At 46.2% G+C, this 144,179-nt stretch overlaps 1 protein-coding gene across 1 annotated transcript; it reads right to left on the reverse strand.

Moving 5' to 3' along the window:
• Positions 1-4,399: 4,399 nt before the first annotated feature.
• Positions 4,400-70,793, reverse strand: LOC143925641 (uncharacterized). The gene is made up of 4 exons (XM_077450107.1): positions 70,692-70,793; positions 65,407-65,535; positions 22,869-23,149; positions 4,400-5,795 (listed from the first exon to the last, which is right to left on the reverse strand). The coding sequence occupies exons 1-4, from the start codon at positions 70,791-70,793 to the stop codon at positions 5,744-5,746; spliced, it is 564 nt and encodes a 187-aa protein (XP_077306233.1). The 3' UTR covers positions 4,400-5,743.
• Between the last annotated feature and the right edge of the window lie 73,386 nt (positions 70,794-144,179).

The raw sequence follows: 144,179 nt of genomic DNA on the forward strand, positions 1-144,179 counted from the left end.
CTCCCCTCCACCCCTCCCCCCCCGTATTCTGTTGACCACCTTTGAATCCACTTTATGTTGCTTCTGCTATTGACTGTGTGTAGCTTTCAGTAATTTTGAACATTCTCCACTTTTCCCACATTTCTCAATATCTATTCATTCGGTCTTTCTCCATATTGCTTAAATATTCCATATTATTGATATACTCAACTCTCTGTATCCATTCTCTAATGGTAGGTTTTTTAATCTCTAACCATCTTTTAGGGATGAGGGCTTTTGCCGCATTGATCAAAAATGGTACTAAGGTTTTTTTCATATTGATCCTTCTTTTTCTCCGAGCCATTAAATAAACAAGCCCTGGGGCAATATGGAATCCTATCCCCGGTTATTATCTCTACTGTATATAGTCTAGTATACTTTGCCAATATTGTTTTACCTCTGGGCATTCCCACCATTTCTTATAGTGCCTATGTTGGCCCATTCCACCAATCTCGCTAAAGTGATTGCTATATAATACCTATGTGTGTCCTGCCTTTTTTTTTTTTCCTAGTTAATAAATTATAATTTACCCTTGATTTTTTATTTTGCCATATAAATTTTTTAAAAATTGTTTTTATTACCTTAAAAAAACTTTTTGGTATACTAATCGGGAGCATTTAAAATTTGTAAGTAATTTTTGGTAAAATCACCATCTTCATATTAATTCTACCAGTCCATGTAATTGATCCCTTTTTTATATTCCTTAGCTCTACTTTAAAGAGGAGGGCCGGTTTAAAAAAAAAAAAAATAAGTCAGCAGCTGCAAACACTGTAGCTGCTGACTTTTAATAAGCACACTTACCTGTCCAGGGCGCCTGCGATGTTGGCTGCCCGAGGCCGACACGTCCCTCGGCTCACGGGTCCCGGCGCCGCCATTCTATGTAAGGGAAACAGGCAGTGTTTCCTACTGCACATGCACGAGTCGCGCAGCGCTTTGTGAATGAGACACACAGTTCCCAGAACACAGCGCGACCCATTACCCAGAAGACAATGCGACGAGGAGAGAAGAAAGAAGATCTCCGCGGAGGAGGAAGAGGCAGATTAGGATGATGTGCCAAGCAACAGGCATTTCTGGTAAGTAAAAAAAAAAATTTTTTTTTTTCAGATTTTTTTCTAATTTTTAATGTCTTTTTTTTTTTTTCAGGGTGGCCCTCCACTTTAATTTCATTTAATAGTGGAGTGTAATTAGCTTGATATAGATCTTGGGCCAAAGTTGCAATTTTTATACCTTAGTATGTTATTTCTTTTTTCTCCCAAGTAAAAGGAAATTCTTGTTGTAATAGTTTCTTTTCCTTTTTGTCCAAGCCTATATTCAATATAACTGTTTTTATGGGGTTTATTTTAAAGTTTGTGAGAGCTCCATAGTCCCTTATTTATTTTATTAAGCAAGGTAGGGACAGTCGAGGGTTAGTCATACTTTATGTTCCTCATCGCCCAACTGTACCCCCCCCCTCCCCCCTATATTAACGTTATTTCAAATTTTTGCAAGTAATGGTTCCAGGGTGATCACATACAGGAGGGGTGATAGCGGGCACCCCTGCCTTGTCCCATTTAACATTTCGAATGCGGATGACATACTCCCATTTACCCCCACTCTAGCTGTTGGCTGTGTATATAAATTATTTATCCATTTCAACATCTTTGGGCCTAAACCTATGTTCTGGAGGGTTTCCATCATAAAGCACCAATCTACTCGATCAAATGCCTTTTTGGCATCGATTGATATTAATATCATTGGAGGGTTATTTTCCTTATCTTTACCCATCAGTAACAGAGTTCTTAAACTGTTGTCTCTCCCCTCTCTGCCTGGTGCAAACCCTACTTGATCCCCGTATATTAGTTCAGGCATAAGATTTTTCAGTCTTGTTGCTAACACCTTCGCATATAGCTTTGTGTCAGCGTTCAACAGCGCTATGGGCCTGTAGTTAGAACAAATTGATTTGTCTTTTCCAGGCTTTGGTATAACCGTTATGTTTGCCAACAGCGATTCTTTCCTCAGGTCTTCTTTCTCCCCTATTTTATTCAGATATTTACACAATTCTGGGGCTAGTTGCTCTTTGAATTTCTTATAATACTTAATTGAAAATCCGTCCGTGCCCGGACTTTTCCCATTAGGGGTTTCCTTTAATGCTTTATAAATTTAATCTACCGTAATAGGCTCATCTAATCTCTTGGCACTTGCTATTGTTGTTTTAGGTAAATTTGTTTCAATCAGGTATTTTTTGTATTTTAGCTTTCCTAATTGCTTCTGATCTCCTGTCTCTGTACTTCTAATTGAGTATAGTGCTCTATAGTATGTTTTAAAAGCATTTGCTATCTCCGATGTTCTAGATTTCATTTCCCCACACTCGTTTTTGATCCTTTCAATATAGTTTAACGTTTTTTTTTCGCTTGATAACCTTGCCAGATGTTTCCCCATCTTGTTTCCCCACATGTATCTTTCTTTAGCTACATTCTTAAATGCTTTTCTTGTCTCTTGTTCCATCATATCATTTAATTGTAAACGTTTTTTAATGATCTCCTTATGTATATTTCTGAATGTCTCTTATGTTTTAGCTCTAAGGCCCCTTTCACACATGCAGACATTATGTCCGTATTTCATCCATCCGTTTGCGGATGAAATAAGGACATACATGCATCCCTATGGGATAGCGGGTGTCTGCGGATGAACATCCGCAGACACCCGCTATTGTCCGCCTCCGCTAATGTCCGATTCTGCAGACGGAGGAAAATCCTATTTTTCTATCTGTCTTCAGAGCAGATCGGATGAACACGGACAGATGGTCTGTGCTCATCCGATCCCCATAGAGGAGAGCGGAGAGCTGACAGGGCGGTCCCTGCACAGTGTGCGGAGACCGCCCTGTCCGCCGCCGGCTCAGCGGGGACAACGGAGCGATTCCCGCTGAGCGAGCGGATCATCACGGAGCGGATCATTACTGATCCGCCCCGTGTGAAAGGGGCCTTACTCATATAGTTCTTTCTTTATGTTATTCAATCTCTGTTCACTTTCTTTTTTTTCCCATCACCTATGGAAATTAATTTCCCCTGTATCAGGTCCTTATGAGCCTCCCAGAGTGTTGCTTTAGACACATCTATTGTGTCGTTAATTTTAAAATATTGTTCTCTCTCTCTATTTTTATAGCTCTCTCTCTCTACTTCCTAATTTTCTATTATAGCCTCATTGAGTCTCCATGTGCCTTTTCTACCCTCCATTTCCCCCTCACAAATTTTAGCTATCACAGGTGCATGGTCAGACGGGGAGATAGTTCCTATCTCCACATCTACCACGTTTTCCAGTGTTTCATGATCTACAAATATATAGTCCAGTCTCGCATACATATCATGTACCGAGGAATAAGTATAATCCTTTTTTCCCAGATTACCTATTCTCCATATATCCACAAGCTGTTGTGTATGTATTTATTTATTTTTTTAACCACTTCAATACAGGGCACTTAAACACCTTCCTGCCCAGACCAATTTTGAGCTTTCAGCACTGTCGCACTTTGAATGACAATTGCGCGGTCATGCTAATGAAATGAAATTTTTATCATTTTTTTCCCCACAAATAGAGCTTTCTTTTGGTGGAATTTGATCACCTCTACGGTTTTTATTTTTTGCTAAACAAAAAAAAATACAGAAAATTTTGAAAAAAAATTTTTTTTTTGTTTGTTTCAGTTTCAAAACTTTGTAAATAAGTACGTTTTCTCATTCACTGATGGGCACTGATGGGGCTACACTGATGGGCACTGATAAGGCGGCACTGATGGGCACCAATGAGGTGGCATCAATGAAGTGGCACTGATGAGGTGGCATTGATGGACACTGATATGTGGCACTGATGGGCACTGATAGGCGGCACTGATGGGTGGCACTGATGGGCGACACGGATGGGCACTGATAGGTGGCACAAATTGGCACTGATAGCTGGCACAAATTGGCATGGATAGGCGGCACAGATGGGCATGGATAGGTGGCACAAATGGGCATGGATGGGCACTGATAGGCGGCACAGGTGGGCACTGATAGGTGGCATTGTATTATGTTATACTGTACTAATGGACGCCAATCAGTGCCAAACAATAATGCATGCCAATCAGTGATGCCCTGGGCACTGATTGGCATCCATTATGGGCATTGATTGGCATCCATTGTGGGCACTGACTAGCATCCCTGGTGGTCTAGGGAGGGTTACCTTGTGCTGGGCATCCCTGGTGGTCTGGTGGTGTCCCTGGTGGTCCAGTGTGGGAATCCTCGGGGGGGCTGCACTGATAATCGATCAGCACAGACCCCCCCTTTCAGAGGAGCAGCCGGTCGGCTCTCCTCTACTCGCGCCTGACAGACGCGAGTGAGGAAAAGCCGATCACGGGCTTTTCCTATTTACACTGTGATCAGCCGTGATTAGACACGGCTGATCAGGTGGTAAAGAGTCTCCGTCAGAGACTCTTTACCGAGATCGTAGTTGCAGTGTGTCAGACTGACACCCCGCAACAACGATCACCGCGATGCGCGCCCCGGGGGTGCGCAGCGGCTCAAAATCATGATCACATCATATGACGTCCGGTCAGGATTTTGAAACCACTATGCCGCCGTGCATCTGCTATAGGGCGGGCGCCAAGTGGTTAAATAATCTATGTTGTTTAATTTCCTGAGGGGGGACACACGACGTACTATCTAGATCAGGATCAATAACAAAATTTAGATCTCCTACTAAGATCACTTGGCCCTGCTTAAAATCCGCTAGAGCATTCAAAATCCCATTTCAGTATTTTTTTGGACCCATATTAGGACAATAGACTTTAGCTAGTGTGTATCTGTTCCTTTGATGGAACAGATTTCTGATAAAGAAATACATTCTGTAGAAATACTTCATGTTTTTTTTTTCAGTTTTTTTTTTTTTTTTTTTTTTTTATAGCATTAGCAGATTATACAGAATCTAAGAGTATAAATGATGACAATCCCTGTTTTCAGATGGAGATCACAGACTTATAACCAGAAAAAAATAAAAATGAAAAATGACTGCGCTGTCAAAAAATGAATTAAGTGAAAAATCTGTGATTAAAGTGAAATTGAAATGCGTATGGAAAAGCAGCTGTGTACCTGTGAATGATAAACTTCTGGGAAGACGCTGTGACCTTTGCTGCATATTTAAAGAGCCGGGCTGGATATTAAGCCAGGAGTGAATGTGATCTCCTGTAATAGGAGATCAACAGGCATCGGTAAGCGGCAGTGTGTGGAGGTGGAAGGCACATCTTTTCTCATCACTATTCTTGGGTGTATTGCTTTCTGTTTTCACATTGGAGATCTACCAACAATTGAATGGACTGTGTATAGTGTGCTGATGATTGTTCAATTTTTTTTTCATGGAATTCACTTGATAATGGTTGAATAAGATTAATTCATATTGCACAGATTCACTCTTTATGGAAAATGTTATGCAACTTGATATTGGAAGTCACAGACTTGTATGTCCATGTTCCCAACACATGCTAAAACCAAGATAGGAAGTAAATTGATTCATTAATTTGGGTTTTGTGGGAAGGAACCGGAACCTGGACAAATTATAGGAAGAACATACAAACTCAAGCAAAAGTCTCACTACATAAATTTAAACCCAGAGCTACAAAGCAAATTTTCTATCCATGTAAATCAGATTCCACCCATGTTTCCCGAAGTTCTTATGGCATGGCAAGGGAATGATGATGGTCTGTGATGGTTTGGAGCTTTCACGGGATGTTGGCATCAATGTTCTCCAATGTCTTGGCATCCAGATAAGCTCTGTTAAAAAAAAGGGTATAAAATAACAATTCTAGAAACCAACCATGATTTAATTGATTTTGGTGATAAATCTGAATCGAATCTCCTACAGTATATTCAAATTCATGGGTTAATTTTTTGGTGCATATCAAGTGGGAGGACATTGCCCCCCCCCCCCCATAATGCCTTGCCCACTCCTTCACTGTGACCTATAGACCCACAACAGACAATAATGGGAGGCACTGCATAAAACAGCTTCTTAAAGGCAGGCTAAGAGAAGAGAAAAGAGTTCTGTGTATAAACCTTTGTTGGACTAATTTCACAAGCATTATTCTAGCCCTTAAAATTCTGGCCCCATTTTGCCTAATATGTTGATTTCCCATGATCTTCACCTACATCAGTGGTTCTCAACCTGGGGGTCGGGACCCCCTTGGGGGTCAAATGACGATTTGCAAGGGGTCACAGAATCTTAAGCTGTTCCTGAAAGCCAGCACCGCTATCCCAGCCTTTTCGCAGCCACCCAGAAGGGCTGTCCCTGGAGCCCGCGGCCGCCCATTCAGCCTTTTTGCCGCTGCCCATTCAGTTCCTGGCATGGGTGGGGGGCAGAGACTAGAGGTTAGCTGACTCGTGAGGAATGTGAAGTGGGACAGGCTGGAGGAGACCCTATCTCTCGATTTTGGCATAGGTGTCACTGCTGCGAGACACCATGAAGTCGAAGACACAGTGAGTAACACTACCTGTGATTAGAGTTACTATTAAAATTCCCCACTACAGTTCTCAGATAAGCAGATGACCTTGATCAAGAGCACCTAAGATGGCTGATCCCAACTCCCCACCAGCACTGCCACTCATCCCAACTCCCTGCTACCCCCCCCCCCCACAAAGGAGTAAGAGAAGGAATAAAAATAGAGAATACATGGAGGGGAGAGGAAAAGAGGGGGAGGAACAAAGAAAAAGGGAGAGAAAGAATAAGAGAAAGAACAAGAAATATGGCTAGAGAGAGGGATGAGATAAAAAACAAGAAAATAGGATAGAGAGAGATAAAAGGGAAAGAAAGGAAAACAAAGAGAGTGGCACATCCTAAAATGTATTATAAGGGGTTTTAATACTGTACGAGTTAAAAGGGACTCAGGGAGTGCTAAATGTCCGTGGGTTAGGGGCGCAAATGACGTGTCTGGTGCTGACAACCCATGCTACGGTCCTCAATTATTGTGTTTCCTCTGGCCAGGTAGGAACGCACAGGGACTGTGGGCACTACATTCTCTCAGGTGCTACCTGAGAGAGGTTACCTTTTAACTTTTTTAGCAGCAAGGGTCCTCCAGGCAGTGTCCCAGGTGAGGGAGCCTGTTCCTGGCTCCTCTCTCCCCCTTCAGTGTTCGAGGAGAGCCAGTACCGACTGACAAGCTGCAGCCCCTCATGTCTTGTGCATGGCGGCGGCCATCTTTTTGGTGTCAAGCAGCATCGGGGCATGCCATTGATATAATTTCCGGGCAGGGCGGAGTTTTCACCTGGGCGTGCAGCATCAGTTCCATCCGCTGGATGCAGGGGGAGAGGGGAGGACCTAGTCAGTGCCTATGTCTGGTCCTGGGCTGGTGCAGTTGCTTTCCCGGATCCCAGGAACAGGAGACATAGCCACGCTGCAGGCTTTGCAATGGATGAGAGAAGAAACGGCTGCAGCACCCAGTGATTTTTGGCTTCTATGAAGGCTGAGTGTAGTGCAACTTTACAGTCTTTTAGAGATTTGTTGAGGTCTTCCTCCCAGTGTGCTTTGGATCCCACAGCCACACCACAGTCATCAGTTTCCTTTGATGCAGGGGCAGGGATTCCCTCAACACAGGTTGATGCCTTTCCGTCACAATCTGAAGGGGATTCAGAAGATGATGGGGAAGAGATTATAGATGCCTCAGCATCAAAATATAAATTGTCACTAGAAGAAGTAGACAGTCTTCTCAAAGCAATTCAAGTCACCTTAGATATTTGGGGGAGGAAAGGGATCTCTCACTTCATGATAAAATGTACCTGGGGCTTAGCGGGCCATAAGGTAAAATGTTTTCCTGTCCATTCAGCTATCTCTGACATGGAAAAGGAATACTAGGATCCAAAAAGAAAAATTTTTTTTCAAAATCTCTCAAAAGACGTTCCCATTTGAGGAAGATTCCAGTTCAGTTTGGAACAAAATGCCTAAGTTGGATGCTCTCTTCTCCCAATTCTCAAAAACCACAGACTTTGCGTTTGAGGACATGGAAAGTCTAAAAAGGAAGCAATGAATAAGAGGATGGATTTGTTGCTGAAGAGAATTTGAAGCCGGCTAAGGCTGTCACATGCATGCTAAGAAATCTAGGACACTGGTTAAGCCAGCTTAAAGCACATATTAGTGCAGGGACCCTGAAAGAAGAAACTTTATATTCTTTCCCTACAATCGCAAGAGCAGTTGGATATATAGCGAATGCATCCGCAGAATCCATACACATGACAGCACGCTCAGCGGCCTTGTCTAATTCAGCAAGAAGGGCCTCATGGCATAAGACCTGGTAGGGAGACTCAGCCTCCAAGGTTAGACTATGTGGAATCCCATTTTCAGGAGACCTCCTCTTTGGGCCAGATTTAGAATCCATCCTAAACCACACAGCATAAAAGAAAAAGTATTTTCCTGTTAAAAAGAGGAAACAAATGCCAAAGCGTTTTATTTGTCCCCAGAGAAATTTGCATCAAGAAGACAAGTCTCAGGGGCAAAGGAAAATCTGGGGGTCGCAGAAAGCGAGAGAAACGGGAGGAGTCCTTTTTCATACTCCTACACAGCCCGAGAAGTCTCAATTACTTGTCGCTTCCAGTGGGGGGAAGACTACAGGCTTTCCTTCCACAGTGGGAGAAAATAACACGCTGGTCCATCCGGAATCCACCAAGAAGGTATTTTGTGATGGATATTCCAAAAAATCCGGTAAAAGGTCTTCATGGCATCCAGGAATTTCCACCATCCAGGAAATTCTGCTTAATCCTCAACCTGAAGCCCTTAAACAATCCGATACTATACAAAAAGTTCCAGATGGACTTGATCTTTTCGGTCAGAAATCTGCTGTTTGCAGACTGTTGCATGTCATTGACGCTTATCTCCTCATCCCAATCAGAGAGCACTCTCAAAAAGTTTTTGAGACTGGCCTTGAGATCAGGGCAACAGTTCCAGCACCTGCAGTTCAGGGCTTTGCCTTTTGGCCTGTCATCCTCCTCCCCCGCCTATTCAGGTGATGAAGGAGGCCGTAGCTCCCTTAAGGCTCAGAGGCGTCATGGTAATTCCATATCTAGATCTTTTGTTTCTGGCAAGCTCCGAGAACCAGTTGAGAAAGGACCTACAGGTGGCCCGCAACCATCTGCAGAGCTTGGGCTGGGTCATAAATGTGCAAAAATACAATCTGACCCTGTCCAAAAAAGGCCTATTTCTGGGGTTTTGCATTTGTTTGGCGCAACAGAAGATTTTCTTGCCAGAACAGAAAAGGCATAAGATTTGGACAGCCCTGACTCTACTGCAGAGCAATCAGCAGGTGTCAGCAAGATTCCTAATGTCAGCTCTTGACTTGCAAACGGCCTCCATGCCAGTGGTCCAGTGGGCAAGAATACACTTTGGGCCCCTGCAACAATTCATCCTGAGAGTGTGAAGTATGGACTTGGCCTCACTGGACATCACGGTGACAGTGCCCACCAGGGTAAAAAGATCCCTTTGGTGGTGGAGGAAGCAAGAGATACACTCAAGCGGCCTGGCTTAGTCTTTTCCAGTAGGAAGGACCCTCACCACAGATGCTAGCTCCTGGGGCTGGGGAGCACATCTGGGGAGCCATCTGACGCAGGGACAGTGGTCAAGGCTACAATCTGAAAATTATTTAGACTGGAGAGAACTAAAAGCTATCACTCTAACAGTTTTAGCCTTCTCTCGAAGCTCCTGGGTCATCATGTTTAATTCTGCACAGACAATGTCAAAGCTGTAGCCTATATAAACAGGCAAGGCGGCACATAAAGCGTGAGTCTTCAAAATCTGGCGCAGGAAATTCTGAGTTGGGCAGAAGTCAATTCGGCATCCTTGTCAGCAGTTCATCTCAAGTGTTTGCTGATCTGGTAGCTGATTTCCTAAGAAGGCACCAAGTGAGATAGGGCGAATGGTTCTTAAATCAAGATGTCTTTCGTGACTTAGTCCAAGTTTGGGGTCAGCCGCAAGTAGACCTGTTTGTGAACCAGCAGAATGCCAAAACCTGACCTTTTTTTTTTTTTCCCTGAACAGAGAAGACGGAGCGGTTGGGACAGATGCTCTCACTCAAAAATGGGACTTCCATCTGCGTTATGCCTTTTCCACCTTTCCAGCTAATTTTGCAGGTCCTGAAGAAGATTTCAAACAGAGTGGCAGTCATATTCATGTCTCCTTTCTGGCCGAAAAGGCAGTGGTTTTCATGTATCCTCCGTTTGGTGGTCAAGACGTATTGGACACTACCAATCAGGAAGGACCTGCTGTTACAAGGTTCCCTGTGTTATCCACATGTGGAAAACGTATCCCTCACTGTGTGGTTTCTGAAAGGCAACTGCTAGAAGAAAAGTTTCTCCCAACGCTTAGTAGACACTCTACTGTCAAGTCATAAGGAGGTTACGAGGGCTATATAAAGGAAAAGTTTGAAAAAGTACAACTCTTGGTGCCTGTCCAATTCAAGGCCTTAGGAAGATCCTATCTCAGTTCTGGAATCTTTTCAACAAGGAGCAAACAAGAAACTAGGGATCAGCACACATACAGTCCAGGTAGCAGCTTTGGGAGTCTTTCTGGAATGCTCTGTTGCTTCGGAACCCTTAATCATATACACTATACATTATACAGTTGCCCAAAAAAATATGTGAACCCTTTTGGAATGATATGGATTTCTGTACAAATTGGTCATAAAATGTGATCTGTTCTTCATCTAAGTCACAACTAAGGATGAGCCAAACACCCCCCGGTTTGGTTCGCACCAGAACCTGCGAACAGACCTAAACTTTGTGTGAACTTTAGAACCCTATTAAAGTCTATGGGACTCAAACATTCAAAATCTAAAGTGCTAATTTGAAAGTCTAATATGCAAGTTACTGTCCTAAAAAGTGTTTGGAGACATGGGTCCTGCCCCAGGGGACATGGATCAATGCAAAAAAAGTTTTAAAAACTGACGTTTTTTCAGGAGCAGTTATTTTAACTTTCAGACCGGACCATTTTGCTGGTCAAAGACTAGACCACTTTTTGCGATTCGGCACTGCGTCGCTTTAACTGACAATTGCGCAGTCGTGCGACGTGGCTCCCAAACAAAATTGATGTCCTTTTTTTCCCACAAATAGAGCTTTCTTTTGGTGGTATTTGATCACCCCTGCGGTTTTTATTTTTTGCGCTATAAACAAAAATAGAGCGTCAATTTTGAAAAAACGCATTCTTTTTTACTTTTTGTTATAATAAATATCCCCCAAAAATATATAAAAAAACACTTTTTCCCTCAGTTTAGGCCGATAATTATTCTTCTACATATTTTTGGTAAAAAAATCGCAATAAGCGATTATTGATTGGTTTGCGCAAAAGTTATAGCATTTACAAAATAGGGATAGTTTTATAGCATTTTTATTAATTTTTTATTATTTTTTTTTTTTACTAGTAATGGCAGCGATCAGCGATTTTTATTGTGACTGCGACATTGTGGGGGACCCATCGGACATTTTTGACACATTTTTGGGACCATTGTCATTTATACAGTAATCACTGCTATATAAATGCAGTGATTCCTGTGTAAATGACACTGGCAGTGAAAGGGTTAACCAGTGGGTGGCAGTGTAGGGGTTAAGTGTTCCTAGGGGTGTGTTACTAACTGTGGGGGGGTTGGGCTTTCATTTAGTGAACACTGATCTCTGCTCCAATCACATGGAGCAGAGATCAGCGTCACTAGTTGCTAGGCAGAATGGAGAAATGCTGTTTACACAGCATTTCCTCCATTCAGCCGTCCCGTGAGATGATCGCAAGGATGCCCGCGGCGATCGAGTCCGCGGGTCTCGTGACCGGACTCACGGGGGTCCCGACCAGCGCGGGAGCGCACCGCCGGCGGCGCGCTCCCGATGGCAGGGCGGCATTGAAGATTGGAGGTACATGTACGCCAATATGCCTGCCCGTGCCATTCTGTCGACGTACATCGTCGTGCGCTGGTTGGGAAGTGGTTAATAATGATTAAAGTGAAACAGTAAAAGTGTAATATTCCTTTAAATTTCATACCTGGGGGGTGTCTATAGTATGCCTGTGAAGGGGCCCATGTTTCCCGTGCTTAGAACTGTCCCTGCACAAAGTGTAATTTCTGCAGGAAAAAAAGTAATTTAAAATCACTCGTGGCTCTAATGAATTGTCGGCTCCCGTAATACAGAGAACACTTATTGAAAGTCATTTATAAAAAATAAAAAAAAAGCGTGGGGTTCGCCCAAATTAAATTACCAGACCCTTCAGGTCTGGTATGGATATTAAGGGGAACCCCGCGTCAAATAAAAAAAAATGACATGGGGCTCCCCCTAAAAATCCATGCCAGACTCTTTTTCCGAGCACGCAACCTGGCAGGCCGCAGGAAAAGAGAGGGGGACGAGAGAGCGCCCCCCCCCCCCGAACCGTACCAGGCCACATGCCCTCAACATTGGGATGATGCTTTGGGGTCCCTCCCAAAGCACCATGTCCCCATGTTGATGAGGACAAGGGTCTCATCCCCACAACCCTGGCCGGTGGTTGTGGGGGTCTGCGGGTGGGGGGCTTATCAGATTCTGGAAGCCCCCTTTAACAAGGGGACCCCCAGATCCCGGCCCCCCCATTTGAAATGGTAAGGGAGTACAAAAGTACCCCTACCATTTCACAAAGAAAGTGTAAAAAATTGTTAAATAAGACAAACACACTTTTGAAAAAGTCCTTTATTAAAAATAAAAAATATAGCAGTGGTAATCTACTCTTGCTATCCAGCGGCGGATGATCATCTCTCCAGGGTCCAGCGATGGCTGATCTGATCCAGCAACGGGTGATCTCTCCCTCCAGTCCAGCGCAGAGCAGTCCATCCATCCTTCCTCTGACTCCACTGGCAGAGACACTGCGGGATCCCGGCAGCCTGACATTTCTTATATGAGGAGGGTGGGGCCCCCGTCACCTGACCCCGCCCCCTCTGATGCTAGTGGGGAAGCCTGGCTTCCCCAATGACGTGTGGGTGACCCCACCCCCCCCTGATGCAACAGAAACCTGCGTCACATCAGAGGGGGTGGGGTCACCCATATGTCATTGGGGAAGCCAGGCTTCCCCACTAGCGTCAGAGGGGGCGGGGTCAGGTGACGGTGGCCCCATCCTCCTCATATAAGAAATGTCAGGCTGCCAGGATCCCGCAGTGTTTCCGCTAGTGGAGTCAGAGGAAGGATGGATGGACTACGATGTGCTGGAGTGGAGGGAGAGATCGCCTGTCGCTGGATCAGATCAGCCATCGCTGGACCCCGGAGAGATGATCATCCATCGCTGGATAGCAAGAGTGGATTACCACCGCTGGGATCTTTTTAAATTTTTTTTATTCTTAATAAAGGACTTTTTCAAAAGTGTGTTTGTCTTATTTAACTATTTTTTACACTTTCTTTGTGAAATGGTAGGGGTACTTTTGTACCCCCTTACCATTTCAAATGGGGGGAGACAGGATCTGGGGGTCCCCTTGTTAAAGGGGACTTCCAGATTCTGATAAGCCCCCGCCCGCAGACCCCCACAACCACCGGCCAGGGTTGTGGGGATGAGGCCCTTGCTCTCATCAACATGGGGACATGGTGCTTTGGAGGGGACCCCAAAGCATCCTCCCAATGTTGAGGGCATGTGGCCTGGTATGGTTTGGGGGGGCGCTCTCTCATCCCCCCTCTTTTCCTGTGGCCTGCCAGGTTGCATGCTCAAACAAAGCGTCTGGTATGGATTTTTAGGGGGAACCCCACGTCATTTTATTTTTATTTGATGAGGGGTTAATATCCATACCAGACCTGAAGGGCCTGGTAATTGAATTTGGGGGAACCCCACGTTTTTATTTTTTTATCAATGACTTTCAATAAGTGTTCTTTGTATTACGGGAACCGACAATTCATTATTGCCGCGAGTGATTTTAAATGACTTCTTTCCTGCAGAAATTACACTTTGTGCAGGGACAGTTCTAAGCACAGGAAACATGCGCCCCATTCACAGGCATACTATAGACACCCCCCCAGGTATGAAATTTAAAGAATTATTACACTTTTATTGTTTCACTTTAATCATTATTAAAATCACTGCTCCTGAAAAAACAGCAGTTTTTAAATCTTTTTTTTGCATTGATCCATGTCCCCTGGGGCAGGACCCAGGTCCCCAAACACTTTTTAGGACAGTAACTTGCATGTTAGCCTTTAAAATTAGCACTTTAGATTTCTCCCATAGACTTGTATAGGGTGTTCTGCGGCTTTTCGAATTTGCCGCAAACAACCCAAATTGTTCCGTGTTCGCTGAACAGGCAATGTTCGAGTCGAACAGGAGTTTGACTCGAACTCGAAGCTCATCCCTAGTCACAACAATAGACAATCACAGTCTGTTTAAACTAATAACACACAAATAATTAAAAGTTACCATGTTTTTATTGAACACGCCATGTAAACATTCACAGTGCAGGTGGAAAAAGGATGTGAACCCTTGGATTTAATAACTGGTTGAACCTCCTTTGGCAGTAATAACTTCAACCAAACGTTTCCTGTAGTTGCAGATCAGACGTGCACAACGGTCAGGAGTAATTCTTGACCGTTCCTCTTTACAGACCTGTTTCAGTTTTGCAAAATTCTTGGGATGTCTGGTGTGAATCACATTCTTGAGGTCATTCCACAGCATCTCAATCGGGTTGAGGTCAGGACTCTGACTGGGCTCCAGAAGGCGTATTTTCTTCTGTTTAAGCCCTTCTGTTGTTGATTTACTTCTATGCTTTGGGTCGTTGTCCTGTTGCAACACATATCTTCTGTTGAGCTTCAGCTGGTGGACAGATGGCCTTAATTTCTTTTGCAAAAAGTCTTGATAAACTTGAATTTATTTTTCCTTCAATGAGAGCAATCCATCCAGGCCCTGACGCAGCAAAGCAGCCCCAAACCATGATGCCTCCACCACCATACTTCGCATTTGGGATGAGCTTTTGATGTTGGTCTGCTGTGCCTCTTTTTCTCCACACATAGTGTTGTGTGTTTCTTCCAAACAACTCAACTTTGGTTTCTTCTGTCCACAGAATATTTTGCCAGTACTGCTTTGGAACATCCAGGTGCTCTTGTGCAAACTGTAAATGTGCAGCAATGTTTTTTTTAGACAGCAGTGGCTTCCTCTGTGGTATCCTCCCATGAATTCCATTCTTGTTTAGTATTGTACGTATCGTTTATTAGCTAACAGGGATGTTAGCATATGCCAGAGACTTCGACTTCGACTTCGTTAGCTGACACTCTAGGATTCTTCTTCACCTCATTGAGCAGTCTGCCCTAGGCTTGTGCAATTAGTTTCGTAACGAATCAAAATTCGGCCGAATTTTGCATCTTTCGGACATACGGATGCATCCGAATAAAAAAATAACGAATTACAACGAATACAAAAGAAATTATAGCGGATATAACAAATGAATTCGACATGATTTCGGTAATTCTTTAAAGAGCTAATGAAACAAAAGGTCAGCTCAAAGTAAATCTTATAGTCCAATCAGCTGATTAATTTTGTGCCGGAGGATGGATTACTGGCAAAGTGCACTCCTGAGAACTGAGTGAGAAGGGTGTTGTATTGTATTTGAGCCGAGGAGAAGAGACATTGTGTGTGTTAAAAGATTCAATAAACAAACGACTTTCCAAACTACGAATCATTATCACGAATGTCTATACATACATAAATATCGAATTTCAGTGAATATGAACGAAATTATAGCGCATATAACAAATGAATACGACATGATTCGAGATTCAGTATAACGAATATCGTCACTCTACGAATAATAACGCATTATCCGTAAAATGTATTAACGTAACATAACGAATAAAACAGAACGAAATGATTTATTTTACGTATGACAACAAACCGAAACTAAACTAAATTTTCCGTTGTGCACAAGTCTAGTCTGCACTGTGCTCTTGCAGTCATCTTTACAGGATGCCCACTCCTAGTGAGAGTAGCACCAGTGCTGAACTTTCTTCATTTATAGACAATTTGTCTTACTGTGGACTGATGAACAGCAAGGCTTTTCGAGATACTTTTATAACCCTTTCCAGCTTAATGCAAGTCAACAATTCTTAATCGTAGGTCTTCGGAGAGCTCTTTTGTGCGAGGCATCATTCACATCAGGCAATGCTTCTTGTGAAAAGCAAACCCAGAACTGGTGTGTGTTTTTTTTATAGGGCAGGGCAGCTGTAACCAACACCTCCAATCTCATGTCATTGATTGGACTCCAGTTGGCTGACACCTCACTCCAATTAGCTCTTGGAGATCTCATTAGTCTAGGGGTTCACATACTTTTTCCACCTGCACTGTGAATGTTTACATGGTGTGTTCAATAAAAACATGGTAACATCTAATTTTTTGTGTGTTATTAGTTTAAGCAGACTGTGATTGTCTATTGTTGTGACTTAGATGAAGATCAGATCATATTTTATGAATTTGTACAGAAATCCATATCATTCCAAAAGGGTTCACATACTTTTTTTTGCAAATGTATATTTTTTTAAGGCTTTGTCCCATTCTAGACCAGTTAAAGGTAGAACTTTTCCCCAATGGGATCTCTCAGTAGTCCTACAAGCTCTAACCAAGTCTCCTTTTTGAACCTCTGGACACTGCAACCTTAAAGTACAGTATGTTACTTTAAAGACAGTTCTACTAATTGCAGTCTCTTTCGTACGCAGGGTTAATGATCTATATCGTTTTTCAGTGAGAGAGCCATTCTTAATGATTTATCCAGACAGGATTTTGCTGAAAAGTGACCTGGCCTTCCTCCCAAAGGTAGAGTCAGTGCATCATCATTCTCAAGATATTGTTTTGCCAACGTTTTGTCTGGACCCATTAGGGGAAAAGGAAAGCCGTTTTCATTCTTTGAATCGTTTTATGCTATTTAGAATTAACTAAACTACTCAGGATTTCTGAATATTTTTTCCTTTTGTTTGCTGGAACCAAAAAAGGGCAGGAAACCACTAAAGGATCCATTGTCAGATGGCTAAGAATTGCAATTGAATCAGCTTATTTACTTTTGGATCTCAATCCACCATTGGGTGTTCATGCTCAATCTAAAAGAGCTCTAGCAGCCACATGGGCAGAGAAAGCCTATGCTACCCGGAACAAATTTGTAAAGCAGTGACGTGGTCAAGCAGGTCCACTTTTGTGTGCCATTACAGACTGGATTCATTCTTAGCTGGGAAGCAGGCCTTCGACAGGAAGGCTTTGCAAGCAGTGGTCTTGCCCTGAGGGGGTAAATTCTCATTGATCCTCTCATGTAATAATTGCCCACCCTGATATTGTTTATGCTGTTGTGCTTATGTTTTTCAGATGGGCCGGAGGTACTTTTCGACAACTGAGGACTGTGAGGAGAGGTCTCCAATTTAAAGTCTATGCTCGGTGTGTGTGTTCCTGCATGAGGAGGAGGAGCTAGGTTCTCTCATATGCTGGCCTGAAAGATTAATCAAAAATAAGTTACCGGTAAGCCTAACATGAATTTTCTGTACTGACCCCTCAAACAGCGCCGTCACTACACTTCCATCCCCTCCTGTATATCTACTATTCCTGTACTGACCCCTCAAACAGCGCCATCACTACACCTCCATCCCGTCCCGTATATCTACTATTCCTGTACTGACCCCTCACACAGCGCCGTCACTAGACATGTGCATTTTGTTTAGTTCCGAATCGAAACTCGGACGAATTTTTATTATTCGGACATTCGGATGCATCCAAATTACCGAATTACAATGCTAACGAATTCAAACGAAATTCGAATCAAATTCTAAAAATGACATTTTGCGACCCAACTTTAGTGCCATGTATCTCGGGCCACTTATAGCTAGGAACCCCAAATGGTATGCAAACACAGTCGAACTAGCACTACAACATATCCAAATTTGGGGTTTCTAGCTCCAAGAGACCCCGAGTTACGGGGCCCAAAAGTCGAGTCGCAAAATGTCATTCTCTGCTTCAAAAAAGTGCTTGACATTTTGCGACCCGAATTTTGGGCCCCATAACTCGGGGTCACTTGGAGCTAGAAACCCCAAATTTGGATATGTTGTAGTGCTAGTTTTGTATTTGCATACCAAATGTGGGGTTCCTAGCTATAAGTGGCCCCAAATTCGGGTCGCAAAATGTAATTCTCTTCTGCAGAAAAGTAATAGAAATGAAATAAGATGTGTTTTTTTGCACTGGTACACTGCAAGTATGAGAAGTTGATGTGACAGATGTATATAAGTAACTAACCATCTTCCAAAATTTCTAATTCAAATAGAAAAGATTAGAAAAAAATATAATTTAATAGAATAAAATAGAAAGAATATACAACCATCTTATGAATATGAATATATTGAATATGAATTATAAATAGAATAAATTTGAATTTAGTAATCTGCAAAAAAAGAAAAATTAAATTGATTCTAACAGTCTGCAGGAGATCTGCAAAAAAAGAAGTGAAATGGCTGTTAAGAGTCTACATGAGATCTGCTAAAAATGAAATAGATGCTAATAGTCTGCAGGAGATCTGGTGAAAAAACGAAATAGATACTAATAGTCTGCAGGAGATCTGCAAAAAAATTAAATAGATGCTAATAGTTTGCAGGAGATCTTATGGAAACAATTAGTAATCTGCAAAAGAAATTTAAAATTAAATAGATAGTATCTATATTCTATTCTGTTCTATTGTTCTAGTCGAATCTTTTCCATTCAAATTCGAATTCATTCTATACGAAATTCAAATGTCGGCAATATATATATATAATTATATATATATAACCATCTTCCGAAATTCGAATTTAGTATATAATTATTTCGATTTTAATAGAAAAGATTTTAATAGAATATAAAAGAATAGACTTGAAAGAAGAATAGAACAGAATAAAATATAATATATTCTATTCTGTTCTGTTCTATCGTTTTTCTAGTCTATTTTCTATTTTCTATTTCTATCTTTTTTATCCAAATTTAAAATTAATTCATTTAAAAATTTGAATTCATACTATGCGAAATTCTAAGTTATTCTATTCAAATTTGAATTTCAGAAGATGGTTGTATATTCTTTCTATTTTATTCTATTAAATTATTTTTTTTCTAATCTTTTCGATTTGAATTAGAAATTTTGGAAGATGGTTAGTTAGTTACTTATATATATATAAATATATATCTGTCACATCAACTTTTCATACTTGCAGTGTACCAGTGCAAAAAAAACACACACATCTTATTTCATTTATATTTATCACATCAATGAAGTTGTCAGCATGCCTGAAGTCACAGATGTCGATCGCAAGGCAAGTACATATGCGGTTTGTCATTGTCCACTTGCCACAAGTTGTGTATTGTCCACTTGCCATGACACCTGCCACGAGTGCCACGTGACCTGACACGAGTTCCACATGGCCGGCCACGAGTTCCACGTGGCCGGCCACGAGTGCCACATAACCTGACACGAGTGCCACGTGACCAGCCACGAGTGCCACGTGACTTGACACGAGTGCCACGTGACCGGCCACAAGTGCCATGTGACCAAGTTGTGGATTGTCCACTTGCCACGTCACCTGCCACCAAGCGACCCCAGATATGGGCAATATGAAAGTACTTTTCTGCAGCAGAGAATTACATTTTGCGACCCGAATTTGGGCCCACATATCTCGGGGTTTCTAGCACCAAGTGCCCCCGAGATACAAGTCAGGTCGCAAAATATTTTCGAATCCGGTTGAAATAATTTTGAATAATGTTGAAATCATTTCGAATTTGGTAGAAATATTTTCGAATTTGGTTGAAATATTTTCGAATGTGACCGATTTTTCGAATTCGGCAGAAAACTAAACGAAATACGAAATGAATTTAACGATTTTAACAAATATAACTAAAACGAAATTAATTAACGAATTAAAACGAAACAAAACTAAACAAATTTTTTCCTTTTGCACATGTCTAGCCGTCACTACACCTTCCTCCTGTCCTGTATATCTACTATTCCTGTACTGACCCTTCACACAGCACCGTCACTACACCTCCATCCCGTCCTGTATATCTACTATTCCTGTACTGACCCTTCACACAGCGCCGTCACTTCACCTTCATCCTGTCCTGTATATCTACTATTCCTGTACTGACCCTTCACACAGCACCGTCACTACACCTCCATCCCGTCCTGTATATCTACTATTCCTGTACTGACCCTTCACACAGCACCGTCACTACACCTCCATCCCGTCCTGTATATCTACTATTCCTGTACTGACCCTTCACACAGCGCCGTCACTTCACCTTCATCCTGTCCTGTATATCTACTATTCCTGTACTGACCCTTCACACAGCACCGTCACTACACCTCCATCCCGTCCTGTATATCTACTATTCCTGTACTGACCCTTCACACAGCACCGTCACTACACCTCCATCCCGTCCTGTATATCTACTATTCCTGTACTGACCCTTCACACAGCGCCGTCACTTCACCTTCATCCTGTCCTGTATATCTACTATTCCTGTACTGATCCCTCACACAGCGCCGTCACTACACCTCCATCCCGCCCTGTATATCTACTATTCCTGTACTGATCCCTCACACAGCACCGTCACTACACCTCCATCCCATCCTGTATATCTACTATTCCTGTACTGATCCCTCACACAGCACCGTCACTACACCTCCATCCTGCCCTGTATATCTACTATTCCTGTACTGATCCCTCACACAGCGCCGTCACTACACCTTCCTCCCGCCCTGTATATCTACTATTCCTGTACTGACCCTTCACACAGCGCCGTCACTACATCTCCATCCCGCCCTGTATATCTACTATTCCTGTACTGATCCCTCACACAGCGCCGTCACTTCACCTTCATCCTGTTCTGTATATCTACTATTCCTGTACTGATCCCTCACACAGCGCCGTCACTGCATCTCCATCCTGTCTTGTATATCTACTATTCCTGTACTGATCCCTCACACAGCGCCGTCACTACACCTCCATCCCGTCCTGTATATCTACTATTCCTGTACTGATCCCTCACACAGCGCCGTCACTTCACCTTCATCCTGTCCTGTATATCTACTATTCCTGTACTGATCCCTCACACAGCGCCGTCACTTCACCTCCATCCCGTCCTGTATATCTACTATTCCTGTACTGATCCCTCACACAGCGCCGTCACTACACCTCCATCCCGTCCTGTATATCTACTATTCCTGTACTGATCCCTCACACAGCGCCGTCACTGCATCTCCATCCTGTCTTGTATATCTACTATTCCTGTACTGATCCCTCACACAGCGCCGTCACTACACCTCCATCCCGTCCTGTATATCTACTATTCCTGTACTGATCCCTCACACAGCGTCGTCACTTCACCTTCATCCTGTCCTGTATATCTACTATTCCTGTACTGATCCCTCACACAGCGCCGTCACTTCACCTCCATCCCGTCCTGTATATCTACTATTCCTGTACTGATCCCTCACACAGTGCCGTCACTTCACCTTCATCCTGTCCTGTATATCTACTATTCCTGTACTGATCCCTCACACAGCGCCGTCACTGCATCTCCATCCTGTCTTGTATATCTACTATTCCTGTACTGATCCCTCACACAGCGCCATCACTTCACCTTCATCCTGTCCTGTATATCTACTATTCCTGTACTGATCCCTCACACAGCACCGTCACTACACCTCCATCCCGTCCTGTATATCTACTATTCCTGTACTGATCCCTCACACAGCGCCGTCACTTCACCTTCATCCTGTCCTGTATATCTACTATTCCTGTACTGATCCCTCACACAGCGCCGTCACTACATCTCCATCCCGCCCTATATATCTACTATTCCTGTACTGACCCTTCACACAGCGCCGTCACTACATCTCCATCCCGTCCTGTATATCTACTATTCCTGTACTGATCCCTCACACAGCGCCGTCACTACACCTCCATCCCGCCCTGTATATCTACTATTCCTGTACTGATCCCTCACACAGCGCCGTCACTACACCTCCATCCCGTCCTGTATATCTACTATTCCTGTACTGATCCCTCACACAGCGCCGTCACTACATCTCCATCCTGTCCTGTATATCTACTATTCCTGTACTGACCCTTCACACAGCGCCGTCACTACATCTCCATCCTGTCCTGTATATCTACTATTCCTGTACTGATCCCTCACACAGCGCCGTCACTTCACCTTCATCCTGTCCTGTATATCTACTATTCCTGTACTGATCCCTCACACAGCGCCGTCACTACATCTCCATCCCGCCCTATATATCTACTATTCCTGTACTGACCCTTCACACAGCGCCGTCACTACATCTCCATCCCGTCCTGTATATCTACTATTCCTGTACTGATCCCTCACACAGCGCCGTCACTACACCTCCATCCCGCCCTGTATATCTACTATTCCTGTACTGATCCCTCACACAGCGCCGTCACTACACCTCCATCCCGTCCTGTATATCTACTATTCCTGTACTGATCCCTCACACAGCGCCGTCACTACATCTCCATCCTGTCCTGTATATCTACTATTCCTGTACTGACCCTTCACACAGCGCCGTCACTACATCTCCATCCTGTCCTGTATATCTACTATTCCTGTACTGATCCCTCACACAGCCCCGTCACTTCACCTCCATCCTGTCCTGTATATCTACTATCCCTGTACTGATCCCTCACACAGCGCCGTCACTTCACCTTCATCCTGTCCTGTATATCTACTATTCCTGTACTGATCCCTCACACAGCCCTGCCTAATTGTATTATACCGTACTTTAATCCTTTCTAACAATTTTTCATTTGATGGAATTTCTGTACATCTTAGATCATACTTTACAATTCATTATAGTTCCGTCTTTTATTACTAACCTGAGGTTCTTTGCAAGTTGTTTCTCACCAATTCCTTCCAGCACAAGAATAGTTAGAGGCAATGCTCGTTTTTTTGTGTAGCGTCTTATCAGAAGTTCTGACACCTCCATTCTGTTCTTGTTCTCCAGTTCAGACGTTCTCATTGAGTCGTAGTCGTTTCTGCTAAGAAATTCTTCATCCCTCAGACACATTTTGAAGTTTTCAAATTGTTCTTGCTTTAGCTCTTCAAGCGTCTTTAGAAGTTTTTCCTTTAGAGTGAGTTGGGGGGAAACCACTTTTGCCTGTAAGCAGTGTGTACAGAAAGTTGAGAGCTCATTCACAGCACTGTGGTTCTATAATATGTATTTTACTTTGTGTTTTACTGCAATGCATGACAACTCTTGTTATGCGTTTGTTTGATTTGGTGCTATTTATTCTAATTGGCACAATGATGCACCATCCCACTACATCTGTATTATAGTGCCCACTGTGCAATGTGGTGTGGAAAATGTTATAAAACACAAATCCCCAAGTCATTCCCTTTCCTCCCATATACCTTGCACTGCTCATAGCACCATCCTGCCACCCACTTCCTGCCAGGAACAGTATAACATTCCACTCAGACAAAGCACCTTACCTCCTATCTTTACAAGGTCTACCTGTGGTCCACCTCCCTCTCCTTCCCGTGCCTAATATTATTCTCTACCAGTTTACCCCCAGGTCAGATTCCCCCAAACCAGCTCCCTACTGCTCCCCCCTCTTTCCAGCAGCTCTCTCCCAACCCCCCCACCCAAAAACCACCTGGGGTGTAAACTTAGTTGTTATACTGACTTTGCACCGCTTTTGTCTACAGCATTTAGATGTGGGTAATGTCACTAAAGATGGGTCGAACCCCCCACCCCCTGGTTCAGTTCATACCCAAACTCTCGTACATCGCAAAAGTTCAGACCCAAACAACTAACACATTGTCTATGAGACCTGAACAGGAAATATCAAAAGTGCCCGTTTTAAAGGCTTTTTTGCAAGTTATTGGCCATAAAAAGGATATGGGGACCCGGGTACTGCCCTGGGGACTATGTATCAATGCAAAAAATAATTTTAAAAGATACAGTTTTTGAAGGATCAGTGATTTTAATGATGATTAACCACTTCAATACTGGGCACTTATACACCTTCCTGCCCAGACCAGATTTCAGCTTTCAGCACTCTCACAATTTGAATGACAATCATTGCCATTCGGCACATTACCCAAACAACATTTTTATAAAAAAAAAATTCCCCACAAATAGAGCTTTGTTTTGATGGTATTTGATCACCTCTGGGGTTTTTATTTTTTGTGCTACAAATAAAAAAAGAACAAAATTTTTGAAAAAAAAATGTTTTTCTTTGTTTATATCACAAAACTTTGTAATTCAGTAAGTTTTCTCCTTCAATGATGGGCACTGATGAGGCTGCACTGATTGGCACTGATGAGGCAGTACTGATTGGCACTGATGAGGCTGCACTAATGGGCACTGATGAGGCAGTACTGATTGGCACTGATAGGCGGCACTAATATACAGCACCGATGGGCACTCATGTGTCACTGATTGGCGATAATAGGTGGCACTGGAGGGCACTGGTGTGCACTGATGGGTGGCACTGATAGGCATCACTGATGGGCACAGTGCCATCCCTAATGGGTAGTGATTGCCATCCCTGGTGGGCTCTAGTGGGCTTACCTGGTGGTCATGGGTGGGCATCCCTGGTGACCATGGGTGTTGTGCTTATGTTTTTCAGATGAACCAGAGGTACTCTTTGACAACTGAGGACTGTGAGGAGAGGTCTCCAATTTAAAGTCTATGCTGGGTGTGTTTCCTGCATGAGGAGGAGGAGCTAGGTTCTCATATGCTGGCCTGAAAGACTAATAAAAAATAAGTTACCGGTAAGCCTAACATGAATTTTCTGTACTGACCCCTCACACAGCGCCGCCCCTACCCTTCCATCCCGTCCTGCATACCTACTATTCCTGTACTGAAAACTGAATGTATTATACACCTGTGTGTGTACACATATGTATAGAGTGTCACGCTATTAATCGCAAACTACTTGCGATCCCCTAATAGTGATGATCTTTAAAATATATAATATATATGTGCAGAATCCATAAACAAACAAACATATACAGTGCCTTGTGAAAGTATTCGGCCCCCTTGAACTTTTCAACCTTTTGCCACATTTCAGGCTTCAAACATAAAGATATAAAATTTTTATTTTTTGTGAAGAATCACCAACAAGTGGGACACAATTGTGAAGTGGAACAAAATCTATTGGATTTTTGAAACTTTTTTAACTAATAAAAAAATGAAAAGTGGGGCGTGCAAAATTATTCGGCCCCCTTGCGTTAATACTTTGTAGAGCCACCTTTTGCTGCGATTACAGCTGCAAGTCGCTTGGGGTATGTCTCTATCAGTTTTGCACATCGAAAGACTGAAGTTCTTGCCCATTCTTCCTTGCAAAACAGCTCAAGCTCAGTGAGGTTGGATGAAGAGTGTTTGTGAACAGCAGTTTTCAGCTCTTTCCACAGATTCTCAATTGGATTCAGGTCTGGACTTTGACTTGGCCATTCTAAGACCTGGATACGTTTATTTGTGAACCATTCCTTTGTAGATTTTGCTGTATGTTTGGGATCATTGTCTTGTTGGAAGATAAATCTCCGTCCCAGTTTCAGGTCTTTTGCAGACTCCAACAGGTTTTCATCCAGAATGGTCCTGTATTTGGCTGCATCCATCTTCCCCTCAATTTTAACCATCTTCCCTGTCCCTGCTGAAGAAAAGCAGGCCCAAACCATGATGCTACCACCACCATGTTTGACAGTGGGGATGGTGTGTTGAGGGTGATGAGCTGTGTTGCTTTTACGCCAAACATATCGTTTTGCATTGTGGGCAAAAAGTTGGATTTTGGTTTCATCTGACCAGAGCACCTTCTTCCACATGTTTGGTGTGTCTCCCAGATGGCTTGTGGCAAACTTTAGACGAGACTTTTTATGGATATCTTTGAGAAATGGCTTTCTTCTTGCCACTCTTCCATAAAGGCCAGATTTGTGCAGTGTACGACTGATTGTTGTCCTATGGACAGACTCTCCCACCTCAGCTGTAGTTCTCTGCAGTTCATCCAGAGTGATCATGGGCCTCTTGGCTGCATCTCTGATCAGTCTTCTCCTTGTCTGAGCTGAAAGTTTAGAGGGACGGCCAGGTCTTGGTAGATTTGCAGTGGTCTGATACTCCTTCCATTTCAAAATGATCGCTTGCACAGTGCTCCTTGGGATGTTTAAAGCTTGGGAAATCTTTTTGTATCCAAATCCGGCTTTAAACTTCTCCACAACAGTATTACGGACCTGCCTGGTGTGTTCCTTGGTCTTCATGATGCTCTCTGCGCTTTCAACAGAACCCTGAGACTATCACAGAGCAGGTGCATTTATACAGAGACTTGATTACACACAGGTGGATTCTATTTATCACCATCAGTCATTTAGGACAACATTGGATCATTCAGAGATCCTCGCTGAACTTCTGGAGTGAGTTTGCTGCACTGAAAGTAAAGGGGCCGAATAATTTTGCACGCACCACTTTTCAGTTTTTTATTTGCTAAAAAAGTTTAAATTATCCAATAGATTTCATTCCACTTCACAATTGTGTCCCACTTGTTGGTGATTCTTCACAAAAAATTAAAATGTTATATCTTTATGTTTGAAGCCTGAAATGTGGCAAAAGGTTGAAAAGTTCAAGGGGGCTGAATACTTTTGCAAGGCACTGTATATATATATATATATATATATATATATATATATATATATATATATATATATATATATATATATGCACATTTTTATCACTTTGTTTGAAATTCACGGATGCACGAGCACTTTTTAGGAGTTGTATATGTTTTGTATGTGTAGCGCCAGTACTCCTGAAGGGTACCCGCTATGTCTGTAAATTTTGTTTTTCCCAAAGACTATAGTTGAGTCTTGGGGCTAATTGCTCTAAACTGCAGTTTTGGCATCAGTTTGGCTGGGCTGTACTAATGTTCTGCCTGGTCAGGGGTGCAGTTTAGACCTTCGACAGGCATTAGAACGTAGTCTGGTTGGACGCATTGGGTACCAATCTCTCTCTCAGAGCCAATCTGTGTATTCCGGGAGAGAGTACTTAAGGTGCTGAAGTCACGTGGTTCGGGGTTCCGGTGCAGAAGTTATGTTCTGACTCTATGGTCCTGGTCCTCCTGACCAGTCCCCAGAGGCCCTCATGGCCTGGGGTGTGGATCCATCCATTTCCAAGTCTCAGAACTGGCTAGTCCAAGGCACAGTAACTGGAAGGAGGATTCTAAAGTGGTCCGGTGCTGTCTCGGGTTTTGGAGAGACCCAGCAATTCGTCATGCAACCAGGGGAGGACTCTTCAGAAGAGGGCCAGGCTCAAGGCTGGCTGTTCGGTAAGAGCCTGGATGTTGAGCTGTATAGACACTAATGGAATCCACATTTCTTAAGGTATCGTCAGACCGGCTGCAAGATACTGGTACTGCAAGAAAGTTCCTATTCCTATCCTGTTACAACTAAGTTCCTGTGAGAGACTTTTTGTGTTCATCTAAAAGTTTGCAACCAAGACTGTGGCAGAGACTTTGCTAAGTTTGATTCATGTGTCGGCTGCTAAGTCCCTAAAACCAGGACTCATCCGACGGTGGAAATATCCAGCTGCGAGTGGCTACTCCCTGGATTACCTAGAGAGACATTTATTAAGTGTCAGCAGTTTCAAAGTGCCTGAGCTTCCATACATACTTATATCCTCTATTCCCAACTGAGAGACTGTATTACTGTTCAACGTTTTAAGCAAATATAAATTCCAAAAAGGAATTCAAGTGTCGATCTCTGCAGTTATTGGGCCATCAACCTCGGGAATAGGGATGAGCTTCGAGTTCGAGTCGAACTCATGTTCTACTCGAACATTGCCTGTTCGCCTGTTCAGCCAACAGTGAACAATTTGGGCTGTTCGCAGCAAATTCGAAAAGCCGGAACACCCTATACAAGTCTATGGGAGAAATCTAAAGTGCTAATTTTAAAGGGAACACCTAGACAAGAATGACGAGCTACAACGTGGAGGAAGTAAACGTTAAGCCCAAGAAAAACGGCCGCTCCTTCGGGGGTCAGTGCTACATATTTATATGTATTTTGCACATATATATTATATACTGTAATTTCTTTTTAAGTGCATCACTATTAGATCGAAAGCAGTTTGCAATTAATAGCGCAACATTCTATATACATGTGTACACACATAGGTGTGTGCATGAGCACTGTTTAGGAGGTGTATTTGTTTGTTTATGGATTCTGCACATATATATTATATAATTTAAAGATCATAACTATTAGGAGATCGCAAGTAGTTTGCGATTAATAGCGTGACAATCTATACATATGTGTACACACACAGGTGTATAATACATTCAGTTTTTGGTCATTCACACTGTGGGGAGGTGTGGGAAGTGTCAGCAGCTGAGATACATTTAGCTTAGAGTTTCAATACTAGCAGCGCACAAGGTCCCACCTATTTTGCTATTCCTGTACTGATCCCTCACTAGGGATGAGGTCGATGTTTGGATCGCACATAAGTTTAGCGCGATCGTCGGGTGTTCACCTGTTCGCCGAAGAACAAACATTATGGGGCATTCGTGTAAAATTCGAGCGATCTCACAGTGCATTATGGGGCATTCTGTGAGCGCTCAAATTTTCCACGAAAGCCTCATAATGCACTGCGAGATGGCTCGAATTTTACACAAACGCCCCATAATGTTCGTTCTTCGGTGAATGGGTGAACACCTGATGTTCGAGTCGAACTTATGATCGACCTGAACATCAAGCTCATCTCTAGTGAGGGATCAGTACAGGAATAGTGGATATACAGGACAAGATCGCAGTGCATTGCTGTATGATGATTGGCCAAAGCATGCACCTGACCTGCATGTTTTGGCCAATCCCAGCGCCCTCTGCTTAGAGAACCATAATTGGACAAAGGCAGGGAGCCTTTGGGCAATCACGGCTCAGGGGGACTATGTCCACACCCCACACATATAAGGCTGCCAACACAGCGACTCTGTGTAGTGTTGTTGATGTGGACGGAAAGATAGTGTGATTTAGATTAATCAGGCAGGTTATTCAGTTAGTGGCAGTGTATTTGAGATATATATACTCTGCAGCATCCAGTGTAGCCTATAGCTACAGTGCATTCCGTGGTGTACTGTGTCTACTACTTTTCTGGTGGTGTACAAAGTACACAATACAGTGCAGCCGTAGTGCAGTTGCTACTACTTTTCTGATGGTGTACACAATACAGTGCAGAGTGATGTTGCAAAACAAAATATACATCATGTCCGGAAGGCCACCAAGGAGAGGCAGATGCTCACAAGCCACTAAAAGAGGGCAAGCAGGCTCTGTGAATACAGTCAGCAGTGCTGGTCGTGGACATGGTGCATCCTCTGCAGGTGGCCGTGGGACACGCTTGTCCTTTTTTTTTCTGCTGCTGGCCATGGTATTGAGCCAGAACATGCAGAAGAGTTGGTGGAGTGGATAACAAAGCCGTCCTCATCCTCCTCATCCTCTGTCACCCAGGCTCAGAGTAGTTTGCATTCCAATGCAGCTGCCAAAGCAACCTATTCCACTGGCTCCTTGTCCACAGTCACTCCTTCCATAGCCTCACCATCATGCAAGGAGGAGTCCCTCAAACTATTTGACCACAGTGTCAGGTACATGCTGCTGGAGGATGCACAGCGATTAGAAGGCTCTGATGTTTGTTCCCAGGTTGAGGAAGGGAGTAACATGAGCCTAAAGAGAGGGGGTGCCCAAGAAGAACAAGAAACTGGCAGTCATGTTCCCCCAGTCACAGCATACTGCCAAGTTTGCTCCAGGGACGACGAGTGAGGGGATGATGAGGTCACTGACTCTACCTGGGTGCCTGATAGAGGAGAAGAGGAGACACAACTCCAACAAGGCAGGATGTCCTCTAGGGGGCAGCTTAAGGGCAGCCACCCTACTGCATCACACCGCAGAGCTCCGCAGGTGCAGGGCGCTGCTGACTCCCCACTGATTTTGAAAAGTTCCTTGGTGTGGGCCTTTTTTGACACATGTGCAGCAGATTGCACCATTGCTGTTTGCAACCTATATCTGAAGCGTATCAATCGTGGCCAGAGCAGCAGCTGCTTGGGCACCACATGCTTGACCAGACATATGACGACCCCCCATGCAGTCCATTGGCAACAGCACTTGACCCACATCAAAGAAAAAGGCAGACTTCTCCTTGCTCCTCATCTGAGATCTCCAACCACACTATACCTCCAGTCCTCTCAAAAATCTGCAGTGAGAGGAATGAAGGTATAGCAATAGGTGTCCCAAGTACTTGCAGCCAATCTGCTATCAGTACACCTCCATCTGATTTTAGCAGGCAAATTTCCCTGCCCCAGTTGCTAAACCGTAAAAAGAAAATTGGTCCCAGCCATCCTCATGCTCAGCGTCTGAATGCTAGCTTGGCCAAATTGCTAGCACTGCAACTGCTGCCTTTTCAGCTGGTAGACTCTGCACCCTTTCGTGAATTTGTGGAATGTGCTGTATCTCAGTGGCATTTCTATTCACGGAAGGCCATTCCGACTCTCTACTGGCATGTGGAAGGCAATGTTTTGGCCTCGTTGGACAAGACGGTCAGCAGTAAGGTACATATTACCACTGACTCATGGTCTAGCAGGCATTGGCAGGGATGTTTCCTTTACGGCACACTGGGTAACTCTGCTATCAGCTAGGAAGGATGCAGGACAAGGTTCAGTATTGTTGGAGCTTGTTCCGCCACCACGCCTCCAAAATGCTAGTGGTGATTCTGCCACAGCTCTCTCCTCCACCCCCTCCTCTTCTTCCTCTATGGCTCTTCCGCAGATTTGTCCTCTGAACCAGTGGTGCTCCGTAACTGTTCAAGGGCCTACGCAAGCACTCAGGCAAAAAGATGCCATGTGGTGCTTGAGTTGGTCTGCTATGGGAACAGGAGTCACACTGGGGCAGAAATTCTGTCAGCTCTGCAGGGGCAGGCTCAGAGGTGGTTGATGCCACGCCAGCTTCAGCCAGGAATGGTTGTATGCGACAATGGTACCAACCTTCTCTCCTCCCTCCGACAGGGACACTTGACCCATGTCCCATGTTTGGCACATCTCCTGAATTTGATGGTGCAGTGGTTCTTTAGCAGGTACCCATGCTTATAGGATCTCCTAAGGCAGGCCAGAAAAGTCTGTGGTCATTTCTGCCAGCCATACAATGCCAGTGCTTGGCTTGCTGACATTCAAAGGGAATACAACCTCCCCACCAACCGCCTGATTTGTGACATGTCCACCAGGTGGAACTCAACCTTGCCAATGCTTCAGTGGCTGCACATGCAGCAGAATGCCATCAATGAGTACCTGTGTGAGTATGGCACCAGGACAGGGTCAGGGGAGCTTGGCTTTTTTTCACCACGCCAGTGGCTACTGATCAAGGATGCATGCACTGTCCTGTCACCATTTGAGGTGGCCACAAGGATGGTGAGCAGCGACAATGCATGAATCAGTGATACTGTCCCTCTCGTCTTCCTGTTGGAGCACATGCTTCGTGGAATAATGGACAGGGCACTTGAGGCAGAACAGCAGGAGGAAGAGGAGGACTTCCTTACCTCTCAAGGCCCCCTTTATCCAGATAGTATTCCTGCGGGCCCACCAAACACACAGGAAGAAGAGGAGGATTGTTTCAGCATGGACGTAGAGGATAACACTCAGCAGCAGTCTTTCATGGGATGGATTTCAGTCCCCAGAAACCCAAGGAGTTGTAGGTGGCTGGGAGGAGGTTGTTACGGATCATGTGATCCTTAGTGACCCAGAGGATTCAGAATCAAATGCCTCTGCAAACTTATGCAGTATGGCCTCCCTGATTCTGCAAAGCCTGCAAAAGGACCCTAGGATTCGTGGTATCAAGGAGAGGGATCATTACTGGGTGGCAACCCTTCTTGATCCACCTTACAAGGGTAAGGTTGCAGAATTCATCCTGCCTTCGCAGAGGGAGCAGAGGATAAAACATCTTCAGGAGGCCTTGAAGAAAGGTTTGTGCAATGCATTTCTAGACCCTGGGAGGTTACAATTTCCTGGTGCTGGACAACATGTTGCTGAGGCTTCGTTCACTCAGAGGAAGAGCGGTAGAGAAGGTTGCCGGCTGATCGATGCCTTTAGACAATTTTTCAGTCCTCAGTGCCAAGGTCGGTTCGTTTCCAGCAACATCGCCAGCGTCTGCATTACATGATGCAGGAATATCTAGGGGCAAGAGCAGACTTGGAGACCTTTCCATCAGACCATCCACTGGGTTACTGGGTCTTGAGGATGGACCACTGGCCAGAACTTTCTCAATATGTAATTGAGCTACTGGCCTGTCCTGCATCCAGCGTCCCAATTTTTCTATCCCTGTCCCTTTTTTGATCTAATATTTCACAGCACGGCCTGTTCCTGCGCTCAACAAGAGTATCTGTGAGTTGTTACAGTGTTGTGGCACCACCACCACCAAAGGCCCAGTTTTTCTGCCCCTGTTTAACAGGGGCATGTAATTACAATTCTTGATCTAATATTTCACAGCAGGGCCCATTCCTGTGCCCACCAAGAGTAACTGTGAGGGCTTACAGTGTTGTGGCACCACCACCACCCAATTTTTCTGCCCCTGTTTAACAATTAACAATTTTTGATATAGTATTTCACGACAGTTCCTACGCTCACCAAGAGTAACTGAGGGCTTACAGTGTTCTGGTACCACCAACACCTAAGGCCCAATTTTCTGCCGAGTATATAGGGCAGGCTGTATAGTGTGTGTGTGTGTGTGTGTGTGTGTGTGTGTGTGTGTGTGTGTGTGTGTGTGTGTGTATGTATGTATATGTATATATATATATATATATATATATATATATATATATATATATATATATATATATATATATATATACATATATATACACTTCTCTTCAGTATATAGTGCCTGGGGGTCCACCATGCCATTTTTTTTATTTGGGCGCGGGGTTCCCCTTAATATCCATAACAGACCCAAAGGGCCTGGTAAAGGGCTGGGGGGCCAATGCCATTTTTCTCAATGATTTTTGTGTATATTGCCGGGACCCGACAATACATTACAGCCGCAAGCAGTTTTAAATGACTTTTTTTCCTTTTAGAAATGTAATTTTGCTGTGGTATTGTTCTAAAGACAGGAAAACTCCGCCACTTTACAGGCATACTATAGATACCCCCCAGGCATGATATTTAAAGGAATATTACATTTTTTTGTTTCACTATAAGCATTTTTTAAATCACTGCTCCGGAAAAAACGTCAGTTTTTAAAACAATTTTTTTGCATTGATACCTGTCCCCTGGAGCAGGACCCAGGTCCCCAAACACTTTTTATGGCATTAACTTGCACATAAGCCTTTAAAATTAGCACTTTTGTTTTTTCACGTTCATGTTCCATAGACTTTAACGGTGTTGGCGTGTTCGAACAAACTTTTTGCATATTCTGCTGCAAACCGAACCGGGGGGGCTCATCCCTATCCCTCACCACAGCGCCGTCACTACACCTCCATCCCGTCCTGTATATCTACTATTCCTGTACTTACCCCTCACACAGCGCTGTCACTACACCTCCATCCCGTCCTGTATAGCTACTATTTCTGTACTGACCCTCACAAAGTGCTGTCACTACACCTCCATCCCGTCCTGTATATCTACTATTCCTGTACTGACCCCTCACACAGCGCTGTCTCTACACCTCCATCCCACCCTGTATAGCTACTATTTCTGTACTGACCCTCACACAGCGTCATCACTACACCTCCATCCCGTCCTGTATATCTACTATTCCTGTACAGGGAGACCCGCAGTGGATGGACTAAAATGGAAGTAAGGGAGGGCCGGGCATGACAGGGATGTATAAGGCCTAAGGGGTTAAGGTGCAGAGAGAGAGGCTGGGGGGGAGGAGCTAGTGGAAAATGTAATGGAAGGGGAGGAGCCCTATAAAGGAGGAAGGGGCGGAGCAACGGGCAGTGCGACGGAAGGGACAGAGAGAGGAGGCAGTTTTGCACCACTGCTCCTCTGTGATGGCGGACATTGAGACACTCCGGGCGGGACTGAGGCGGCAGGCAGAAGAACGAGGACCGGACTGGCTGAGGGAACATCTCAGAGGGCTGGCGGTGGCGGCGGGACCGGACGGCAGGAGCAGTGAGAGTTTTCAGCACACGCGGAGGTCGCGGCCTCCGGTGCGCTTTTCTTCTGGGCCTGATACTCGGCCACCTCGTTTAGTGCGGAGCCCTGGGGAGGACCGATCGCTCCCCACAATGAAGAGGACTCAGGGGGCCTTGGGTGGTCATCACACCGCCGGCCTGCGTCGGGGGGCAGGGCGGGCATGCCACGAGGCAGGGGTGCTTCTCTGGAGACTGTGGGTGGGGGGAGGGGGGACTCTGCAGCAGGCCCTAGTTCTGCAGGAGGGATGGCTGCTCGGGCTGGCTCTTCCAGGGATCAGGCGGCCAGGAGCAGGGGGACAGCAATTCAGCCTGGTCAGGTGCGGGGACTGCCTGCAGGCTGCTCCACACAGAAGGCCAGAAGGGGCGCCCGGGAGTCTGCTGCCCCAGGGGCTGGCAGGGCTGGTCCGCTATGCCAGTCTGCCAGGGAGGTCTTGGCCGGAGGGGTGGCGGCACCAATGCGGGTTGTGACATCGGCCTCCGGGGTCTATTCCCCCGGGAGGCTTATACCCCCGCCTACATGGGACCAGGAGGATCGGTCCGAAGGAGAGGTGTCAGACGAGGAAGAGGTGCCGGATCCAGCAGGAGATGTCACCAGTCCGGCTGTGGGGAGAGTTCCTGGACAGCCAGGTGAGTCACAAGATGCTTTATTATTGTCCACGGCATTACAGGGTCTGTTGGGGGTGGTACAGGCGGGCACGGGGAGGCCAGTGACGCCTGTTGGTCAGGACACGGGGTGGCGGGGGTTCCGGCGGCGGCGGGACAAGGCAGCGGGGAGGCTGAACCTGCCGCACAGATGCAGGACTTGCTGGATGGGCTGTGGGCCTTGGTGGGGCGGTTTGACCGGGGGCAGGCGCCGCCGGTGGGCCCGTGGGTGGCTCCCCCGGCCAGGGGGGTGCCTGGGGCCGCAGGGGGAACGACGCCATTGGCACCTTCCGTGCCGACTCCAGTGGAGGAGGGGGTGGAGCATTGCTCGGCGCTTTTCTGTTATATGGATGCGATCGGGGAGGCCCATAGGGTGTGTGGGGGGGGTGGCGTGGCTCCGGTATAACGAGCAATTCCGGCAACGCAAAGCGGTGCAGCCGGAGTTGCGCTGGGACCACAAGGACATCAGCCTCTGGATGAGGCTTATGTCATCGGCACGGGCCCCACCTCAGTTTCTTCAGGGGGGGGCGGTTGTGCACCTACCTCAGGACTGCCAGCCGGAAAGAAATGGGGGGGGTCGGCTGGCAGTTCAACGAGGAGCCTGCAAGTTCGGGGGAGCGTGCAAGTTTAAGCATGAGTGTTCCGGCTGCGGTGGAGCACACATGTTGTCTCGGTGCTTCCGGAAAGGGAAACGAGTCGGGGATGCTGCTCAGAAAAGGGAGGAGGCCGGTGATACTGGCAAGGATGCTTCCTTTTCTAAGAAGGTATCCGGAGAGGGCGACGGCACGGGTGCTGGCAGGGGGGTTTCGGGATGGCTTTAGGAATCCCTGTTCACTGCCAGTGGTGCCGCTGGTGGCGAGAAACTTGAAGTCAGTGTTGCAGCATCCGGGGGTGGTGGATGACAAGCTACAAAAGGAGGTGGTCCTCGGATGCATGGGGGGGCCGTTTGGGAAAAAGCCTTGGCCCGACTTGGTGGTTTCCCCATTGCGGGTGGTCCCCAAGAAGGAGGCGGGGAAATTTCAACTCATCCATCACCTGTCGTTTCCAAAAGGGGCCTCAGTGAACAATTTTATTGACCCTGAGGTGTGCACGGTGTCCTATACGTCGTTTGACGCAGCAGTCCGGTTGGTGCGGTGGTATGGTCAAGGGGCGCTGATGGCCAAGGCCGATGTGGAATCGGCATCTGGCTGCTCCCGGTTCATCCTGATAGCTTTCAGTTGTTGGGGTGCCACTGGCGTGAAAATTGTTTTGTGGATATGTGCCTGCCGATGGGTTGCTCGATCTCGTGTGTGTACTTGGAGACATTTGGCTCCTTTTTGGAATGGGTGGTGAGGGACGTTTTGGGCCTGGAGTCGGTTATCCATTATTTGGACAGCTTCCTCTGTGTGGGCCCACCTGCCTCCGCTGTGTGTGTGATTCTGCCGTCTATGTTGCAGCACATCGCAGGCAGGTTTGGGGTCCCCTTGGCGGCGGTTAAGACGGAGGGTCCAACGTCGGAGCTGAGTTTCCTGGAGATCGATTCCCGGGCGATGGAGTGCCGGCTGCCTGAGAACAAATTGAAGGAGTTGCAGCGGGAGATCAGGGATATTCAGGGCCAGCGTAAGGTTCAGTTGCGGACGTTGCAGTCACTCCTGGGTAAGCTGAACTTCGCTTGCAGGATCATTCCCATGGGAAGGATTTTCTGCCGGCGGTTGTCGGCGGCTACGGCAGGGGTCAGTGTCCCGACGCACTTTGTGTGCCTGGGAGGGGACCAGAGGGAGGACTTGCGGGTTTGGCATGAGTTCTTGGCTTCCTACAATGGTAGGGCTATGTGGATGGGGGCCCGGTTAGCAACTTTGATATGGACTTAGCCACGGATGCGGCGGGTTCTACCGGGTACGGGGCGTTTTTCCGGGGTAAGTGGAGCGCGGGGCCTTGGCCGGAGACATGGAAAACAGGGGGTTTCCTGGGCAATCTGGTTCTGTTGGAACTATTTCCGGTGGTGTTGGCATTGGAGCTGTGGGGGAAGGAGTGTAGGAATTTGAAGTTGCACATTAATTGCAACAACATGGGTGTTGTGCAAGTGGTGAACCGCATGCCAGCCACTTCCCCTCCGGTTATACGGCTGATGCAGCAGTTAGTTTTTCGTTGTTTACAGTTGAATGTTTTTATTTACGTTGTACACATCCCGGGCGTGGAAAATTAGTTGGCTGACTCCCTATCTCATTTCAGTGGGACAGGTTCAGGGAGCTGGCTCCGGGCGCGGAAGCAGAAGGGCCCCCTTGCCCGGAGTGGATTTGGAGGCTGCCATTGGAATCGCCGCGGGATGGATCAGGCAGTCGGTGAGCGCGCCCCCGTGGGCGGTCTACTCCAAGGTTTGGACCGAATGGTCGGGTCTGGTTCGGGAGGTAGGGATAAGTGATCGGGGATCCAATCGGCGGCTGTTGGTGCTTTACTTTGTGACCAGAAATATGGAGCGAGGGGTGTCGGTTTCCGTGATTGGCCGGAAACTGGCGGGTTTGACGTTCTTGTTTAAATTTTTACGGGTGGAAGATTGGACTAAAGATTTCTGGGTGCGACAGGCGTTAAAAGGTTATCGCAAGCAGAACAGGACGAGGGATGCACGGAGGCCGGTCACGTTCGCCACCCTGCAGGCAATTTGTGCTCGGCTGGGGTTGGTTTGCTCTTCAGATTATGAGGCGCGGCTATTCACAGCGGCATTTTCTTTGGCTTTTTATGGGGCGTTTCGGATTGGGGAATTGGTGAGCCCGACCAAGAGGGTTGCTGGAGGTCTGTTTGATGGAGAGGTACGTTTGAACGGGGATCGGGTGGGGCTCTGGCTGCGCAGGTCCAAAACAGACCAGCAAAGGAAGGGGGTGCTGGTGTCCCTGTTTACCAAGATCCAGGGTGTGCCCAGTGGCAGCAGTTCGGGACTTTCGAGAAGTGAGGCGGGGGGGGTGAGGGGCCTTTCCTGCGGCATGAGGACGGGTCCTTTTTGTCTAGGTACCAATTTGTTTCGGTGTTCCGGAAGTGTTTGCGGGAGGTGGGTTTGGATAGCAGAGACTTTGCGTCGCACTCCTTCCGCATTGGGGTGGCCACTGAGGCGGCCCGGTGTGGGTTGGACGAGATGGCAGTTCGCCGGATTGGGAGATGGGAATCTCGGCGGTTTCGTACATATGTTAGGCCGCAGTTGGCGGTGGTTTGAGTGGGTTTCAATAATACACAAAAAAAAAGAAATGGGAACACCTGCACGACACAAGTGGAATTTATTTACGTATGTGCGGGGTGGTGTGGCTGGTTTCCTGTTGAGGTGGGTGCAATGGTGGTAGTTGACGGCTGGTTTTATTCTGTTGGTTTTTCTTTTCAGATGGAGATACGGCTCGCCTCGTCTGGATCGTGGGGCACTCATACGTTTGTTGGGGGGCCAGGAGAGGAGACCAACGACTTGAGGGCAGGCAACTCGGTATTTCTCTGAGTGAGGCTTGCTTGAGATGGTTGGGGATCCCGGGGATGAAGTGGGATCGTTTGGTGGGGGAGGTTGACAGGGATGTGTTACAGGAGGGTCCCCCGGAGGTGCTAGTGATCCATGCGGGGGGGGGGAACGACCTTGCAGTTCGGAAGGTCAGGGATTTGATTGCTAACATCAAGTCCGATTTCATGCGCCTGCGATTCGTTTTCCGGGTACAGTGGTGGTCTGGTCGGACATTGTAGCTAGGACAGTGTGACGTTGGGCTCCTTCGGTCGAGAGCATTAATAGGACCCGTATTAGGGTCAACAAGGTGGTGGGGAGGTTCGTGGTCCAGTATGGCGGGATCGTGGTTCGACACCGGGAGTTTGAATGTAATGTGGGTATGTACCTTAGACGGGATGGGGTACACTTATCCGATGTAGGGATTGATTTGTGGTCCTTGGGATTGCAAGACAGTATCCTGAAGGCCTTGTGGGTGTGGGGTGGCCCTCAAGGGTAAGGGAGTCACCCTTTTGGGCTGTGGCGGGTTTTTGTCTGGTGGTCTTTGAAGGTTGGCGGTAAATCAGAGGTCATCTGATAAGGGGTGGGGGGCCCATTGCTAGTATGGGTCCCTCCGGTGTATTCCTGAACGTTGGATGGAATACCGTTAAGGTTATGTTATGTTAAGGTGAGTACCACAGTGAGTTGGTTGTTTGTTTGGTAAAGTTATGGGTCACTGTCAGAGATCACCAAACCGGGTATGTTATCTATATGCTATTTCGTTATACTTGATGTTTGTTATGGTTATATATATATATATATATTTTGATTGGAGTGTTTGAGTAATTTTAATAAAGGCTGTTATGGCCATTTTACTCCAAAGCAAGGTGTGGTCTCATCCTTCATGGTGGTGGTAAAAGGGGTGGGGGTTGGAGTGGAATGGGTAACAAGTAAAAGAAGAGGGACCTTTAGACTACCCTGGTCAAGGGAGGCCCGCAGTGGATGGATTAAAAGGGAAGTAAGGGAGGGCCGGGCATGACAGGGATGTATAAGGTCTATGGGGTTAAGGTGCAGAGAGAGAGGCTGGGGGGGGGGAGCTAGTGGAAAATGCAATGGAAGGGGGGAGCCCTATAAAAGGAGGAAGGGGCGGAGCAACGAGCAGTGCGACGGAAGGGACAGAGAGAGGAGGCAGTTTTCCCACCCTCCCTCCCTATTGTTAGGTTGCTGGGGTATTTCGGAGTTGTTTCTGTTCTTCTTTTTCAGGTGGCGAAGATCAGATGTCATGACAGCTGTGCGGATGAACTGGATGTTGGCGGTGTTTGTCTGGTGGTCTTTGACGGTTGGCGGTAAATCAGAGGTCATCTGATAAGGGGTGCGGGGCCCATTGCTAGTATGGGTCCCTCCGGTGTATTCCTGAACGTTGGATGGAATCTGTTATGGTTATCACTGTCGGAAGTTGTCTCCGAGCGAGGCCTGGTAAAGTGGAAGTGGGTACCGCAGTGAGTTGGTTGTTTGGGAAAGTTATGGGTCACCGTCAGAGATCACCAGACCAGGCATGTTATCTATATGCTATTCGTTATACCTGATGTTTCTTATGGTTATATATATATATTTGGGTTATTTATATATAGATATATATATATTTTGATTGGAGTGTTTGAGTAATTTTAATAAAGGTTGTTATGGCCATTTTACTCCAAAGCAAGGTGTGGTCTCATCCTTCATGGTGGTGGTAAAAGGGGTGGGGGTTGGAGTGGAATGGGTAACAGGTAAAAGAAGAGGGACCTTTAGACTACCCTGGTCATGACCCCTCAACACAGCGCCGTCACTACACCTCCATCCCGTCCTGTATATCTACTATTCCTGTACTGACTCTCACACAGCGCTGTCACTACACCTCCATCCCCTCCTGTATATCTACTGTGATGGAGCGTCCCCCACACTCCGCTTGAGTGTTTCCGTCAGTATACCGCTTCCTAAGTCCTGGAACACAAGTCCAATGGATCTGGCTATAGGAACCCCCAAGAACTAGACAACACCAGTCTTGAAGTACACCAGGAATAATCTTTTATTTGAGACGCCCCACAAATATATACAGTAGGATGACTAAAACCTAACCTCATTAGCATGAGCTAATTATCTAATCATCGACCCAGACTAGTTGTCTGAGAGATAGGACTTTTCAGAGTAAGACTTTGTCTCCTAGCTCACTGGTGCACTGAGATGCTTAAAATGTTTTGAAACACAAACCCCCAAGTCATTCCCTTTGCTCCCATATACCTCATCCCTCCCTAACCTCTCCACCCCCTTTCCCTCTCATATACTTTATCCCTTCCCGACCCCCCCTTTCCCTCCCATATATTTCATCCTTCCACCCACCTCTCCCATGCACAGCATCATCCTTGTTTTACACAGGGCGATTATATCCGTGTCCTGTGCATTGTCATGTTCTACAGGCACAGGGATGTACAGGTGTTCCATGCATCCCCATGGTGGCAGTCCACTTGTTGTGTATTGGGACACAGTGGCTACACACACAGCTGCTGTGTCCCAATATGACTTCTAATATGAATACCTGCTGGTTGGGCACAAGACGGCCAGACCACATTCTTCATCTCTCTACAGATGCTGACAGTTGGCTATAATCTGCTCTATATACGCTGTTTTAACTGAGTGTTCTTGGATAGGCTGCCTTCCCACCAGGGGATGCTGTAGCTGCACAGAGAGGTGCAGGATCTGTAGGAGGCATTCGGTCTTCCACTCTGCTGCTAACTGCTGAGATTGGGGAGGAGAGTAGAGACAAGCCTCTCTGGGCCTGTCTATCTCTCTGTTGGTGACTGCTGAGACAAGGTGGGGGCAAAGACGAGTGGGGTGCCACAGCTGCAGGGAAGGTGCGAGGGCCACATGAAATGACCTGGTGGGCTGCATTCAGCCTGCAGGCCTTGTGTTTGACACGTGCCCTAAAGATGGAGTCCACTGGAAAAAAAATATTAAAAGCCAGCAGCTATAAATACTACAGCTGCTGACTTTTAATAAATGGACACTCACCTGTCCCAGGGTCCAGCGATGTCGGCAGCCGAGGCCGATCGATCACTCAGCTCTCGGCTGCTGCCGCCACCATTCTCAGTGAGGGAATCAGGAAGTGAAGCATTGCGGCTTCACTTCCCGGTTCCCTACTGCGCATGCGTGAGTCGTGCAGCGCAATGGGAATGGCCTGCTCTGTCTCTGGGACTCGTGTGTGTCCCAGCAGACAGCACCCAGGGACACGAAGAGGCATAGAGTCTATGCCCGGAAATGGGTGCAAATACCTGTCTTAGCCCTTGTACACACGGTCGGAGATTCCGACGGAATGTTTCCTATTGGACCGTTTTGTTGGATATTCCGACTGTGTGTGGTCTCCATCGGACTGTTTCCGTCGGAATATCCGACGGACCAACTTTTCCAACTTGCCGGTAAAATTTTCCGACAAAATGCTCCGATCGGACATACTCCGATCATGTGTAGCCTATTCCGACGGACAAAGTGCCACACATGCTCAGATCAAATTCCTAGACCAAAGCTATTGGCTACTAGCCTGAACGTAGTCCCGTCGTAATGAAATAACGTCATCACGTTATGTACAATCGGATTTTCCGACAACTTTGTCCGACCGTGTGTATGCAACAGTTTCGGACAAAATCCAACGGATTTGGTTGTCAGAATGTCCGACCGTGTGTACAAGGGCTTAAGAAATTACATTTGTGCAGACACTCTGCCATCAAGGATAAGATTATGTGACTACATAGGAAGGTTCCACAACTTTCACACCGACTCATCCTGTTTCATAGTTAGTAAGGTTGAATAAAGACACCAGTCCATCCAGTTCAACCTGAGTGAGTGTCTACAATTGTCCCTATCCCTGTACATTGCACACTCACATCAGTCCCTACCCTCAAGGAGCCCACAATCCAAGGTCCCCATTCATATACTAGGGCCAATTTTGGACAGAAACCAATTAACCTACCTGCATGTCTTTGTTCTTGGACAATCAACATCTACACATGCAATGGTCATTGGATTAAGGCTTCTGTGTAAATATAAATAGTGGGGTATGTTCCCGACACTGTTTGGAAATTAAGAAGTGGTTTGGATAAGCTACAAAATATCCTCAATCTAAATCAACGCTGTCTAAGCCCTTGTACACACGGTCGGAGATTCCGACGGAATGTATCCTATCGGACCGTTTTGTCGGATAATCCGACTGTGTGTGGTCTCCATCGGACTGTTTCCGTCGGAGTATCTGACGGACCAAGTTTTCCAACTTGTCCGTAAAATTTTCCGACAAAATGCTCAGATCGGACATACTCCGATCATGTGTAGCCTACTCCGACGGACAAAGTGCCACTCATGCTCAGATCAAATTCCTAGGCCAAAGCTATTGGCTACTAGCCTGAACGTAGTCCCGTCGTAATGAAATAACGTCATCACGTTATGTACAATCGGATTTTCTGACAACTTTGTCCGACCATGTGTATGCAACAGTTTTGGACAAAATCCAACGGATTTGGTTGTCAGAATGTCCGACCGTGTGTACAAGGGCTTAGACAGGTATCTGCACCCCCCTCCCCCCTGAAAGGTGCCAACTGTGACACCGGAGGGGGGGGGGGGGGTGCCGATGAACGGAAGTTCCACTTTAGGGTGGAACTCCACTTTAAGCTATATAATCTTCTTCAAATGAACAGATAATTGGAATAGGACCGTTTAAGGAAAAACATTCCCTCTTTTTCAGAGTTACCCCAAGTCAGCCTCACCTTCTTATTTTGGCGTGTCTGGAGTTCTTCCTCTGACTCCATCTGATCTGAAATAAGTACAAAACAAAATATTATTAACATTACGATAATTGATCTGTAACTTTTTTTATTATTTCATATTATTTTTATGAAATAATATAAAATTAAAAGTACTCTTCCAGTTAAATTTAATATTTTATTATAGAGAGTTACTTTTAATAGTATTGGTGTCTTTTGAAAATGGAGGTGAATAATAGCAAAGATTAGTAATAGTTGGGGGGGGGGGGCAGTTAATGTTGTTTTAGCATGGCAACTTGCCACTTTCAGAATAACAGAGGTTCTTAAGTGTCAGAACTTCCCAGGTGCATTTTCATGCATTGAGATACCTTGCCTGAAGTTAGGCAGTGACTGCTGATCAGTGCCAGTGTTTTTTTTTTGCCCCTCTCCAACCCCTGATCATTGCCAATATATTATACTCCGAGTCCTCCACCTCCACTGTGGTGATCAGTGCCAGTGTTTTTACCCCTTCCACCCCCCTTACTGGTGATAAATGTCATTGTTTTTTAGCCCCCTCAACCCCAGCAGTTGTGATCAGTGCCAGTGTTGTTTACCCCCTCTAACCCCTGCACTTGTGATCAGTGTTTTTTACACTTCCATTTATTGGTTAACAGTGATAGTGTTTTTTACCCCCATCCAGGGCCAGATAAAGGAAACCAGTGGGCCATGTGTTGGGCACCAATGCCTTAGACCTATGCTAACATTCAACACATCTGATATGTTTTGTTCTCTTTTTCTTGTCAGAAGAATATTCATCATACCATTGGGTCTTTTACATTTTTGATTTGTTGATTGTAGTTCTTCAATTTCTCCTATAAAATAAAACATATTGGATGTGTATGCATTATTCATTGTTGACATGTCATACAGTATACTTGGAATACATGGAAAATTACAAGCATTGCGTAATGCTGCATTTATTAAACCCAGAGAAGGGAAAAGTCTCAATGCTGTTTACAGCAATCCATCAAATTTCATTTTTTTTATGTTCTAGTGCAGGTTACGAAGTAAAAGAAAATAACCGACTGGTTGCTAAGAGCAACACTGACACATTTTTCTGTGTCCTCAGGATCCAGCGGGCCCACGGATAGAAAAATTTAAATGTTATGTAGACTGGAAGCTGCTTATTTAAAGAGGAAGTAAACCCTGATAGGTTTACTTCCTCTTTGTTTCCCTGCAAAGGTAAAGCATAATGGACTACTATGCAATGCATAGTAGTCCATTATGTGTCACTTACCTGACACAGGAGCCAGCGAAGTCACCGCTGTCCCCTGTAGTACGGAGCGTCCATCTTCTTCTGGGTATCGCTGCTCCGGCCACTCACAACGCCGGAGCAGCTGTGACGTCACTCCCGCGCATTGCGGAAATAGTGCGCCTGTGTGCCGCTGTCTACAGCACATGCGCCGTAAGGGTTTACAACCACTTTAATGCGTACACTACCGTTCAAAAGTTTGGGGTCACATTGAAATGTCCTTATTTTTGAAGGAAAAGCACTGTACTTTTCAATGAAGCTAACTTTAAACTAGTCCTAACTTTAAACAAATATACTCTATACATTGCTAATGTGGTAAATGACTATTCTAACTGCAAATGTCTAGTTTTTGGTGCAATATCTACATAGGTGTATAGAGGCCCATTTCCAGCAACTATCACTCCAGTGTTCTAGTGGTACAATGTGTTTGCTCATTGGCTCAGAAGGCTAATTGATGATTAGCAAACCCTTGTGCAATCATGTTCACACATCTAAAAACAGTCTAGCTCCTTCCAGAAGCTACAAAACTGACCTTCCTGTGAGCAGATTGAGTTTCTGGAGCATCACATTTGTGGGGATAATTAAACGCTCAAAATGGCCAGAAAAAGAGAACTTTCATCTGAAACTCGACAGTCTATTCTTGTTCTTAGAAATGAAGGCTATTCCATGCGAGAAATTGCAAAGAAATTGAAGATTTCCTACAACGGTGTGTACTACTCCCTTCAGAGGACAGCACAAACAGGCTCTAACCAAAGTAGAAAAAGAAGTGGGAGGCCGCGTTGCACAACTAAGCAAGAAGATAAGCACATTAGAGTCTCTAGATTGAGAAACAGACGCCTCACAGGTCCCCAACTGGCATCTTCATTAAATAGTACCCGCAAAACACCAGTGTCAACATCTACAGTGAAGAGGCGGCTGCGGATTTTGGGCTTCAGGGCAGAGTGGCAAAGAAAAAGCCATATCTGAGACTGGCCAATAAAAGAAAAAGATTAAGATGGGCAAAAGAACACAGACATTGGACAGAGGAAGACTGGAAAAAAGTGTTGTGGACGGATGAATCCAAGTTTGAGGTGTTTGGATCACAAAGAAGAACGTTTGTGAGACGCAGAACAAATGAAAAGATGCTGGAAGAATGCCTGATGCCATCTGTTAAGCATGGTGGAGGTAATGTGATGGTCTGGGGTTGCTTTGGTGCTGGTAAGGTGGGAGCTTTGTACAGGGTAAAAGGGATAGTGAATAAGGAAGGCTATCACTCCATTTTGCAACGCCATGCCATACCCAGTGGACAGCGCTTGATTGGAGCCAATTTCATCCTACAACAGGACAATGACCCTAAACACACCTCCAAATTGTGCAAGAACTATTTACAGCAAAAGCAGGCAGCTGGTATTCTATCGGTAATGGAGTGGCCAGCACAGTCACCAGATCTGAACCCCATTGAGCTGTTGTGGGAGAAGCTTGACCGTATGGTACGCCAGAAGTGCCCATCCAACCAATCCAACTTGTGGGAGCTGCTTCTAGAAGCGTGGGGTGAAATTTCTCCAGCTTACCTCAATAAATTAACAGCTAGAATGCCAAAGGTGTGCAATGCTGTAATTGATGCAAAAGGAGGATTCTTTGACGAAAGCAAAGTTTGATGTAAAAACAATGTTATTTCAAATACAAATCATTATTTCTAACCTTGTCAATGTCTTGACTCTATTTTCTATTCATTTCACAACGTATGGTGGTGAATAAGTGTGACTTTTCATGGAAAACACAAAATTGTTTGGGTGACCCCAAACTTTTGAACGGTAGTGTATGTTATAGTAAAATAATATATAACTGCTGGCCAACCATATACATTAAATATACGTCACCAAAGCGCCTTCCCTGGGCAGGATCACGTGCCTGTACGTGATCCTGCACTTTTGGGTCTGGGGCACTCGCGTGATTGGACACAGCGGGAGCCAATCAGCTGACATTGCGATCGTTTGGGACATAGGCAGAATAGTAGTTTGCCTATGTAAACAAGGCAGATCGCCGTTCTGTGAGAAGGGAAGGTTTTGATGCTGTGTTCCTACAAAGCAGGAACACGGATCTCTGTCTTCCCATAGTAAAAGCACCTCCCACACAGTTGGCAATCAATCCCTAGGCACACAGTTAACCCTGTGATTGCCTCTGATGTTAACACCTTCCCTGCCATGCTTATTTTTAGCACTGATCACTAGTCCCCAAAAAAGTGTCACTTAGTGACCGATTTGTCCACTGCAATGTTGCAGTCTTGTTATAAGTCACTGATCACCACCATTATTAGTAAAAAAAAAATCCATAAATCTATCCCATAGTTTGTAGACTAGAACTTTTGCGCATACCAATCAATATACGCTTATTGGAGTTTCTTGTAGCAGAAATCATATTGGCCTAAATTGATGAAGAAATTAAAATTTTTTATTAACATTTTTATTAGATATGTTTTATATAAGTCAAAAATATTTTTTTTTTTCAAAATTGTCATTTTTGTTTATAGAGCAAAAAAATAAAAAACACAGAGGTGATCAAATATCACCAAAATAAAGCTCTATTTGTGGGAAAAAAATCATTTAATTTGGGTACAGTGTTAAACTGACAATTGCATGGTCGTGTAAGTAACTCAGTGCCATATCGCATAAAAAAATTGGTCATGAAGGGGGGGCAAACCTTCCGGAGGGCAAGTGGTTAAGTATATAAGTGAGTAATATAAAAACCTCATACTTAATATTATTTTAGGTACATTGAAGTGTTTCTTACATTTACTGTATACTTTTTATGTTGTTATATATATATTTTTATAATATTTAGTATAGCAAATCTTTAATTTACAAATAAACATTTAAAATATGACAAAGGATTCCCAGTGCACTATGAGTTGTCTAAAGAGACAGAATAGAAGACTGGAATTTTGTCATTCCAGCAGTGCATGTAGAAGCAGCAGGGAAGGAGAACTCTCAAATAGCCAAAGTAAAAACCAAGCCGGATGAATCACCCAATACTCGTTTCTCTGCATCCCCAGCAGATTAGTGGGCACCCATGGATCAATTTATTGAAAAGCACTGGCGAAGATAGCAGGAAGTGTTATGCCCTATACACACGATCGGACTTTCCAACTAAAAAATGTGCGATCAGAGCTTGTTGTCGGAAATTCCGACCGTGTGTAGGCTTCATCAAACTTTTTCCATCGGAATTTCCGACACACAAAATTTGAGAGCTGGATCTAAAATTTTCTGACAACAAAATCCTTCGTCAGAAATTCCAATCCTGTGTACACACGTCCGACGCACAAAGTTCCACCCATGCTTGGAATAAAGCAGAAGAGCCCCATTGGCTATTGAACTTCATTTTTCTCATCTCGTCGTACGTGTTGTACGTCACCGCATTCTTGACGTACGGAATTTCCAACCAACTTTGTGTGACGGTGTGTATGCAAGACAAGTTTGAGCCAACATCCGTCGGAAAAAATCCCACGTATTTTGTTGGAAAATCCTATCGTGTGTATAGGGCATTACAGCTTCCAATAGACACCAGCCCAAAGGATAAAGCCAACATGTCTGCTGTATGATGGAAACTAGAAAACCACAATGTGTAGTAAATGACTAAATAAAATGCACTCACAAAAGAGAATGATGTCGGGCAGGGAAGTTTAGCTGTAGTGAGAGCTGGGGTAAAGGGAGCCAGCAACTACACATGGTAACTGCCTAGTAGGGATGAGCTCCGAGTTCGAGTCAAACTCATGTTCGACTCGAACATTGCCTGTTCGGCGAACAGTGAACAATTTGGGGTGTTCGCTGCAAATTCGAAAAGCCGAGGCACACCCTGTACAAGTCTATGGGAGAAATCTAAAGTGCTAATTTTAAAGGCTAATATGCAAGTTACTGTTCTAAAAAATGTTTGAGGACCTGGGTCCTGCCCCAGGGGACATGTGTCAATGCAAAAAAATGTTTTAAAAACTGACGTTTTTCGGGAGCAGTGATTTTAATAATGCTTAAAGTGAAACAATAAAAGTGTAATATTCCTTTGAATTTTGTACTTGGGGGTGTCTATAGTATGCCTGTGAAGGGGCTCATGTTTCCCGTGCTTAGAACTGTCCCTGCACAAAGTGTCATTTCTGCAGGAAAAAAAGTAATTTAAAATCACTCGCGGCTATAATGAATTGTCGGCTCCCATAATACAGAGAACACTCATTGAAAGTCATTGATAAAAAAAAAATGTAAAAAAATCGTGGGGTTCCCCCAAATTCAATTACCAGGCCCTTCAGGTCTGGTATGGATATTAAGGGGATCCCTGCGTCAAATTAAAAATGATGTGGGGTTCCCCCTAAAAATCCATACCAGACCCTTTATCACCCCCAAGTATAAAATTTAAAGGAATATTACACTTTTATTGTTTCACTTTAAGCATTATTAAAATCACTGCTCCCGAAAAAACAGCCGTTTTAAAAACTTTTTTTTTGCATCCCCTGGGGCAGGACCCGGGTCCCCAAACACTTTTTAGGACAGTAACTTGCATATTAGCCTTTAAAATGAGCACTTTAGATTTTGAACGTTCCAGTCCCATAGACTTTAATAGGGTTCTAAAGTTCACACAAAGTTTAGGTCTGTTCACAGGTTCTGGTGTGAATAAAACCGGGGGGTGTTCGGTTCATCCTTACTGCCTAGCTTAGGCTGAAAGCATGGGGAGACAGATGGAATCACAGTGCCAGCACCACTTCTCACAGGGTCTTTAACCTCCCTGGCGGTACGATTATTTCAGATTTTAGGTGCTGAAAGCGGTACAATTATTTTGCATGGAAATTTGGCGTTTTATATTGTAGTCCTGTAATTCTTAGGAATTACTCACTTAAATCTGTCCAAACCAGAGTCTAGCAGACATCCCGGGTATGATAAAGTTTAAAAAATCTAATCTAATTATAATATAATAAATAACTATAAATAATTATACCAAATAATAATATAACAATAATAATAATTATTCAATAATGTAATGAAATCACAAACACTGAAATTTGCTCAGTTGCAGAATTGTCACTGTCATTACTTTTCAGTATTTGATGACGGATCTCCCCACAAATCGCTATCCCTCAATTCTGCGAGTGATTACAATTTATTATCCCTGTTTTCTAGCTAGTCTAAAACCATTTTTGATGTAAAGGGACAGTTTTGGTTGCTATGGACAATCTCCAGTTTCCAGGCATAAAGTACAGTTATTATAATATAAAACTGCATGCAGGACACTGGACAGAACACTAGGGGCAAAGGGGATGTGAAATAATTACATACAGCAATGTAATCTGTAAGATTACATTATACTGTATATAATGCATGTATTTCACTTTTTGAATTTGGCGCCGTTCTCCGTCCCCATGCGTCGCAACGCTCGCAGGGAACAGAGCTCGGCTCCGTGATAGATCGAGCGGAGGACGGCTCGCTCGTACAGCGGGGGGACATCGCTGGATCCAGGGGACAAGGTAAGTAAGCTCTCCCTGGATTCAGCGATGTGGTCCCGAGTCTGGCTAGGGGGTTACCGCTAATGGTATAACATTTTCACCCCAAGCCAGATTCGGGAATACCGCCAGGGGGGTTAAAACTTTTTTTTTTCTAATCACTAGCATCTGCTGTCCCAGGCAGCACACATGATGACTCCAAAGAAGATGCATGGGAGTTTTCAGTTACTATTTCAATTTTTGTGAATGAGTAACAAGGGATACCTGTAGGCAGATTGCCTACAGATGCATTAGTTAGTGTCTGGCCCTAGAAAAAAAATAGAAATAAAAGCAGGAGATCTTTAAAAAAACAACAAATATAAATAAATAAAAAAAATAAACAAAAATGTAAAAACATTATTATGGAGATCTGATGAAAAAAATAAAAATATTAAGGCGATCATGAGAAATAATAAAGAAATCAGTTTGTGAGAACTCTGTGTGAATATGAGCAGCAAAACAACTTCATTATTTTAGCATTACAAAGAAGAAGAGAATGCGCTGCATGAAAAGATTAAAAATATGAATGTGCCATCTCCATTACGAACTCTAGTTTTACCAGACCGATCGCTTCCGTCTCGTACTTCATTCAGAGCATGCATAGAATTTTGTGCTACGGAATTGTCTACACACGCTCAGAATTTACGAGAATGGATTTTGTTGTCAGAAAATTTGAGATCCGGATCTCAAGTTTTGTTTGTCGGAAATTCCGACGGAAAATGTCCAATGGAGCCTACACACGGTCAGAATTTCTGACAACAAGCTCCTATCGAACAGTTGTTGGAAAATTCGACCATGTGGTATACGGCATTAGTTTGTATTTTCCAGCACAGAGTGAACCTTTAAAGCCCATTTTAAGACACAGAAATGGGCAGATATTAAGTTAGACAGTGTAGTAAAAACCGCAATTTTTAAAGTCTTGACTCCACTTTCCTGTTATATCAGTTACAGTGCCTGAATTAAATATTGCTATGCAGTTCAAAAGGAACCAGAGTTTGACCTATTGGACTCTATTCACCAGGGCACTCTTAATTAATGAGAAAATTAACAGCCAGAAAACTGACCACACTGGAATGGATGGGCTCTCATGCCTAGTGTGATCAATTTAAAAAAGAAAAGCAGGGGGACAGGCAGGATCACGGGGTATTTCACACAAATGAAGCAATACAAAAAGAACAGGATACTGTTTCACATGGTACAACAGGCAAATATCAGGAATATGAAATGTTGGGGTAATATATCTACTACTATCTCTAAACTTGTAAATCTGTGTTTTTCAAGTGAAAATCAGTGAAGACAGCAGTGCAGGTTTAAAGCCAATAAGATGTGAGATTTTCATTGGATTTTTATTAATCAAGTGAAAAAAATGAGCCAGAGTAGAGTGGTGTATTACTGTGTACAGGATTTTACCTGTGGAAATGCAGCAGTGCCAAACCTCGAACTCCTTGTCTTTTCGCACTAGCCACAAATTAATATTTATCACTGGAGCTTTTATCGTGACTTCTGTGAATTCCTCAAGTGGATCAATGGACAGCATTTCCAGGTCCTAAATAATTTGTGAAAAAAAAAAGTATTTATATATAGTCAAATAACACAATTTATATATCCAAAGGCAATGGAGCCAAATTAAAAAGTTTCCCATCTCAAATAAACAACTTTTTTCAAATTACAAATATAGAGGAACAACATAAACACCCTAAACCACTACATTACGAAACGTATACTTTTATGAAAAGATTTACAGCATTTCAGGTCATTTTCATTATATGGACCTACTTTTACTTGAGGCCAAAATCAGAATGTACATACAAGACACTGTTCTCCCTGCCATTCCAACACTGGAAATGGAACTCTAAAACTACTGCTCCAAGAGGAAGTAGTAGCAACCACTATTGCCTCACTAAGACAGGCAAAAGCCCATATGGCTTTTTTGCCATGTTTTTAGAAAATATTAAAAGACATGCTGGCTCCTAGTCGTACCAAAACTTACAATGCTATTTCTCTGGTCCAACCCTTCCCCTAAGAAGCCTAATGCCGCGTACACACGACCGGACTTTTCGAGGGACTAGGTCCGACAGACTTTTGACGGAGTTCGGACGGACTTTCCGAATGAACGGACTTGGCCACACACAATCACACCAAAGTCCGACGGATTCGAACGTGATGACGTACGACTGGACTAGAATAAGGAAGTTCATAGCCAGTAGCCAATAGCTGCCCTCGCGTCGGTTTTTGTCCGTCGGACCAGCATACACACAAACTGATTTCTCGGTAGGAACTGGGTCCGGCGGAGTTCTGGCGGAAAAATTTGAAACATGTTCCATTTCTAAAGTCTGTCAGACTTTTGCAAATCAAAAGTTCGCTGCAGCCCACTGACTTTTGATGTTGAAAAGTCCGGTCGTGTGTACGTGGCATTAGAAGCTCATATTGTAGTTCGATCAAAGACTAGTAGGGATTTCTCCTCTTGTAGTAATTATAGGCCCTACTTTACCAATATTGGCATAATCACTGATCCCCACTGTGATGGATCTCGGATACTCCTGCTGAGCATCTCCGCCAGACCTGTGTCTCCTGTCCTCCAAACGCACCCACAGCCTGCAGATTCGCCATAACCAGCCCTTAACCCCTCAATCACGAGACAAGCCACACAGGTGTTGAGGGTTAAACATCCAGAGCATAAACTGTTTATTAAGTTTCAAAAAATACACTTTGAACACAGTTAGGGACACTACCCCTAGCCTTGTCATAGGGGGGGTAGGGGACAAGGAAGAACCAATGGAAACTCAACACATGTATATTCAAACAACTACAGTTGAAACCCCTCCTTACACATCCCCTGCTGGGATGTGTCTCCAGCCCAGACCTTTTGTGTACATGCCATGACCCAACACAATTAAACACAGCAACGGGGGGAGAGAAGGGATGCAGCATTACATTACATTATCTCAGTGCCATATCCCAAAGTCTCATAGCCCCATGCTTTGGGAATACCGCCATCTTGTATATGTCTTTATCAGCTAAAAGTACATTGTGTGTGGAATAAAAGTATATATTTAGCCCAGCCGGGCCAATAGGTTTAGGTAGCCAGGAACGACTCCATAAGCCCAGCCACAGATACCACATTCACCCGGTTCCGATGAACTGGCGAATCTGGATACAAATGTCTGGAGGTGGCACCTTCTCCAGGTGGTGGCAGACAGCAAGTAGCCCTCCAAATCTCATGTTCTCTGCTGGGCCATAGTCTGTGGGTAGGAGGCGAGCCCACAGCCCCCTCCAAAACACAGTGACAGTGGGTTCTATCACATCCACCATAATCTATACACATCAGGTGGGATTTATGCAGGGCCTTGGCCCCAGCATATTTCAAAGAAGCATGGTACTCTATCAAATTGCATCAGTGAAGATTTGTGCCAAGATCTTATCAGACCACTTGCTAATCCACAAATGGAACCTGGAACTTATTTGCATGCTCACTGTGGAACACGTACTGTAGCTGTTACAGTAGGGAATAACCCTGACATACAGTATTTGGGATCCAAATTGAAGATTGCCAGTATAAACTACCACTGCATATCTCACTTCACTTTATAATGAAAGAGTTTGATACGTTTGGCTCCACTAGTAATCTTAATGTTAATTATGATAAAACCCAAATATTTCTATACAGGGGTCAAGTCCTGGGGAAAAAAGTGTGGGAACTCCCACACAAGATCCACTCCCCCACCAAAAAAAAAATAGGACATCTGGGCACATCAGGGCACGGGACACCTCAGAGCATGGGGCCCATCAGGGCACATGGCACAATAATCTAAACAATTTAGCGGCAATTAATTATAAACTTTCACTATAACTGAGGCACGCATATCTATAATCCTACAATAAACTAAAATTTTTGTGGCTTGGATAAATAAATAAAATCAAAATGAACATACCACTTAAATTATTGAATACATTTTAAGCCATTTCTGGCTCCCCATTGTGATAGGACGAGGCTCTCTGCTGTGAGAATATAGAAAAATGTGACACAGGTTTCGCATTTGGGGTGGATGCAACATTCCTTATTGGTATTTCTTGACAGAGAAAGCTGTCTATTTGTCTTTCTCTGAATTCTGCTCTTCTGGATCGGAACATTCAATCCTTTGACTGGGTTTTGCTAGACACCTGCAATCTGGCTGAGTGAGTGTGCAGGTGAACAGGGAACAGGGGTCTGCTGATACCCATGAAAACAGGAAACCTGTTTGGCTGGCAGGGGGTGTTGGAGAGTCCAAGAAGGCTGTAATGTTGCCCTGTGGCCATGTGGGAGCATTAGCCTGTGAGAGTGTAGTAGAGAACGGACAACACCCTCAACTGACAATTTCAACAGGTGTCAAGAGGAATGGTAAGACTGTAGCTGTTACAAATGTCAGACAGACTAATGAGTCTAATGCCGCGTACACACGGTCGAACTGTTTGACGTACTTAGTCCGTTGAAACACATTTCAGCGGACAATCCGCTCGTGTGTGGGCTTCAGCAGACTTTTTCAGCGTGCAGTCCGGAGTACTAAGAATTTCGGTTTTTCCAAAAATCTGTCCGTCGTACTTTGGTTTCAGCGGACAATCCGCTCGTCAGTAGGCTAGTTCGACGGACTAAGAATGGCGCATGCCCAGAAAGGATTTACACGGCGGAAGGGTGCTTTGCTGTGTCTTGGACTTCCTATTTCTAGTCCCGTCGTACGTGCTGTACACGTCATCGCGCAAGCTTTCGACGGACTGTTTGTGCATCTGTGTGTGGTCAAGTCCGTTCAGTGGAAACTACGACGGATTGTCCGTCAGATTGTATGACGGACTAAGTACGCCATACAATCCGCTGGAACACCGTAAGCCCTTGTACACACGGTCGGACATTTCAACAACAAAATCCATCGGACAAAGTTGTCTGAAACTCAGATAGTTCAGAACGTGATGACGTTATTTCGTTACGACGGGACTACGTTCACGCTAGTTGCCAATAGCTTTGGTCTAGGAATTTGATCTGAGCATGCGTGGCACTTTGTCCGATCAGAATTCTCTACAAACCATTGCACAAAGTCCAATCGGATCATGTTGTTGGAAAATTGTATAGCCCAGCTCTAAAACTTTGTTGGTCAGATATTCCGACGGAAACAGTCCGATGGAGCCCACACACGGTCGGATTATCAGACAACGCGGTCGGATCGGACATTTTCCGTCAGAATGTCTGACCGTGTGTACAAGGGCTTAAAGTCTATGGGACACTGAGATGAATAAACAAAAGTGCTCATTTTAAAGGCTTATATGCAAGTTATTGTCATAAAAAGTGTTTGGGGAACCGGGTCCTGACACAGGGGACATGTATCAATGCAATTTTTTTTTTTTTTAAATTGATGTTTTTTCGGGAGCTGTGATTTTTTTAATGCCTAAAGTGAAACAATAAAAATGAAATATTCCTTTAAATATCGTGTCGGGGGATGTCTATAGTATGCCTGTAAAGTGGCACATTTTTCCCATGTTGAGAACAGTACCACAGCAAAATGACATTTCTAATGCCCCGAACACACGGTCAGAAATTCAGATGGGAAAAGTCCAATTGGATTATGTCGTCGGAAAATCCGATCATGTGTGGGCTCTAGCAGACTTTTTCAGTCAGAATTTCCAACAGAAAAAAATTGAGAGCAGGACCTTAAAATTCCGATCATGTGTATAGAATTCCGACACACAAAGTGTCACGCATGCTCAGAATAAATTTGGGGATGAAAGCTATTGGCTACTGGCCTCTACGTAGTCCCGTCATATGTTCACTACTTCACCTTAGTCAGAACGATCAGATTTTCTGACAACTTTGTGGGGCCGTGTGTATGCAAGACAAGTTTCGGCCAAAATCCGTTGGAAAAAATCCAACAGATTTTGTGGTCAAGGGTTGTGGGGATGAGGCCCTTGTCCCCATCAGCATGGGGACAAGGTGCTTTGGGGGGCTACCCCAAAGCACCCTCCCCATGTTGAGGGCATGTGGCCTGGTATGGTTCAGGAGGGGGGACGCTCTCTCATCCCCCCTCTTTTCCTGTGGCCTGCCAGGTTGCGTGCTTGGATAAGGGTCTGGTATGGATTTTGAGGGGGACCCCTACACCATTTTTTTTCATTTTGGCGCAGGGTTCCCCTTAAAGTCCATACCAGTACCAGGTCTGGTATGGATTTTGGGGGGGACCCCTACGCCATTTTTTTAAAATTTGGTGCAGGGTTCCCCTTAATTTCCATATCAGACCTGAAGGGCCTGGTATGGATTTTAGGGGGACCCCTATGCCATTTTTTTTTAAATTTGGCACAGGGTTCCCCTTAATTTCCATATCAGACCCGAAGGGCCTGGCATGGATTTTTTTTAATTTTGTTTCGGGGTTCCCCTTAATATTCATACCAGACCCAAAGGGCCTGGTTATGGACTGAGGGGGAATCGTATGTTCTTTTTTTTCAATGAGTTGTATCTATATTGCCGAGACCCGACAATTCATTACAGCCGCAATCACTTTTAAATGACAATTTTTCCTTTAGAAATGTAATTTTGCTATGGTACTAAACACGGGAAAAATACACCACTTTACAGGCATTAGGGATCATCTTCTAGTTGGAGTCGAACTCATTGCCTGTTCGCCTGTTCAGCGAACAGTGAACAATTTGGGCTGTTCGCGGCAAATTCGAAAAGCCGGAACACCCTGTACAAGTCTATGGGAGAAATCTAAAGTGCTAATTTTAAAGGATAATATGCAAGTTACTGTCCTAAAAAGTGTTTGGGGACCTGGGTCCTGCCCCAGGGGACATGGATCAATGCAAATTTTTTTTTTAAAAATGGCAGTTTTTTCAGGAGCAGTGATTTTAATAATAATTAAAGTGAAACAATAAAAGTGTAATATTCCTTTAAATTTCGTACCTGGGGGGTGTCTGTAGTATGTCTGTGAAGGGGCGCATGTTTCCCGTGCTTAGAACTGTCCCTGCACAAAGTGTCATTTCGCAAGGAAAAAAAGTTTTTTAAAATCACTTTGAATTGTCGGCTCCCGTAATACAGAGAACACTCAATGAGTGTTCTCTATATTATGGAGCTGACAATTCATTCATTGATAAAAAAAAAAAAGCGTGGGGTTCCCCTAAATTCAATTACCAGGCCCTTCAGGTCTGGTATGGATATTAAGGGGAATCCCGTGTCAAATTTTTAAAACGTGGGGGTCCCTCTAAAAATCCATACCTGGCAGGCCACAGGAAAAGAGGGGAGGACGAGAGAGCGCCCTCCCCCATCCTGAACCGTACCAGGCCACATGCCCTCAACATTGGGAGGATGCTTTTGGGGTCTGTGATCCCTCAAAGCACCATGTCCCCATGTTGATGGGGACAAGGGCCTCATCCCCACAACCCTGGCTGGTGGTTGTGGGGGTCTGCGGGCGGGGGGCTTATCAGAATCTGGAAGCCCCCTTTAACAAGGGGACCCCCAGATCGCGCCCCCCGTTTGAAATGGTAAGGGGGTACCCCTATCATTTCACAAAGAAAGTGTAAAAAATTGTTAAATAAGACAAACACACTTTTGAAAAATTCCTTTATTAAAAATAAAAAAAAGATTCCAGCGGTGGTAATCCACTCTTGCTATCCAGCGATGGATGATCATCTCTCCGGGGTCCAGCGATGGCTGATCTGATCCAGGGACGGGAGATTTTCAGTCCAGCGCTGTCCATACATGCATCTGTCAGAGACAGAAGACGGATGCATGGATGGACAGCGTTGTCCTTGGAAATCTCACAAGAACTCCCTGTGTTGGAGCTGGCAGTTGTCCAAGACTGCTTTGATACTGTTTTGGCGGAACAGAGTAGAACTATAATAGAACTTAGTTGGGGCAGTCGCTAACACTGTAAATGTTCAAGTAAATAATGGATTACTGCAGCTTGCTAAGGCTGAACATGCCAAATGTTTGGAGTAAAGTGCTGTTGCAGTACATGGTGGTGAAAAAGTGGTGCCACTCTGTCCGCCTGTGTCATGCTGAGAAGTATTGGAGACTGGAGCATAGACTGGGGAAGTCTGGTAATAGAGTTGTTGATGTGGTTGAAGGAAACCTCTGTGTCTAAAGGTGGGGTGGACAAGGCAGATGGCATGTGCCAAATGGAGGGACTGCAGAGCTGCCAGTGGTTGAGGGCACATTGGCTGCTGCAGAAGTTGATCCCCTCCAGTCAGAAGGACCGGATAGGGGTGTAGTGATGGCCGAACAGTTCGCCCGGCGGTCGTTTCGCGGCGAATTTCGGCTGTTCGTGGTCCGCCCGTTCGGTGGACTATTGGCGCCGTTCGTCCGGCGGACTTCCGTGTTTTTACTGTGTAAAAGAACTTTGACCTGATGACACATCCATCATGGGGTACAGGACAGCCAATTGAGACATTACAGCACATGGACACTTGGACATTCCCCCTAACTTATTAATAGACCCGATCCGGCGGCCATTTTACATTCTTTCTACTGTCACTAGTGATGGCCGAACAGTTCGCCCGGCGGCCGTTTCGCAGCGAATTTCGGCTGTTCGCGGTCTGCCCGTTCGGCGGACTATTGGCGTTGTTCGCCCGGCGTACTTCCGTGTTTACTGTGTAAAAGAACTTTGACCTATGATGACACATCCATCATGGGGTACAGGACAGCCAATTGAGACATTACAGCACATGGAAACTTGGACATTCCCCCTAACTTATAAATAGACCCGATCCGGCGGCCATTTTACATTCTTTCTTCTGTCACTATAGGGAGAGGTTGCTGTTTGGAGCAGGGAGAGATTGCAGTGATCCAAATCGCTAGCTATTTGGTACACAAAAGTTCTTTTCAGGACTGGTATAGGTGTTAGGTGTATATAGGTTTGCTGTGCTACTACTGATTGTTGCAGCAGCCTGAGTGTCTTTTATCAGTTTAGAGAAAGGGACAGGACGGTGTCTGCTGTAGGGACAGTCAGTTTAGTCATTAGCTGTTACTATCAGGTCCACAAAAGTGCTATTCCAGTTATTGTTCCAGTAGCCTCTGTTTTGTCAGTTTATATAGGGACAGGTAGGAAGCAGTGTGTGAGGCAGTGAGGGGCAGTTTAATCAGTAGCTGTTACGATATTAGGTCCACAAAGGTTCTTTTCAGGACTGGTATCAGTGGTATGGTAATAGGCTTGTACACGTATAATATTCTTTCTTCCAAATATAGAAAGAATATTATACTTGACTGCTGCCCTTCTGCTGCAGTCTGCTAATCATTCACAACCTACTTGTTCCACAAAGGTCCTTATAAGGACTGGTAATAACTTGGTGTAGGGTGCTATAGTACATAGGGTTGAGTGAGGTACACTCTGCTATTCTATAAGGACTGGTATAGGTCCACAATACATAGGGTTGAGGTGCACTACTGCTAAACGCTGCCCTATACTGCAGCAGTCCTTCATCGGTATAGGGACTCACGTACAGTCTGCTAATCAGTCACACACAACCTACTTGTTCCACAAAGGTCCTTATAAGGACTGGTAAGGTATAGGGTACTACAGTACATAGGGTTGAGTGAGGTACAGTTTGCTATTCTATAAGGACTGGTATAGGTCCACAATACATAGGGTTGAGGTGCGCTACTGCTGACCGCTGCCCTATACTGCAACAGTCCTTAATCGGTATAGGGACTGACATACAGTCTGCTAATCACTCACACACAACCTAATTGTTCCACAAAGGTCCTTATAAGGACTGGTAATAACCTGGTGTAGGGTGCTATAGTACATAGGGTTGAGTGAGGTACAGTCTGCTATTCTATAAGGACTGGTATAGGTCCACAATACATAGGGTTGAGGTGCACTACTGCTGACCGCTGCCCTATACTGCAGCAGTCCTTCATCGGTATAGGGACTGAGAGTTTTGTCACAGGTTCATTTAAAAAATGACAGGCAGAGGAAGAGGCAGGGCCTTCCGCAGGGGTGGTAGGGGTAGGGCAGGAGCAACAAGCTTGAGCCAAAGTGGGAAGTTGCAGAAGGTGCGTTTAATTACTTTAAAGGACGCACCAGACTTGGTTGAGTGGCTCGCTCAGCCTTACTCTTCTGCACCCTCCTCATCCTCTCGATCTGTACCCTCTTCTTCACTCTCTGCTATGTGCACCCCCAAAGACACTACCACCAACAACACCACCACCACATACCTTCTGCTTGAGTCACAGGAATTATTTTCCGATCCATATCAAGACATTTCTGATGCTCAGCCACTCATGGTATTGGATCAGGAAGAGGAGGTAGCAACATCCGCTACTCAGCAGTCTGACGACAGTACCCAGATCAGCCCAAGGAGGAGGTTGGTCCCCGGTGTTGCTGCCTACTCCGAGATCTCTACTTATAGCGGTGGGGAAGGTGACGTTGATGATGACGTGTCTAGTGATGTCACGTGGGTGCCCACAAGAGAGGAAGAGGAGGGGAGTTCAGAGGGAGATATGGACCAGCAGATAGGGAGGTGAAGCAGGAATAACTTACATTGCACAGGAGGGACAAAGCAGACTGCAGATGTATCAGGAGCGAGTCATCGACCATGTACGGTCACATCTGGCGCTCCCAGGACACCGGCACATGGCTCCGCAGTGTGGGCTTTTTTTAACGTGTCCGCTGCTGACAATAGCGTTGCCATCTGCAATCTTTGCAGTCAACACATTAGTCGCGGTAAGCCCAACACTCACCTAGGGACGACCGCCTTAAGAAGGCACATGAGCAGCCATCACCGAGCCCAGTGGGAGCAACGGAACACACAAAGCCACACTCCAGGCTCTCACCGTTCCAGCCTCGTCTTCTACTTCTCCTTCTCCTCTCTCCTCACAATTGTCCTCCACTCCACCTTCCATCACGCCAAGCTCACGTTTTTCTGCAAAAAGGCAGGCTTCCGTGGGCCTAATGTTCGAGCGTAAAAAAATGATGACGCCGGATAACCCTCTTGCCCAACGGTTGACGGCTGGCTTGTCAGAACTCATAGCCCACCAACTACTGCCATATAAACTGGTGGACTCGGAGGCCTTTCGCAAATGTGTGGCCATTGGAACACCACAATGGAAGGTCCCAGGAAGGAAGTATTTCTCAGAGAAGGGCATCCCAGAGCTATATGGCCATGTTCAGCGGCAAGTGAATGTATCTCTGGCACACAGTGTCGGTGCCAAAATACATCTGACCACAGACACGTGGTCTAGCAAACACGGGCAGGGAAGGTATATCACTTTTACTGCCCACTGGGTGAACCTTCTGACGGCCGTCAAGCATGTAACCCGTGGCACCCGTGTAGATTTGGTTTTACCGCCACGGATTGTATGCAGGCCTGACTCTTCTTCTTCTCCTCCTCCTCCTCCTCCTCCATCCTCCTCCCTCTTGTCCTCGGCTGACTCCTCCTTTTCCGCTGCTAGCGTCTCTTCCACTGCGCCGCCCAAGCTCCCCAGAACCTATTCGACATGCCAGGTGAGACGTTGCCATGCCGTGCTGCGTCTGTTTTGCCTGGAAGCCAAGAGCCACACTGGCCCGGCACTCCTTTCAGCTTTGCGTTCACAGGCAGATCAGTGGCTAACACCGCTCAATTTGACAGTTGGTAAAGTGGTGTGTGACAACGATGCCAATCTGCTTAGCGCATTGAAACAGGGCAAAATCACGCACGTGCCATGCATGGCACACGTCTTAAACTTGGTCGTGCAGCGATTTGTTGTCAAATACCCTGGGGTCCAGGACATCTTGCGGCAGGCAAGGAAAATCTCGGCCCATTTCAGAAGATCTTACACAGCCATGGCTTGCCTTGCTGACATTCAGCGGTGACACATTCTGCCGGTCAGACGTCTTATTTGCGATTGCCCGACGCAATGGAACTCAACCTTCTATATGCTTGATAGGCTGCTCCAGCAGAAACGTGCAGTTAACGTCTACCTGTATGAACTCTGCGGCAGAACAGGTTCTGGGGAGCTGGGGTTTTTTTCACCGCGCCAGTGGCTGCTCATGCGCGACACATGCAGACTTCTGCGCCATCAGTGACATGGTACCTTATGCCTTCTTTATGGAGCGTGCATTGCATCGTGTCATTGATCAAGCTGTGGGGGAGCAGGAGCGGGAAGATGAGGAAGTCGCAATGCTGGATGAATTCCCGGGGGGCTACTCTGAGACAAGTCAACAACAGGAGTCTGAAGAGGAGTCAGAGGAGAATGGTGCTGGGGCGGGTGAGGAGGAGCAAGAAGAGCATGCTTTAAACCTTTCTGGGATCCCTGTTGTGCGTGGATGGGGAGAGGAGAATGAAGAGGACGACATTATCCTGGATGATGAGCAGGAGCCAGGCCACCACACCGCTTCCAGTTTAGGGCAAATGGGGGCCTTCATGCTCCAGTGTTTTAATAGGGACCCCCGTATAAAAAGCATAAGGGTCAGGGACCAGTACTGGGTGACAACGTACTTAGACCCCCAGTACAAACACAAAATGGCAGAAATGTTACTGCCGTCACAGAGGGCTGGCAGAATGGAGCACTTCCAGGCCTTGCTTCGAGAAATGCTGCATTCTGCCTTTGCGTGCGCTGGCAGAGGAGCAATTCCCACTCCCAGAGAAGGAGTTGTGGGTACCAATCCAACAGCGCCTGCTAGAAGAGGCCGGTTTGAAGATGTGTTGGTGACTTCGGATATGAGGTCATTCTTTCAGCTGGCCAATCGACAGGTGTCATCCGGATCCAGCATCAGGGAACACCTAGACCGTCAGGTGTCCGACTACATCGGGTTAACGGCCGATGTGGACGCTCTGAGGAGTGATGAACCCCTGGACTACTGGGTGGGCAGGCTTGACCTCTGGCCAGAGCTTGCCCAATTTGCCATCGAACTGTTGGCTTGCCTCTCATCCAGTGTCCTGATCCGAAAGGACGTTCAGCGCAGCAGGGGGGATCGTGACCGATAAGCGTATTCGCCTAGCTCACGACAGTGTTAACTACCTCACATTTCTAAAAATGAATGAGGCATGGATCTCGGAGGAATTCAACACATGTGACCAGTAGATCATGTATATGTCTATAAACAATTTTTTTAATCGAGCACAGAGACCTTCTTTCTTCATTTGGCTCACTTCCTTGTCCAAAAAAAGCACACCGTACTATATGCCCGTACCCTCCTCTTTGAAGAGGTTGAGCGGTGTCATATTTCTACTGGGGCTGCTTATTATGAGGGGCTCCCACCATCCCTGTGCTGTGCTGACATCCTCCTGGGGCTGTACTTCTGCTGTGCATATTATGAGGGGCTCCCACCATCCTTGTGCTGTGGTGACTTCCTCCTGGGGCTGTACCTCTGCTGTGCATATTTTGAGGTGCTCCCACCATCCCTGTGCTATGCTCATTATGAGGGGCTCCCACCATCCCTGTGCTATGTTGACATCCTCCTGGGGCTGCTTATTATGAGGGGCTCCCACCATCCCTGTGCTATGCTTACATCCTCCTGGGGCTGCTTATTATGAGGGGCTCCCACCACCCCTGTGCTATGCTCATTATGAGGGGCTTCCACCATCCCTGTGCTATGCTCATTATGAGGGGCTCCCACCATCCCTGTGCTATGCTCATTATGAGGGGCTCCCACCATCCCTGTGCTATGCTCATTATGAGGGGCTCCCACCATCCCTGTGCTATGCTGACTTCCTCCTGGGGCTGCTTACGGTGCAGGTATCAGTGCTGTATATCACGGTGCTGATGTCAGTACTCTCTATCACGGTGCTGCTGTCAGTGCTGTATATCACGGTGCTGGGGTTAGTGCTTTATGTCACGCTGCTGATGTCAGTGCTCTCTATCACGGTGCTGTTGTCAGATGACTCTATCATGGTGCAGGTGTCATTGCTGTATGTCACGCTGCTGATGTCAGTGCTCTCTATCACAGTGCTGCTGTCAGTGCTGTATATCACGGTGCTGGTGTTAGTGCTTTATGTCACGCTGCTGATGTCAGTGCTCTCTATCACGGTGCTGTTGTCAGTGCTGTATTTCACGGTGCTGGTGTTAGTGCTTTATGTCACGCTGCTGATGTCAGTGCTCTCTATCACGGTGCTGTTGTCAGCTGACTCTATCACGGTGCAGTTGTCATTGCTGTATGTCACGCTGCTGGTGATCATCTCCTGCACCCTCTTCTTTGCCTACCCTGACCTTTCCTCTCCTCCATTGCCTTCATGCGCTCCACAGTCCTGAATTGTCACAACAATTTCCCATATAAAAAAAGAATGCTTGTAGTTGTCGATCCCAGATTCACCTCATACATGTGTTATGTCATTGGCCATGTGGTGGGACTATGTTTGCACAGCTATTAATTATTTTGTGGCTGCAAATTTGACCTGTAGATTTGCGAAGTTCACCTCCCATTGAAGTCAATGGGGCCAGCTGCGAACGTTCCGGTTCGCGGTCCGCGTTCGCGAAACGTCCCGTTGGAAGTTCGTCCATCACTATTGCCGGAACCAGATATTACATTAAAACCGCAAGCAGTTTTAAATGACTTTTTTTCTGTCAGTTTGTGCAGGGACTGTTCTAAACACGGGAAACAGGTGGCACTTCACAGGCATATTACAGACACCCCCCAGGCACGATATTTAAAGGAATATTTAAATTTTTTTTCACTTTAATCGTCATTAAAATCACTGCTCCAGAAAAAACTGCAGTTTTTAAAAACATTTTAGGCATTGACCCATGTCCCCTGGGGCAGGAGCCAGGTCCCCAAACCCTTTTTAGGACAGTATCTTGCATATTAGCCATTAAAATTAGCACTTTCTATTTCGAACGTTCGAGTCCCATAAACATCAATGGGGTTCTAAAGTTCGCACAAATTTTCGGTCCGTTCGAAAGTTCTGGTGCGAACCGAACCGGGGGGGTGTTTGGCTCATCCCTACCCAGAGCAAACATTACAGGCCAGCCCCACATAATGGGGTCTAGGTATATAGTTACATAGTAGGTGAGGTTGAAAAAAGACAAAAGTCCATCAAGTCCAAGTACTGTCCTCAAGGTATACACTGAGGATCACTGATCTGAAAACTGCTAGATCGCCCAGGGAAATAAGCAGTCAGATCTTGATACTGAATAAAATAAAAAATGGTTAAAAAAATGACTACTTCAGAAAACAGGTCTATAAAATAAAAACACTATAAAAAACTGGAGTCTCATGCAGTAGGTGGGGTTATATGAGTGTGCTCTGGTGGTGCTCCTGGCAATTTGTTTGCTAGTGTTTAATCACCCAAAGATAAACTGCATATAACCCCCATGGTCTATGAATTTAAATTATGAGTATTGTACTGTATGATTAAAATACAACCCATAGCTGGTGTAAGAGGAAAGAGGCATTTAATTTTGTGGAGTTTCTTAGATGCATACATACACCAGTATAGGATATGACACAGTGAACTTGATTTACTAAAACTGAAGATAGCAAAATCTGGTGCAGCTCTGCATAGAATCCAATCCTCTTCTAGGTTTTACTGTCAAACATTCATTGAACAAGCAAAAGTTATAAGATGATTGGCTACCATGCACAGCTGCACCAGATTCTGAGTGTGCATGTTTTAATAATAAATCCCTCCCCCCCACTCTTCCCCATCTTATGACATGTACAAAATAGAATAATGACTTTTGCTTACAGTTGGCACAATACTAGCTCCCTCTGGTCCTTTCACAATAATTTTTTCCTCAATGTAGATTCCGCATCTGGTTCTTGAAGGTTTCCAAATCTTTTTAAAACCATTGTTCTCCATTTCCTTTTCAAACTTCTGAAACAGGGTAAAAGAGAAACAAAAAACAAGCATTACACAATATATCCATATCTAGCGTAAAAAATTAAAATAATTTAGTAGCAGTTGATACTTGAAGTGACTTTTGAGAACCCCAAGCTGTGTTTGTTTTTTGATTGTTTTGGATGAGGTTTCCTTCAAAATCCATACCAGACCCTTATCTAGGCATGCAGTGTGGCTACCCAAGAAAAAATGGAGGTAGTGAGTAGGTGTCCACTTTCCTTATGAACCATGCCAGTCCGCATGCCCTCAAAATTAGTAAGGGAGGTGATGGATATAGCTTTTGACTTAGAGGACTTTTTTTTTTTTTTTCGTTGAACCAGCGGTTCAATGGCTCAATTGAAGCAGTAACAATCTGACAGGGTTGGTTGTACTGAAGTCAATCATTTAAACAAAATCCATGTAAGACCAGCTTTAATTGGATTGACATGTAGACCCAAAAGGGCAGCAAATTCATCTAATTGTCAGAAAGATTTGGGAGGGAGATGTTTGGAATGGTAAGTCACAATAATATGTCATCCATGAATATGTGAACATGTGACTAACCCTAGCAGTTTCGATTGCTTAGATATCAGTATGTACGGTATGTGTATTGCATCTACTAGGGGTTCACGAGCTAAAATGCATCATATAGGTGAAAATGGACAAGCCTGTCAAGTGGGAGTTAAAAATCATGAATAGAAGTAGAAACTCTATTGCTTCTATATACAGTACATCTACATCCTGTCGTCACTGGTTGATAAGGAGGCAGTGGGATCTTGCACCGGCTGCATTTCTAGGGACCACTGATGTCACTGGGAACCCCTGACTATGTAATCACAGGGGTAGGGGCAGTGGTGAGATCATGGTCCAAATATAGCCATGGCCATATTTGGTCTGGTATGGATGCCAGGTTTTATGCTTGGATTAAGGGTCTTGTATGGATTTTTTCCGTGAAGGCCTTTAAAAATGCATAACAGATCTGAAGGGTCTAATATGGATTTTCTGGGGGATCTCTTGTCTTTTTTTTTTTTATTCTTTTTAACTTCAGCCCCGAGCCTCTTTCTGAGAGGTTGCATGTTTTGTGTTACAGAGGAGGTCTAGGGCTAGAATTATTGCTCTCGCTCTAAAGATTATGGCGATACCTCACATGTACACATGGTTTGAACACTGTTTTCATATGCGGGCGCTGCTCACGTATGTGTTCGCTTCTGCGTGCGAGCTCGGCGTGGTGGGGAGCATTTAAATAGTTTTTTTCTCATTTTACTTTTTATTTTTATTTTTTACACTGTTCTTTTCAAAAAAAAAATTGTCACTTTTATTCCTATTACAAGAATTGTAAACATCCCCTGTAATAGAAAAAAAGCATGACAGGTCCTCTTAAATATGAGATCTGGGGTCAAAAAGACCCCACAGCTCATATTTACACTATAAATAAAAAAAAATCTTTGAAAAAATAAAATAAAAAAATGTCTCTTTAACCACTTCAATACTGGACATTTGCACCCCCTTCCTACCCAGGCCAATTTTCAGCTTTCAGCGCTGTCACAATTTGAATGACAATTGCGCGGTCGTGCGACAATTAAATTTGTTCATTTTTTTATCCCAAAAATAGAGCTTCCTTTTGGTTGTATTTGATCACCTCTGCGGTTTTTATTTTTTGCGTTATAAGCAAAAAAAGAGCGACAATTTTGAAGAAAAACTTTTTTTTTTTACTTTTTGCTATAATGAATATCCCCAAAAAAATGTAAAAAAACAAGTTTCTTCATCAGTTTAGGACGATGCGTATTCTTATACATATTATTGGTAAAAAAAAATCACAATAACCATATATGGATTGGATTGCGCAAAAGTTATAGCGTTTATAAAATAGGTTATCGATTTATGGCATTTTAATTTTTTTACTAGTAATGGCGGTGATTTCATCGGGAATGCGATATTGCGATATTGTGTCAGACACATCGGACACTTTTGACACTATTTTGTAACCATTGATAATTATACAGCGATCAGTGCAATAAAGATGCGCTGATTACTGTGTAAATATCACTGGCAGGAAAGGGGGGGGGGTTTAAGGGGTTAACTGTGTTACAGAGGGAGTGATTCTAACTGTGGGGGAGGGGACTGACTAGGGAAGGAGACTGATTAGTGTTCCTATATACCAGGAACACACCATCGGTCTCCTCTCCCCTGACAGGACATGGATCTGTGTGTGCAAACACGTCCCTGCTCTGTGACAAGCAATCGCGGGGGCCCGGCAGACATCGTGGCTACCGGGTACGGGCATCAGCTCCCGAGTGATGCTGCGCGCGCATGCCCCCAACAATGCCAAGAAGCCGAGGACGTCATATGACGGCCACCCGGAGGGACAGAGTGTTCGTGCGGCTGTCATATTACAATGGCTGGGATGGGAAGTGGTTAAGAGCTATGGGCTGAAGTGACGTTTTGACATCGCTTCCGCCCTGCAATGGTATGGAGACGGGTGGGGGTCATCTTCCCCTCGCTCAGCTCCATACCACACACAGGAGTGGACGCGATTGCCGCTGCCACTGCCGGTAAGCTACAGAGGGCACCTCTCCCGCCACTGATAAAAGTGATCTTGCAGCGCATCCATGAAAAAGTAATTACCCCCTTTTTTTTTGCATAGTAGTCACACTTAAATGAACCCACGTTTTTAACCACTTCATTATCAGGCACTTTCCTCCTTCCTGCCCAGGCCAATCTTCAGCTTTCAGCATGGTCATACAACACTGTACCCAAACTAAATTTTTATCATTGTTTCCACAAAAGAGCTTTCTTTTGGTGGTATTTGATCATCTCTCCGGTTTAATTTTTTTGCTAAACAAATAAAAAAAGACCGAAAATGTTGAAAAAAAAAAAAGGTTTTCTTTGTTATAAAATTTTGTAAATAAGTAGGTTTTCTCCTTCACTGATGGGCACTGATAGGGCAGCACCAATGAGGTGGCACTGACGGGCACTGACAATGGGCACTGATAAGCGGCACTGATATGCAGTACAGCTAGGCATTGATAGGTGGCACTGATGGGCACCGATAGGCGACACTGATGGGCACTGAAAGACTGCGCTGATGGGTACATATCAATGGCACTGATAGGCGGCACTGATGGGTGGCACTTATAGATGGCACTAATAGGCATCACTGATGGCACTGGCAGGCATTGCTGATGGGCACTGATTGCCATCTGCTGAGCATTGATTGGCATATCCCTGGTGGTTCAGGGTGGCATACCTGATGGGCATCCTTTGTGGGCATCCCTGGTGGTCCTTTGTGGGCATCCCTGGTGTTCCTGAGTGGGCATAAGTGGGGTAGCTGTGCTGATAAACAATCTGCACAGACCCCCCCTGTCAGAAGAGCAGCTGATCGGCTCTCTTCTACTTGCGTCTGTCAGACACAAGTGAGGGAAAGCCGATAAACGTCTCTTCCTGTTTACACTGTGATCAGATATGATTGGACACGGCTGATCACATGGTAAAGAGCCTCCATCAGACCATACCACAATTGCGATCGCTGCGCGCAATCGTGGCTTATCCTGCTGGATGTCATATGATGCCCAGTAAGGATAACTGAACCACTTCCCTGCCGTCATTCTGCTATAGGCCAGGCGGGAATTGGTTAAATGATGATTTCATCTATTAATGGAAAAAGCTGGCCAAACCTGCCTGACCCTATGTGAGAACAACATAGGGATGAGCTTCGAGTTCGAGTCAAACTCATGTTCGACTCGAACATTGCCTGTTCGTCTGTTCAGCGAACAGTGAACAATTTGAGGTGTTTGCGGCAAATTCGAAAAGCCGGAACACCCTATACAAGTCTATGGGAGAAATCTAAAGTACTAATTTTAAAGGTTAATATGCAAGTTACTGTCCTAAAAAGTGTTTGGGGACCTGGGTCCTTCCCCAGGGGACATGGATCAATGCTAAAAAAAAGTTTTAAAAACGGCCGTGGAGAGACAGTGCAATTTTTCACCTCGCCGCAGGACGCGGCCGCGTGGTTGGAGACCTTGCCCCCCCGGGGGTGAAGAGTGCCAGCTCCTATTTTGTCCCACTGCTCTCTCTACTCCTCTGTTTACTTAGGTACTCTGGCTGTATTCCTCATTCCTTTTTTTTACACTGCTGGTGGTGCCTTTTGCACAGGCTGGCCAACTGCATCGGATGAGGTACTGTCCTATCTGTTCCTGTGGCACAAAGCTCCATCCCTGCCTGTGGACATGTCATTCTGCCTGAATGCTGAACTTGGGTTCATGTATTGGTTTTGGGTGGGGGTGGCGTGCTCCCTCTCTGCTCTCATGGGCTTTGCCGGCAGGGAACGGAGGGTTACCAGGTGGGGGGTCTCCCCCCCCCCTCTTTTCTTGTGACGCTGGATGCCTGGCCGGGAACATGCCTAACTGTTGACTGGGGGTATACAAGCCCTTGCGGCTGGACGTTTGTACATTTGGGTGGGGGGTTATTTCATTTCATAGAGGGTATCCGGAGGGGGGGGGGAGGTGGGGGGGAATGTATATGTATGATGCTGTGTACTCGGGATGTCCTCCCCCCTCTTTGACTGTTTGTCTTCTTGTGTGTTTTTTTGAATGTGGGAGGCAGTGTCTATTTACATGTCTTTACTTAAGTTGCGTGCCCCTAAGTGTGCTTAGGAGAATGTTAATATGTTAGCGTTCCAGCATCTCTACTGTCTTGCAGGGTGGAGAGTTTTGCTGTCAGCTAACGTCCCTTTGATAGTTCTTACTGTTGCGTTTTTGTAATTGGGTATGGGAACCAATGCATCGCCAGTTTTAGGGGGGTGCGGGGTGGGGGGGGGGGGGGTTTGGTTTGGGATTGCGTGTCTGCAGTTGCAGACGGTGGGGTTGTGTTTTGTGTTTTTATGTTTTTTTGTGGTTTTGTTTGCTGTTTTGTTTGGAGTTGCTATTATGCTACAAGGCATGAGCTAACCTGTGGGGGTACATGTCTATACATGGGTACTGTGGCAGTATGTGACAGGCACTGTGGTGTGATCTCTGGGGATTGGTGGCTGGGGGTGGGGGAGGCGGCCTGGGTCCGATGGCTTTGTAATGCACAGTATGGCTAATGTTTCCATCTTATCTTGGAACGTGCGGGGGCTAAACTCTGCTGTTAAAAGGTCTCTGGTGTTTAAGTACTTGCAGAGGTATGCCCCCCACGTGTGTATTCTCCAAGAGACGCATATGCTTGGCCAGCAGATCCTGGGTCTCCGGAGGGCGTGGGTTGGCACGCATTACCATTCTACTTACTCGAACTATGCTAGGGGGCTTAGTATACTGATCCGGAGATCTCTCCCGTCTCAGGTTCTGGATGTCCGTACTGACCCTGGGGGAAGGTTTGTGATCCTGCACCTGACTATTTGTGGGAGAAATGGGGTTTTGGTGGGATTATATCTTCCCCCTCCAGCCGATTCGACGGTTCTCTATGACATCATGCGGGTGGTGATGGGCTATTCCACACAGGAGATCCTTATATTTGGTGATTTTAACTTGACTCCTAGGGATGATCTTGATAGACTGCACCTTGGGCACAGGTCTTCCTCTGAGTTACAGCAGTGGGCCACTACTTTTGCTCTGACTGATGTGTGGCGGCATTATCACCCGCATGATCGGGAGTATACGTGCCACTCGGCATCACACAGAGCTCTATCCAGGATCGACTTAGTTTATGCCTCTTCCGGGGCGCTTGTGTGGACGCAGGAGGTCCGCCATTTGCCCAGGGGTATTTCAGACCACTCCCCACTGTGCCTAACCTTATCTCTGGATAGACCCCCTGGACTGAGACTCTGGCGTTTGTCGGGCTTCTGGGTGACGGATGACAGGGTTCTGGAACCGATGACTGAAGCACTTTGTCAGTATTGGACTGCTCATGGGGCACCGACACCTGTGCTGACTGCCTGGGATCCTTTTAAGGCCTGGACGAGGGGGGCTTTCATTTCCCATATCTCCCATGCACAGAGGGAGGCTGAACGGACCGTGCGGGAGCGGGAGGGGGAGGCTGGGAGGCGGGAGGCGACCTACATCTTGGATCCCAGTGGTTCTAATTACTTGCGGTGGCAGGGTGCGTTGCGGGAGCTCTCGCTGTGTAGGGTGGAACAGACTAAAAAATCTATGTTGCACGCTAGGCAGCGGGTCTTTGAATTCAGTGATAGGAATGGGCGGCTGCTGGCTTGGCTGGCAAAGGGGCAGATGGGATCCACACATATAGCTCAGATTCGGGATGTCACTGGGGATCTACTGTCTTCCCCTGCTGCCATTAATTCTCGGTTCCTTGAATTTTTTAGAGGGGTCTATGCTTCTCGTGCTGGGCCCGACCCCGCAGAGACGCGGAATTATTTGCAACAGATCCCCTTCCCTATGCTATCTCGGACGGACAGGGATATGCTGGATGGAGATATTACCCTGGAGGAGGTACAGGCGGCGATTGGGGCGCTTCAGCCGGGTAAGGCCCCGGGTATGGATGGGTTACCATCGGAATTCTATGTGCAAAATATGGAGCTCCTTGCCCCTAAACTTACTGCCTTGTTCTTGGGACTCGGGGCGGCGGATGCCCTTCCTGAGTCCATGGAAGAAGCGGTCATTGTCCTTATCCCCAAACCGGGTAAGGACCCGCAGGAGTGCTCCTCCTACAGACCCATATCTCTACTAAATGTAGATGCCAAAATACTAGCGAAGGTTCTGGCCACCCGACTCACATCGGTCATTTCGAAGTTGATCCATGCCGACCAGACTGGTTTCATGCCTGGTAAAGGCACGGACATCAATATACGTCGTCTTTTCCTTAATCTTTCTATCTCGCATGACAATAGTGGCTCCCGGGTGGTGGCGTCCCTTGACGCAGAAAAGGCATTTGACTCTGTGGAGTGGGGATACCTTTGGGAGGTGCTTCGTTGCTTTGGGTTTGGCCTTGGTTTTTTGCGTTGGCTGCAATTGCTTTACAGGGCGCCCCGGGCTAGGGTGTGCACCAACGATCGACTCTCGGAGCTGTTTCCACTCCACAGAGGCACGCGTCAGGGGTGTCCTTTGTCCCCCGGGTTATTTGCCCTGGCCTTGGAACCCCTGGCGATTTACATCAGGGAGTCCCCGGAAGTTCAGGGACTGGTGGTGGGCGGAGTGGAGGAAAAGATTTCGCTGTATGCGGATGATGCCCTGCTCTATCTGAGGGATGCTGGCCCCTCATTAGGAGCCGCCTTACAGATCTTCGACCAGTTTGGAGCCCACTCTGGTATCCGTATTAACTGGTCGAAGTCGAGTTTGCTTCCCCTGGATGGAGGGTGGGTGATGGCGTGGATTCTGGCCCTTTGGAATGGGTATCGTCTTTTAAGTACTTGGGGGTGCTGGTATCTAGAGACCCCACTCATTATTACCGACTGAATATAAGCCCCTTACTACGTTTTGTCAAAGACCGATTTCGGTCGTGGGCTGGGTTGCCACTAAACCTCTTGGGTCGCATCAGTATATTTAAGATGGTGTTGCTGCCCAAGCTCAACTACATTTTTAGAAATAGTCCGGTGTGGGTTCAGGCCTCCTTTTTTCGTGAACTGGATGGACACCTTACCTCCTTTCTGTGGAATGGTATGACCCCTCGTCTGGCCAAGGCTACCTTGCGTCTTCCTACACATTTGGGGGGACTTGCTCTCCCCGATGTGCGGGCCTATTATTGGGTGGCAATATTGGTTACAGCGCACTGGTGGTTGGATGGGAGTCGTTCTAATGCTGCGGTGCATGTGGAGGCAGCGCGGGTGGGTACCAGACGAGATCTTCAGGATCTGGTGTATAAAGGGGCGAGGGCTCACTCTGATCTCCCTATCCCGACAAAAACTACATTAAAGGCGTGGGTTGTGGCTAGGCGTAGGTTCTCGGTTGCCGCACGATGGTCTCCTGATCAGCCACTCTGGGGTAACCCCAACTTGCAACACTTTCGTACGGTTCCGGACCACAGGGTGTGGGTTAGGTATGGGATAATGACACTTAAGGATATTATGCCTAACGGCACCCTACTGACTTTTACACAGCTGACTGGGAAACATGATCTACCAGGTTGGATGTATTTCCGCTACATTCAACTACGTCATGCAGCCAGGGCCCAATTCCCGGTCCCCCCCCTGATCCAGTTGGATCCAGTGGAGGATCTTCTGTCTGATGGTGAACTACGAAAGCCTCTCTCCTCCTTGTATGGTACTTTACTACCAAAGGATATTCCCAGGATGGCTAGGTTGTGGGAGGCATGGCATGGTGATATACCGTCGCTCTCTCGGGAAGATTGGGAGCATTGTTTACATCATGGTCCCAGGGTAATGATAGCGGCGGGTGACAAGCTAATGCAGATTACATTTTTCCATAGGGTGTATCTCACTCCAGTTAGATTATCTAGGATGTATGCGGGCAGGGACCCGTACTGCCCCCGCTGTAGGACGTGTCTCGGCTCGTTTTTGCACATGTTTTGGGAGTGCCCATCCCTAGCTCCCTTCTGGGAAGGGATTTTTGAACAGATGAATGTCCGTATGGAACTGTCGGTCCCTAGGACTCCGGAACTTGCTCTCCTGGGGGTACAGGGGGATGCTCAGAGGTCACACCACAGTAAGATCCTTATCTCTATCCTTTGTTTCTATGCTAGAGAGATTCTGGTGCGATGGACGTCCTCAGTCCCGCCTAGGGTGTCTGCATGGGAGAGTAAAATCAATGCTGTGTTGCCTCTTTACAAATTGACTTATCTAAGTAGGAGATGTCCTTGGAAGTTTGACAAGGTATGGTCCCCTTGGACTGGACCTACCCTTGGATAATGGGCGGAGGGTGGCGGGGTGCCCTGTGTCTTCCCCCTCTTACATTTTTTTCTTTCTCTCTGGTGAGCTCCCTCTCTTCCCCCCCCCCTTTTTCTGGCATCTCTTCCTCCCTCTCACTTCTCACCCCCCCCCCTTTTTTCTGTTTTCTTTTCCTCCTTTCTTCTTTTCTTTTCCTGTTATCGGCTGTCTTGCCTCCGCCCTTTTTTCCCCCCCAAGAGGGTTATATCGTTGTCATAGCTATCCTTTAGCTCACAGATTCTCAGTGTTCACTATGATTGTTTTGCTGTCCTTGGTACGATGTTACAGTATCAAACCAAAGTGTAGCGCTTAACAAAGTTATGAATAGTCGAGTTAGTGCATCATCATACAGTTTAACCAAAACACCTTAAGTGTGACAATTCTTGAAAACTTGCATAGAAATAAAAAATACAGTCCAAACGAATAAAAATAAATTAAAAGTCTCTATGTGAGGAGTTGATCCAGTCCAAACGTGAAATACAGGTCACCATCCACCTTCTTAAATGAGACTAGCATGCAGGCACCCTGTGATGTTCCCGTCACCTTTAGAATTAAAGGCTTACCGGATAGTATGGATCCAAACGAATCTATATTCGAAGGATCATACAAGCTTATGACTTAGAAGCCAAAATTTGCAGGTGTAGATTTTCAAGGAAGTATCAACTCAGACTCCTCATAAAGTTGTCCCAACTAGTTGTTAAATCCACATCAGTATACTCCAGCTCAAAATGTTGAACTCATACAAAGGAAAAATAAGGAGCCACAATAGTGTAAATCCGTTTAAGAGAAAAAAATTTAATAAAAAAGTAATGAACTCACATGTAACCAAAGAAATCAAGCGCTTAATCCATAAAAACAGTGCTACAGCTACTGCTGTAGCACTGTTTTTATGGATTAAGCGCTTGATTTCTTTGGTTACATGTGAGTTCATTACTTTTTTATTAAATTTTTTTCTCTTAAACGGATTTACACTATTGTGGCTCCTTATTTTTCCTTTGTATGAGTTCAACATTTTGAGCTGGAGTATACTGATGTGGATTTAACAACTAGTTGGGACAACTTTATGAGGAGTCTGAGTTGATACTTCCTTGAAAATCTACACCTGCAAATTTTGGCTTCTAAGTCATAAGCTTGTATGATCCTTCGAATATAGATTCGTTTGGATCCATACTATCCGGTAAGCCTTTAATTCTAAAGGTGACGGGAACATCACAGGGTGCCTGCATGCTAGTCTCATTTAAGAAGGTGGATGGTGACCTGTATTTCACGTTTGGACTGGATCAACTCCTCACATAGAGACTTTTAATTTATTTTTATTCGTTTGGACTGTATTTTTTATTTCTATGCAAGTTTTCAAGAATTGTCACACTTAAGGTGTTTTGGTTAAACTGTATGATGATGCACTAACTCGACTATTCATAACTTTGTTAAGCGCTACACTTTGGTTTGGTATTTGTTTTATTATTCACTGTTTTATCCTTGTGATTGTGTTAGCAGCTTTCTTTCTTTTTTGGATAGCGCAGTGTCACAGGGAAAGTTTTTTAAACGATGTTACAGTATGCCTTGTATGCAGATTTTGTATTATATGTATGTTTAATAAAGCACTCCTGATTGTTAAAAAAAAAAAACGTCCGTTTTTTCAGGAGCAGTGATTTTAATAATGATTAAAGTGAAACAATAAAAGTGTAATATTCCTTTAAATTGCGTACCTGGGGGGTATCTATAGTATGCCTGTGAAGGGGCGCATGCTTCCCATGCTTAGAACTGTCCCTGCACAAAGTGTCATTTCTGCAGAAAAAAAATTCATTTAAAATCACTTGCGGCTATAATGAATTGTCGGCTCCCGTAATACAGAGAACACTCACGTGGGGTCCCCCCTAAAAATCCATACCAGACCCTTTATCCGAGCACGCAACCTGGCAGGCTGCAGGAAAAGAGGGGGGTCGAGAGAGCGCCCCCCCTCCTGAACCGTACCAGGCCACATGCCCTCAACATTGGGAGGATGCTTTTGGGGTCTGTGACCCCCTCAAAGCACCATGTCCCCATGTTGATGGGGACAAGGGCCTCATCCTCACAACCCTGGCCGGTGGTTGTGAGGGTCTGCGGGCGGGGGGGCTTATCAGAATCTGGACCCCCAGATCCCACCCCCCCCCCGTTTGAAATGGTAAGGGGGTACAAATGTACCCCTACCATTTCACAAAGAAAGTGTAAAAAATAGTTAAATAAGACAAACACACTTTTGAAAAATTCCTTTATTAAAAATAAAAAAAATAAAAAAAAAAGATTGGTAATCCACTCTTGCTATCCAGTGACGGATGATCATCTCTCCGGGGTCCAGCGATGGCTGATCTGATCCAGCGACGGGTGATTTCTCAGTCCAGCGCAGTCCATCCATGCATCCTCTGTCTCCAATGTCGGAGACACTGTGGCATCTCGGTGGCCTGACGTTTCTTATATATAGGAGGGTGGGGCCACCCGTCACCTGACCCTGTCCCCCTCTGATGCTAGTGAGGAAAGCCGGGGCTTCCCCAATGACGTATGGGTGACCCCGCCCCCTTCTGATGTAATGAAGGTTTCGGGTACATCACAGGGGCGGGGTCACCCATACGTCATTGGGGAAGCCCCGGCTTTCCTCACTAGCGTCAGAGGGGGGCGGGGTCAGGTGACGGGTGGCCCCGCCCTCCACATATAACAAACGTCAGGCTGCTGGGATCCCCGCAGTGTCTCCTCCGTGGAGACAGAAGATGGATGGATGCGCTGCACTGGATAAGATCAGCCATCGCTGGACCCCGGAGAGATGATCATCCGTCCCTGTATAGCAAGAGTGGATTACCACCGCTGGAATCTTTTTTTTTTTTTTTTTTTTTTTTTAATAAAGGAATTTTTCAAAAGTTTGTTTGTCTTATTTAACTATTTTTTACACTTTCTTTGTGAAATGGTAGGGGTACTTTTGATTACCATTTCAAACAGGGGGGGCCGGGATCCGGGGGTCCCCTTGTTAAAGGGGGCTTCCAGATTCTGATAAGCCCTCCGCCCGAAGACCCCCACAACCACCGGCCAGGGTCGTGGGGATGAGGCCCTTGTCCCCATCAATATGGGGACATGGTGCTTTGAGGGGTCACAGACCCCCAGAGCCTGCTCCCAATGTTGAGGGCATGTGGCCTGGTACGGTTCAGGAGGGAGGGTGCTCTCTCGCCCCCCCTCTTTTCCTACGGCCTGCCAGGTTGTGTGCTCGGATAAAGGGTCTGGTATGGATTTTTAGGGGGACCCCCATGTCAATTTTTTTTTTATTTGACGCGGGGTTCCCCTTAATATCCATACCAGACCTGAAGAGCCTGGTAATTAAATTTAGTTGAACCCCACACTTTTTTTTATTTTTATCAATGAATGAATTGTCGGCCTCCGTAATACAGAGAACACTGAGTGTTCTCTGTATTACGGGAGCCGACAATTCAAAGTGATTTTAAAAGACTTTTTTTCCTTGCGAAATTACACTTTGTGCAGGGACAGTTCTGAGCACGGGAAAGATGCGCCCCTTCACAGGCATACTATAGACACCCCCCATGAAATTTAAAGGAATATTACTCTTTTGTTGTTTCACTTTAAAGTGGTTGTAAACCCTTACAACCAACTTTGACCTACAGGTAAGCCTAGATTAAGGCTTACCTGTAGGTCCAAGCAATATCTCCTAAACCTACACGTTTTAGGATATATTTGCCGAAAGACAGGCATCGTTGTCTACGGCGCACGCGCCGTAGATAGCGGCACGCAGGCGCGCTGAGGTCAATGGTGATATGCCACAAGTAGCGGCTTCCGTGCGCATGCGCACTATGCTCCCGTATGCATAGTAGCCCATTATGCTTTACCTTTGCAGTAAATGAAAGAGGAAGTAAACTCATCAGGGTTTACTTCCTCTTTAATCATTATTAAAATCACTGCTCCTGAAAAAACTGCAGTTTAAAAAAAATTTTTTTGCATTGATCCATGTCCCCTGGGGCAGGACCCATGTCCCCAAACACTTTTTAGGACAGTAACTTGCATATTAGCCTTTAAAATGAGCACTTTAGATTTCTCCCATAGAACAGGCAATGTTTAAGTCAAACATGCGTTCGACTCGAACTCGAAGCTCATCCCTACCGCTGGGCATGTGGATGGCTGGGAGTGAACTTCTTTCAATGGTCCAGCAGCTGGGGCAGGGAAATTTGCCTGCTATAATCGGACGTGGGTGTACTGCTAGCAGAGTGCCCGCAAGCACTTGGCTGTGACACACCTATTTCTACACCTTCATTCCTCTCAGCGCAGGTTTCAGAGAGGACTGAAGGTCTAGTGTGGTTGGAGATCCCAGCTGATGAGGAGCAAGGAGAGGTCCGCTTTGTTCTTTGGTGTGGGTCTTTGAGGTATGCTTGCCAACGAGCTGCATGGCAGGTCAACATATGTCTGGTCAAGCATGTGGTGCCCAAGCAGCTGATGTTTTGGCCACGCGAGATACGCTTGAGACATATGTTGCAAATAGCAGCGGTGCGATCTGATGCACTCGTCGCAAAAAAGTCCCAAACCAAAGAACTATTTGAATAACGCGCAGAGGCAGTGCCCTGCACAGGCGGAGATCTGCGGTGTGATTCAGTCGGTGTGCTGCCCCTAAGCTGTTCCCCGGAGGGCATCCTGCCTCATTGGAGATGTGCCTCCTCCTCCTCTCTCCTACCAGGCACCCACGTGGAGTCAGTGCCCTCATCATCCCCTCCCTCTTCATCTAAGTCTAAGGGCCAGCCGGTATTCTGCCAGGGAGCCCCTCACAAGGGTTTGGGCTTAGCTGCATGCTGACCCCAGGTCACGACCCCTGGGTTCACCCTGCTCACTAGGGAAGTGCCAGAAGACACCGTCAGACAAGGATGGATGGGTGAAGCAAAGGAGAGCCAGATAGCGAGACAAGGTCAGGGCGGGCTGCAGACAATGTAATCAGAACAAGCGGAGTTGGTACACAAGAGATCAGTTCACGAGAGGTCAGGTTAAAGCAGGCTACACGAAGGGAGCTCAGAAACAAATGTTGCTCAAGCAACCAGAAAGTGGTCTGAGAAGGGTTTAAATAGAGAAGCACATGATGGGCTGCACAGGAAGTAGCAGGAAGGAATTATATATTAAGCAACAGGTGAAACCAGCGACATCCATAGCTGCAGAGTGCAGCAGAGCTGAACACAAGCTAGTGGAACAACAGGTGCCAGCCAACCACAGCAGTAAAGGTAAGGCACAGATCAGCTCCATAGCTGAACTGTGACAGGTACACCCTGACCAGGTAGGGTTTATCCCAGGGAAAGAAGGGGGAGACAACAGTGTGAGAACGTTTTTTTTCTCCTGCAGATGATTAAAAAAAGTGGGTCCCCAGGTCTATTCCTGTCGATTGATGCTGAAAAAGCTTTCGACAGGTAGACTGGGGACTTATGATAAGAACACTGGAAGTCTTGGACCTCAGCCCGAGAATGATCCAATGGATTAAAGTATTGTATAATCATCTCATGGAAAATGTAAAAGTGAATGGGAAGTCGTCCCCTTCCTTCAAAATGGAACAAGACAGGGTTGTCCCCTTTCACCACTCCTATTCGTGTTGTCTCTTGAACCCCTTCTTTCCTTGATTCACAATAACCCAGACACAAAAGGCATCAAGATTGGGGACGAGGAGCATAAGCTGGCATTTTTTGCTGATTATGTGTTGTTTTACATGTAACGCACTACTCCCTTGGGAGCTGCTGGGTAGTTCGTTAATTGGATGCTGTAAGTCCCAGCCCTCATCTGTCCATCTTGCCTGCTGCGATCCTCCCCAGGTCAGTTCAGGAAAGTCTGGATAACATCCCGGTCTACTTCATCCGCTTTGCAGCCATTTCCTGTTTCTTGTCAATAGGTCCATCCCAGACAGGATGCCTGGTTCCTTCTCCCAGGGTTTCTTGAATGAATTGGTGGTAGTTGAACCATTCAGCGCTGAGGTCTCTGAACCCTCAGGCCTTCAGGTTTGTTTCCTGCTCTTCAGCGCTAGTGTCTCTTAACCCCCAGGCCTTCAAGTGTGCTCCTTTAAGTTACATTTTGGTTGTATCTCTGTACTTAGTTTCTTCCCATCTCCCCCTAGGAAGCATGTGACCTCTGTATATATGAGTGACAAGCATTGCTGACACTGGGGCCGGGTTCACACTGGTGCATTGGATCTCTGCCAATACCAGGTACTGTGTTTGGTATTAATCTTGAGGAGAAACTCCCCGCCAAATTTAAATAAAAAAAACGGCATGGTTTCCCCTCCAAGAGCATACCAGGCCCTTAGGTCTGGTACTGATTTTAGGGGAACCCCCTACACCGAAAAAACGGCCTGGGGGTCCCCCAAAAAATCCATACCAGACCCTTATCTGAGCACGCAGCCCGGCCAGTCAGGAAAGGGGGTGGGGACGGGTGAGTGCCCCCCCTCCTGAACTGTACCAGGCCGCATGCCCTCAACATGGGTTGGGGGGTGGGTGCTTTGGGGAAGGGGGGCGCCCTGTGGCAAAAGAGTCCCTGGGGAAAAGAGTCAATAATAAAAACACACTAGACAGGTTTTTAAAGTAATTTTTTCGGAGTAGGGGGTTCCCCTTAAAATCCGTACCAGACCTAAGGGCGTGGTATGCCCCTGAAGGCCTGCAGGTTTTACATTGTCGCTTATTTCTCACGCTCGCTGCTATAGGAAAATGTGACATTTTCCTATTGCAGCCAACGCGATATGTACAGTACCCTGTCGCCAAGATCGCGCTGGAAACACATTAAAAATGAATTAGAAAAAATATATATAAAACCTCAAGAAACAAGAAATTGCCACAATTTAAAAAAAAAGCTATATTTTTTTACTTTTTGCCACAATAATTATCCCCAAAAAATATATTTAAAAAAAATGTTTTTTCTTTAGTTTTGGCCAATACGTAGTCTTCTACATATTTTTGGTAAAAAAAAAAATTGCAATAAGCATTTATTGATTGGTTTGCGCAAAAGTTATAGCGTCTACAGAATAGGGGATAGTTTTATGGTATTTTTATTAATCATTTTTTTTACCAGTAATGGGGGCGATCAGCAATTTTTGACTGCGACATTATGGCGGACAGATCGGACACTTTTGGCGCTATTTTGGGGCCATTCACATTTATACAGCGATCAGTGCGATTAAAAATGCATTGATTACTGTGTAACTGTGACTGGCAGTGAAGTAGTTAACCACTATGGGGCGCTGTAGGGGTTAAATATGTCCTAGGGAGTGATTCAAACTGTGGGGGGAGGGGTTGTGTGTGACACGATACTGATCACCGCTCCCGATTACAGGGAGCTGTGATCAGTGTCCTGTCACTAGGCAGAACAGGGAAATGCTTGTTTACATCAGCATTTCTCTGTTCTTCCTCTTCGTGAGACGATCAAGGGTGTCCCCGCGGACATCGAGTCCACGAGATCCGTGATCACACTCAGAGCTTGTGCCGCATGCAAGCCGCTTCTTAAAGGGCAATGTACAGGTACGTTATTCTGCCTGTGCGTGCCCTTCTGCTGCAGTATATCTGCGTGAAGCGGTCGGCAAGCGGTTAAGGCACTAAAAACTATGATAACAAAGTTAATAATGCAAAATAAAAAACCTAGAATAGCGTTCTCTGTCATAAGAAAAGGGAAAAACAAGGGCGTTTAGCTGTACCTGACTTTAAAAAGTATTATAACGCAGTAGCACTTACATGAGTGGTGGAATGGGCCAAGAAGGAAAAAAATGAAAAAAGGTAGGTTCATTTAGAATCTGAAATGAGTAGTATACAATTAAGAAGTATCCTATGGAACCCTCCAGAACATAGGGCACTGGGAGAGAACACTCACGGAATGGCACGCAATGCACTTAAAATTTGGGATTGGATTCACAAGCAAAATGCTAAGTAAAACTACTGGTGTGAGTATAATGTTTTTTGAATTATTGTATGTTAGCATTTTTATAAAAAAAAAAAATAAATAATAATAATAAAATAATAAAAAGATTGTGGAATTGTTTGGAGGGGGTTAGGCCTCATGCACACGAGACGCAGTTAAACGCGCGTTCAGATGCAGTTGGACAGTTTTTTCAAATGCCCCTGAACTCATTCAATGTTATCCTATGTGTCCATGCACACAGTCTCGTTTTTTTCCATTTTTATGCAGTTGCGTTTAATCTCGTTTTTCCAGAAGCAAAAAAATGCGTTCAGAAGCAAAAAAATGCGTTCAGAAGCAAAAATTTCCACGTTTCAGACGCAAAACGCGGCTAAACGTGGCACCCGCGTTTAGCCGCGTTTGCGTTTATATGCGTTTTTAAAGGTGACCTTTTTTTTACATTAAAAATCTCAAAAATGATTGCAAATGATGAAAAACCATTAGAAAAATATTTTAAACAATTGCAATTGCAAGTGGACAATCCACAACTTGTGGCAAGTGACGTGGCAAGTGGACAATCCACAACTTGTGGCAAGTGACATGGCAGGTGGCAAGTGATGTGGCAAGTGGACAATCCACAACTTGTGGCAAGTGACGTGGCAGGTGAAGTGGCAAGTGACGTGGAAAGTGGACAATCCACAACTTGTGGCAGGTGACGTGGCAAGTGACCTGGCAGGTGACGCAGCAAGTGACTTGGCAGGTGACGTGGCAAGTGGAAAATCAACAACTTGTGGCAGGTGACTGGCATGTGACGTGGCAAGTGGACAATCCATAACTTGTGGCAGGTGACGTGGCAAGTGACGTGGCAAGTGGACAATCCACTTGTGGCAGGGGACGTGGCAAGTGACGTGGCAAGTGGACAATTCACTTGTGGCAGGGGATGTGGCAAGTGACGTGGCGAGTGGACAATCCACAACTTGTGTCAGGTGACGTGGCAAGTGGACAATCCACAACTTGTGGCAGGTGATGTGGCAAGTGATGTGGCAAGTGGACAATCCACTTGTGGCAGGTGACGTGGCAGGGGACGTGGCAAGGGACGTGGCAAGTGGACAATCCACAACTTGTGGCAGGTGATGTGGCTGGTGACGTGGCAAGTGGACAATCCACATCTTGCGGCAGGTGACGTGGCAGGTGACGTGGAAAGTGGTGTGGCAAGTGGACAATCCACAACTTGTGGCAGGTGATGTGGCTGGTGACGTGGTAAGTGGACAATCCACAACTTGTGGCAGGTGGCATGGCAGGTGACGTGGAAAGTGGACAATCCACATCTTGTGGCAAGTGACGTGGCAGGTGATGTGGCAAGTGACGTGGCAAGTGGACAATCCACAACTTGTGGCAGGTGACGTGGCAGGTGATGTGGCAAGTGATGTGGCAGGTGATGTGACAAGTGGACAATCCACATCTTGTGGCAAGTGACGTGGCAGCTGACGTGGCAAGTGACGTGGCAGGTGACGTGGCAAGTGACATGGCAAGTGGACAATCCACATCTCGTGGCAAGTGACGTGGCAGGTGATGTGGCAAGTGACGTGGCAAGTGGACAATCCACAACTTGTGGCAGGTGACGTGGCAGGTGATGTGGCAAGTGACGTGGCAGCTGACGTGGCAAGTGACGTGGCAAGTGGACAATCCAAAACTTGTGGCAGGTGACGTGGCAAGTGACGTGGCAGGTGACGTGGCAAGTGATGTGGCAAGTGGACAATCCACAGCTTGTGGCAAGTGACGTGGCAAGTGGACAATCCACAACTTGTGGCAGGTGACGTGACAGGTGACGTGGCAAGTGAACAATCCACAACTTGTGGCAGGTGACGTGGCAAGTGACGTGGCAGGTGATGTGGCAAGTGACGCGGCAAGTAGACAATCCACAACTTGTGGCAGGTGATGTGGCAAGTCACGTGGCAGGTGATGTGGCAAGTCACGTGGCAAGTGGACAATCCACAACTTGTGGCAGGTGATGTGGCTGGTGACGTGGCAAGTGGACAATCCACAGCTTGTGGCAGGTGGCATGGCAGATGACGTGGAAAGTGGACAATCCACATCTCGTGGCAAGTGACGTGGCAGGTGATGTGGCAAGTGACGTGGCAAGTGGACAATCCACAATTTGTGGCAGGTGACGTGGCAGGTGATGTGGCAAGTGGACAATCCCCAACTTGTGGCAAGTGACGTGGCAAGTGGACAATCCACAACTTGTGGCAGGTGCCGTGGCAAGTGACACGGCAAATGCAAGTGTACAACTGCTCTCTATGCTGCTGCTGCTCACTCTGATCAAAATAGCAGAAATAGTTAAAAAAAATGCTTTGAGAGCTTGGGGAGGGTCTACATGATGTTATCTTTATAAACGCGTTTAAACGCAAACGCGTCTAAACGCGTCTAAACGCGGCATGCAAACGCGGCAAAACGCGCGTTTCTAAACGCGCGTTTCAGCTTTTTTTTAACAGAGGTTTCATCTGCGTCTCGTGTGCATGAGGCCTTACGTGAGAATGACCACCAATAATCATGAGATTGTTCTGTAGGTTTTAAAGTGTTTTGGGTTAATCCCCAAAGCAATTTTTGGTGCAATGCAAGTTCATCCTCCAGGAAATTTTCTTACATAGTTAGTCTAGTTGAAAAAGACACATCTAATTCAATCGTTACATAGTTACATAGTAGGTGAGGTTGAAAAAAGACACAAGTCCATCAAGTCCAACCTATGTGTGTGATTATATGTCAGTATTACATTGTATATGTTTTTTTGTATATTCTATGTTGTGGTTCGTTGTTTCTAGTTTCTTCTACTAATACAAGGTAACTTGCACTTGTACTGCTTCATTGGGCAGCTTTTAAAGGCTAAGTGCACCTCGATCGCCTCGATACAAGCTTATTCCTTCAAGTTCCAAAATTGGAGCAAAAAATAAGATCACCTTGAGGTGTCCATTTTCCAAAACGATATCATTTTGGAAGTATTTGGAATATCCTGGTACCAAAAGTAGCAATTGTGTATCCACCATATAAGAACTGGGTGTATGCTGCCCACATCCCAGGTATAGTCAGCGAAGAGAGAAAACCCCCATAAGTGGATGGGACTTTAATGGTAACAGATCACACAAGTATTTAGTTGGATCTTGGGATCAAGCTGGCAGGCTGCCTTGAGGCAAGCTACCGCCTGTCCCAGCCCCTGCCTCTCCGCACCTCCGCAATGTTCTTGCCTGAGTGTCCCGGGGGCCCCGAAGCATTTACTTTGAAAAAATAGAGTGTTCAAAGAAGGCCTGTCGTCTGAATACTTCAGCTAGGAATAATGGAATAGGACTCCGGTTCTATTTTCTTCGTTTTCAGAACTGGGGCCATGATTAAGAGGGGCGGCTGGGGGCATTCGTATTGTGCCACTAGAGGTGAAATTCTTGGACCGGTGCAAGACGAACCAAAGCGAAGGCATTTGCCAAGAATGTTTTCATTAATCAAGAATTAAAGTCAGAGGTTTGAAGATGATAAGATACTGTTTTAGTTCTGACCATAAACAATGCTGACTGGTGACCCAGCAGCATTATTCCTATGACCCTCCAAGCATCTGCCGGGAAACCAAAGTCTTTGTGTTCCCGGGGAGTAGTGATGGACGAACTTCCGACGGGACGTTTCGCGAACACGGAACGCGAACGAGGCCGACCGTTCGCGAAACCGAACGTTCGCCGCGGGCCCCATTGACTTCAATGGGAGGCGAACTTCGCCAACCTTTAGGTCAAATTTGCGGCCACGTGGTAATTATTAGCAGGGCAAACATAGTCCCACCACATGGCCAATGACATAATACATGTATGAGGTGAATTTGGGATCGATAACTACAATCATTCTTTTTTTATATGGGAAATTGTTGTGACAATTCAGGACTGTGGAGCGCATGAAGGCAATGGAGGAGAGGGAAGGTCAGGGACCAGGGTAGGCAAAGAAGAGGGTGCAGGAGATGATCACCAGCAGCGTGACATACAGCAATGACACCTGCACCGTGATAGAGGCATCTGACAGCAGCACCGTGATAGAGGGCACTGACATCAGCAGCGTGACATAAAGCATTAATACCAGCACCGTGACATACAGCATTGACAGCAACACAGTGATAGAGAGTACTGACATCAGAAGCGTGACATACAGCACTGACATCAGCACCGTGATATACACCACTGACAGCAGCACCGTGATAGAGGGCACTGACATCAGAAGCATGATATACAGCACTGACAGCAGCACCGTGATAGAGAGCACTGACATCAGCAGCGTGACATACAGCACTGACATCAGCACCGTGATATACAGCACTGACAGCAGCACCGTGATAGAGAGCACTGACATCAGAAGCGTGACATACAGCACTGACATCAGCACAGTGATATACAGCACTGACAGCAGCACCGTGATAGAGAGCACTGACATCAGCAGCGTGACATACAGCACTGACATCAGCACCGTGATATACAGCACTGACAGCAGCACCGTGATAGAGAGCACTGACATCAGAAGCGTGACATACAGCACTGACATCAGCACAGTGATATACAGCACTGACAGCAGCACTGTGATAGAGGGCACTGACATCAGCAGCGTGACATAAAGCATTAATACCAGCACCGTGACATACAGCATTGACAGCAACACCGTGATAGAGAGTACTGACATCAGAAGTTTGACATTAAGCACTGACATCAGCACCGTGATATACAGCACTGACAGCAGCACCGTGATAGAGGGCACTGACATCAGAAGCGTGACATACAGCACTGACATCAGCACCGTGACATACAGCATTGACAGCAACACCGTGATAGAGAGTACTGACATCAGAAGCGTGACATTAAGCACTGACATCAGCACTGTGATATACAGCACTGACAGCAGCACCGTGATAGAGAGCACTGACATCAGCAGCGTGACATACAGCACTGACATCAGCACCGTGATATACAGCACTGACAGCAGCACCGTGATAGAGAGCACTGACATCAGCAGCGTGACATACAGCACTGACATCAGCACCGTGATATACAGCACTGACAGCAGCACCGTGATAGAGAGCACTGACATCAGCAGCGTGACATACAGCAATGACATCAGCACCGTGATATACAGCACTGACAGCAGCACCGTGATAGAGAGCACTGACATCAGCAGCGTGACATACAGCACTGACATCAGCACCGTGATATACAGCACTGACAGCAGCACCGTGATAGAGAGCACTGACATCAGAAGCGTGACATACAGCACTGACATCAGCACAGTGATATACAGCACTGACAGCAGCACTGTGATAGAGGGCACTGACATCAGCAGCGTGACATAAAGCATTAATACCAGCACCGTGACATACAGCATTGACAGCAACACCGTGATAGAGAGTACTGACATCAGAAGCGTGACATTAAGCACTGACATCAGCACCGTGATATACAGCACTGACAGCAGCACCGTGATAGAGGGCACTGACATCAGAAGCGTGACATACAGCACTGACATCAGCACCGTGATATACAGCACTGACAGCAGCACCGTGATAGAGAGCACTGACATCAGCAGCGTGACATAAAGCATTAACACCAGCACCGTGACATACAGCATTGACAGCAGCACCGTGATAGAGAGCACTGACATCAGCAGCGTGACATACAGCACTGACATCAGCACCGTGATATACAGCACTGACAGCAGCACCGTGATAGAGAGCACTGACATCAGCAGCGTGACATACAGCAATGACATCAGCACCGTGATATACAGCACTGACAGCAGCACCGTGATAGAGAGCACTGACATCAGCAGCGTGACATACAGCACTGACATCAGCACCGTGATATACAGCACTGACAGCAGCACCGTGATAGAGAGCACTGACATCAGAAGCGTGACATACAGCACTGACATCAGCACAGTGATATACAGCACTGACAGCAGCACTGTGATAGAGGGCACTGACATCAGCAGCGTGACATAAAGCATTAATACCAGCACCGTGACATACAGCATTGACAGCAACACCGTGATAGAGAGTACTGACATCAGAAGCGTGACATTAAGCACTGACATCAGCACCGTGATATACAGCACTGACAGCAGCACCGTGATAGAGGGCACTGACATCAGAAGCGTGACATACAGCACTGACATCAGCTCCGTGATATACAGCACTGACAGCAGCACCGTGATAGAGAGCACTGACATCAGCAGCGTGACATACAGCACTGACATCAGCACCGTGATATACAGCACTGACAGCAGCACCGTGATAGAGAGTACTGACATCAGAAGCGTGACATAAAGCATTAACACCAGCACCGTGACATACAGCATTGACAGCAACTCCGTGATAGAGAGTACTGACATCAGAAGCGTGACATTAAGCACTGACATCAGCACTGTGATTTACAGCACTGACAGCAGCACCGTGATAGAGAGCACTGACATCAGCAGCGTGACATACAGCACTGACATCAGCACCGTGATATACAGCACTGACAGCAGCACCGTGCTAGAGAGCACTGACATCAGCAGCGTGACATACAGCACTGACATCAGCACCGTGATATACAGCACTGACAGCAGCACCGTGATAGAGAGTACTGACATCAGAAGCGTGACATAAAGCATTAACACCAGCACCGTGACATACAGCATTGACAGCAACACCGTGATAGAGAGTACTGACATCAGAAGCGTGACATTAAGCACTGACATCAGCACTGTGATATACAGCACTGACAGCAGCACCGTGATAGAGGGCACTGACATCAGAAGCGTGACATACAGCACTGACATCAGCACAGTGATATACAGCACTGACAGCAGCACCGTGATAGAGAGCACTGACATCAGAAGCGTGACATACAGCACTGACATCAGCACCGTGATATACAGCACTGACAGCAGCACCGTGATAGAGAGCACTGACATCAGCAGCGTGACATACAGCACTGACATCAGCACCGTGATATACAGCACTGACAGCAGCACCGTGATAGAGAGTACTGACATCAGAAGCGTGACATAAAGCATTAACACCAGCACCGTGACATACAGCATTGACAGCAACACCGTGATAGAGAGTACTGACATCAGAAGCGTGACATTAAGCACTGACATCAGCACTGTGATATACAGCACTGACAGCAGCACAGTGATAGAGAGCACTGACATCAGCAGCGTGACATACAGCACTGACATCAGCACCGTGATATACAGCACTGACAGCAGCACCGTGATAGAGAGCACTGACATCAGCAGCGTGACATACAGCACTGACATCAGCACCGTGATATACAGCACTGACAGCAGCACCGTGATAGAGAGTACTGACATCAGAAGCGTGACATACAGCACTGACATCAGCACAGTGATATACAGCACTGACAGCAGCACTGTGATAGAGGGCACTGACATCAGCAGCGTGACATAAAGCCTTAATACCAGCACCGTGACATACAGCATTGACAGCAACACCGTGATAGAGAGTACTGACATCAGAAGCGTGACATTAAGCACTGACATCAGCACCGTGATATACAGCACTGACAGCAGCACCGTGATAGAGGGCACTGACATCAGAAGCGTGACATACAGCACTGACATCAGCACCGTGATATACAGCACTGACAGCAGCACCGTGATAGAGAGCACTGACATCAGCAGCGTGACATACAGCACTGACATCAGCACCGTGATATACAGCACTGACAGCAGCACCGTGATAGAGAGTACTGACATCAGAAGCGTGACATAAAGCATTAACACCAGCACCGTGACATACAGCATTGACAGCAACACCGTGATAGAGAGTACTGACATCAGAAGCGTGACATTAAGCACTGACATCAGCACTGTGATATACAGCACTGACAGCAGCACTGTGATAGAGGGCACTGACATCAGAAGCGTGACATACAGAACTGACATCAGCACAGTGATATACAGCACTGACAGCAGCACCGTGATAGAGAGTACTGACATCAGAAGCATGATATAAAGCATTAACCACAGCACCGTGACATACAGCATTGACAGCAACACCGTGATAGAGAGTACTGACATCAGAAGCGTGACATTAAGCACTGACATCAGCACCGTGATATACAGCACTGACAGCAGCACCGTGACATTAAGCACTCACACCAGCACCGTGACATTAAGCACTCACACCAGCACCGTGATATACAGCACTGACAGCAGCACCTTAAGCAGCCCCAGGAGTAAGTCAGCACAGCACAGGGATGGTGTGATCCCCTCATAATAAGCAGGCCCAGGAGAAACTCAGCACAGCACAGGGATGGTGTGATCCCCTCATAATAAGAACCCCCAGGAGGAAGTCAGCACAGCACAGGGATGGTGTGATCCCCTCATAGTAAGCAGGCCCAGGAGAAACTCAGCACAGCACAGGGATGGTGTGATCCCCTCATAATAAGAACCCCCAGGAGGAAGTCAGCACAGCACAGGGATATCATAAGCAGCCCCAGTAGAAATATGACACTGCTCAACCTTTTCAAAGAGGAGGGTAGGGGCATATAGTACGGTGTGCTTTTTTGGGACAAGGAAGTGAGCCAAATGAAGAAAGAAGGTCTGTGTGCTTGATTAAAAAAATAGTTTATAGACATATACATGGTCTACTGGTCACATGTGTTGAATTCCTGCGAGATCCATGCCTCATTCATTTTTATAAATGTGAGGTAGTTAACACTGTCGTGAGCTAGGCGAGTACGCTTATCGGTCACGATCCCCCCTGCTGTGCTGAACGTCCTTTCGGACAGGACACTGGATGAGGGGCAAGCCAACAGTTCGATGGCAAATTGGGCAAGCTCTGGCCAGAGGTCAAGCCTGCCCACCCAGTAGTCCAGGGGTTCATCACTCCTCAGAGCGTCCACATCGGCCGTTAACCCAATGTAGTCGGACACCTGACGGTCTAGGCGTTCCCTGATGCTGGATCCGGATGACACCCGTCGATGGGTCAGCTGAAAGAATGACCTCATATCCGAAGTCACCAACACATCTTCAAACCGGCCTCTTCTTGCAGGCGCTGTTGGAATGGTACCCGCAAATCCTTCTCTGGGAGTGGGAATTGCTCCTCTGCCAGCGCACGCAAAAGCAGAATGCGGCATTTCTCGAAGCAAGGCCTGGAAGTGCTGCATTCTGACAGCCCTCTGCGACGGTGGTAACATTTCCGCCATTTTGTGTTTGTACCGGGGGTCTAAGTACGTTTCCACCCAGTACTGGTCCTTGACCCTTATGCTTTTTATACGGGGGTCCCTATTAAAACACTGGAGCATGAAGGCCCCCATTTGCACTAAAGTGGAAGTGGTGTGGTGGCCTGGCTCCTGCTCATCATCCAGGATAATGTCGTCCTCTTCATTCTCATCTCCCCATCCACGCACAACAGGGATCCCAGAAAGGTTTAAAGCATGCTCTTCTTGCTCCTCCTCATCCGCCCCGGCACCATCCTCCTCTGACTCCTCATCAGACTCCTGTTGTTGACTTGTCTCAGATAGAGTAGCCCCCCCTGGGAATTCATCCAGCATTGCGACTTCCTCATCTTCCCGCTCCTGCTCCTCCACAGCCTGATCAATGACACGACGCAATGCACGCTCCATAAAGAAGGCATAAGGTACCATGTCACTGATGGTGCCATGGCTGCGACTGACCAGTTTGGTGATCTCCTCAAATGGCCGCAGAAGTCTGCATGCGTCGCGCATGAGCAGCCACTGGCGCGGTGAAAAAAAACCCAGCTCCCCAGAACCGTTTCTTTCGCAGAGTTCATACAGGTAGACGTTAACTGCACGTTTCTGCTGGAGCAGCCTATCAAGCATATAGAAGGTTGAGTTCCATCGCGTCGGGCAATCGCAAATAAGACGTCTGACCGGCAGATGGTGTCGCCGCTGAATGTCAGCAAGGCGAGCCATGGCCATGTAAGATCTTCTGAAATGGGCCGAGATTTTCCTTGCCTGCCGCAAGATGTCCTGGACCCCAGGGTATTTGACAAGGAATCGCTGCACGACCAAGTTTAAGACGTGTGCCATGCATGGCACGTGCGTGATTTTGCCCTGTTTCAATGCGCTAAGCAGATTGGCACCGTTGTCACACACCACTTTACCAACTGTCAAATTGAGCGGTGTTAGCCACTGATCTGCCTGTGAACGCAAAGCTGAAAGGAGTGCCGGGCCAGTGTGGCTCTTGGCTTCCAGGCACAACAGACGCAGCACGGCATGGCAACGTCTCACCTGGCATGTGGAATAGGTTCTGGGGAGCTTGGGCGGTGCAGCGGAAGAGACGCTAGCAGCGGAAAAGGAGGAGGCAGCTGAGGAGGAGAGGGAGGAGGATGGAGTAGGAGGAGGAGGAGAAGAAGAGTCAGGCCTGCATGCAATCCGTGGCGGTAAAACCAAATCTACACGGGTGCCACGGGTTACATGCTTGACGGCCGTCAGAAGGTTCACCCAGTGGGCAGTAAAAGTGATATACCTTCCCTGCCCGTGTTTGCTAGACCACGTGTCTGTGGTCAGATGTATCTTGGCACCGACACTGTGTGCCAGAGATACATTCACTTGCCGCTGAACATGGCCATATAGCTCTGGGATGCCCTTCTCTGAGAAATACTTCCTTCCTGGGACCTTCCATTGTGGTGTTCCAATGGCCACAAATTTGCGAAAGGCCTCCGAGTCCACCAGTTTATATGGCAGTAGTTGGCGGGCTATCAGTTCTGACAAGCCAGCCATCAACCGTTGGGCAAGAGGGTTATCCGGCGTCATCATTTTTTTACGCTCGAACATTAGGCCCACGGAAGCCTGCCTTTTTGCAGAAAAACGTGAGCTTGGCGTGATGGAAGGTGGAATGGAGGACAATTGTGAGGAGAGAAGAGAAGGAGAAGTAGAAGACGAGGCTGGACGGTGAGAGCCTGCAGTGTGGCTTTGTGTGTTCCGTTGCTCCCACTGGGCTCGGTGATGGCTGCTCATGTGCCTTCTTAAGGCGGTCGTCCCTAGGTGAGTTTTGGGCTTACCGCGACTAATGCGTTGATTGCAAAGATTGCAGATGGCAACGCTATTGTCAGCAGCGGACACGTTAAAAAAAGCCACACTGCGGAGCCATGTGCCGGTGTCCTGGGAGCGCCAGATGTGACCGTACATGGTCGATGACTCGCTCCTGATACATTTGCAGTTTGCTTTGTTCCTCCTGTGCAATGTAAGTTATTCCTGCTTCTCCTCCCTATCTGCTGGTCCATATCTCCCTCTGAACTCCCCTCCTCTTCTTCTCTTGTGTGCACCCACGTGACATCACTAGACACGTCATCATCAACGTCACCTTCCCCACCGCTATAAGTAGAGATCTCGGAGTAGGCAGCAACACCGGGGACCAAACTCCTCCTTGGGCTGATCTGGGTACTGTCGTCAGACTGCCGAGTAGCGGTTGTTGCTACCTCCTCTTCCTGATCCAATACCAAGAGTGGCTGCGCATCAGAAATGTCCTCTTGATATGGATCGGAAAATAATTCCTGTGACTCAAGCGGAAGGTATGTGGTAGTGGTGGTGGTGTTGTTGGTGGTAGTGTCTATGGGGGTGCACATAGCAGAGAGTGAAGAAGAGGGTGGAGATCGAGAGGATGAGGAGGGTGCAGAAGAGTAAGGCTGAGTGAGCCACTCAACCAAGTCTGGTGCATCCTTTAAAGTAATTGAACGCACCTTCTGCAACTTCCCACTTTGGCTCAAGGCTGTTGCTCCTGCCCTACCCCTACCACCCCTGCGGAAGGGCCTGCCTCTTCCTCTGCCTGTCATTTTTTAAATCACCCTGTGACAAAACTCTTAGTCCCTATACCGCTGAAGGACTGCTGCAGTATAGGGCAGCGGTCAGCAGTGGTGCACCTCAACCCTATCTATTGTGGACTGATAGCGGTCCTTACAGAACAGCAGACTGTACCGCACTCAAACCTATGTACTGTAGCACCCTAGACCAAGTTACCAGTCCTTATAGGAACTTTTGTGGACCAAGCAGGTTGTGTGTTAGTGATTAGCAGACTGTACTTCAGTCCCTATACCAATGAAGGACTGCTGCAGTATAGGGCAGCGGTCAGCAGTGGTGCACCTCAACCCTATCTATTGTGGACCGATAGCGGTCCTTACAGAACAGCAGACTGTACCTCACTCAACCCTATGTACTGTAGCACCCTACACAGACCAAGTTACCAGTCCTGATAAAGAGCTTTGTGGAACAAGCGAGTTGTGAATGATTAGCAGACTTCAGCAGAAGGGCAGCAGTCAAGTATAATATTCTTTCTATATTTGGAAGAAAGAATATTATACGTGTACAAGCCTATTACCATACCACTGATACCAGTCCTGAAAAGAACCTTTGTGGAACTAATAGTAACAGCAACTCTTTAAACTGACCCTCACTGCCTGACACACTGCTTCCTTCCTGTCCCTATACAAAGTGGCAAAAAAGAGGAGCCTGGAACAATTAGTGGTTACTGGAATAGCTCTTTTGTGGACCTGATAGTAACAGCTAATGATGATGATGATGATGATGATGACGACTAAACTGACTCTCCCTGTAGCACACACCGTCCTTTCCCTTTCTCTAAACTGACAAAAGACACTCAGGCTGCTGCAACAATCAGTAGCACAGCAAACCTATATACACCTAACACCTATACCAGTCCTGAAAAGAACTTTTGTGTACCAAATAGCTAGCGATTTATCTCTCCATACTCCACACAGCAACCTTTCCCTATAGTGACAGAAGAAAGAATGTAAAATGGCCGCCGGATCGGGTGTATTTATAGGTTAGGGGGAATGTCCAAGTGTCCATGTGCTGTCATGTCTCAATTGGCTGTCCTGTACCCCATGATAGACGTGTCATCATAGGTCATAGTTCTTTTACACATTAAACACGCAAGTCAGCCGGGGGCGAACGACAGCAAAAGGCGAGCGAACGAGCGGACCGCGAACGACCGAAATTCGCAGCGAAACGACCGCCGGGAGAACCGTTCGGCCATCACTACCGGGGAGTATGGTTGCAAAGCTGAAACTTAACCACTTTCTTACTGGGCACTTAAACCCCCCTTCTGCCCAGACCAATTTTCAGCTTTCAGCGCTGTCGCACTTTGAATGACAATTGCGTGGGAATACAACACTGTACCCAAATTAAATTTTTATCATTTTTTTCCCACAAATAGAGCTTTATTTTGGTGGTATTTAATCACAGCTGGGAGTTTTATTTTTTGCTAAACAAATAAAAAAAGATGCAAAATAAAAAAAAATAAAAAATCATGTTTTAATAGTTTGTTATAAAATTTTGCAAACGGGTCATTTTTCTCCTTCATTGAAGTGCGCTGATTAGGCGGAACTGATAGGCTGCATTGGTGGGCACTGATGGGCTGCATTGGTGGGCACTGATAGGCTGCATTGGTGGGCACTGATAGGCTGCACTGGTGGGCACTGATAGGCATAGTTAAGGCGGCACTAATAGGCACAGATAAGGCGGCACTGATGGGCAAAGATGGGCACAGATAAGATGGCACGGATGGGTGGCACGGATGGGTGGCTCGGATGGGTGGCACGGATGGGCACTGATAGGTACCACTGATAGATGGGACTGATGGGCACTGATAGGTGGCACTGATAGGTGGCTCTGATAGGTGGCACTGCTGGGCACTGATGGGCGGCACTGCTGGGCACTGATGGGCGGCACTGGGGTGCAGCACCTTTGAGGCAGATTGTGGGCACTGTGGGTGGCACTGGTGGGTGGCACTGTGGGCACTGCTGGGTGGCACTGTGGGCACTGCTGGGTGGCACTATGGGCACTGCTGGGTGGCACTATGGGCACTGCTGGGTGGCACTGTAGGGGGCAGGTTGGCACTGGCAGAGGGCAGGTGGGCGCTTGCATTGCTGGCCGTGATCGGGACTGATGTCCCGATCACGGCCGCCGGTGATCTGGACATCATTACCGGCTCCGTTAAAAAAGCAGATCACCGGCGGCCGTGATCGGGACATCAGTCCCGATCACGGCCAGCAATGCAAGCGCCCACCTGCCCTCTGCCAGTGCCAACCTGCCCCCTGCAGTGCCACCCTAATAAAAAGTAAGTGCCCCCGTCAGTGCCACCCAGCAGTGCCCATAGTGCCACCCAGCAGTGCCCACAGTGCCACCCAGCAGTGCCCACAGTGCCACCCACCAGTGCCACCCACAGTGCCCACAATCTGCCTCAAAGGTGCTGCACCCCAGTGCCGCCCATCAGTGCCCAGCAGTGCCGCCCATCAGTGCCCAGCAGTGCCACCTATCAGAGCCACCTATCAGTGCCACCTATCAGTGCCCATCAGTCCCATCTATCAGTGGTACCTATCAGTGCCCATCCGTGCCACCCATCCGAGCCACCCATCCGTGCCACCCATCCGTGCCATCTTATCTGTGCCCATCTTTGCCCATCAGTGCCGCCTTATCTGTGCCTATTAGTGCCGCCTTAACTATGCCTATCAGTGCCCACCAGAGCAGCCTATCAGTGCCCACCAATGCAGCCCATCAGTGCCCACCAATGCAGCCCATCAGTGCCCACCAATGCAGCCTATCAGTGCCGCCTAATCAGCGCACTTCAATGAAGGAGAAAAATGACCCGTTTGCAAAATTTTATAACAAACTATTAAAACATGATTTTTTTTTTTTTTTTTGCATCTTTTTTTGTTTGTTTAGCAAAAAATAAAACTCCCAGCTGTGATTAAATACCACCAAAAGAAAGCTCTATTTGTGGGAAAAAAATGATAAAAATTTCATTTGGGTACAGTGTTGTATGCCCGCACAATTGTCATTCAAAGTGCATCAGCGCTGAAAGCTGAAAATTAGTCTGGGACTGAGGGGGGTTTAAGTGCCCAGTAAGCAAGTGGTTAAAAAATTATAAACATTTATGTGGGTGCAGTATTGCATGACCAAGTAATTTTCAGTCAAACTATCACAGCACTGAAAACTTAAAAAGGACCTGTTAAGGACAAGGAAGCAAGCGATTTTTAGTATTATTTTTACTTATTTTAGTAAAAAGGTTAAAAGCTATTTTTTTTAAATAGTTATGCTATGTGAATGGGGACATGTAACAACTATAAAGTAAGCAATATCACAATTTGACTGCAAAAGTAGTAATACACATTAAAGTGGTTGTAAACCCTTTTAAAAAAATCCTGAAAAAAAAAAAATCCTGCAAGACAAAGACATAATGAGCTAGTATGCATAGCATACTAGCTCATTATAAATAACTTACCTGAGAACGAAGCACTGAAGCGGTCCTCCGTCTTCCTCTTCGCCGCTGCCATGGATACCGGAGTGACTTCTGGGTCTCGCGGCTCCGGCGTTGTGATTCTCTGGAGCTGCGATGACGTCACTCCCGCGCATGCGCACGGGAGCCGACACTAGATATGTGGCCTGCCCCAGTGCGCCTGCGCGCTGCTGTCTACGGCGCATGCGCCGTAGACAGCGGTGGCTGTCTTCTGGTAAATATCTCCTAAACCGTATAGGTTTAGGAGATATTTCTTGGACCTACACAGGTAAGCCTTAATCTAGGTTTACCTGTAGATCAAAGTTGGTTGTAAGGGTTTACAACCACTTTAAATGAGTAATGCCCCGTACACACGTTCCGATTATCGGACCACAAAAGTCGCTTTCGGACAGATCGTGCGATAATCTGATCGTTAGTACGCAGCTTTCGACAGCCGATCGCGACAGTCCGTCCAACCAAATTCCGAAGGGACAAACAGGAAAACTTTGGTCGGATGACAGCCCGTCGTACGACAATCGTATAGCCAGTACAGTATGCGTCCGATAAATGTCATTCGACAAACACCACGCATGATCGGAAACACGAAAATAAACCAGAAGGACACACAGGTCACACGTATTTGACATCATTTAAAATACGTAGCTACGCACGACGGAAGATTGTTACAGAATCGTACGACAAAAATCTTACACACAGTTTGCACTGTTGTATTCGATCTTAGTTGTATGCAACAAAATGTGAACGATCGGTCGTACGATAATCGGAACGTGTGTACGAGGCATTAGACAGTAAACTACTAATGTACATACAACCTATATAATCATGGTGTCAAATAAAACCATGGTTATGTTTCTAAATCAGTCACTGCAGGTCTTTCTAATTTTTGTTGCCCCTGCCTCCATAAACCCCCAAATAATATTTTACCTCAGTAATTGTTGTACCAGTGGGCACCAGGAACAGATTCATTTTATACTCAACATATTTTTTTCCAACTACTTTGAAATAGAGAAGTACTTTGCAATGCATTGGTATACGATCAGTCGTATTCGATGAGTCACTGCAAAAAGGTCCAACAGGTGAAAATGAAGGATTTTCCAGGACGATGTGAAATGGCAGAATTCTTGCTGGCTGTTCCACAATCAGATTATCATCTTTAAAATGAGCACAGCTGATCCGAGATGTGTTTTCACCCAGCTCTATAAACACAGAAAAATATTTTTATTACATACAGCATACATGCAATGGAATTCATTGTAAAACCCCACCTAATCATTGCACTTTAAAAGTTTTTACAGTATCCTGCAATACATGTATCAGTATCCAGTATTGGATATTCAAGATAACAAATAAGGGTATGAATAAATGAATGTACAGCAACATGCGATAGGCAGGATATTAGAAAGTGCCAGTGAGAATGTGAACTACACACTGTAACAATGATAAATGAGAACAAGACAGCTATCCTCTGACAGTCCAAAGGACAGGAATATGACCACCTTCAGCTGAAGGATCCATATAAAAGTAGGGAGCTCGGGATAAGGAGGATAACTCCACAAGGCCAGGTTTCTGAAATTATTAAGCCAGGGATGCCAACTGGTTAAGAATTTAGCCATTTGGAAGTGTGCTTTGGCGAACATTTATTCAAGGTGGCAATGATAATTTACAATATAAATTACCTCCTCCAGGGAAGGGGGGTGAGGGCATTTCTATTTTCTGGTGATAGTTGGCTACACAGCTATAAAAATATGGGTCACAATTGTTCAGAGGTTGGTGGGCCAGCAGGGGGATTGCATGCCTAGAAGGACTGTCTGAGGAGAATGAGATGTTGGTGATAGAGGTGACAAAATGGGCGACACCTGACCAGAATCTGGTAAGACTGGGGCAGCTCCACCATATACGAAAGAGGGTACAATTTTGTCCACAGTTTCTCCAGCAGGTAGGTGAGGTAGAAGGATGTATGCATGCTAAATTGGATTGGGTGAGGTACCAATTATGGAAAATCTTTTGTACAGATTCCCAGGGTGATATACACTGGGATGCATTTGTTGTGGAGGTCAGGGCCTGATATCACTGTGTGGTGGTAAAAGAGAGCTGAGTCAACCGATATCAGTATTGCATCAAAAATGTTTTGATGTGAGATTGAGGTTCAAGCAAGAGTCTGTAGATGAAACAATACCTTTAGAACAGGGGTTGGGACAGTCATGACAGGGGACATTGCATCCATTGGGTATGAGAGAGAGCCAAATGTAATTGTAGGTGCAGCTTTTTTCTTTCAGTGCAGAGGCTGCTCAGCTGTTGGTCAGTTACCAGCCACTCATTGTTTGCACTGTGACTCACCTGGTTACCATTACCTGCCTCATTAATCCAGCCTACAGCCAGCCCTTTTTCCCTCTGTGCCCTCACATGGTCAACATGTTCAGTGTGTTCCTGCTGTGCTTCTATGTATGACCTGGCCTGGCTGGCTTGTCTTCTGATTCCTGCTCCTGATTTTTGGCTCTTGACAATGCTGATTTTCGGCTTCCTAATCCTGGCTTGTCTGACTACCTGCTCTGGCACCCAAAACCTGACTTTTGTTTTTGAACTGTTATTTTTGCTTTTACATTAAATGTGTAATTGTAGCTGCATTTTCTGTCTCGGTCTGGTTTATGGTTCCTGAAAGTAGGTACATGAAGACATTTTTAGGGTCCAATGGTATTGAGTACTTAGCTGTTGGAAAGGGTTTAGGCAAGTGTCAGTAAATAGATTTCCAATAGTAATAATTCTTGCTACAGTCCAAGGTAAAAGATATGTGGAATTACAAGCTCTGGGGATGAGAGAGGCAGGTACAAAAACATCCCTAGTGGGATTCCTTTGGATTTTTGGAGTAAGGCCTTAGGAGTTTCCTGGGATTTGCTGCAAGTGAGGTTTGCATTTTGTGACCCAGGGAGGTTGTTGTATTGGTGTCAGGATATACATACTAGGGGTAGAAAATAAAGTTTAAAGTGATATTAAAGGTTTAGGGTTTTTTCAGAAAAAATAGCAAACATGTTATACTTACCTGCTCTGTGCAAGGGTTTTGCACAGAGCAGCCTTGATCCTCCTCTTCTGGGGTCCCCTGCCAGCACACTGGGCTCCTCCCCTTTCCAAGTGCAAGCTCCTGGGGCACTCATGCATGCTCGCTCCTGAGCCCTGATCTGTGTGTCCATAAGACACAAAGAAATGGGGCTCGGCCCAGCCTGCATTCCTGAGTTCCTGAATTTCTGGACAGGATTGGTCTGTTGTGATCTCAGGATGTTTTACCCCACTATTTTTGTTTGCTCTGGTGTGAGGGTCTCTGGTGGCCTTCACTACAATTCTTTCTGTCCCTTCCCTCTCACATTGACCTCACTACTACAGGCTCTATGCCTCTTGTCAAACCTTACACTTTCCATTGAGCACCTAAATTTTACATTCATACAGATTGGAACTATTCTCAGGCATCTTTATGCAACTCACCATGGACACCTCTCATCTCTCCCCTCGATTGTAGGTATTGCAGGTATTGTATCAGGGGCGTAACTATAGGGGGTGCAGCAGTCGCGACTGCAACTGGGCCCTGTGATGCAGGGGGCCCATGCAGCCCCCTCTATATATGGCCAGCAGCAGCGTAGGCAGCTAGGGGTACCAGTGCACCATGCACACGGGTGGCTGGAGGTGGAGGGTGACTAGCAGAGCTCCATGCTCGACTATCGCACTGGCTGCTCTTTAGTTGTGCATTCCCCGCATGACCTGTGTCCTCAGCCAGCTCCTCAGAGTACCCCTATCTTGCTCCATGCATTGCCGCTCAGTCCAATGTCTGTTCTCCCTGGCCAGAGTCCCCCCCCCCCCCCCCGAGTCCGGCCCACACTGCACTGCATACTTCTCCCGGGTAAACAAACTTTAAGCACACAGAAGCAGTGCAGCCCTATGAGAGCCGGCTCCCTTGGAGGACACTGCAGGCTTGTCTGCCAGTCCCCCTCCTCCCCCATCATACACAGATAATGAAAGGTCTTTCTGGGAGATATGCTGATCACCCATCCAGCACACTGGATGGAGCCCAGGCCAACATGGATGAGTGCGCGGCCTACAGCTTGGTCATGGTGAGTGAGAGGACCCCATCCCCCACACACCATTACATACCCCCTCCCTCTCCCCCTGGGGACAGGGACCCCTTCTTACATGGGGACAGGGGCCCCAACCTCCCCTGGGGACCGGGACCCCTTCTCACCTGGGGGCAGAAACTTCATCTGCCCTGGAGAAAAGGACCTCATCTCTTCTGGGGACAGGGACCCCATCCTGCCTAGGGACAGTCCCCCAATGGGGCACCTAAGAATTAAAAAAAAAAAACGAATGATACCAGTGGTGGAACTACAGGGCTCACAAAAGTCATACCTGTGACCACGCCCTGGAGTTCCACCGCCAGACTTAAAGGGAATGGCCCTGGCTGGGGTTCAGGGGGGCCCTTCATTGTTTCTTGCATCGGGGCCCTGAAGGTTCTAGTTATGCCACTGTATTGTATTGTAGGTATATTTCCCAGCTTTCCTCAACCATCAGGTTTTATCATTCTATGACCAACTTTAGAGCTGATTTTTAAGCAACTCTGGGGTGTTTGGTTTTTCCCTCCCCTTACATCCCTATTTAATTTAATTTGAGTAATTTGGAATATTTTTTATAGATACGCACTCTGCACTTGCTTCTGAAGAAGTGGAACTTCATCCACGAAATGTGTCAAGCTTTTAAATGCAGTTTTTTCATTCAATCATGCTTTTACATTATGCCCATCAGCTCATCATATCGGCTATGTGCCATGAGCCATGTGCATTTATATGAATAAACGTCCTCTTTATTGTGTAATTTATTAATTTAAATGTATTTTTGTCCAAACACACATCTCATTCAAAATCCCAAATTACCCCCTTTCTCTTGAACAGAGCAGACTTGATCCTCCTCTTCTGAGGTTCCCCGCCAGCCCCCTTGCCAAGGGCCACCATAGCAAGCTATGGGGGCACTCATGCATGCTCACTCCTGAGCCCTGATATGTGTGTCCATAAGACACAAAGAAATGGGGTTCGGCACGGCCCCCACTCCCTCCTCGCTGGCTGTGATTAACAGCATCAGGAGCCAATGAGGTGGCAGAGACCAGGGAGAGCAGCCACTCTCTTGCATATCACTGGTTTGGGCTCAGGTAAGTATTGAGGGGGCTGCCAGGAAGCTGGTTTTTAAACCTTCAAACCTTCAGGCTTTACAACCACTTTAAAGCATACTGCATGGAGGAGACACAAGGTTTCAAATATAATAAGAATAACATGTAGACTAAGGCATAAGAATGTAAAACACCTGGAGTAGTAAAACAGGCATTCTGTAGAGCTGCACATATTCATGTCAAGGATGACGATTCATGGACCATGGCTTGGGCTTGCATTGTGGTGGTTTATGTTGATTGGGAGGAGAAGGAGGAGCGGATATAAGGCCCCAATTCAGCAGACTTAATGCCTTCCTTCGGGGGAAGTAATAATCGTTGTTTGATTCTGGTAGGAGACAAGGAGCTTGACTGGGTAGCCCCATATGTATGGGATGTGGCACTCCCAGAGGATGGAAGTGACTGGAGTAAATTATTTACGCCATTGGGCTGTAGTGGCTAAAAGGTCAACAAAAAGGGACATTCTTGTATATGGAACTAGGAGGTTGGGAGATGACCTGGCTGCCCATAGGATTTGCTGATTCTACTTCTCAGTACTGTAGAGAGGATTAGGGGACTGATGTACTTTGCTGGTCAAGTGTTTGAGTCACAACACCACCTAGAGGAGCCTCAAAACTTCTGGGACAAATTCATTTGGAGGGATGAGAATAAAATCAAACTTTATTGTCACAACTATGTACTCTCTGGATACAAGTTAGGAAGGCCTATGAAGTGAACCACGCTTTCCATATGATGAAGCATGCAGGTGGATCTCTCCTGTTTTTGGGGTATGTGAGCTCAGCAGCATAAGGAGTTTTGTGAAATTGATATCAAGATAAATATTGCATGGTATCAGAAAGTTTTCGATAAAAACTAGCCTTCTTCAGCCCCGAAGATGCACCGGGCGCGGGGGGGGGGGGGGGGGGGGCACATGCACTTTCAAATATGTCAATAATCTCAATTACTAGGCTGTTGACCCTTCAGTGGCTGCAACAGAAAAATTGACGGTTCTAGAGTGGCCATCCCAACCTTAAAATCATTCAGGAGATTTAAAATGTGCATTTTTTTTCCAGAAAATCTAATAATTTATGCGACCTGGATCGTTTCTGCCAAGAAGAATGGATGACTACATGAGGAAATTGAGGGCACATTTACAACTATCATAAAAACTACAGTCATTAATGTTAAAGGGTGAAATGTACAATATAGTATTAGAAACAAAAGGTCAAACTTTTGAACAGGGCCACTTTATTATATCCTTTATTAGCACTATGGTTTGTTTAAAGCTTTCACTCTCAGAGCAAAAAGAAAAAAAAGCTTCCCCCTTGCAAGGCAAAAATAAAAAACAAGAGTTTACTGCCACTTTAAGTTTTAAATAATTTTAGGTCTGGAGATTAGCTAAAACTGACAAAAAATTATATATTTTCTAAAAACAGACACCCTGGAGAATAAAATGGTGGTAGCTTTTTTTTTTGTGTAAGCCCTTGTACACACGGTCGGAAATTCCAACCACAAAATCCGTCAGATTTTTTCTGACGGATTTTGTCTGAAACTGGTGTTGCATACACACAGTCGGACAAAGTTGTCGGAAAATCCGATTGTTCGGAACGCGCTGACGTTCGTTCGTTCCAACGGGACTATGTTCAGCCTACTAGCCAACAGCTTTACTCTCGTATTTTGATCTGAGCATGTGTGGCACTTTGTCCGATTGGAATTCTCTACAAACGGTCGGAAAAAGTCCCATCGGATTTTGTTGTCGGAAAATTTGAGATCCTGCTCTCAAATTTTTTTCCCTTGGAAAAAAGTCCGATAGAGCCCACACACAATCGGAACAATGTAATCCGATTGGACCCATTGCGTGGGAATATCCATAGTTTCATAGTTAGTAAGGTTGAATAAAGACACCAGTCCATCTAGTTCAACCTGAGTGAGTGTCTACAATTGTCCCTATCCCTGTACATTACATCGGTCAGCAGTGCAATCAGCAGCACAACAGTCAGTAGCAGTGCACCAGAACCATATATACTGTACACCTATACCAGTCCTTAAAAGGACTTTTGTGGACCTAATAGCTAGCGATTTGTGTCACTGCAGTCTGTCCCTGCTCCACACAGCAACCTCTCCCTACACTGACAAAAGACAGAATGTGAAATGGCCGCCATATCAGGTCTATTTATAAGGTAGGGGGAATGTACAATTGTCCATGAGCTGAAATGTCTCAATTGTCTGTCCTGTACCCCATGATGGATGTGTCATCATGGGTCAAAGTTCTTTCACAATGTAAACGCATATGACCGCCGGGCAAACAGCACCAGAAGTCCGCTGGTTTGGCGAATCGCGAACACGCAAAATTTGCAGCGAACCGACCGCCGGGCGAACTGCAAGGCCATCCCTAATTGAGACATTAGGGAGTTTATTAGACCTGTGATGTCTCACCTGCCCTTTACTGATCCAATAGATCTACTGAGGGGAAATGTAAATGCACAGAAGTGATTGGACATACATCAGTGGCATTAAAAGGGTTCAAGCCCAAATAAACCTTTAGTTTAAATCAGCTAAATACATTTCAGGTGCATCAAAACATAAAGATGTGCAAAGTGGTGTGAAAAACATTACTGTTCATTTGCTTTAAAAAGAGCCACAGCCTGAGCAGAAAAGACTGTCCTCTGCCAGCATACTGCAGAGTAGGACACTTGCTGCCTGTGTGAAAACAGTGGTCTCTCTGAAGAGGTCCAACACATTCCCTGCTGAATCTACAATTGCTAACATGAGATTTGATTTTTGGAGAGCCATATTTTTGGCATCTATGTGCCATTGGGGAGCTTTCCCTTTTCTTCCTCTTGTAGAAACATCAAAATGTTAGAGGAAAACTTGGCCAATTGAGGAAATTCCCCTATTAGACAGCTGTTACTGCAATAATACTCATTGGAAGATTTCCAAACTATTCCTCTTCTGTTGACAGCTGATAATTTTGGATTTCCCATCATTGATTGTCCAAGTGATAATGGTCAGGAGGACTAAGCCCCTGTACACACGGTCGGAGATTCTGCCAACCAAATCCGTCAGATTTTGTCCGTCAGATTTAGTCTGACGGATTGTGTCCGAAACTGTTGCATACACACGGTCGGACTAAGTTGTCGAAAAATCCGATCTTTCAGAATGTGATGACGTAATTTCATTACGATGGGACTAGATTCAGGCTAGTAGCCAATAGCTTTGATGTAGGAATTTGATCTGAGCATGCGTGGCACTTGGTCCGATCAAAATTCTCTACAGATGATCGAATTACATGTTGGAAAATTGGGTCGGACGGAGATTCGGACGGAATCAGTCCGATGCATACCACACACAGTCGGATTATCTGACGACACGGTCCGATAAGACGCATTCCGACAGATTCTCCGACCGTGTGTATGCGGCTTTAGAGATGATGAATCTACAGTATCTCACAAAAGTGTACACCTCTCACATTTTTGTAAATAATTTTTTATATCCTTTCATGTGACAACACTGAAGAAATGACACTTTTCTACAATGTAAAGTAGTGAGTGTACAGTTTGTATAACAGTGTAAATTTAAAATAACTCAACATACAGTCAATAATGTGTAAACCACGGGAAACAAAAGTGAGTACACCCCTAAGTGAAAATGTCCAAATTGGGCCCAAAGTGTCAATATTTTGCGTGGCCACCATTATTTCCCAGCTCTACCTTAACTCTCTTGGGCATGGAGGTCACCAGAGCTTCACAGGTCACCACTGGAGTCCTCTTCCCCTCCTCCATGATGACATCACAGAGCTGGTGGATGTTGGAGACCTTGAACTCCTCCACCTTCATTTGAGGATGTCCCACAGATGCTCAATAGGGTTTAGGTCTGGAGACATGCTTGGCCAGTCCATCACCTTTACCCTCATCTTTAGCAAGGCAGTGGTCGTCTAGGAGGTGTGTTTGGGGTCATTATCATGTTGGAATACTGCCTGACGGCCCAGTCTCCAGAGGGAGGGGATCATTCTATGCAGTATGTCACAGTACACGTTGGCATTCATGGTTCCCTCAATGATCTGTAGCTCCCCAGTGCCGTCAGCACTCATGCAGCCCCAGACCATGACACCCCCACCACCATGCTTGACTTTAGGCAAGACATACTTGTCTTTGTACTCCTCACCTGGTTGCCACCACACACGCTTGACTCCATCTGAACCAAATAAGTTTATCTTGATCTCATCAGACCACAGGACATGGGTCCAGTAATCCATGTCCTTAGTCTGCTTGTCTTCAGCAAAGTGGGCTTTCTTGTGCATCATCTTTAGAAGAGGCTTCCTTCTGGAATGACAGCCGTGCAGACCAATTTGATGCAGTGTGCGTCGTATGGTCCGAGCACTGACAGGCTGACCCCCCACCCCTTCAACCTCTGCAGCAATGCTGGCAGCACTCATATGTCTATTTCCCAAAGACAACCTCTGGATATGATGCTGAGCATGTGCACTCAACTTCTTTGGTCGACCATGGCGAGGCCTGTTCTGAGTGGAACCTGTCCTGTTATACCACTGTATGGTCTTGGCCACTGTGCTGCAGTTCAGTTTCAGGTTCTTGGCAATCTTCTTATAGCCTAGGCCATCTTTATGTAGAGCAACCATTTTTTTTTCAGTTCCTCAGAGAGTTCTTTGCCATGAAGTGCCATGTTGAACTTTCAGTGACCAGTATGAGAGAGTGAGAGCAATAACACCAAATTTAACACACCTGCTCCCCAATCACACTTGAGACCTTGTAACACTAATGAGTCACATGACACTGGGGAGAGAAAATGGCTAACTGGGCCCAATTTAGACATTTTCCCTTAGGGGTGTACTCACTTTTGTTGCCAGGGGTTTGGACATTAATGGCTGTGTGTTGAGTTATTTTGAAAGGACAGCAAATTTACACTGTTATACAAGCTGTACACTCACTACTTTACATTGTAGCAAAGTGTCATTTCTTCAGTGTTGTCACATGAAGAGATAGAATAAAATATTTACAGAAATGTAAAGGGTGTACTCACTTTTGTGAGATACTGTACCTGGCAGAGACAGACAACAAAACTACCAGGGTTCATGATACTCTAAAGAATATTTTGGCTTTAGAATTACTTTATTTTAACTAGTTTTATGGAATTAAAAAATAGATATATTTTTTTTTCAATGTACGGTAGGTTAAATTCCAGTAGTAGATGTAAGGAGAAATGTAGAGTATACAAGTATGGTATACAATATCCAGTGTTGGAGCATTAGTAATGTGTTATTTTAACTTATAGATTTTAGTTTTTCAACTTCTATAACTATAAATATTATTTTAGTGCTCAAGTATAAAAGTTAATGTCCATACATATCCAAGTTCCTGAGGGTCTACATGATGTAAGTGCACATTATATATATATATATATATATATATATATATATATATATATATATATATATATATATAAATAAAACACAGGACAGGTTATAAGCCCGGTGTTAGCCCCTGTAAACAGTTGTATGTAAGAACTGAGATTTATCTGCTACTGGGATATTTTTAAAACATACCTTTCAAACACACATAGTGAGGTAGGTACACAGCAGACACTATATCTGGTTCTTGAGGATTCTTTATGTTGAACAGAGGTCCCAATACTTCTGATCCTTGATGCTGGAGAAATTCCTTATAATAGTTACGCCAGGAATACAATTCATATTCCATTGTTACTGGATGTCTCACTTGGAATTTAATTCCTGTCTTCGAACAGCGAAAGCGTCCAGGAAATTTCAGTTCCAATCTGGATAAAGGAGTAATAGAAACACACTATTATACATGTATATAGATCCACTTGATGTAAATACTCTTATTAATGTGTATCCATAATGTTGTAAAAGCCTCGTCTCTATGTATAGCTTATAAACTTGAAGACGACCCTAGCCGAAAGATGGCTACAGCACGGTTGTCCAGTTCTGGAAGACATTCATGGATGTCCTCCCAGAACCCCTCCCCCTGAGCCACGCATTGGGCATGATCAGTGACCAATTTGTCCTTTGAACACAGTTGATCACAGATCAGGGTAAAGGGCCCATCACAGCAGTCCTTTACCATGTGATCAGCTTTGTCCATTAATAGCTGATCACATGTAAACAGACTTGCTGGTTATCGGTGAAAGGAATTTTACATCTTGACGACCACCCTGGTTAATGCAGGCAGACCACCGGGACCCTCGGATCCGCGAGAGACCACATGAGACACGGGAAACCAGCTTCAGTGTGTTCATAAGATCTCTGACTTTAATGAGGAAGATATAAGTAAAAATACATGTCTAAGGGTTTTTCAAAACTTCCTCTCAGTACTTTCTTATCAAGAGTTAGACTGCTTGACTAGATAACAAGAAAAAGCTGATGACTTACTGACACAGATTCAGCTTAACCACAGTATCTCATGGGGTGTGGTTCAATGCAAACTTGTAATGCTGTGTACACACGGTCAGACTTTCCGGCAGAAAAAGTCAGACGAAATAATTTCATCGATATTCCGATTATGTGTGGGCTTCAGTGGACTTTATTTTTTCGAAAATTCTGACAGACCTAGAAATAGAACATGTTTTAAATCTTTCCGATGGAATAAATTCCTATCGGGAAAACGTTCGTCTGTATGCTGTTCCGATGGACCAAAAACAACGCAAGGGCAGCTATTGGCTACTGGCTATTGAACTTCCTTTTTTTAGTCCCGTCGAATGTGTTGTACTTCACCACGTTCTAAACGATCGGACTTTGGTGTGATCGTGTGTAGGCAAGTCCGTTTCAGCGGAACTTCGTTGGAAAAACCGTCAGAGTTTATTCTGATGGAAAAAACGGTTGTGTGTACGTGGCATTAGTTTAAACCGATTATGGCAAAACTCACACACACACACAAAAAGTTCACTTCTACTGTATGTAAAATGGAAGAGAATCTAAAATGGAGTCAGTTGTTTATACATTCTCTTACAATCGGCAGTCCCTTTCTCACATGCTGTGTATGTGTGAGGAAGGGAGAGCCTATAACCAGCAAGGCTCTCAGTATATTGTTTACACTGATAATCAGGGCAGCCCTCTTAGTGCCCATCAGTGCAGCCTCATCAGTGCCCATCAGTGCCCATCAGTGCAGTCTCATCAGTGCCCATCAGTGCCCATCAGTGCAGTCTCATCAGTGCCCATCAGTGCAGTCTCATTAGTGCAGCCTCATCAGTGCCCATTAGTGCAGTCTCATCAGCGCACATCAGTGAATAAGAAAAATTACTTATTTTCAAAATGTTATAATAGAAACTAAGAACATTTTTTTTTCAATATGTTCAGTATGTTTTTGTTTGTTTAGAAAAAAATAAAAATAAATAAAAAACCCAGTGGTGATTAGATACCACAAAAAGAACTCTCTATCTGTCATAAAAAAAATGATAACAAATTTAACCACTTCACTACCGGGCACTCCATTCCTGCCCAAGCCAATTTTCAGCTTTCAGTGATATTCATTTTTAAATGACAACTGCGTGGTCATGCTACACTGTACCCAAACAAAAGTTTTATCATTTTGTTCCCACAAATAGAGCTTTCTTTTGGTGGTATTTGATCACCTCTGGGGACCGAAAATTTAGAAAAAAATAGTTTTTCTTTGTTTCTGTTATAAAATTTAGTAAATAAATTAGTTTTCTCCTTCACTGATGGGCACTGATGAGGTAGCACCAATGAAGTGGCAATGATGAGGTGGCACTGATGGGCACCGATATGCAGCACTGATGGGCACTCATTGGTGGCACTGATATGCAGCACTGATGGGCACTCATTGGTGGCACTGATATGCAGCACTGATGGACACTCATAGACAGCACAGATGGGACCTCTGCACTGATAGGTGACACTGATGTGCACTTAAAAGGCTGCACAGATGGGGACTTATGGGTGGAACTGATGGGCACTGATAGGTGGCACTGTTAGGTGGCACTCAACACTAATGGGTGACACTGATGGGCACTGATAGATGGCACTGATGGGCATCACTGATATGGAGGCACTGGCAGGCATTGCTGATGGGCACTGATTGGCATATGTGGGTACTGATTGGCATACCTGGTGGCCATCAGTGGGTGGCATCCCTGGTGGTCCTCGTGGCATCCCTGATGGTCCTGGGTGGGCATCCTCTTATTATCACTATCTTAATTAAACGTCACCATGTAGTGGATGTCGTTATTTAAATAACATTTGAAAAAATATTGTAGGTAAAGTATTTGCAATACAAAAAAACATTTATGAAATGGAAGATTTGAAAGCAGAATCTTAACACCTAGGCCTCATGCACACTGGACGTTATAATAACGTTATAAAAAACGCCGGTAGCTTTGCAGTGAGTTTTTCAACATATTTGCAATAGCGTTATTTTCGCGTTTATTCGTGTTTTTTAGCGTTTTTTTTGCGTTTTTCCGTGTTAGCTGTTTTCTTTTTTTTTTTAAGAAAACATTTTTTTTTTGGATCAAAAACGTTAAACGCTGGTGAGCGAAGTTTTTGAGCGTTTATCGGCTTTTGTCAGTGTTTATCAGCGTTAGAGCGTTTTTTACAGCGGAAAAACGTCTCTCAGAATCCACTATTTTTTTATCTTTTTTTTACTGCTCAAAAATGCCACTGCCCAAAACTGCTGATAACAGCTTATGTGTGCATGGACACATAAGATAACATGATAGTGAGTTTAATGATTGTAGAAAAAAACATCTATAGCCAAAAACAATTGCTGTAAAAATGTTAAAAAACGTCCAGTGTGCATGAGGCCTTAAAGTAAGGCCCCGTTCAATAGTGCGGACCGTTCAGAACTGCCCATTCAACAAACACCTGAATTGTCTGGGCATTTGACCGTCCGTTCGGCCCGCCAAATGACCACAATGCACTGCAGTGCATTGGAAGCCCTGAAGTAATGAAAGCTATGCCCAATCAGGGCACATAGCACTGTCAGAGCCATGATTGGAGAAAGTAATGATTACTCTATCCAATCATGGCTCACTGCTCTTAGTCCCGCCCCACACTATAAAACTTTTCTTTCAATAGCGCCCATTTGTAGTGTGATATTGGCATCGAGAGAGAACAGGGCTCTCTTCAGTGCTACTAGACAGTTAGTGTGCTAACTGCTCCATCTCAATCTTCACCTCTACTCCTGCTATTCTGATTCTATTGTCAATGCAGAATATCAGTTTAGTGTGACTCTAGTGATAGTTCAGTGTGAGTGTAGTGTGACCGTTAATTTTTACTTTAGTGTTTGTTTATTTTTTTTATGGCATGTTTACTACAGTATATTTCAGTGCGTTAGTACACATTTAATGCAGTATATTTCAGTGCGTCAGTGCAGTTTTACTGCAGTGTATTGTAGTGTGTCAGTGGTGTGTGTCTGTGTAAAGAGTACTCAGGTTAAAGTGCACTAAACACCACTTTCCTATGATTAAAGTGCACCCACGTACACATTTCCACATCTTTATTACATTTTGTTAATAAGCTCCACCACCCCCATCATGTCTGGGAGGCCAACAAGGAGAAGCAGACGTTCCCATGGCACTATGAGTGGGCTGGCAGCATATGTGTCCATATGTGGCAAAGGTGGACATGGTCAGTCCTCAGGCAGGACATCATTTCCTCTGTTTAGTGATGTTGCACGTGCTATCCAGCTACAGCATGTAGAGGAGGTGGTGGACTGGCTTTCAAAACCATCCTCACCCTCCATCACCCAAGAAGAGACTAATGCGCAGTCCACTGCAGTTGCCAAAGCGCCTTATTCTGCCTCCTTCTCCTACAGCTTTTCCTGCCATAGTCCCAGCATCAGGCATGGGGGAGTCAGCTGCACTATTTGAATACAGCATCAGCCACTTGCTCCTTGATGATGCACAGTCATTAATTGGTTCAGATGTTGGTTCTGAGGTGGAGGGAGGAAGAACATGAGCCTACAGAGAGGGAAGAACACTGGTAAACAACAAATTGGCAGTCATGTTCCCCCAGCCACGTGGTATTGCCAAGTTGTCTCCAGTGATAATGAGGATAGAGGGGATGATGATGAGGTCACTGACATGACTTGAGTATCGGTTAGAGCAGAGGATTAAAGTGAAAATGAGGCACAACCCCAAGGAGGCAGCCACTCTATTCCACCAAATTGTGGAGCTGTTATCTCCCAGCCCACTTCCCACAGCTCAGCTGTTTGGGCCTTTTTAGTACATGTGCAGCTGATCACACTGTTGCAATTTGCAAACTTTGCCTCAAGCACATCAAGTGTGGCAAAAACACCAGCCATTTGGCTACCACTTACTTGACAAGGCATTTAACCTCCTACCACTAAGCCCGGTGGCAAGAGTACCTGAAAGCCACACAAAAGGGATGCAATTCTGCTCTTTCTCACTCTTCACTTCTATTCCCAATATACCTCAAGACCTCTCAGCAGCCTTCACTGAAAGGGATGATGGTATGGTGAGGGGGTGTCCCAGTCCTTGCAGCACATTTGCCAGTAACATAGCACACCACCAGCTGTAGACTATAGAAGGCAAATTTCTCTGCCCCACCTGCTGCAGCGAAAAAAAAATAGTCACTGCAGTGTCTAAATTCAAGCTTGTCATAGTTGCTGGCTTTACAACTCCTGCCTTTTCGTCTGGTGGATTCTGCTCCCTTCAAGAATTTGCAGAATGTGATATACCACAATGGCAGATTCCCAGTCGCTATTAATTTGCAGGTAAGGCCATTCCAGCTCTGTTCCATCGCGTGAAAGGCAATGTTCGGGCATTGTTGGGCAAGGCAGTCAGCCACGAGGTCCACGTTACTGCTGACTAGGGATGAGCTGGATGTTTGGGTCAGACCTAAGTTCGACTCAAACATTGGGTGTTCACAGAAGAATGAACATTATGGGGCGTTTGCGGCAAATTCAAGCCTTTGGCCAATCATGGCTCAGGGGGACTAGTTCATGCAGCAGCCCTGTGTAGTGTTGGTGTGGACGGAGAGATAGCGTGATTTAGATTAAGCAGGCAGGTTATTCAGTTAGTAGCAGTGTATTTGATAGATAGAATATATATTTATATTTATATTGCTACTACGTTTGTGGTGGTGTACACAGTACACAATACTGTGCAGCCGTAGTGCAGTTGCTACTACTTTTCTGGTGGTGTACTGTCATGTACCTAGTGGAGACTGAGCTGTAGAGAGGGCTTCTCTTGCACCTCCTGTCTAGCACCCCTGGTAGAGATGACAGGGAGTGAAAGACAGAGTGGCATGAGGGCCGATTTAGCAGGTGGCTCAGGTGGGTTCTTGGCAGGAACCCGATGGCTGCAGGTCACCGGCAGGCAGAAGTCCAAGGAAAGGTTCAGGTACAAGCCAGGTCAGACACAGGAACGCTGGAACAGATCAAACACAGGTAAACAGGAACAAGCTGAAAGACCACTCAGCAATGTATGTGTGTCATTTCTCAGTTTAAATAGACCGGCTGGCGCCAGTGCGTGCACGTGAGCATGTACGTGTGCCTGTTCGTGGCCGTGCACGCCCACCTGTTCACAGCCATGCGCATGCGCCTGTACACCGTATTCTTGGTGCACACACTACTGTGCTCGCGCCTGTGTGTCAACGTGCATCTATCAACTGGACTTCTCTTACATTGCCCCCCCAATGGGCAACCTCCGAATGCCCATCAGTAATTTCTTTCCGGGATGAGCCTGGAAAAAAGCACGTATCAACCACTTGGAATGTAAATTGGACTCTGGTTCCCAAGAGTTATCTTCAGGTCCATAGCCTTTCCATTTAATCAACAACTGGATTACATTTCTTCTCTTTTTACAGTCCATAATGGCTTCAACCTCATTACCGTTGACTAAAGTATGTGCAGGTGGACCCGACTCACGACCAGAAAAAGGATCTAACCTTGCATTTTTCAGTAATGAGACATGGAAAACCGGATGAATTTTGTAATTCTCAGGGAGTGACAGTTTGTAGGCTGCAGGATTGATCTGCCTTTTGGCAGGGAAGGGACCAATAAATCTTGGCCCGAGATTCTTGGTTGGACAAGATAATTTTTAAATTGGCAGCGGATAACCAAACCTTGTCTCTGATTTGAAGTTTTAGGTCTCTTCTTCTTTTCCTGTCAAATAATTTCTTATTGTCTTGTTGTGCTTTGAAGATGTTTCTTTGTAATACCTTATTGTTCAATTGAAAAGTGTTTAATCTTTCTTGGACTGCAGGAACCAAGTAATCAGGCAAGAGGTCAGGTAGGAAGGTTGGAAAGTAGCCATAGTTTGCAAAAAATGGGGCTTGTTCCCTAGCTGAGTGAACCACATCATTGTATGCAAACTCATGGGGTAAAAGTGATGCCCATTTATCCTGGGCAAAGGATGAAAAGCACAGAAGATATTGTTCTAGAGTCTGGTTTGTACGTTAAGTTTGTCAGTTAGTCTGAGGGTGGTATGCTGAAGAAAAATAAGTTTAAATTCTCAACATCTTACAAAGCGCTTTCCAAAATCTAGATGTAAATTGCACCCCTTGATCTGAGGTGATGCTGCTGGGTACCCCATGGATTCTGACTACCTCCCTGATGAAGGTCCAAGCGGTCTCTGTTGCTGACGGAGTTCCAAACAAAGGAATTAAATGGGTCATCTTGGTCAATCTGTCCACGATCACAAAAATGGTGGTACATTTTTCAGATGGTGGAAGTTCAACAATGAAATCCATATTAAACATCTCTCAGGGTCTCTTGGGAATGGGTAGTGGTCTTAACAGACCCCATGACTTGGTTTTATCGCTTTTGTTTCATGCACAGACCCCACAGGTGTTCACATAACTCTTGCAGGCAGGTCTTAACTCGGCCACCAAAAGGAACGTTGCACGAGCTCCACTGTCTTCGCTACCCATGTTGATTCAGTACATTCTTTGGCAATTGCATGTTTTAACAAAAATAAAACTGAATAATAAAGGAATTACAAAAATGTATTGTGCAAAAGAAAATTAAATGCAAAATGTAATCTTTTGAAGTTCATCCTCTCTCTCATTAAGGGCATCAATTACTTCATTTACGGTATCAGCGAACTCTCACATTTTGTTTTCTATATCGATAACTCTGCTATCAACAGCTTTGATTTCTGTCTTGAAGTGGTTTGTGAGGGATAAGATATCTGCATGTATTGTGCTACGTAGTGAGACAAGCATGTCCTTTAGGGTTGTGTCTATCACTGGTTCATTCTTATTGGGGAATTCTAAGATGGAGTCTTGAAGTTGCCTGGTGTCATTAAGAGAAGTATCTATGTCCTCTCCCTCTCCCTCTCCCTCCATGACATTCTTTTGAATATGCTGCTGTTTTGCTTTAATAGGGCTAGATGATGATGAGGATGACTGGAACTGGTAGTTTTGCCCATAGTGTCATTTTTATTTTGGTGGCGAGTAGGGCTGTGCTTTGTCACTGTGTCCTGCAGGAACTGGCCCTGCTGTGAAATATTAGATCAGAATTTATAATTACATGCCCCGGTTAAACAGGGACAGAAAAATTGGACCTTAGGGAGTTACAAGCAGCTATCATGTGCTTGATAGCTGCTGCTGATCCCAGACTGATTCATTTTTATGAATGTGAGCCTATCAAGGGAGTCTGTGGACAGGCGCACTCTATGATCCGTTACAAACCCTCCAGCAGCACTGAATGTGTGTTCAGAAAGAACTCTGGATGCAGGACAGGCCAGCAGATCAATTGCATATTGAGCTAGTTCTGGCCAGTGGTCCATCCTCAAGACCCAGTAACCCAGTGGATGCTCTGTTGGAAAGGTCTCCAAGTCTGCTCTTGCCCCTAGATATTCCTGAACCATGTAATGCAGACATTGGCGATGGTTGCTTGAACCGATCAGACCTTGGCGCAGAGGACTGAAAAATTGTCTAAAAGGTATCGGTCAGCCGGCCACCTTCTCCACTGCTCTTCCTCTGACTGAATGAAGCTGTCATGGTTATGCAGTAATCTTTGTCAGTTTACCTATCCATGTGTTCACCTTTAGAGGCCAGCCACTCTCACCTGGCTACTTAAATAATTTCTCCTCAAAGCATGGCTCCACCCCAGCCCCTATCAGGGAACTCTATATTAACCTGTGCACTGCAAGCCTGCTTTGCTGATCAACCTTTGCGTGTTTAGCTTCTGTGTGCATCTTGCTGTGTCTACTACGTCTGATTCCAGTTACCGATCTTGGCTTGTTCTCGACTATCCCTGCTTGCTTGTGTCCCTGACCTTTGGCATGTTCTATGGTTATCCTTGTCTGCTACTGCTAGTCGCCCCGACCTTTGGCTTATTCCCTTACTATCTCTGTCCTACAGTGGGCGTGAGCTGGGAGACCCTGGGGTCACGACCTGGAGCCAGTTGCAGCCCAGTCCATCCTCAACACTAGAGGCTCTGGTGAACACCTCCTGGCTCTTAGACTCTCCGCCCTGGGGAATCTTACGCTCTAGCCCCTGCTGGTGTTCCAGCGGACCTCCCTTAAAAAATCTTTCTTAAAAACTTTTTTCCCAAAAAAAAAAATTTTTTTTCCTGATAAACTTTTATAGTTTTTTCTTCTTCTAGTTCATGTTCAGTTTTGCATGTCTGTATCTTATTTTATTTTATATTTTATTTTTTATGAAGTAATGCTATAAAATTCCTATGAGCTTCATTTTAATTTTAATAAGTAACTAGTCAACAGGATGTTATTGATTTAAACTTTTTCATCACTTCTCTTTGCTTTTTTCTTTCCCTTTGTTCCTTCTTTACCCGGGAGTTATTAATCAGGTCCCCTCTAGGCAGAAACAATTATACACTTTTTGTTCCGAATAGCTTTCTAAGCATAGGTTTTAACATATGAACAATAGGTATTGGGCAATGCTAATGGATGTTAGCAATATTGGGTATGATTCATAAAGGTACAAATAAAGGTAGGCTGCAGTGCTCCGAGGCAAATTCAATTTGGTAACATCCCCGAGGGCATCACGGACGGAGGGGGAGGCAATTGTATTCAGCTTAAGGGCATCCCACATCCAAAATGGCGCTGTCAGTTTAGCGCATGCGTAGTGGAGCACTGCACCCTATTTAAATCGTAAGGTGCACCAATATGGCCGCTCCAGAGGACATCAGAGTGACGAAACGCGTAGGGCGTGGCCACGTTGCGTGCACCCATCCGAATGGACAGAGACGAACGGCGGAGTTTTTTACATGCATATGCTTTTAACACTAAATGTGAGTAGTTTTAAATATAAATAAACGAACGACTTGATTATAAACGTATTACACTATGGTTGTGTCTTCCCTCATGTATAACTAACGTTGGAGACCATACGGACGGACCAGGGAGACCTCACCCAGTGCACCAGCAGCAGCCAGAGAGCGACACAGTGGCTTACATTGTGAATGTCCATCTAGCCCCATAAGGGGCATTAGTTCTGGTGAGAGCATTTACATATTACAGCACTGAGTAGCGCCACCGGGGATGGAGGTTCCTATTTGAAGACCCAGCACTGTTTGCACTAGTGAATGAAACGTTCCCTACTGATCTCACGTATCAATCACAGCATTAGTCTATGGTGGCAGTATCATCAGCCCAATATTAACATTGGACACGTATTGGACATACATGCGTTTATATGCGATTATTGGCTGAATTAGGTTTTTGGATCCCTAGCCTTTTTGCACTATTTGCACAGTTTTTATTCTGAATGAGAACATTGAAGGACACTAGTAGTACTTTCTAGGTTGTTTGAAAGAACTTTTATATAATTTTTTTTATATCATTTGATATACCTGCAATGACCTTATAGTGAATGTTTACATTTTTTTGGTTTTACTCACAAAATGTTGACACGTATATGATGACTTAATATTGGTTTTGGATTTAATTATGATGGGACACATATGTTCATTTAATATTGATTATATTGTTTAGGAAGCATTTGCACTTTAATTGCACACAGCGCTTTCTCAATAACACTAGTTTGTGGCGATAGGCCAATTTAACACATCACTAATCGGGTTTAGCGCCATAACCTTTTTATTCAATACTCTAAAAATTTCCCTCCCCTCCTTGCTAAGGAAGTGAGGGCTTCAGGTAAAGGCAGCTCTAACCCTGTACTTTTGTTTTACACATTTTTATCACATTGGAGTTTTTTACTTTTATTTTTTATAATCAGTGTGTTTGTTTCCATAGCGCGACTTTATTTACTTATTTATATTCCAGCTCTCTACCGTCTTGTCTTGTTGGTGTCAGAAACCATGAATCAGACTGACACAGAAGTACAATTAAATCGCACATGTTTATTAAATAAAAAGGAAAATGCTCAGATCAAATTCCTAGACCAAAGCTATTGGCTACTAGCCTGAACGTAGTCCCATCGTAACGAAATAACGTCATCACGTTCTGAGCGATCAGATTTTCCGAAAAAGAGTAGTCAAAGCATAGCCAGAGTCCAGTAACTGGATCGAGTAGTCAACCAGGCCAGAGTTCAATAACCAGATCGGGTAATCAGTCAGGCCAGAAGTCAGGGATCCAAGTAGAGCAACAGCAAGCAGGATAAGGAGCCAGAAGGGATGTCAGCAAGCCAGTCTTTAAACAGAACCGCAGAAGATGGTTTCTTGTGATGTGACCAAGGCGAAGGCAGAGGTGAAATGAGCTGGACAGCTTTAAGTAGGCAGGTCAGACGAGCATGATCAGGAACAGTTGGTAACTGTGGAGAGAAATGAGAGCTGGCAATTAGCTGACAGCTGAGCAGCCAACCCAGAGAAGGAAGGGCTAAGCCAGCCCTGACAGTTGGACAGGGCGGTCAACAGTAAGGTGTATATTACCGAAGACTCATGGTCTAGCAGGCATGGGCAGGGATGTTACCTTTCCTTCACAGTGCACTGGATAACTCTGCTGGCAGCTGGTAAGGATGCAGGACAGGGTTCAGTATTGTTGGAGCTTGTTACACCACCACGCCTCTAAAATGTTAGCAGTGATTCTGCCACAGCTCTCTCCTCCACCCCCTCCTCTTCTTCTTCCTCTATGGCCTCTTCTGCAGATTTGTTCTCTGAACTAGTGGTGCTCTGTAAGCATTCAAGGGGCTACACAAGCACTCAGGCAAAAACATGCCATGTAGTGCATGAGTTACATAGTTACATAGTAGGTGAGGTTGAAAAAAGACACACATCCATCAAGTCAAACCTATGTGTGTGATTATATTTTATTACATTGTATATATGTTGTGGTCGTTCAGGTGCTTGTCTAATATTTTGTTGAAACTATCAATGCCCCCAGCTGAGAGTGACCACCGCCTGTGGAAGGGAATTGCACATCCTTGCCGCTCTTACAGTAAAGATCCCTTTATGTAGTTTAAGGTTAAACCACTGCTTAGGGGACAGGAGCCACACTGAGGCAGAGATTCTGTCAGCTCTGCAGGGGCAGGCTTAGAGGTGATTGATGCCATGCCAGCTTCAGCCAGAAATGGTTGTATGCGACAATGGTACCAACCTTCTCCCCGCCCTCAGACAGGGACACTTGACCCATGTTCCATGTTTGGCACACATCCTGAATTTGGTGGTGCAGCGGATCTTGAGCAGGTTCTCAGTCTTACAAGATCTCCTGAGGCAGGCCAGAAAAGTCTGTGGTCATTTCCAACGGTCATACAATGCCGGTGCTTGGCTGGCTGACATTGAAAGGGAATGCAACCTGCCCACCAACCGCCTCATTTGTGACATGTCCACCAGGTAGAAGTCAACATTGACAATGCTGCAGCGGCTGTAGATGCAGCAGAGGACCATCAATTAGTACCTGTGTGAGTATGGCACCAGGACAGGGTCAGGGGAGCTTGGCTTCTTTTCACCACGCCAGTGGCTACTGATCAAGGATACATGCACTGTCCTGTCACCATTTAATGAGGCCACAAGGATGGTGAGCACACTGAGCAGTGACAATTAGTGATGGACGAACTTCCGACGGGACGTTTCGCGAACGCGAAATGCGAACGGACCCAAACGTTCGCGAAACAGAACGTTCGCCGCGGGCCCCATTGACTTCAATGGGAGGCGAACTTTGCAAACCTTCATGTCGAATTTGCGGCCACGTGGTAATTATTAGGGGGTAAAACGTAGTCCCACCATCTGGACAATGACATAATACATGTATGAGGTGAATTTGGGATCGATAACTACAAGCATTTTTATTTTATTTGGGAAATTGTTCTAACAATTCAGGACTATGGAGCTAATGAAGGCAATGGAGGAGAGGGAAGGTCAGGGACCAGGGTAGGCAAAGAAGAGGGTGCAGGAGATGATCACCAGCAGCGTGACATACCGGAATGACACATGCACCGTGATAGAGGCATCTGACAGCAGCACCGTAATACAGAGCACTGACAGCAGCACCGTGACATACAGCGCTGACAGCAGCACCGTGACATACAGCGCTGACAGCAGCACCGTGACATACAGCGCTGACAGCAGCACCGTGACATACAGCGCTGACAGCAGCACCGTGACATACAGCGCTGACAGCAGCACCGTGACATACAGCGCTGACAGCAGCACCGTGACATACAGCGCTGACAGCAGCACCGTGACATACAGCGCTGACAGCAGCACCGTGACATACAGCGCTGACAGCAGCACCGTGACATACAGCACTGACAGCAGCACCGTAAGCAGCCCCAGGAGGAAGTCAGCACAGCACAGGGATGGTGTGATCCCCTCATAATAAGAACCCCCAGGAGGAAGTCAGCACAGCACAGGGATAGTGTGATCCCTTCATAATAAGAACCCCCAGGAGGAAGTCAGCACAGCACAGGGATATCATAAGCAGCCCCAGTAGAAATATGACACCGCTCAACCTCTTCAAAGAGGAGGGTAGGGGCATATAGTACGGTGTGCTTTTTTGGGTCAAGGAAGTGAGCCAAATGAATTAAGAAGGTCTGTGTGCTTGATTAAAAAAATAGTTTATAGACATATACATGGTCTACTGGTCACATGTGTTGAATTCCTCCGAGATCCATGCCTCATTCATTTTTAGAAATGTGAGGTAGTTAACACTGTGGTGAGCTAGGCGAGTACGCTTATCGGTCACAATCCCCCCTGCTGCGCTGAACGTCCTTTCGGACAGGACACTGGATGAGGGGCAAGCCAACAGTTCGATTGCAAATTGGGCAAGCTCTGGCCAGAGGTCAAGCCTGCCCACCCAGTAGTCTAGGGGTTCATCACTCCTCAGAGCGTCCACATCGGCCGTTAACCCAATGTAGTCGGACACCTGACGGTCTAGGCGTTCCCTGATGCTGGATCCGGATGACACCTGTCGATGGGTCGGCTGAAAGAATGACCTCATATCCGAAGTCACCAACACATCTTCAAACCGGCCTCTTCTTGCAGGCGCTGTTGGATTGGTACCCGCAAATCCTTCTCTGGGAGTGGGAATTGCTCCTCTGCCAGCGCACGCAAAAGCAGAATGCAGCATTTCTCGAAGCAAGGCCTGGAAGTGCTGCATTCTGACAGCCCTCTGCGACGGCGGTAACATTTCCGCCATTTTGTGTTTGTACCGGGGGTCTAAGTACGTTGCCACCCAGTACTGGTCCTTGACCCTCATGCTTTTTATACGGGGGTCCCTATTAAAACACTGGAGCATGAAGGCCCCCATTTGCACTAAAGTGGAAGCGGTGTGGTGGCCTGGCTCCTGCTCATCATCCAGGATAATGTCGTCCTCTTCATTCTCCTCTCCCCATCCACGCACAACAGGGATCCCAGAAAGGTTTAAAGCATGCTCTTCTTGCTCCTGCTCATCCGCCCCGGCACCATCCTCCTCTGACTCCTCATCAGACTCCTGTTGTTGACTTGTCTCAGATAGAGTAGCCCCCCCTGGGAATTCATCCAGCATTGCGACTTCCTCATCTTCCCGCTCCTGCTCCTCCACAGCCTGATCAATGACACGACGCAATGCACGCTCCAGAAAGAAGGCATAAGGTACCATGTCACTGATGGCGCCATGGCTGCGACTGACCAGTTTGGTGATCTCCTCAAATGGCCGCAGAAGTCTGCATGTGTCGCGCATGAGCAGCCACTGGCGCGGTGAAAAAAAACCCAGCTCCCCAGAACCGTTTCTTTCGCAGAGTTCATACAGGTAGACGTTAACTGCACGTTTCTGCTGGAGCAGCCTATCAAGCATATAGAAGGTTGAGTTCCATCGCGTCGGGCAATCGCAAATAAGACGTCTGACCGGCAGATGGTGTCGCCGCTGAATGTCAGCAAGGCGAGCCATGGCCGTGTAAGATCTTCTGAAATGGGCCGAGATTTTCCTTGCCTGCCGCAAGATGTCCTGGACCCCAGGGTATTTGACAAGGAATCGCTGCACGACCAAGTTTAAGACGTGTGCCATGCACGGCACGTGCGTGATTTTGCCCTGTTTCAATGCGCTAAGCAGATTGGCACCGTTGTCACACACCACTTTACCAACTGTCAAATTGAGCGGTGTTAGCCACTCATCTGCCTGTGAACGCAAAGCTGAAAGGAGTGCCAGGCCAGTGTGGCTCTTTGCTTCCAGGCACAACAGACGCAGCACGGCATGGCAACGTCTCACCTGGCATGTGGAATAGGTTCTGGGGAGCTTGGGCGGTGCAGTGGAAGAGACGCTAGCAGCGGAAAAGGAGGAGGCAGCTGAGGAGGAGAGGGAGGAGGATGGAGTAGGAGGAGGAGAAGAAGAGTCAGGCCTGCATGCAATCCGTGGCGGTAAAACCAAATCTACACGGGTGCCACGGGTTACATGCTTGACGGCCGTCAGAAGGTTCACCCAGTGGGCAGTAAAACTGATATACCTTCCCTGCCCGTGTTTGCTAGACCACGTGTCTGTGGTCAGATGTATCTTGGCACCGACACTGTGTGCCAGAGATACATTCACTTGCCGCTGAACATGGCCATATAGCTCTGGGATGCCCTTCTCTGAGAAATACTTCCTTCCTGGGACCTTCCATTGTGGTGTTCCAATGGCCACAAATTTGCGAAAGGCCTCCGAGTCCACCAGTTTATATGGCAGTAGTTGGCGGGCTATGAGTTCTGACAAGCCAGCCGCCAACCGTTGGGCAAGAGGGTTATCCGGCATCATCATTTTTTTACGCTCAAACATTAGGCCCACGGAAGCCTGCCTTTTTGCAGAAAAATGTGAGCTTGGCGTGATGGAAGGTGGAGTGGAGGACAATTGTGAGGAGAGAGGAGAAGGAGAAGTAGAAGACGAGGCTGGACGGTGAGAGCCTGCAGTGTGGCTTTGTGTGTTCCGTTGCTCCCACTGGGCTCGGTGATGGCTGCTCATGTGCCTTCTTAAGGCGGTCGTCCCTAGGTGAGTATTGGGCTTACCGCGACTAACGCGTTGACTGCAAAGATTGCAGATGGCAACGCTATTGTCAGCAGCGGACACGTTAAAAAAAGCCCACACTGCGGAGCCATGTGCCGGTGTCCTGGGAGCGCCAGATGTGACCGTACATGGTCGATGACTCGCTCCTGATACATTTGCAGTCTGCTTTGTCCCTGCTGTGCAATGTAAGTCATTGCTGCTTCTCCTCCCTATCTGCTGGTCCATATCTCCCTCTGAACTCCCCTCCTCTTCCTCTCTTGTGGGCACCCACGTGACATCACTAGACACGTCATCATCAACGTCACCTTCCCCACCGCTATAAGTAGAGATCTCGGAGTAGGCAGCAACACCGGGGACCAACCTCCTCCTTGGGCTGATCTGGGTACTGGCGTCAGACTGCTGAGTAGCGCTTGTTGCTACCTCCTCTTCCTGATCCAATACCAAGAGTGGCTGCGCATCAGAAATGTCCTCTTGATATGGATCGGAAAATAATTCCAGTGACTCAAGCGGAAGGTATGTGGTGGTGGTGGTGGTGGTCGTGTTGTTGGTGGTAGTGTCTTTGGGGGTGCACATAGCAGAGAGTGAAGAAGAGGGTGCAGATCGAGAGGATGAGGAGGGTGCAGAAGAGTAAGGCTGAGCGAGCCACTCAACCAAGTCTGGTGCATCCTTTAAAGTAATTGAACGCACCTTCTGCAACTTCCCACTTTGGCTCAAGCCTGTTGCTCCTGCCCTACCCCTACCACCCCTGCGGAAGGGCCTGCCTCTTCCTCTGCATGTCATTTTTTAAATGACCCTGTGACAAAACTCTTAGTCCCTATACCGCTGAAGGACTGCTGCAGTATAGGTGAGCGGTCAGCAGTGGTGCACGTCAACCCTATCTATTGTGGACCTATAGCGGTCCTTACAGAACAGCAGACTGTACCGCACTCAAGCCTATGTACCGTAGCACCCTATACCAAGTTACCAGTCCTTATAAGAACTTTTGTGGACCAAGCAGGTTGTGTATTAGTGTTTAGCAGACTGTACGTCAGTCCCTATACCGCTGAAGGACTGCTGCAGTATAGGGCAGCGGTCAGCAGTGGTGCACGTCAACCCTATCTATTGTGGACCGATAGCGGTCCTTACAGAACAGCAGACTGTACCGCACTCAAGCCTATGTACCGTAGCACCCTATACCAAGTTACCAGTCCTTATAAGAACTTTTGTGGAACAAGCAGGTTGTGTGTTAGTGATTAGCAGACTGTACGTCAGTCCCTATACCGCTGAAGGACTGCTGCAGTATAGGGCAGCGGTCAGCAGTGGTGCACGTCAACCCTATCTATTGTGGACCGATAGCGGTCCTTACAGAACAGCAGACTGTACCGCACTCAAGCCTATGTACCGTAGCACCCTATACCAAGTTACCAGTCCTTATAAGAACTTTTGTGGAACAAGCAGGTTGTGTGTTAGTGATTAGCAGACTGTACGTCAGTCCCTATACCGCTGAAGGACTGCTGCAGTATAGGTGAGCGGTCAGCAGTGGTGCACGTCAACCCTATCTATTGTGGACCTATAGCGGTCCTTACAGAACAGCAGACTGTACCGCACTCAAGCCTATGTACCGTAGCACCCTATACCAAGTTACCAGTCCTTATAAGAACTTTTGTGGAACAAGCAGGTTGTGTGTTAGTGATTAGCAGACTGTACGTCAGTCCCTATACCGCTGAAGGACTGCTGCAGTATAGGTGAGCGGTCAGCAGTGGTGCACGTCAACCCTATCTATTGTGGACCTATAGCGGTCCTTACAGAACAGCAGACTGTACCGCACTCAAGCCTATGTACCGTAGCACCCTATACCAAGTTACCAGTCCTTATAAGAACTTTTGTGGAACAAGCAGGTTGTGTGTTAGTGATTAGCAGACTGTACGTCAGTCCCTATACCGCTGAAGGACTGCTGCAGTATAGGGCAGCGGTCAGCAGTGGTGCACGTCAACCCTATCTATTGTGGACCGATAGCGGTCCTTACAGAACAGCAGACTGTACCGCACTCAAGCCTATGTACCGTAGCACCCTATACCAAGTTACCAGTCCTTATAAGAACTTTTGTGGACCAAGCAGGTTGTGTATTAGTGTTTAGCAGACTGTACGTCAGTCCCTATACCGCTGAAGGACTGCTGCAGTATAGGGCAGCGGTCAGCAGTGGTGCACGTCAACCCTATCTATTGTGGACCGATAGCGGTCCTTACAGAACAGCAGACTGTACCGCACTCAAGCCTATGTACCGTAGCACCCTATACCAAGTTACCAGTCCTTATAAGAACTTTTGTGGACCAAGCAGGTTGTGTATTAGTGTTTAGCAGACTGTACGTCAGTCCCTATACCGCTGAAGGACTGCTGCAGTATAGGGCAGCGGTCAGCAGTGGTGCACGTCAACCCTATCTATTGTGGACCGATAGCGGTCCTTACAGAACAGCAGACTGTACCGCACTCAAGCCTATGTACCGTAGCACCCTATACCAAGTTACCAGTCCTTATAAGAACTTTTGTGGAACAAGCAGGTTGTGTGTTAGTGATTAGCAGACTGTACGTCAGTCCCTATACCGCTGAAGGACTGCTGCAGTATAGGGCAGCGGTCAGCAGTGGTGCACGTCAACCCTATCTATTGTGGACCGATAGCGGTCCTTACAGAACAGCAGACTGTACCGCACTCAAGCCTATGTACCGTAGCACCCTATACCAAGTTACCAGTCCTTATAAGAACTTTTGTGGAACAAGTGAGTTGTGAATGTTTAGCAGACTGCAGCAGAAGGGCAGCAGTCAAGTATAATATCCTTTCTATATTTGGAAGAAAGAATATTATACATGTACAAGCCTATTACTGTACCACTGATACCAGTCCTGAAAAGAACCTTTGTGGAACTAATAATAACAGCAAGTCTTTAAAATTACCCTCACTGCCTGACAACACTGCTTCCTTCCTGTCCCTATACAAATTGGCAAAAAAAGAGAACGATTAGTGGTTACTGGAACAGCTCTTTTGTGGACCTTGATAGTAACAGCTAATGATGATGATGATGATGATGATGATGAAAGACTAATCTGGCTGTCCCTGTAGCATACACCGTCCTTTCCCTTTCTCTAAACTAACAAAAGACACTCAGGCTGCTGCAAGAATCAGCAGCACAGCAAACCTATCAACACCTAACACCTATACCAGTCCTGAAAAGAACTTTTGTGTACCAAATAGCTAGTGGTTTATCTCTCCCTACTCCACACAGGAACCTGTCCCTATCGTAACAGAAGAAAGAATGTAAAATGGCCACCGGATCGGGTGTATTTATAGGTTAGGGGGAATGTACAAGTGTCCATGTGCTGTCATGTCTCAATTGGCTGTCCTGTATCACATGATAAACGTGTCACCAAAGGTTAAAGTTCTTGTATACATTAAACACGTAAGTCCGCCGCGGCGAACGACGGAAAAAGGCGTTCGAACGTGCGGACCGCGAATGTCGGAAATTCGCCGCGAAACGACCGCCGGGCGAACCGTTCGGCCATCACTAGTGACAATGCATGCATCAGTGATACTGTCACTCCTGTTGGAACACACACACTTCATGGAATAATGGACAGGGCACTTGAGGCAGAACAGTGTGAGGAAGAGGAGGACGTCCTTACCTCTCAAGGCCCCCTTTATCCAGATATTATTCCTGCAGGCCTGCCAAACACACAGGAAGAAGAAGAGGAGGAGGAGGAGGATTGTGTCAGCATGGACGTGGAGGATAATACTCAGCAGCAGACTTCAAGCGATGGTTTTCAGTCCCCAGAAACCCAAGGAGTTTTATGTGGCTGGGAAGAGGTTGTTAAGGATCATGTGATACTTAGTGACCCAGAGGACTCAGAATTGAATGCCTCTGGAAACATTTGCAGGCCGTGCAGAATCAGGGAAGCCATGCAGCGTAAGGAACCTAGGAATCGTGGTATCAAAGAGAAGGAATCATTACTGGCTGGCAACTCTTCTTCATCCACGTTACATGGGTAAGGTTGCAGAACTCATACTGCCTTCACAGAGGGAGCAGAGGATGAAACATCTTCAGGAGGCCTTGAAGAAAAGTTTGTGCAATGCATTTCCAGACTCTGAGGTTACAATTTCCTGGTGCTGGACAACGTGTTGCTGAGGCTTCTGTCAGGTCACCTGAGGCCAGGTGACAGATGCACACCGCAATCGTAATGGACCCTATGGCTGACTGCTGTGGATGAGAGTCTAGGTGGTTAAGGAAGGCAGGTCCGCTGGAACACCAGCAGGGGCTAGAGCGTAAGATTCCCCAGGGCGGAGAGTCTAAGAGCCAGGAGGTGTTCACCAGAGCCTCTAGTGTTGAGGATGGACTGGGCTGCAACTGGCTCCAGGTCGCGACCCCAGGGTCTCCCAGCTCACGCCCACTGTAGGACAGAGATAGTAAGGGAATAAGCCAAAGGTCGGGGCGACTAGCAGTAGCAGACAAGGATAACCATAGAACATGCCAAAGGTCAGGGACACAAGCAAGCAGGGATAGTCGAGAACAAGCCAAGATCGGTAACTGGAATCAGACGTAGTAGACACAACAAGATGCACACAGAAGCTAAACATGCAAAGGTTGATCAGCAAAGCAGGCTTGCAGTGCACAGGTTAATATAGAGTTCCCTGATAGGGGCTGGGGTGGAGCCATGCTTTGAGGAGAAATTATTTAAGTAGCCAGGTGAGAGTGGCTGGCCTCTAAAGGTGAACACATGGATAGGTAAACTGACAAAGATTACTGCATAACCATGACAGCTTCATTCAGTCAGAGGAAGAGCAGTGGAGAAGGTGGCCGGCTGACCGATACCTTTTAGACAATTTTTCAGTCCTCTGCGCCAAGGTCTGATCGGTTCAAGCAACCATCGCCAACGTCTGCATTACATGGTTCAGGAATATCTAGGGGCAAGAGCAGACTTGGAGACCTTTCCAACAGAGCATCCACTGGGTTACTGGGTCTTGAGGATGGACCACTGGCCAGAACTAGCTCAATATGCAATTGATCTGCTGGCCTGTCCTGCATCCAGAGTTCTTTCTGAACACACATTCAGTGCTGCTGGAGGGTTTGTAACGGATCATAGAGTGCGCCTGTCCACAGACTCCCTTGATAGGCTCACATTCATAAAAATGAATCAGTCTGGGATCAGCAGCAGCTATCAAGCACATGATAGCTGCTTGTAACTCCCTAAGGCCCAATTTTTCTGTCCCTGTTTAACCGGGGCATGTAATTATAAATTCTGATCTAATATTTCACAGCAGGGCCAGTTCCTGCAGGACACAGTGACAAAGCACAGCCCTACTCGCCACCAAAATAAAAATGACACTATGGGCAAAACTACCAGTTCCAGTCATCCTCATCATCATCTAGCCCTATTAAAACAAAACAGCAGCATATTCAAAAGAATGTCATGGAGGGAGAGGGAGAGGGAGAGGACATAGATACTTCTCTTAATGACACCAGGCAACTTCAAGACTCCATCTTAGAATTCCCCAATAAGAATGAACCAGTGATAGACACAACCCTAAAGGACATGCTTGTCTCACTACGTAGCACAATACATGCAGATATCTTATCCCTCACAAACCACTTCAAGACAGAAATCAAAGCTGTTGATAGCAGAGTTATCGATATAGAAAACAAAATGTGAGAGTTCGCTGATACCGTAAATGAAGTAATTGATGCCCTTAATGAGAGAGAGGATGAACTTCAAAAGATTACATTTTGCATTTAATTTTCTTTTGCACAATACATTTTTGTAATTCCTTTATTATTCAGTTTTATTTTTGTTAAAACATGCAATTGCCAAAGAATGTACTGAATCAACATGAAACTATGATATAACATACATGAAGACTTTACCCTGTTTATGAAGGTTCTTCCTTTCTAAATTTTTATATATACTTGTATTTCATATGTAATTAATGTTTATTCATGTGCAATGACGTGCAATCCTCCTACGTATCACAGCTCTCCTTCGGTGTCACCTACAACTCTGTCTCCTCCTCTCCATTGCCCCTTCCTGTAGGGGTCCCCCAAAGTTCTGTTCTTGGACCCCTTTTCTTCTCTATCTACACCTCCTTCCTTGGTCACTTGATAACCTCCCATGGCTTCCAATACCACTTCTATGCCGATGACACCCAAATCTGTCTACTCCTCACCTCACTCTTTCAGTCTCCTCTAGCATTACTAACTTACTACCATATCAGCATGGATGTTGCACCTCTTCCTTAAACAAAATATCTCTAAAACCAAGCTAATAATATCCCCCCTTGCCCGTGCCTTTTCCATCAAAATCAGTGGCGTAACTAGAACCTTCAGGGCCCCGATGCAGGAAACCATGGCGGGCCCCCCCCCCCCCGACCTCCGGACAGGGCTCTTTTCTCCGAGCCCGATGGTGGAACACCAGGGCCCAGTCCCAAGTGGGTGGCTGCATATAAAAGAACCGATTTAAAAAACATCAATTACAGCCACTGTGCCCATCAAATGTCACTACTGTGCCCATCAAATGTCACTACTGTGCCCATGAAACTCTGCCGCTGTGCCCATCAAATGCCGCCACTGTGCCCATCAAATGCTGTTGGTGTGCCCATCAAATGCTGCCACTGTGAATCCCCACCGCCCGCTCGCTGTCTGCCCGCCACTTACCCTGTCTTGGTGGGGCAGCGGGTAACGGCCATGAGCGGGGTCCTCCATGCATCTCCTGCCATCCTCATCTCCCGTCCTCTCCTCCTGATGGGCGTCCAATAGCTGTGTCTATCGTTTCAGCCAATCGGGTGATGGGTAACAGACCCGCACACCTGATTGGTGGAGAGGCGGTTCAGTGTTAGGAAAGTGAATATTAATTCACTTTTCTAACACACCTGGGTGGACTGTGAGCATCAAGCATGGCGCTCGCAGTTCATCTATTTTGAAGCCTATTAGAGCCCATGGCTCTAATCAGGTGCTGCAAAAACACCCCCCCCGCCGCTCTAATTCAGGCGCCCAGCACCCGAAAAGGGGCCAGACACCTAAATATGGGGGTGACAGCGGTGGCCATGGATAGATTCATGCTATGCATGAATCTATCCATTGGTCATAGAGGGGGTGGAACCTGTGCACCCTTTTGGATGCACCGCCACTGATAAACACATGCACATTCACATACATACATATGCATACATGCACACTCACATACATGCTCACACACACGCACATACAAGCATGCTCACACACACACGCACATACAAGCATGCTCACACACACACGCACATACAAGCATGCTCACACACACACACACACGCACATACAAGCATGCTCACACACACACACACGCACATACAAGCATGTTCACACACACGCACATACAAGCATGTTCACACACACGCACATACAAGCATGTTCACACACACGCACATACAAGCATGTTCACACACACGCACATACAAGCATGCTCACACACACGCACATACAAGCATGCTCACACACACGCACATACAAGCATGTTCACACACACGCACATACAAGCATGTTCACACACACGCACATACAAGCATGTTCACACACATGCACATACAAGCATGCTCACACACATGCACATACAAGCATGCTCACACATACACACATGCACATGCACATACAAGCATGCTCAGACACACACATGCACATACAAGCATGCACACACACACACGCATGCACACACACACACGCACACACACACACACACACAAGCATGCACACACACACACACACACACACACAAGCATGCACACACACACAAGCATGCACACACACACACACACACACACACACAAGCATGCTCACACACACACACGCACATACAAGCATGCTCACGCACATACAAGCATATTCACACACACACATGCACATACAAGCATATTCACACACACACACACGCACATACAAGCATGTTCACACACACGCACATACAAGCATGTTCACACACACGCACATACAAGCATGTTCACACACACGCACATACAAGCATGTTCACACACACGCACATACAAGCATGTTCACACACACGCACATACAAGCATGTTCACACACACGCACATACAAGCATGCTCACACACATGCACATACAAGCATGCTCACACATACACACATGCACATACAAGCATGCTCAGACACACACATGCACATACAAGCATGCGCACACGCACACACACACAAGCATGCTCACGCACACACATACAAGCATGCTCAGACACACACATACAAATACAGTAGCTAGTGGGCTGGTGGCACTGGAGGGCAGGTGGTGGCACTGGAGGGGGGTGGCACAGTCTGGAGGGGGGCTGGTGGCACTGGAGGGTGTGTGGTGGCACTGGAGGGGGGCACAATCTGGAGGGGGGTGGTGACTTACCGCCAATCAATCGATGATCGATCAATTCCCCCTCCTCAGAATCCTGCAGATGCAAAGTTCCTCCACAAAGCATGTCTCCACCAGGAATGCCTTGCTTCAGAGAGCTCCTCCCCCGCCTTCACTGAATTGGCTGAAGTTTTTTCTGTGTCCGCCCCGCCTCCCTTACAGTTGCTCTGGATAGGCGGGGGCGGAGCCCACAAAGCACTTCTCTCACGCTGCTCTCTCCACTGTAGTGGGTGAAAGGAAGCCACCCCTCCTCCCCACGGCATGAACCGCAGCAACAGTGAATCACACCGGGTCCGTCACCACACACCCCCGGCCGGACAGTCAGGTGGGCCCCTCGGGCAGCGGGCGGGCGGGCTGCCGGTGGGCCCCCTGAAGTGACAGAGAATTACAGGGCCCAGTCGCACTTGCGACTGTTGCGACCCTGATAATTCCGCCACTGATCAAAATCAATAATGCAATCATCAATCTCTCCCCTCATGCCAGGGTACTAGGTGTAATACTAGACTCTGACCTGTCCTTTCAGCCCCAAATCCAATCGCTGTCAAAAGCTCCATAACCTCTTTAAAATATGCCCCTTTTTAACAAATTAAACCACCAAGCTCTTCATTCACTCCATTGTTATCTCTCACCTTGACTATTGCAACTCCCTTCTCATTGACCTACCTCTCCATAGGCTATCCCCTCTTCAGTCTATTATGAATGCTGCTGCCAGATTTATCCACCTTACTAACCACTCAGTGTCTGCAACCCCTCTCCACCAATACCTACACTGGCTCCTGATCGCCCAGCGAATTAAATTCAAAATACTAACCACAACATACAAAGCCATTCACAACTCTGCCCCGAGCTATATCACCAATCTTTTCTCCAAATATCACCCAAACCGTCCTCTATGCTCCTCTCAAGACCTCCTACTCTCAAGCTCCCTGGTCTTCTCCTCCCGTACTGGTCTCCAAGATTTCTTCAGAGCCCCTCCCATCCTCTGGAACTCTCTACCTCAACCTGTTCAGCTATCTCCTACTCTAGCTGCCTTCAAGCAATCCCTGAAAACTTGTCTCTTCAGGGAAGCCAAGACACCTCCAACTAATCTTTTACCAATTCCATCAACGCATTCCGCACAGTTAAAACCTTTTCTTGATCATACATCACGGGACACAGGAGCTTCATTACATAGTGGGTTATATAGGCACCTCTGGTGATTGGACACTGGTTGACCCTAATTAAAGAGAATTCCTCCCCTATATAACCCCTCCCATTTGGGAGGCACCTCAGTTTTTTCGCCAGTGTCTGGTCGATGGTCACGTAAAACTTAGCTCTATGCGGGTCCCGGCGAGGGCCGAAAGGCTACAACAAACCGGATCAATACCTCGGGCCGATATTTGACTCCCAAGATGGTATGGTACCCGGGCCTCGTCTGCCGAAGACACGAGGTTTTGCCTGTAAGTCCTCTCCATTGGAAGACTGGACTCTGGGACAACCAGACTTGGGGTACTGTTTACTCAGGGCGCCCGTAAGTTTCTGGCAGAGTTTTTTACAAGGCCCAGGTAGGAGGATCTTTTCGTAAGAACTCCAGATACGCCTGAAGGTTGGCTAACAATACCCGCCGTGATGGGTGAAGGCTGGAATTGGTCTGAAATCAGCAATTCCTGCGGCGGGGAACAGGTATGGGAAGTCATCCTATATATTTAATATATGAATGGATTTCTTCATTGTGAGTAGTTGTATGTCTTACCTGGTTTCCACCACTTGAGGGAGTAAGAGCAGCCTGATGCATACTTACATGCCTTTCAATACAAACACGCTCAGTGAAATGCCTGGTTCTCCCAGCTACTCACGTCTCCTTGCAGTCCCTGCCACAATAAAGGTAAAAGAGGGGTCCCACGCAGATCAGGGGGTCCCATGTTACTCCTTTTGGGTTCTCCTTCCCCCCCCCCGGATCCCGCGGTCCTCGTGCACGAGCGCGGGCGCGTGCACGCGCGCCGGGCGCGCTCCCGGCCTAATGGAGGAGGGGGGGGGGTGTGGTTGCCAGCTGTGCACAATCAGGTGCTCAATGCTGCAGTGCAGGCGCCAAAACGGCCGTTTTTAAAAGCCCAGAGCGTCAGGGGACTGTAAGGTGAGACACAGGAGCTGTGGGCTGTAAGCATCCGTGGGATTGGATCCAGGCGAACCTTAAGACACCTACTCAGCATCAGATTGTGCAGTTAAGCTTATATTGATTTATTGTGAGACTTTAAGCACAACAATTGATTGCATTTGTACTAGTACCTCTGCTTTGTAGCTCAGTACTATGTCTCCTCGTAAGAGGGTTTCAGGGGCAGGTAACAAAAGCACTGGCAAATCACCGCCTAGGTCCAGGGGTTCCAAAAGTGCATGCAGATTACCATCCCCCTCTGCAAGAGTGGAGCCTGCATCTCAAGACGAGTCAGTGCCCCTTTCAGGCTTTGCAGCCTCTCCTAATGTCGCAGCCCCGGTCTATGTCACTGAGGACTCCCTTAGGGCTACATTGGAGAGTTTTTTGAAGGGAGGATAATGAATTTTATTTCTGCTTCCCTAAAAGATAGCAGAAAAAGGGGTAGATCCCCTCCCTCTGCTGAGATCCCTCTCTCAGACAGTTGCTCTGAAAATGAGGAGAGATCCCTATCTTTGGAAAGGGATCATGAGCAGTCGGATCAGTCAGAGGATGAGGAGTTAGTCCCCTCCTCCCAGGCACTCAGAAAGCAGGTGCAGTATTACACTGAATTGGTGCGTACCACGTTCAGAATGCCGGCTGCTGAAGTCGCTACATCCTCTGTCTCTTCCCTGGGAGTCAGGAAAGCCCCGCAGACTGCTTGTTCCTTCCCAATTCATCCTTTAATGGGTGAATTGATGTATGAGGACTGGGGACATCCCGATAAACTGTTTACTCCTCCCAAGAGGTTTTCCATGTATTATCCCGTGGAGGAAAGTTTCACCAAGAAATGGGGGGCCCCATCTGTCGATGCGGCTATCTCTTGTGTGAATGAAAACCTAACTTGTCCTTTGGATAATGCGCAGGTATTTAAGGATCCAGCTGACAAAAGGCTGGAAACCTTGTTAAAAGCCTCCTTTTCCATGGCCGGCGCTGTGGTGCAACCTACAGTCGCAGCCGTGGGGTTGTGTCAGTTCCTTAAGGAACAGGTCAAACAAATGTTTGAACTCCTCCCCAGCGAGGAAGTAGAGAAATATGCAGAGATGCCTCACATCCTATGTTTCATAATTGATGCGATTTTGGATTCTGTCCAACAAGCATCACGTTTATCCCTCATGTTGGTACACATGCGTAGGGCTCTATGGCTAAAAAATTGGGCTGCTGAGATGTCATGCAAGAAGCATTTGGCTGGGTTCCCATTTAAAGGGGAGCGTTTGTTTGGAGAAGAATTAGATAAATTCGTCCAAAATATTTCGGGAGGTAAATCTACACTCCTTCCAGTGAAGAAGAGTAAACGTCCCTCATTCAGGCGTACTCTTTCCCCCGAAGCGTCAAGCTCTAAACAGTGGCGACGGCCTTCCCAGCCCTCCGCTGCTAGAAAGCCTCAGGGCCGAGCCCAGGGACAGAAAAAGACTTGGGGGCGGAAGCCTGCCAAGCAAACCTCCAAGACCTCCTTGTGAAGGGGCGCCCCCGCTCGGCCGAGTGGGGGGAAGGCTCCTGCGGTTTGCAGGCGCCTAGCGGGAGGAGATTCAGGACAAGTGGGTGATCTCTTCAGTATCTCTGGGCTACAGGCTAGAGTTTCAGAAGATTCCACCTTCTCGTTTTCTAAGGTCAAGGATCCCCAAGGATCCGATAAAGCGGAAACCGCTACTCCTGGCCTTAGATCAGTTACTATCCCAGGGTGTGATAGTAGAGGTGAGCCCGAAAGATCAGGGTTCAGGTTTTTATTCGAATCTCTTCACCGTTCCAAAACCAAACGGAAGTGTCAGACCTATCTTGGATCTAAGAGACTTAAACCGGTTTCTACACATCCAGACCTTCCGGATGCAGTCTATACGCACTGTGGTTTCCTCCCTGCAGGGAGGAGAATTCATGGCATCAATAGATATCAGAGATGCATATCTCCATGTGCCAATATTTCCCGCACACCAGAAGTTTCTAAGGTTCGCGGTAGAGCAGCGCCATTTTCAGTTTGTGGCCCTGCCGTTCGGCCTAGCTACGGCCCCCCGAGTCTTCACGAAGATTCTAGACCCTCTCTTAGCAACTTTAAGAGTTCAGGGGATAGCCGTCATGGCTTACCTAGACGACTTGCTTCTCGTAGAGAGAACTACAACGAGCCTAAGTCGCAGCGTCACCAAAACGCTAGAACATCTGGGCCGCCTAGGTTGGATTATAAACCTAGAAAAGTCGTCTCTGCAACCAACCACCAGGTTGGATTACCTGGGTCTCATTATCGACACCGCTCAGGGCAGGGTGTTCCTTCCAGGGCCAAAGGCCTTGGCCATTGGAGATCTGGTGCGCCTGATTCTGGGCAGAAGATCTTCCTCTATTCGCCTATGCATGAGACTGTTGGGAAAGATGGTCGCCTCATTCGAGGCCGTCCCATTTGCCCAGTTCCACTCAAGGCCCCTGCAAAGATGCATCCTTGCGATTTGGAACAGGAAGCCCCAATCCCTGGATCTTCCTATGCGTTTATCCCCCCGGGCACGCAAGAGTCTTGTCTGGTGGTTACAAACCAGAAATTTGCTGAAAGGCAAAACTTTTCTTCCCCTCTCATGGAAGATTGTCACAACGGATGCCAGCCTGACAGGCTGGGGAGCCGTATTAGAGGGAACATGCTCGCAGGGAAAATGGTCTGCGACCGAAAGTCTGCTGCCCATAAATATCTTAGAGATTCGGGCAGTTTACATGGCACTCAGAGAGTGGTCTCACAGACTGCGAGGCTTCCCGGTTCGGATTCAGTCCGACAATGCCACCGCGGTGGCTTATATCAATCACCAGGGCGGTACCAGAAGTCTGGTGGCCCAAAAGGAGGTGAATCGCATACTTGTCTGGGCAGAGGAGCAGGTTCCGTGCCTCTCTGCAGTCTTCATCCCAGGAGTGGAGAATTGGCAGGCGGATTATCTCAGCCGCCAGCAGTTGTGCCCAGGAGAATGGGCTCTGCACCCTGATGTGTTTCGAGACATATGTTACAAGTGGGGCACTCCAGACGTGGATCTGTTTGCGTCCAGATTCAACAGGAAACTGGACAACTTTGTGTCAAGGACAAGAGATGCACTTGCTCAGGGGTCAGATGCTCTGACGGTTCCCTGGAATCAGTACAATCTGATCTATGCCTTCCCCCCGAGCCCGCTACTGTCAAGGTTCTTGGGAAGGGTCAAGAGGGAGGCGAAGTCGGTCCTTCTAGTGGCCTCGGCTTGGCCCAGGCGACCATGGTTCGCAGAAATCATGAAGCTAGCAGTGGGCAGGCCATGGACCCTCCCTCTCCGGCCAGATCTGCTCTCGCAGGGCCCAATTTACCATCCTGCTTTACGCAGTCTGAATTTGACGGTCTGGCTGCTGAGACCCACATTTTGAAAAGCCGTGGTCTTTCGGGGCCAGTCCTTTCCACTCTGGTCAATGCCAGAAAGCCGGCCTCCAGGCGTATCTATTACAAAATCTGGAGGGCATATGTTTCCTGGTGTGAACCCAGGAGATGGCATCCCAGAAGGTATGTCATTAGCAGAATCTTGGCCTTTCTCCAATCAGGCCTTGAATTTAATTTGGCCATAAGCACCATTAAAGTGCAGATTTCGGCCCTGTCGGTCTTTTTTCAAAGACCGCTTGCATCACATTCCCTGGTACGGGCCTTTATCCAGGGGGCTATGCGGATAAGACCGCCAGTCAGACCTCCGGTATGCCCATGGGATCTGAATTTGGTTCTCTCGGCCTTAGAAGCCCAACCATTTGAACCTTTGCATCTGGCTTCTTTAACCCTCTTGACAAAGAAGCTAGTTTTCCTAGTAGCCATATCCACGGCTAGAAGGGTATCAGAATTGGCAGCTCTTTCTTGTAAAGAGCCCTATTTAATTATCCATAAGGACCGGGTGGTTATGCGTCCCAATAGGTCCTTTCTACCTAAGGTGGTTTCGGGTTTTCATCTGAATCAAGATATAATCCTACCATCCTTTTTTCCAAATCCTCAGTCCATAGAGGAAGAGTCCTTACACACTTTAGATGTGGTTAGAGCAATCAGTTTTTATCTTCAAGCAACTGCTCAGATAAGAAGAACTGACTGTTTATTTATTCTGCCGGAAGGCCCTAGAAGGGGTCAGGCAGCGTCAAAGTCCACTCTCTCAGGGTGGATCAGACAAGTTATTTCTCAGGCCTATAGCTTAAAGGGGAAGATTCCTCCTTTTCAGGTGAAAGCGCACTCTACTAGGGCTGTCAGTGCTTCTTGGGCAGTGCATCACCAGGCCTCCCTGGCTCAGATCTGTAAGGCTGCGACTTGGTCATCAGTCCACACATTCACCAGATTCTATCAGGTGGATGTCAGAGGGCAAGAGGATATCGCCTTCGGGCGCAGTGTACTGCAGGCTGCAGTTTAGGTCCTCAGGTCCCTGGCGGTCTATATTTATGATCTGTGTCTCCCTCCCCTCAACCTGAGCATTGCTATGGGACATCCCACTATGTAATGAAGCTCCTGTGTCCCGTGATGTATGATCAAGAAAATTGGATTTTTATATACAGCTTACCTGTAAAATCCTTTTCTTGAGAGTACATCACGGGACACAGGGCTCCCGCCCCTCTTGGGTTTTACGTGGTTTCTTATTGCTTTGCTACAAAACTGAGGTGCCTCCCAAATGGGAGGGGTTATATAGGGGAGGAATTCTCTTTAATTAGGGTCAACCAGTGTCCAATCACCAGAGGTGCCTATATAACCCACTATGTAATGAAGCTCCTGTGTCCCGTGATGTACTCTCAAGAAAAGGATTTTACAGGTAAGCTGTATATAAAAATCCCATTTTGTACCACCTGCCTCACCCTAGTAGATTGTAAGCTCTTCTGAGCAGAGCCCTCTTAATCCTCTTGTATTTTATTTTATTGTAACTGTATGGTCTCGCTTTTATATTGCAAAGTGCTGCATAAACTGTTGGCGCTATATTAATTCTGTATAATAATATGCCTATGATGTATGTTAGAAATATCTTAATTTGTTTAAATATATATATTTAAAAAACAAAATTTTCAAGACTCATTGTGCCTCTTAGAAATTACCTTGGAGTGTGTACTTTCCAAAATGGGGTGATTTTGTGGGCGTTTCCACTGTCCTGGTGCTCCAGGGCCTCCAAAAATGTGGTAGGTAGTCAGGAAATTAGATGCATTATTTACATGTAGCTCATTCTCCTTGAAAGCCCAAAGGTGTTTCTTGAATTTTGGGCCCCTTTATGTGGCTAGGCTGTGAAAAAGTGATACTCATGTGGTATCCCCATACTTGGAAGGCAAGGCAGAATGTGTTTTTCGGATGTAATTTTAAGTATGTCTATGCTGTGTGTGAACCAAAAGTTGTTAAAATGACAACTTTGTGAAAAAAATGAATTAATGTCTTAGTTTTCCAAAAAATTATGAACCGTGCCACTTACTGAATACCTTGGAATGTCTACTTTTCAAAAAGAGTATTTGTGAGTATTTGTACTATCCTGGCATTTTAGGGAGTCACAAAATCATGATTGATCAATTTTTAAATATACAGTATTGTAGATTTCACACGGACTAAATAATATACACTGATTTGGACTATTTTTTTTTTACCAAAGAAATGTAGCAGACGACATTTAGGCCTAGATGTATGAAAAAATATTTGCAAAATTGTGTAACAGAAACAAGAAAAACATGTTTTTTTTTTTCAACATTCTCTGTATTTTTTTGTTTATAGAGCAAAAAATAAAAACTAGTGGTATTTAAATACCACCAAATTATAGCTCTATCTGTTTCAAAATTTAAGATAATAATGTAGTTTGAGTATTGTGTTGCGTGACTGAGTAATTATTATTCAAAGTGTGACAGTGCTGAAAACTTAAAAATGGCCTAAGAAGAGAGGAGATGAAAGTGTCTGATATTGGAGTGGTTAAAATAACAAACCATTATTATTAGTGGGATTGATCAGAATTTATAAGTTTTAGATCATTTAATCCCTGTTATTTCTAGGAAAACATAATATTAAAGTGGTTAAGTCACTTTTTGTACTAACTGGAATCCCTCTGTTATTGCAGATTAAATCGCTCAGTGCCTTTCTTTTTTAACCAGTTCCCAACTGGCTCACGCTGATATACAATCGGCAGAATGGCGCAGGTACCCGTACTTTGCTCATGCACGCGGGCAAGGGGCACGCGTATGCTCCCCCACCGTGCCCGAAGGCATTGAGCTTCATTGCAGAACCAATCAGTCTTTAGGTCCAGGCCAATGATTTCTGGCCTAGACCTGCTGATCGGTTCTGACCAATGAAATGCCTCCTCTGCCTGTGTAATGTAAACACAGGCAGAGGAAGTGATGTCACCTCCTGTTATACCTGAGGGGTTCCACATGTACTGCCACTTTAAGGCTGGCTCCACCCAGGAGTGATGCCAAGGGGTATAGTAGCCATCTTGGAACACATGTAAGCAGCATAATAAGATGTACTGTCCTGAGATGCATGTTGCAGTGTACACTGAGTACTGAAATAAACATCCATTGTTCCAGACCAGAGTCTTGTGTCTCTCACAACACAGAGGATATAACAGTGGCAACGAGGATGGGATTTACAAAGTGTATCAGTCTGAGAGAGAGACAAAGACATTGTGGATTGTCACCTGGATTAAAGCAATCACAGATCCCAGCAGGAAAATGTCATTGATCGGGACAGTAAGTGAATTTGGTGGAGAACAGACATCCTGGAGTTCCTGGGTTGAGAGACTGGAACAGTATTTCAGTGCAAATGCCATCCCAGGTGAAAGGCAAGTAGCAGTATTTCTGACAGTGGTCGGTGCTCAGACATATGACACTCTCAGGGACCTCCTTTCCCCTGTAAAACCAGCAATTAAGACATTGGCAGAGCTCCTGACACTGTTAGAGGGTCACTTCCAGCTTAAACCACTAGAGATTGCAGAAAGATTTTGTTTTTATCAGAGGCAGCAGCAGCCAGGTGAAGAAATTAAAGCTTATGTGCTCGCCCTTCTCAGACTAGCCTCTACCTGTTCTTTTGGGGAGTACCTACCTACTGCACTGAGAGATAAGTTTGTCATGAGACTGAGTTGTGACTCTAGCCAAAAGAGACTGTTAACAGAGAAAGACCTTACCCTTGCAAAGGCAATTGAGATAGCTTCAATGATGGAAATGGCTGTGAAAGATACAGAGGAATTGAACCCCCAGGGCAGAAGGGAAGAGGTGAAACAAGAAGTTTTCAGAACAGCAGTCAAGCCCACAGTTTCAAACTGGAAAAACAGACCTCCACCAAGCCGGGGGTCAGCTTGCTACCGTTGTGGGAATACAGACCATGATCACAAAGTCTGCCGGTTTAAGGATCAGACCTGTCATAATTGTGATAAAACAGGCCATCTGAAACTAGTTTGCCGGAGCAAGAAGGTGCGAGATACACAACCTCTGAACCCCAAGACAAAGACATATATGGTGGGGAGATATACATCATCATCTGAGTCAGGATGAGGAAGTGCTCCACAGATTAGACATACATCATATGCATTCAGCACCCTCTGCAATGACTGTAGAGGTAACCAAAATTGTCACAGACAATGGTGCACAATTCACCAGTCAGGAGTTTCAGCGTTTGACTGCCCACAACATCAAGCACAAGTTGACCGCACCTTACCACCCAGCTACAAATGGTCAAGCAGAGCGGTTTGTGCAGACTTTTAAACGCTATTTCAAAGCTACAGTGGCTACAAGTAAACAGCAGTCCCTGTCACCCCAGCAGCTGGATTCCTTCCTTTCTGCTTACAGAAACACACCACATGCAACCACCGGGAAAACTCCAGCAGAACTCCTTCTGGGTCGGCAGCCATGGACTGTTTTGGACATGCTCCGCGCTCAAACAGTCCAGGAACATGTACTGCAGTCCCAAGACAAGATGGTCAAACACCATGAGATCCCCCGATTCACAGCCCAACAAAAGGTATGGGCCCGATCTTATGGGGCTTCCAACACCTGTTGGCTTCCTGCTGTCATTGCCGAGACTTTGGGACCCAAGATGTATAGGGTCTGCCTGGAAGATGGTTCCATTTGCAGAAGGCATGCGGACCCACTGCTTCCTCGTTTTCAACTGCATGAATCCCTGATGCCGGCTGAACCACCAGTGTTGCAAGGAACTGCTCCCAGCGGATCAGAATGCATGGGAACGGATTATTGGGGGGACTCTGAACTTTTGAACTCAGCTCCAACAGAGCCCTCCAGCCCTGGTCTGGAGGTTGGTTCACCCACTGAGCTGGGGGATCCCTTCTTGGCACCGCCGGTGCCCATTCCGGCCGACCCTGTTTCCTCCGATCCCGAGTCGATGGGTGCCCGTCCTCAACGACACTGTCGCCCTCCTGACCGGTTTCAGCTTCAAGACCGGTTACGAGACTTTCAACGGGGCAGCCGAAAGTGATTCAATGACATTGTATCGCCGCAACTGTCCCTGGAATCTTGCTCTCACATATGGATGCAGGAAAAGGCCTGTGCATCTCCTGTGTTTGGAGGACTGTTATTGGACAGTTATTAGTTAATGTTTTGTGCCTTTTCTCACTTTGTTGTTTTTTTTTTTTTTTTTTTTTTTTTTTTTTTTTTTAGGGATGGATGGAAGGTGTTATACCTGAAGGGTTCCACATGTACTGCCACTTTAAGGCTGGCTCCACCCAGGAGTGATGCCAAGGTTCAAGGGGTATAGTAGCCATCTTGGAACACATGTAAGCAGCATAAAAAGATGTACTGTCCTGAGATGCATGTTGCAGTGTACACTGAGTACTGAAATAAATATCCATTGTTCCAGACCAGAGTCTTGTGTCTCTCACAACACAGAGGATATAACACCTCCTGTCCTGGAATTCTTTTATGGTTCCAGAGCATGGAGAGAGGACATCTAAAAGTGAGTTGCACCAACACTACAAGGACACAGTACATGTAGGCAAACATTTCACCCCCCGATCACCCCCCAGTAAAACCCTTCACTCCCTGTCACTGTGTCACCAATTGAAGTTTTCAGATTTTTCACTGATCACTGCATTGGTGTCACTTGTGACACTAATCAGCATTAGGGCAGTTAGTAGTAGGCCCAGGTAGGTCTGGAGAACCCCACAAACCCACCTAATAAAGGGTTAACCCCTTGATCACCCCGTCACCAGTGATCATCGTAGAAGTGTCACGGGTGATGCTGGTTAATTTGTTTGTTTTTTTATAGCGTCAGGTTACCTAATAAAGGTTTAACCCCATGATCACCCGGCAGGTGTTAGTTAGGTTTTAGCACCAGTTAGGATCAGCATCAGCCCCTGGCAGCGTCAGATTAGTGCCAGTAGCACTAACCACGCACCATACACCTCCCTTACTAGTATAGTGTGTGAACGGATTAATATCTTTCAGATCTATACTGGTGTCCCCAGTAGTTTAGGGTTCCCAAAAAGGCAGCGTTAGGGGGATCAGCCCAGATACCTGCTAGCACGTGCATTGAGCCCCTCTGCCCTGCCCAGCCCACTCAAGTGAAGTATCAATCGATCACTGTCACTTACAAAACACAACACACATTTCGACAACATAGGTCTTCAACAGGGGCAAGACCTATGTTG

Source organism: Lithobates pipiens, unplaced genomic scaffold, assembly GCF_037356315.1.
Source record: "Lithobates pipiens isolate NorthernLeopardFrog02 unplaced genomic scaffold, aLitPip1_a1.2 Scaffold_22, whole genome shotgun sequence".
Lineage (NCBI taxonomy): Eukaryota > Metazoa > Chordata > Amphibia > Anura > Ranidae > Lithobates > Lithobates pipiens.

What these genes read in the sequence shown, in the direction of transcription:
- LOC143925641 (XM_077450107.1), bottom strand. Translation starts at nt 70,793, where the DNA reads ATGGTAATGCGTGCCAACCCACGCCCTCCGGAGACCCAGGATCTGCTG. An exon ending in GAGCTAGTATTGTGCCAACT is followed by an intron (nt 23,150 to 65,406) that starts GTAAGCAAAAGT and finishes CACTGCTTACAG; the next exon opens with GCAAAAGTGGTTTCCCCCCA. An exon ending in CAACTTGCAAAGAACCTCAG is followed by an intron (nt 5,796 to 22,868) that starts GTTAGTAATAAA and finishes TTTTTTTAACAG; the next exon opens with AGCTTATCTGGATGCCAAGA.